Source organism: Sphaerodactylus townsendi, linkage group LG09 (genome assembly GCF_021028975.2).
Source record: "Sphaerodactylus townsendi isolate TG3544 linkage group LG09, MPM_Stown_v2.3, whole genome shotgun sequence".
Taxonomy (NCBI): domain Eukaryota; kingdom Metazoa; phylum Chordata; class Lepidosauria; order Squamata; family Sphaerodactylidae; genus Sphaerodactylus; species Sphaerodactylus townsendi.
In genome coordinates, this window is record NC_059433.1 from 94,315,174 (window position 1) to 94,459,352 (window position 144,179).

At 42.1% G+C, this 144,179-nt stretch overlaps 1 protein-coding gene and 1 long non-coding RNA gene across 7 annotated transcripts; both read left to right on the forward strand.

Moving 5' to 3' along the window:
* The first annotated feature begins 26,140 nt into the window (after positions 1 to 26,140).
* Positions 26,141 to 107,904, forward strand: TPD52 (tumor protein D52). 6 transcript variants are annotated; one of them, XM_048507401.1, is made up of 9 exons: positions 26,141 to 26,220; positions 26,299 to 26,370; positions 49,659 to 49,774; positions 49,968 to 50,116; positions 51,503 to 51,604; positions 53,070 to 53,096; positions 57,169 to 57,210; positions 57,673 to 57,721; positions 58,879 to 60,143. In XM_048507401.1, the coding sequence occupies exons 2-9, from the start codon at positions 26,349 to 26,351 to the stop codon at positions 58,993 to 58,995; spliced, it is 624 nt and encodes a 207-aa protein (XP_048363358.1). In that variant the 5' UTR covers positions 26,141 to 26,220; positions 26,299 to 26,348; the 3' UTR covers positions 58,996 to 60,143. The 6 variants fall into 6 exon arrangements, with proteins under 6 accessions (XP_048363358.1, XP_048363357.1, XP_048363353.1 ...); XM_048507400.1 differs by having other exon boundaries at positions 26,170 to 26,370; XM_048507396.1 differs by lacking the exons at positions 26,141 to 26,220; positions 26,299 to 26,370 and adding an exon at positions 44,689 to 45,221.
* Positions 106,947 to 107,560, forward strand: LOC125438819. Its single transcript, XR_007245415.1, has 2 exons — positions 106,947 to 107,262; positions 107,320 to 107,560. It is a non-coding gene; the product is annotated as an uncharacterized LOC125438819 (long non-coding RNA).
* Positions 107,905 to 144,179: the final 36,275 nt, after the last annotated feature.

A 144,179-nucleotide genomic window follows, 5' to 3' on the forward strand; every position in this document is an offset into this window, starting at 1 on the left:
CAGTGTGTGGTCATGGTGTGGGTGTGGCAGGGGCGTGGGGTGCACGCGTACCCTGGGTACTGTTCCCCCTCGCTCTGCCCCTGCTCACAAGATGCCTGTTGTGGGAAGAGGAAGAGATTGTAATTATAAAATACTTTGAGGCTCCTTAAGGTACAGAAAACTGAGGTATTAAAACCTACTCTTCTTCCATCCTGTCTCTCCCAAGTTTTCATCTTATTATTTGGGGGAATACTATCCATACTTTTGTCATCCACATACTGTTGTCATCCAGAGTAAAAATACACAGTGTCAACACAGTCCTGTTATCCTCTGCATCTCTGGTGGTGGTGGTGCAGACACTAAGAATTTGCAAAGGAGATAGTAGAAGGGGAGAGTAAGACCATTTTAAATAATAAAAACAGAAATAGAAGATTTCTCAGGCATATAAAGAGGTACATTGAGAGCCAGTGTAGTGTAGTGGTGAAGATGTTGAACTAGGATCTGAGAAAACCAGGTTCAGATCCCCACTCACACCATGGAAGCTTGCTGGGTGACCTCCAAGGAACACTAGGGTGACACAGAGGCAGGCAGTGGTAAACCACCACTGAACGTCTCTTGCCTTGAAAACCCTATGGGATCACCATGAATCAGCTGTGACTTGACGGCAGCTTTTCTTTGCTAGCAAGATACAAAGCCTTGTAAGAGAAAAAAGGCAAACAAAAAGAAAAATAATCCATTTTAACTTTAAAATTAACTTTAAAATTTCCACACAGCAGAAATAAAACATCCTGCAGCCATTTTAAAAAGATAAGTTTTGGCTTTTCAGGCTCACTCACGGCCCGCCAAAAACAGCCAGCCAAAACCATTGCCAGTCAAAACAGATATTTTCCTGCTGCATGGAGCTCTTGTCAGTCTCACAGTTGTGCCCACCATTTTGTGTGCAGCTGCCAGGGACGTAGGTATAGATTTTTATGGGGGAGGTTGGGGGGGGCACACCCCAACCCGCCTCTGGGGTGTGTGGCCACGCCTCCCCAAGCCCTGTCCCAGCCTCAGTACTTATAAAAGCAGCTCTCTGAGGCCAGGGATGGCAGACTCCCCTGCCCTGCACTCCCCCAACCACCCCCCACCAGCCGGGCTCCCAGCTGGCAGCTAGCAGCCCCTTCTGCCCTCCCCTCTGGGCAGAGGTGTAGCTAGGGAAAATGGAACCCAGTGCAAAATCTAAGTTTTGCGCACCCCCCCCCCCCACACACACACATGGGCGGCCACTGTGATGCTGGAATCCACCCCCAAACAGCATCACTTTCAATGGTGTTTCAACTAAAGAGCCCAAATTCTCCTTTTAAATCCAACTTAAAGGGAGAATCTGGGATCCCTAGTTAAAAGAACATTGAAAGTGATGCTGTTTTGGGGTGGACTCTCCCCCACCCTGGAACAGCATCACTTTCAACGTTTAAACAGGGGACCTCAGATTCTCCCTTTAAATCTATGCCAAAGGGAGTGCATTTAAAAGGAGAATCTGGGGAAACTTGGGGGTTGCCTGCTGTCAGGGGTGCAGTTGTTAAGCTAGCAGCACCAAACTTTCAGAGTATCTTTAGGAGACTCTCCTAATGATACCACCCAGATTTGGTGAAGTTTGGTTCAGGGGGTCCAAAGTTATGGTCCCTCAAAGGTGTAGTCCCCATCTTTTATAGCTCCCATTGGAAACAATGGGGGATGGGGCACCCCTTTTGAGAGTCCATAACATTGGACCCCCTGGATCAAACTTTGCAAAGCCTGTGTGGCATCAGTAAGAGACTCTCCTGATGGTACCACCCAGGTTTGGTGAAGTTTGGTTCAGGGGGTCCAAAGTTATGGACTCTCCAAGATGTCAGCCTCATCTTCTATTAGCTCCCATTGGAAACAATGGGGGATGGGGCACCCCCTTTGGGAGTCCATAACTTTGGTTTCCCTGGATCAAACTTCACAAAACTTGGGTGATATCAGTAAGAGACTCTCCTGATGGTACCACCCAGGTTTGGTGAAGTTTGGTTCATGAGGACCAAAGTTATGAATCCTCAAAAGTGTAGCCTCCATCTCCTATTAACTTCCATTGGAAACAATGGGGGGATGGGGCACCCCCTTTGGGAGTCCATAACTTTGGACCCCCTGAACCAAACCTCACCAAACCTGGGTAGTATCATCAGGAGAGTCTTCCAAAACATCCATAAAATTTTAGTGCCGCTAGCCTAAAAATTGCGCCCCCCATAGGCTAAAAACAAAAAAACTTTAAAATATTTTTAAAAACCACAAACGGGGGTGGAGCTTCGAAAATGTAATGGGGGGGGTTAAACCCGGGAACCCCCCCTTACCTACGTCCTTGGCGGCTGCAGAGGTTGTCCATGCCTCCGCCATTTGGTGAAGGTTTTCCACAGAGGTTTTCTCTGCTTGCAACTCATCCGCGCACAATTTCTGAGAAAAAAGTAGATGAATAAAGTTTGTTTTGCCTAGAAATCCTCTGTGTGTTGTTTTTCCTTTTTTTGTTTTGAGTGGGATGTTTGTGACAGAGATATACATATATTTGAGCTTCTCTAATCGTGTTGCCATAGCTTCACAGACATCTCTCTAAAACAAAAAAGAAAAAAATGACACGTGGATGAGGTTGCTAGGCAAAACAAACTTTATTCATCTACTTTTAAAATGGAAACTGAGTGTGGATGAGCTGCAAGCAGAGGAAACGTCCATGGGGAACCTTCAGAGAATCTCTGCTGCAGCACGCAAAATGGTGGGTGCGAGCAGCGAAAACAGAAGTAAGAGGTGGGAGAATTATAGTGTTTCCTGCTGACTTTTGTTCACTCAGCAGGCAGGAAATGTCTTCATCCCAGATTGGGGGGAAAAGATCAATAGTTTAGCAATTTTTGAAAACCATAGGTTGAGAGAAATAAATCGTTTTGCAGACTTTTGGGGAGAGAGTTGTGCAAACGTCTCCCCCAAAACACTTTTTAAAACATCTCCAGGACGTTTTATTACTGCTGTTTGGAAATCACCATCCTGGGCCACCATAACCCTGTTGGGTATATTGATTAATATAGCAGAGTTTTGCTCAGTCATGGAAGCAGGATGATGAAATCCCAAGATTCATCAGGTTTCTAGAAGGAAGATAGTAATGTTATCATGGGAGTGTTCCTGTCTTTGTCTGTACCTGGGAGATGCCCTCTGACCCCCTCCTCCTTCTGACTCATTAGCCATAGCTCAGTGATGGCAAACCTTTTCGAGACTGAGTGCCCCAATTGCAACCCACTACCCACTTGTCTATCGCAAACTGCCAACACGGCTATTTAACCTGAATACTGAGGTTTTTGTTTAGAAAAAAATGGTTGACTCCGAGGTGTGCGTTACTTGGGAGTAAGCTTCATGGTAGTCAGTGGCTCTGCTTTGAAGCAACCGTGCAACTCTTCCAACAGGTGAATCACGACCCTAGGAGGGTTTACGCAGAAGCAAGCGCCATTGCCAGCAACCTAGCCAGGTAAAGGATTGCGCTTTAGTTCTTTGCATGAAAATTAGTGGGGTTTAACAGCGCTTATCAGGGTTACCTGCACTGCTTCCCCAAAACTAGATCTTAGGTTTAATGCTAATAATCGAGCCCAGCAGCCCAGGCCAGCCTAGATGTGTGTCTGGGGGGGGGGGCGACTCTGTTTGCGCGTGCCTACAGAGAGGGCTCTGAGTGCCACCTCTGGCACCCGTGCCATAGGTTCGCCACCACTGCCATAGCTCTTTGTTTCTCTTTTTCCAGATGGAGTCAGACACCTCTACAGGTCTTTCCTGTAGAAGCAAATATTCCATACCTGCAATCAGCGCTCACATGGTAACCCAACAGATAGCCACTTGTATAGGGAAGTATATCTTTTATGGATTTCTGTCTTTCTTTAGACGGCAACAAGAATGTGAACAGAATCTACATAAATAAATGTAAGTTTTACCTTCTGCAATTTACCTCTTGGGAAGACTGATCTTATTGCTTATGCACTTAGCATCACGCTTCCATGACTGGGCAAAACTTTTCTATATTAACCAAGATATCCAACACATTTGACATTTGTTGTGATGTTCTCAGAACAAATATCTGCTGTGAATTTAATTGAAAGCACTTCACACTCTCTAGTGAAGCAAGATACAAGATTAACCAGTAAGGGGCAGCAAATAGCTTAGTCACCAGCCCAGAATTCAACTGAGGAAATTTACATTCTCTTTTTGATGGCTTCAAATGGCAACAAGAACCATTTGGAATATATCACAAAAATCTTATCTCCAACATATGTGTTATGTTTTAAGACTGAGACATCAGCAAAAGTTTAAAATATGCCTAATAGACTATAGCCATACCCATATCTTCCCTGTTTTTGGCCACAAACCTTCTATAAAGAAACTGGTAAAGAACTATAATTAAAGGGAAAAAATTATAATGCCTTTTCCCTGCCACATAAAAAATGCAGTCTTTCCACATGTGCTTAAGAATAAGAAATGGTGCTATTCCCACACAAGTCTTAGCCTTAGCAAGATTTTGCTTAGCAAGATTCTGAAATCACAACTTTAAAAATGCAATTTTAATATTGTATAGTTTTATGTACTTCCATATCAGTACTAAAGTTGAGGCATATGGGTGCCCGGAGACAACTCCTTTCCTGTTGCCCCTCTGGCTTTCAAAAGCTCTGGCTTGCCTGAATGCCCCGCCTCTTAGCCCCACCCCTGCTCTGCATGGAGGTCAGGGGCATGACCACATTCCAAGCCCTTTAGCAGACCCAATTCTGCCTTGGACTATCTTTTCCAGTTATGGCCATCATTTCAACAACATACCTATGAGCCTTTGCTAAATATGCACATTGATGTGCCCCACCCCCTGCCCTTCTTGCCCCCATCTCTTTGGCTTCCCACAGCTCGGCTTCTGCCCTCCCAGAGTCTGGGGAGAGCAGAAGTCACTGCTAGTGTCAGCCTCCAGAGACATGTTTTTAAAAGCACGGAGGGTGGGGCGGGGCAGGGCGGGGCTTGGGGGCATAGCCTTGCCCCTGAGCCCTGCCCCCAGCCTCTGTGCTTTCAAAAGCATGTCTCTGGAGGCTGACTTCTGCTCTCCCAAGACTCTGGGGAGGGCAGAAGCCATGCAGGGGGGCGCCCGGAGAAGTCTTGTCTCTGGGCACCATTTTCCCCCCAAACGCCTCTGACTCTGTGTAGCAATCCTGAACCACTCTGGGGATATCTCATCCAAATACTAACCAAGGCTAATCCCATTTAGCTTCCAAGATCTGATGAAATCAGGCTAGTCCGGACTATCTAGGTCAGGCCTTTTCCTAACTTTGCAATGAAAAGTCACTGACCAAAGATCCCAGCTGTGAGTTAATTCCCACCATTCATTTCACACATCAAATTCTGGAACGTTGAAGGGCACTGCCACAAAATGTCCCTGATAAATAAGCAGCAAAATAAAAGGAACGCTTATACTTGTCAGAAAAAGTCTTGCCATATGGAAAAGAGGAATGGTCCTTACACAACTAATTAGTTTGGGGCCCTTCTGCTAAAATCATACAATGCTGACATACAATATGAATAATTGTAGTTTCATGTCAAACAAGCAAAGAATTTAGCAATAACTTCCTGTCACTCAAAGCCAAAGGTCCATTTTCATTGGCAGTGAAACAGATGCCACGTAGAAAGGTTTGCCAGTAGGTAAGGCAAATACACAATTTCTGCATGCCTTTGAACACAAGTGCTTTATCTTCAACCTAGTCCTAGTTCAATCTAAGGACATAGCATAGCATTTACAAGCTGAACTGGTTTGGCAGGTCTTTCCCTGCAAAAAACCCTGGGAACTGCAGTCCCACCAAAGGGGGAAAATTATTATTTAAAAATTTGTATCCTACCTTTCTGCCCTTACAAGGGCTACCAAGGCAGCTGATAATTTATAAGATACATCATCATTAGGTGACCAAAATAGTATTCTTGGCAACCTAAATGGCACACACATTCTGCTGGAACCTGGCTTACAAATTCCCTAGATATGGCCATATTCAAACTTGCCTGATGGCAACACTATTTGGGGGCCTGAGAAGCTTTGCCAGCATAAGAATGGCAGGAAGAAAGTCAACATTTATTTTTAATTGCCTGGTCTTTCCTCCCAGCAATTCTCTGAAGAGCCAAGTTTATGTGGGCAGGAGACAGCTGGATGGAAACTGGTAGCCTGGCCATTTAAGTTTACTTTAGCGGCTGTACCTTAAACAGTAAAATATAAAAATGATGAAACCTATACTTTGGAAGCAGGGTGGAGCCATTTATCTTTGTGTTAGCCCAGGGGTAGGGAACCTGCGGCTCTCCAGATGCTCAGGAACTACAATTCCCATCAGCCTCTACCAGCATGGCCAATTGGCCATGCTGACAGAGGCTGATGGGAATTGTAGTTCCTGAACATCTGGAGAGCCGCAGGTTCCCTACCCCTGTGTTAGCCATTGCCAATTGTCTTCTCACTCTCTACTTCCTTTTTGGCAGCTATTGTCTCTAAGCAAGCACTTCACAGCACCTTAGAGAATTAAGACGTGGATTCCAGCTGTGGCATAAGGCAGCTCTTCAGTGTCGCTCCATTACCTCTCACTGCTGTACAACCAAGTGATTTTTCCTCAGTACTTTTGCTGTTGCAAGGTACAAGCCTAGCCATACTTGCTTATTTATGATTGTTGTTCATTGCCAAGAAAGCTATTGCGGTCTGAGTCAGTTAACCTCTCACTGACTGACCTCATTTTTGTATGCCTCGTTTCAAAGTTGTCTCTGCTTTGCTTCTTTCTTGACTGTTTCCTCTCCTCCTCAGTGTCAGAATGGCATGCCAAGTAAAAATATTTTTAGACAATACAACATACCCAAAGATATTGCTAAAGCTAATAATGATTATAGTGAAAAATGTTGGAAAGGTCAAAATACTGCTGCAACTTTTCATCATATGCAGTGGATATGTAAAAAAGCAAGGACATATCGAATTATGATTCACGATGAGATGCAAAAGATCACAAAAATTTAGTTTGTATTAGATCTTAGAAGTATGTTGTTAAATATTTTGCCAATTAATGTACCAAAAGTGTATAATGAATTACTGTATATACTCGTGTATAAGTCGACCCGCATATAAGTCGAGGCACCTAATTTTACCACAAAAAACTGGGAAAACTAATTGACTCGCGTATAAGTCGAGGGTGAGAAATGCAGCAGCTACTGGTAAATTTCAAAAATAAAAATAGATACCAATAAAATTACATTAATTGAGGCATCAGTAGGTTAAATATTTTTGAATATTTATTTCAAAGAAAAACAGTAAACTAGCTCTGTAAGTGGAAAAGAGGGCCAACAGAAACAATATGGTCTCTAACAATAACTTTAAAAGTACAAAACCTTGAAGGCCTCAATCAAAGCAAACCAAGCTAAAAAACACAAGAGTTAAAATTCTTCAAAACTGGATTTTTGGTCAGGGAGGAATAAGTTTATGTTAGCAGTACCAACATTTCAGGAGTATCTTTAGGAGACTCCTCCTGATGATATTACACTCCAGGTTTCCAGAAGTTTGGTTCAGGGGATCCAAAGTTATGGACCCTCAAAAGGGTATTCCCATCTACTATTAGTTTCCATTGGAAACAATGGGGGATGGGAGCACCCATTTTGGGGATCCATAACTTTGGATCCCCTGAACCAAACATCACCAAACCTGGCTAGTATCAGGGAATAGATTATCCTGATGATACCATCTAGGTTTAGTTTGTTAAGTTTGGTCCAAAGTTATGGCCCCTCAAAATGTAGCCCCATCTACTATTAGCTCCCATTGGAAACAATGGGGGAGGGGGCACCCCCTTTGGAGGTCCATAACTTTGGACCCCCTGAACCAAACTTTACCAAACTTGGGTGGTATCATCAGGAGAGTCTCTTGAACAATCCCCGAAATTTTGGTGCTGCTAGTCTAAAAAACTGCGCCCCCTAGAGGCCAGCAAAGTAAAAACCCTAAAATATTTTTTAAAAAATACACTTCACTCGCGTATAAGTCGAGAGGGGCTTTTTCAGCACAAAAATGTGCTGAAAAATTCGACTTATATGCGAGTATATACGGTATTTAAGTATTTGGTGACTGAGGCTAGAGTTGCATTTGCAGCAAGATAAAAAGCAGAGCAACCTCCAAATCTTACAGAAGGGATGAACAAGCTAACAGAATATGCAACGATGGTGAAGTTAATATCTTTGGTACATAAGAGATTGCCTACAGAATTTAGAAAGAAATGGAGTGTCTTTTTGAATTATATAGACCAAGGTCTGGAACAATAAGTGACAGTGGTAATATGCATAAGAAAAAAAGTTATATTTAGATTCTTCTAGGTTTGAGAACTTTAAACAGAACATTTGATGATGTAAGTTTTATATGTTGACAGATGTAAGTAAGCTCCATACACCGCTCTTTTCTGTAATAACATTCTCTCTTTACAGGATTATACAGTTCTATCAGATTCACTGAGTTCTCAGCTTTAAAAATATGTATAAAAAGTACCTAGCCCCTTTCATTGTAGAGATATGCCTTTCTCATATATCCACAACAGGCACTATAGCTTTACTTTTTCCTCCAATGGTAGCTGAAAATTCTGAGGACCTAACAGACAGATTTTTATAACTATATATTAATTGCTGATTTAAACACACACACACACACACACACACACACACACACACACACACACACACACACACACACACACACACACACACACACACACACACGGAAACACCCAGTGACCGGGGGAGGGGGGTCTGCAAGGGACTGGGGCAGGACAAATATGGGGAGCCTGCTGTATGGAAGCCACATTACCTCTGTACTGCCACACTACACACTAGGGGACTTAAAAGGGGGGCTGCGAGATGTGGAGGGCCCTGCACAATGCACAGGTGTGATGAATAGGAGCATGGATGGGAGGGAACAGCAGAGCAAACAGCACATGAATGGGATATGTCAGTGATGGCGAACCTATGGCACGGGTGCCAGAGGTGGCACTCAGAGCCCTTTCTGTGGGCACGTGAACACAGAGTCCGTCATGTGGGAGGGGGGCGTGGAAAATCACCCCCCCACACACACACATTTAGGCTGGTCTGGGCATGATCCTTTACCTGGGAGTAAGCTCGGTTGCTGGCAATGGGGCTTGCTTCTGTGTAAACCCTCCTAGGATCGTGATTCACCCATTTGAAGCATTGCACGGTTGCTTCACTAAGCTTACTCCCGAGTACCGCGCGCCTCGGAGCCAACCGTTTTTTTTCTAAACTGAAACCTCAGCATTCAGATTAAATTGCCAGGTTGGCACTTTGCGATAAATAAGTGGGTTTTGGGTTGCAATTTGGGCACTCGGTCTCGAAAAGGTTCGCCATCACTGGGATATGTAGATCCTGTTCCTGCAAGGCTTGCTGCCACTGTCAGTTTTGTGTGCAGGTACTTTTAGCTGGAAGCAGCCCTAATAAGTCTGGGGCTGATATGAGACTGGAACCTATGACTTGCAATCACAGCATATTCACTTGTGCTAAACCAATTCCTTCTACCCACTAATGAATAATCTATGACAAGCCTAAATAGACACATTAGCTTTAAAAAAAATCTCCAAAGCAATTTTTGCATTTGAAGTATAGTACATCTGTGCTCTTTGTAATCTAATAGCATAGCAGCCTATGCAAAAACTGATCTTATCAAAAATTCAAATATCTAGAAATAATCAGCAAGTAATTAGATAGAATTCTGCAGACAAGCAAACATCAGTTTGTACCAAATAAGGTGTAGTTCAGTGATGGCGAACCTATGGCACGGGTGCCAGAGGTGGCACTCAGAGCCCTTTCTGTGGGCACGTGCACACAGAGTTCGTCATGTGGGAGGGGGGGCGTGGAAAATCACCCCCCCCACACACACACATTTAGGCTGGTCTGGGCATGATCCTTTACCTGGGAGTAAGCTCGGTTGCTGGCAATGGGGCTTGCTTCTGTGTAAACCCTCCTAGGATCGTGATTCACCCATTTGAAGCATTGCACAGTTGCTTCACTAAGCTTACTCCCGAGTACCGCGCGCCTCGGAGCCAACCGTTTTTTTTCTAAACTGAAACCTCAGCATTCAGATTAAATTGCCAGGTTGGCACTTTGCGATAAATAAGTGGGTTTTGGGTTGCAATTTGGGCACTCGGTCTCGAAAAGGTTCGCCATCACTGGTGTAGTTCGACACACTTTGGTGCCACATTCATCTATGACCCTGTCACCTTTCAGGAAAGTGAGAGATACTACTATTAACAGTGATACCCCTCATCTGTAAAATAATTTCTAAAAACATCAGAACAGGGCAATGCCTCTGCCCCCTAAATAGATGCATTTTGGATGGTTCTGTGATCCATCTTGTGATTAACAGGCAGGAAGGGAGAGGGCAGCTGACCTGTTTCCATGGCCTAAAGCTGTGCTTGGCTAAACAAAGGAGCCAGGCTAAATGCTCGTTTGTGTCACCTCAAAGATGATATCTGCTCTGTGAGCAGACCTTTCTCTCACCAAATCTGCATCCCTATGGTGGCAAATCCTTCTCTTTTGGTCCAAAGCAATCAATCATTATCTTTGATCGCTCTGCGATCTTCCCTCTGTCTTGACATCTCATGTCACTGCAGTTATCATCTTAGGGTATAAGAATTGGTCCCATGTCCCTGTGTGTGCGTGTGTGCGTGTGTGTGTGTGTGTGTGTATGTTCTGGATCTTCTCACTCACTCTACTTGAGTGGGTTAGCTTTTGTTTCTCCAAAACGCTGGTCATTTTCCCTCCACAGCACTGTTCCCATTGATCCCTCCTTTCAATACCGGTAATTTTCACTCATTCCCACACTCTGTCCCATCTCTCTCTTTTCTCTAGACAGCTCTTGTGTGCTGTGAGTGTGTATTTCACTAGATTTAATATACGATTTCCCTATTCTTTCCCTTTTAATTTTTATCGCTTTATTTTGTATTTTATTATTTTTCAATAAAACTTGATTCAACCAACAACTGCCTGCTTATTTGAGAGATTCCACTTGGGACTATTCTGGAGTACTTTAGTTATTGATCTCAGTTACCCCCTCTTGCTCTGTCTGTCTCTAGCTTATCTCCCCGATTTAAGTGAAGACTGCCTATTCAGAGTAACGTTGCCTTTGGGAAAGAATAGAGAATTACATATTTCCACTTTTACATCGTTACTATGCCTTGGATTATTTATAGGTTTTTAAGTTACTTACCTGGATGAAGACATTATTATTGCCCTGAGTGAGAATGCAACTTATTATTCCTCCACACATAGCATATCCTTATCCCACACCATGACATTTCTGCTACAAACCTGTTTGGTATGGATTTAGAACATTGATTCATTAGATTTGTTTAGGTAGACTAGGAATTTCATGCATGCTCATTTACTCTGGTACCGTCTCACAAGGGAGTATGTAGACTGACACAATAATTTAAAATCAACAGTATGACAGCAACCAAGAAATCAAACATATCAAAATCACTCATAAATAGGAAATAAGCAATAAGTAATTCATTTACAGCACAGTTCTATACAGCATTACTCCAATCCAAGGTCACTGAAATTGCATTGGAGTACCTTTGTATAGAATTACTGTGTTACAGATGTATATCTGCTTGCTGTGAAACAATGATTTCCTGATTGAGCTGGGTTTTTTTTAATACTGAGTGATTACCTCTGTTGATCCAAGGTTCTAATAATATGAATAAAGCAAAGCTTAAAATAATGCAATTCTGTACATTTATCACATATTTTATCATCATGGCACTTTTGGATTATCTAATAATGCAATACTGACATGTTTTAGACTCAAGGCTAACATGCTGTTAACAGATAGTACATCTTACAGTTCAAGATTTAAACTTTGCACGTATAATTCAGCCTTTATGTCCATTCTTAAAGCACAGAATTAAAGAAATATAATCACTTCTCTACTGAAATTGTAGAAACTATCTGTCTGCCTGTGTCCATTATTTTGAGATCAATTTATAGTCTATGCATGAATGGTGCAAACAGCAATTGAATTAAGTGCTGTTATAAGGGACTGAAAGTCTAAAGTGGTGTGCAAAACAGTAAAGTATTTCTAACACAAGTTGGAAGAACTGCACTCTGCAGGCAGGCAGGCCCAGTCAGGTCTCCTTTGGAGAAGAGTCTCAGGTCTAATTAGTGAGGCTTGGGAGCATCAACAGGCACTGGCAGACAAGGGCTGGAGCTGACACACATTAGTGCCAGTTGGTCCAGCAAGGAAGGCTTTCAAAGCCCCAGCCTACATTGGCTGGGAAGTAATTAGGCTCAGCTACCCTGCTGGCAGGTGTGGAGCTCCTGTAGCTGCACTTTGCTATAGCCAAGATCCTGTGAGGACTATTCTCAGCACTCTGTTTTAGATCGATAGGGAGGTTATGTGCAGCCATTCAGGCACTTTGCCTCCTTTGTACCACCTCAGCCCAGGTATTCTATTGCTGTTGTTATTGCAGAGTAGAAGAGGGCCCCAAGGGGCTGCAGGCCCAGGTTCGAGGTTTTCCTAGTTGGAGGCCCAACTGACTTGGCTGGTGGCAAGGCTTCTCTTGCAGGGTCTGGCCATGTGGTTTCTGGTGCCATGAGTACATTCCTAGCAAGTGCTATTATATTCCTGTCAGGCACCTGTGGTATGCTGAGCCCTCCCTGGTCCTTAGGCTCCTTCCTGAGAACTCAGAGTCAGATTTGCTGGGCTGGATGGAGGGAGTCATGACAGTTGGCAACACTCTTAAAAAAGAAGTTATGAGCTTACTTTTTGATAGCATTAACTATTATCAAAATAAAACAAGCTTAAGCCTTACTCAGTGTTAACCTATTATCTTGTTGACTCATGGCCAAGTCATATGTTAAGATTCCCATGTATTGACCTCAATAAATGCACTAGGTTGCATTAAAAAAATTGTCAGAGAAATTCCATGCATGAAATGGAACTTTTCAATTTTCCTCCCCTTCCCACCCCGCAGTCCACTGTGCCCCCACTCCCTGGAAACACTGATACTAGGATTCAGGGCACCTTCAGGAATAGCAATAGGTACAATGTTGGGATCTGAAGTGGGAGGAAGGAATCAACACTCCCACTTTTCACACACACACAGCTGACCAAGGTTCCTTTGGGTGGAAACTGATCATTGACTATCTATAGCCATGCATCATGTAAGGAGAATAACGTTTTAGAAGATCCTTACTGTATGTGTAGTTCTAGTTTCTGCAGTATCTAATGGCACCTGTACATTCAAGCTGCATGCAATTGCAAGTGAAGCCATATGAAAAAATGTGGATGTTTCTTTTTCTTCCACTTATATGAAAATTGTGATATACTAGAAATTACCAGCTACCAAGCATAGGCCTTCTAGGTGTTAATTGGCATCAAAAGTCAAGATTTATAGATAAATATGAGTATTTAAGTCTTTGTGAGTATTTACAATCCCTTCTTTCTAAATCCATTAATTTTGCTGCTGTAATGAAAGGGATATTTTATTACTGTCCACAATTAAATTCTAGAGGCTAATTGCTGAATTGCTTAAGAAGGTAAAAGCTTTTAATCCGTCCAAAGAACATGCAGCTTTCCCCCTAGTGCTTTCCTATTTGAGGATATGAGGAGACAGAGAGTATGAGGGAAAAAACCTTCTTTGAACATCAAGCCAAAGCTCTCTTTAATCTTCCCTTTTAAAACCCCTGCTCAGTTTTGCCTATGTAATCTGAATTATTATGGACTCATTTTCTACACAATTCGCCTCTATTAAATGACCAGGATAGGCAGCTAGCAACTCCATGGATAAAACTGCAAACTCAGTCATTGATGTGTGTCTAACATTACCTGTGAATTATCTGACAAGTTCTTTTGGTTATAGAAAGCTAAAGCACTAAACTGACATTCCAGTTTAACTGAGCAAAAGCGAGAAGTCAGACAGCAACATCACTGAGTTGATTGTACCTTGTAATTAGGGCATTTGTGCTGAAAATAAAAAGTATGGTTGAACCCTGGACACTGGGGCTTCAGGAGTCAGAGGGCTAGGTTGCCTTCCATAAGAATAACTACTAAATTCCTAGCTGAAAGGAATTTTAAAAGGAGAATATGCATTCTATCCAAACAGTGATGCACTTAGCTAATAATTAATGCATAGTCATGGCTTAACATATTTAGCTTAGTGGTTAATCAAATCTTGTTTCTGGAATCTGTCATTAAATTTGTCATGCAAGTCCAATGTGGTGAGGTTAGTACGCTTGTTCTGCGTACTAACTCTTTTATAGCTTCTGAGAGATTCATCCTATTGATATAAAGTATTATAAACCTAGCTTGTAAAAGAATCTACTGAAAATGTAGAGATAGCAATCAATTGCTTTCTATAAAATGGTGATCAAGGGCTACAAAATGAGAGGATCTCTGCTATATTGTGAGTACAAATTTTACTTTATTATTACTGTCTTCACTGATACCATGAATATACTTCTTTGTAATACCGAAGGAAAATTTCTCCTGGGGATTCTAAAAATATCACTAAATTTAATTTGTCAAATATTATATTACATAGATCAACACACTTGCTCCCTCTTTGTAAGTACATATGAATTAAGTCATTTTCTATCCCATATAAATTTCAGTGAAAATATGAATTACAGACATCCATATTGTTAAAATCAAATTTAAAAGTCCATCCAATGATATCACCACTACTTACTTGCTTGTCTTTGTGTATATTTTGGATTTTGATTTTAAAGTCCAACTAAAAAACTGAATTTAAAAAACACTACATGTTCTGCAGCATGAGATGACTCAATATGCAATAAGAAGCAATCTTTTTTCCCATATGCCTTCTACTATGGGGGTGGGGGAACCCCTCTCTCCAATCCTTCATGACCCTTGGAGTATCTATTCACATTGCTGTGCTATTTCTCTCCTTTTTTTACAATTGATTTTTATTAAAATAATTTCAAAATGCAGATACAAATAATACAGTGTGTACAATCGTTGCCATTAATCTTTTTTCTAATACAGAAGTACACTCCCCCCCATATACAAATTACATTTCTTGTTAACTTGTTCTGTCAAAATCCATAAATGAGAAGCTATTAAATCTTATCTATTTTAGTATTCTGTCACATCATTGTTTACATTAATATATTTTATCCAAAGTTCCCAGTTTTGCTTATATGTTTCATAAGGCAAAAGTCTTATTTGATGAGCCATTCGTCTAACAGGTATAATTGTTGTACTTTATTTTTCCAGTCTTCTATCGATAGTAATTTGTCTGTTTTCCATACTTGTGCTAAAACTATTCTTGCTGCCATTAACATATGACACTATTTCTGTGCTATTCCTCTGTGATTTCTAGTTTTCTTTTTAACATTCTAGTATTTCACTTATATGCAGATGTTATATTTCATAAAGAATAGCTGGGTGGGCCATATGGGCAACATTATGGATCAACTGCTCTCACGGAAGAATAAACATTCTCTTATGTTTCATGGTTTACAGACAAAATCCCTCTCTATCCAGGAGCTTTCTTAAGAATGTTGTGTTAAATTCTGTCTTGTGACATAACAGGTACAGTGAATTATAAAATCCCTTTACCCATGACAAATAAATGCATTAAGTACAGTAGGAACAGGACTAGGACTCCATATTTGTTCCCTTAGAAGGTGCCCTTAATTGCAGTATGATGATGCTGTTGCTATGGTAGCAGTTCTCATGAAGAACCAATCAGATTAAGAATACAAGAGTAAAAACATTATCCATACTATAATTGTTTTTACACAACCTTTTACAGAATGCAAGTTGTGAGTACAGTTAGTGGATCAAATATGTAATTCAACAGTGCCACCACTGAAATCTGACATCGTTCCATTCCAGATTTGCATGGTTAACCCATCTCAACTAAAGAAAATAGATACAGGCAGTGATCTAGGGAAAAGACCATCATTCTTCACTTTCATTTATTATTTATCTTATTGTTAGCTTCCAATCTCTGGGGTACATCTAGTATAAATTTTACCGTATATTAGAGGAAATGGCAAGGAATATGAAAGTTACTCATAAACTGTGGCTGTTGCTAGAATAATATCTGTAAATCCAGTAAAACACCAACGTGACTACACTTTTCAGAAATGCAGTTTGTTCATGTAGATCTCCCCAAACCAGCGAGAATCAGTAGCCTTTATTCCTCTGAATTCTGAAAAATTAATGTTAAGCCAGCATCCAAAATTATAGCCCATGCATCTGTAATTTCATCTAAAATGACAGACACAGCTAAAAGCACTTGGTTATTTCTGTGCTGCAGATCAGAGCCACTGAGTGACATATTGATTTGTGGTGTTGCATTTCAAAAGCTTGAAGACACAAAATAGAATGGGGCTGAAGTGAGAGATTTTTTTTAAAAAAAGTTTATGTTTTCAAGCTTCCAGCAGCAGATATTCACTACAAGGTACATCAAGGACGCACTACAGGTAAATCCTACTATCTTCCATAGGGTTTACTTAGAGGCAAATGTGCACAGGAGTACAGCCTTAACGGTACAATCCTAAAAAGAGTGTTCTGAGCTTGTTGACCTCAATGGATGGATGGATGGAGAAAGATGAAACTCTTCTTATAGTTGAACTGAAAGTTTGATTCATGAACAGGGTATGGCTATACAGGATTATTCAGAAGGTATGCAGAGGTCATATGTGTAAGTAAAGTATCAAATTGCAGACAACTCATAATGATACTAGAAAGCCACAGCCCTTAGTTTGCTAAGGGTGTCAACAATAAGACATTTGGGAGGTCTTTAATTCATAGGATCACCATGAGTTGGAATCAGTTTGACAGCACTCAACACACACACACACAAGGCAAGGGGCTTTCAAGGCAAATGGAAAACAGAGGTGGATTGCTATTGCTGCAAAGTCTTGGTAGTCTCCCTTTCAAGTGCCAAGCCTGTTTAACTTCCAAGATCCGATAAGATTAAGCAGCACCATGCTGCCTTTCCTCCCAAACGTAGATCATAGATTTAAAAAAAGGAGTAAGAATTAAAACTTCTAGATCACAATCAAAAGATGTGCAAGTCATGAAGCCTAATCCTATGCATGTTCTCAAAAATATAGTGGGATATCCGTTCATCTTCATGGTCTTATGGGCAGTCCCACAGGGGATGGCACATGCACAAGGCCTGCCACTGAGAAGAGTAGCAAGCTTTTCAGGCATTCCTGTAGCAACAGAGTGCTTGCTCCCTCCCCCTTGGAGCTGGAGGTGGGATGTTTTCCTGTAAGCACACATTATTTCTCTCCCACCCCACTATGAGTTCTGATGTTAAGCCTTGTGGTGGCTCAGGTGGAACTGTGGGGAGAAGGCGGTGGCTGTTGGTCCGGTGGCCATTTGAGAAGGAACATGCATGAGACCAACAGCAACATTAACTTCCTCTAGTGTTGAAGCTGTCACCCAAGGCTTGCCTGCATCTGAGCAGTCCCAGTGTGTGCCTATGCAAAAGACCTTGACAAACATCAATCACAGATAAGTGCAATACTGTCTTCATCAAGTGTCTTTCTGTGCAGGCACGCATTCCTACCCCAATGTACACTCTTCCTTTATCACTCTCCTCTTACCTGTAGGCAGTGGCAGACCGCCAATGGGGCTGGGGGGGGGCACAATGCCCTGGGTACGTGCTGCAGCGTGGGCTTGGGCGTTTGGGGGCGGGCAGCACCATGGCAGAGGTGCTGGGCGTGCACGTGCCCCAGGCGCAATTCCCCCTCGCTCCACCCCTGCCTGTAGGAGTTCATGTACCTCTCTAAGCATAAGCATTTTTATTGTCATTGTGCACACACAACGAAATTTACAACTTCTAGGGAAGTTGTCCAGCAGTTGGAGAATGAGGGGATTGCTCCCTGCCCCTCCAGTCTCATGACCATTTTGGATCAGTCTTGTCAGCCTTGTCTCATGCCACTTCCAAGAGACCCTTTATACTGTGAAGTGGCTTTGTGGGCAGAAATATTTCCACTCATTAAGGACTACATCCAACATCTTTTCAGTCAAGCTATATGGCACTGAACATGAACAATTATTTTCTATAATCAGGAAAATGTTCTATTTCTCCTTAGACTGTTTACCAGAAACACTAAAATAAAGTAACCCCCCTCTTTTTTCACAAAGCAAAATTTCAGTGCAATCAGGGGGGGGGGGGGCTGAAACTGCTGAGAAGACAGTGTGACCTCACCGCTGGTGTACATGCACTTATGCTGGTGTAGGGGGCCTTTACGCCAGTGCAGAGGCATTTTGGCTGGTGTTGGGGAGTCATGTGACAGCACCGTAGCACCAGGGCTCCCCTCGTGCAGAAGCAAGTGCTAAAGGGGGCATGCCTGGGGCGCAGTGAGCTTGAGTCATGTTTCTAAGCCATTTTAACTTGGAATCATCCCCATTTACCAGAGCAAATTTATGCCTGCGAAAAGGTAGGAGCAGCCCATTGTACTCCAAAGGGGGATTTCACAGAGGTCTGGAGAGTGTCGCTTTTGGCTTGCTGGCTGCAGTGCAGCAAGCCTCTTTGGAGGCAGCATGGCTGTACCTTCCCTGGGTATGCTGCAGCTAACCCCCTCCCAGGACAGTACTGTTAGTCATCAATAGGGAGACAATACACTCCAGAGGAAGACTGCCTTGAGAATACTTAGGTGAAAAAGATACATATCAATATTGTAAGTAGTTAACCTAAGTTTTGGCAAATAGCTTAAGTTTTGAGAAAGCTGAAAAGCTCATTATATGACTATATTAATATAGATGTGAATGAGAGAAGAAATTGATGCTAGTTCAGCCCTCCCCCTTGTACCCGATCTCTACACACATAGCTCAAAAACTAACATGAATTGCTAATATATGTATCAGAAAGCAAATGGGATAAACTGTGGAATTCATGCAATACAGGGCTGTGGGTTTGTATTTACAATGACAAAAATGGATAGAAATTCTCACTCATAGAAAGAATGGACAAGGTGTAAAATAAGTCAACACTCATCCAATTTGCAAAAATTACTTAGGAGGTGAATGAAAGTATACCCCCTAATACTCCTGTCCATGCTTGAACTCAGTGCTAAAGCCACCGATGATAGATGTCAGAGTAATGTTAATGGAAATGGTGAGACTTCATAAATCAACTGGTGCCCTCATCTGATGATCTGAACTCAAGATGGCAACTAAGCTTTGTGTTGACATATTGTGGAGATATGCCTGATAGGCACAGATCAAAGCTCTGCCATGATTAAATAAACCAGCTCCACTTAGATTCTTCTGTTTCAAAGTTTTATTCATTCAAAACTGCAGTTTCGGGAGATCTCCTGGGTGCTTCACGGAGGAGTCTCAGAGCTCTATTGTTTGCAAACATTACTTATACCGTTCCTGAACATACACACCCTGTTACTTTACTCCTGACATTCCCCCCTCCCTTGCTTACTTTTACCTTCTCCCATATTTGGGCATGCTTTTTATGTCATAGCTCCCCTTGCCCTGTACCAGGATTTTGGTTGCTATATCAACCAAGCCTATTTTTCTCCCCATTATCTCTCTTGGCTTCAATTTTGCATTCTTTCACCTTAGCAGTGAATTTACAGCTTCTTACAAGAGCTAGTATCTTGCTTAAATCTTACATTTCTCTAATACCCATAACAATACACATAATAAAATGGCTTGCCCTTATGTTCCTATCATACCTGTAAAACAGGAAGATTTGTGATAAATCAGTGTCAAGTTGTGACAGTCCCTCTGCTGGAGATGTCATGAACAGTTTGGTCCTTCTTCCATATGTGGTGGACTTGCAAAAAAAAAGAGGAAGTATTGGATAGAAGTACATATGAAAATGCAAAAAAATAATTAAACTAAAATTTCCCCTTGCTGCCAAAACAATGTTACTGGGCATCTGGCCAGAAAATCTTCCTAAGAAGCTTAATGAACTATGTTGGCACTTAGTAACTGCTGTAAGAGTAATAACTGCATCTCGTTGTAAAAGCGATTAAGAACTTTGGAAAGATAAAATTAGAGAATTTGCTATAATGGCTAAACTAACAAACCTTGTGAACAGACGGTCAAAACATGGATTTGATGAGAAATGGGAATTGTATTTCTTATTTGAGGCTGAATTAATTAATTAAAAATAATAACAGGAAGAACATCAATTTGTTAATTATCACGATGATTAATTCCATCCAGAGGAGAGCCTTGGCTACTGCAGGATGTAATGTGCTGCCATCAGCTCTGCTGGAGGGAAGATTTAAGAATATGGAACGTTCTAAAAGAGTTTGTTCATGTGATATGACTACGGTTGAAACACTTGACCATTCTTTGTTTCTATGCCCCAAATACAATAAGATACGCATGAAATACATGAATTCCATTTTCTTGCAATGTTCTCAGTGGCATGAGTGCTATAAGATACCCAATCTCCTGAACAGCTCTGATGTGCTCTTTTGTGAAACTGTTGCAAATTTTATACTGGAAATTAGTAATTTTAACTGTATTTCTTAACCTTGTTTTGTTTTAAAATTTTGTCCTGTTTTATATGCCAATAAAGGCTTGTGTTGTTGTGTTGTAATTATCACGATACAAGAAATTGTCTAGTAATGATGCTGTAGAGATAGTGGTTAGAAGGTAGTGAATTTCAAGACTGTGTAATGTACTCTCTGATAATATTAGTTTTATAATCTTAAGACCCAATGTGTTAGAGCTAGTATTCATACAGTTTTGGGGCATCTGTTGTATCTTTTTCTGTTTTGTCTTTGTGCGAGTTTTCTTTTTTCTGCTTCGTATTTATTTATTTTTATTTGTTGACTATAATGTGAAAATTAATAAAAATATTATTTTTAAAAAGTTCTGACAGTCCCATATAGTGTAATTTTGGTGTCAGCATAGAATTACTGCACCAAGGGTGTGCCATGGGTGAAGTAGGATTTAATCAACATCCTAAGCCTTTCCAGCCCTGACTAGTCATGCTACTGACCAGTCATAATACTCTGATGCAGTGGTGTAGCACCAAGGGGACAGGGGGACGTGATGCACCAAGTGCGCGCTGGTGCGGGGGTGTGGCGGGAGCCTGGTTGGGACGTGGCGAGGGTGTAGGGCGCACATGTGCCCCGGGCACAGTTCCCCTTAACTCTGGCCCTGCTCTGGTGTAGGTTTAAAAGTCCTTCACATGGACAGGAAAATATAAGCTCCCTCAGCCTCCCCTACATTCCCAGCAATACCATGTTTAGTATACCAACTAACTGTGCAGCTGTAATTTTCCTAAGCATTAAACAACCAATCAGGTCCCACACTTCTATAACTGGAGATGCAAAGACTATGTACCTCACACAGATAAGCAAGGGAGGAGCTTCGTTTACCCTTTCCCAGGGAACATATTCCATGCATGGCTCACCAACTTTGACTCCCTCGAGTGTAATTGTATACAGGGCAATCTGGCAGGAGGAAGGGTCTTGCAGACCTGCTGGCAACATATCACCACACAAACAGAGCAATGCCAGGTCTGTGTAACCTCTTCTTTTACAAGTGAAGGACACGGAAACCATGACCATATAACCCTGCCCTTTGCTTCTGCAAGCCAAATATTTACCGGTACTCTGCCTATTTCCTTGCAACAGATACTGTTCCAGAAGATTATAGGAACAATGGTTACACTATATCCCGCAACAGGTGCATCCCACCACGTGGAAACCCCAATATAGAGAGGGAAACTGATGAAACTGCGAGAGCACGTGTGTAGACCTTTAAATCTCAATTTTCTGTGAGAGAATTACTCTTTTCTGTCCTTGTGTCTCCTTGGCCTCTTTGCAGGCAGTCCTCCAAGATATGCTGATGGGATGTGAAGAGGAAAAGAGATCTTGGGATTGTAAGGGATAGCTTAGTGAAACTGTCAACTCAGTGAGAAAAAAGCAAATGCTAAACTGGGGATTACTAGGAAAAGGGCTCAAACAAAAATGGGCAGCATTGTAATGTCCCTGTATAAATCTGTGGTGCAGCCTCATTTGGAATACTGTTTGCTGTTCTGGTTACCATATATTTAGAAGGGTATTATAGAGGTGGGAAAAGTACAGAAGAGGGAAACCAAAATGATTAGCAGGTTGGAACACTTTTACTATGAGGAAAACTTGAAGTGTCTGGGATTTTTTCACTTTAGAAAAGAGATGACTAAGGGGAATGATAGAGGTTTATAAAATTGTACATGGGATACAGAACTTTTCCTATTTCTCCCAAAATACTAAAAATTTGAGGTCATCCAGTGAAGCTGATGGACTGAAGTAGATTCAGGGTGGACAAAAGGAAGTACTTTACTAAAACACTAATTAAATTGTAGAATTCACTGCCGGGGATGTAGTGATGGCTACAAACATAGATGGCTTTAGGAGGTAATTAGTCAGAGACATAGCAGAAGGGTCTATAATGGAATAAGAAGTATTATGATTTGAAAACAAACACACAGCCTTGTTTATGAGATAAGAGGCAATTTAGAGAATTCACAAGTTATTTTAGAGGGAGAAGTCAGTTTTTATGGTGACAGATGGGCTGGGAAAGTTGGCTGAGACAAGGGGTCAAACTTGCCTTTTGGTCAGAGCTGTTGGTGGGTCAATGAATGGTTTTTAAATTTCCATCACAGCATTGGGGCAAGTCACCTGAAGGATCATCTATTTATTCCCATCCAAACCTGCCTGCTGGGAAGGGCTACCTCTCCCTCTAGTAAGGCCCCAGGAGATACTCATCTCAGTGATGGAGCTCAGACTTTGGAGTGTTCTTCCACAGAAGCCTGATGTGCTCCTTCCTTTCTCTCCTTCAGTTGTCAGGTGAAGACATTTTTATTTCGAGCAGCTCTAAACATCTAGATTTTAATAAGCAGCAATTTAGGTTTTATGGGTATTTTTTATTGTAGGCCTGACTTTTTATGATATGTGATTTTATTGTATTTTATTGTTATTGGTTTTATTAGTGTATTTATTTATTATTATTATTTAAGCCACTTTGAATATGGTTGAAAGTTGGGGTATAAATACTTTTAATAAATAAATAAATCTCAAGCACCATAAAAATTTTTCATTTCAACTGAGTGTATCATTGGTCCTTGAGGTCCTGCTATCAGTCACAGACCAGGAAAGGGATTTGGGCGTCTTAGTTGATAGTTCCATGGGAATGTCAACTCAATGCATGGCAGCTGTGGAAAAGACAAACTCTATGCTGGGGATAATTAGGAAAGGAATTGATAATAAAACTGCAAAGATTGTCATTCCCTTATATAAAGCAGTGGTGCGACTGCACTTGGAGTACTGTGATCAGTTCTGGTTGTTACATCTCAAAAAGGATATCGAAGGGATAGAAAAAGTGCAGCGTGCAGAGAAGGGCAACAAGGATGATTGAGGGATTAAGCACCTTCATTATGAGGAGAGGCTGCAGCATTTGGGACTCTTTATAGTTTGGAGAGGAGACGTCTGAGGGGGGATATGATTGAAGTCTATAAAATTATGCATGGGGTAGAAAATGTTAACAAAGATAAATTTTTCTCTCTTTCTCACAATACTAAAACCAGGGGGCATACATTGAAAGTGCTGGGGGGAAGAATTAGGACTAATAAAAGGAAGCATTTCTTCACACAACGCGTGACTGGTGTTTGGAATATGCTGCCACAGGAAGTGGTGATGGCCACTAACCTGGATAGCTTTAAAAGGGGCTTGGACAGATTTATGGAGGAGAAGGCGATCTATGGCTACCAATCTTGATCCTCCTTGATCTGAGATTGCAAATGTCTTAGCAGACCAGGTGCTCGGGAGCAGCAGGAGCAGCGGGAGCAGCAGCAGCAGGCCATTGCTTTCACATCCTGCATGTGAGCTCCCAAAGGCACCTGGTGGGCCACTGCGAGTAGCAGAGTGCTGGACTAGATGGACTCTGGTCTGATCCAGCAGGCTTTTTCTTATGTTCTTATGTTTTAAAGGTGTAGCCAAATCCACATAATTTTACTTGGGCTTACAAGGATCCTCCTGTGCTGAAGGCAAAGAGATACAATGATCAGCATGGCTCAATGATGGATGAGAAATAGGAAGACAAAGTCTGAAGCCTTTGAAAAGTTGGAAAGCAGTCTTTGTTAAGTTTCTAGTTCCCTTGAGCCCATTTCTCAAGAGAGGAATTTTGAGATAAAGTAAGGATCAATTGAGGGTAGCCAGTTCTTTTTTAGGCTTCTTTTTCAAACCCTGAAAAAACTCTAGCAGTCCCATTTATCTGCTTGACTTACATAGATTTTTATGCAGTTATTAATGCTTTTAAAGATCTGACTGCTTTTAATGATCACTTATATGTCTGGCCACTTATTCGTGCAGGACAGCAAGGGAGGGACCAACAAGAGGGAAAACTGGGGCTAGGGAAGTTTGTATTCACTCGTACACATGTGCTCTTCAACTTTGATTGACCCAGGGGAGCTTGGCGGCAAATATATCCTCTGCAGGGGACAGACTACAGAACTGAGCCCCCAAACCTCAGATAGGGGATTGAAGAGGAAGGGATTTCCTTAGAGGAAAAGGAACACTCCACACAGAAAAATAGTCCTTGTATGTGCTAGAAACAGTTGAAGGGAGAGTGTGTTGACAGGATGATATTCTGTGACAAGTTCTAACAGTTACTAGTCACAGTGACTAAAGGGAACCTCCACATTCAGAGACAACCTGTAATACCACTGCTAGGAGGCAACATCAGACCTTGACTTTTTTGCCCTCTGTTTGATCTCCAGGGCAACTGGTTCAACTCTATGAATCTCACTTGCCTTCAGTATGGTAGATGCCATTACACAATGGCATGGATTTATGTGGAGAGGTGCCATGGCTCAGAGGTAGACCACCAACTGCTTTGCAAGCAGAAGGTTCCAGGTTCTGGGGTCAATCACCAATATCTCCAGCGGAAATCTGCCTGAGATCCCAGAGAATTGCTGCCAGTCTGAGTAGATAGCACAACCCTTGATAGCTCAATGGCCTGATTCAGCACAACAGCTTAATGTGTGGATTCATATGTATTGTTATAGTACAGATGTATCTTTCTCTGACTGGAGTTTTATGAAAAAGATAGGTTCTCTCATCTCCTACCTGACCTAAGCCCAGGACACACACTGGGAGAGGGATGAAGGAGCTATTCAGTGTCTGTGAAGGGTAAGGCACATACCAGATTCACTGCTGGTGACTAATAGGTCAGGCAGGCTGCATTCCAGGGCTAGGATGTTAGATTGACCAAATGTAAGTTTGAGGATGGCTATGGATGCATTTAGGTGATCAGTCTGTGCTTTTTGGGGGAGGGGGTATGTATGGTGTTGCCTATCACATAATACAGATATCTATTCCAAATATGTTTTTCCAGGTATATTATGCTCAATACTATTATGTTTGTGGGTGCCAACTGACAGTGCCACACTTCTTGAAGTTCATTATAAAAGTGTATCTGAGACTATGACCACTAAAATGGGACTTGTGGACCATGTGACTATTCAATGGACAATAAAATATATTATAGGGATCAAAATAATAACATAAATGTTTCTTGTATGGTGGTAGAAAATGTCTGGTTGTAGCTCAGCAGGCTCCATAGTGTTTTCATGGCAAGAAACAAGCCTGTGCGGTTTGCCATTGCCTGCCTCGAATACATGGGCCCCAAATTTCCTTGATGATGTCCCATCCAAGTACTAACCAAAGCTAACCCTGCTTAGATTACAAGATCAGGCTAGCCATGGCAATATCCAATACAACTATAGTTATTAAAAGCCAGTGCAAAAACACATTATAAGCAGTTACTTACTGCTTATAGGCTGAACAAAAAAATTTTTGGGTTGGAGTGTCTGCAGGATTGCTACGGAATTCCTTTCATTTCCTAAACATCGGGAAGGAGAGCAAGTCACACTACTGATTAAAAAGACACCTTGCATATCTTTACGTGCCCTTGATATTATTGATTCTTCTGAGTACTGGAACACGACTGTGCTCAAACTCCCAACCCCGTGGGGTTCAGGCGCATCAGCTCCCGGGGAGGGAGGGAGCCTTGGTTTGCACCTCACACCTGCCGCTCACCTTCCCGCTATCGGGTCAGGCGGGGCGAGCCGGTGGTCAGGTGGCTGGCTGGGCCGCCGAGGTGACGTGGACTGCAACGGGAACCCGCCCTATATCAGGAGCGGGCGAGGAGGGCGCGCTTGAGCGGAGTCAGGCGCTGTAAGTGAGGGGTGGAGTGGAGGTGGCCATCAGGTTGCGCGACAAAACAGTCTTTCACAGTCTTCTTTCCTTGCCCAGCTTCACGGCAGGACTTGAGCAGCCGGGTGTCCAAGAAGGCGGCCGCTGAGATGGACCGGGGCGGCGACCAAGGTAAGGAGAGGAAGGCGCTTCTCTTGTGGCTCCGCTGCTCCAACAAGAGGTGGTTTCTAGTCCTTCCGCGGCGCTGGGGGTCCTTTCTGGCCACGCCCTGGTTTGCCTTGCTTGCAGCCAGTTGCACGACTGCAGCAGCAGCAGCAGCAGCAGCAGCCGCGCTTGCGAACCGTTAGTTTTGCTCGGCTACGTGCTTCACTTCGTCTTGCAACCGTGAAAGGGAAGGTGTGGTGCGATGCCTGCGGCCGGACGGAAAAGCCTCCGAAAGTGGCCCTGAGGGGGAGGGGAGGGGCGTGGCGGTTTTGGCGCCTGACCGGCCGTCCTCTCGGGAGGTCCGCGTCGTCGTCCTGTCGTTATAACGCATAGCAACCCCCCCCCCCCCCGGCCCCGTAGTTGCAAGGGAAGGAGGACGGAGGGGGTAGGATGTAGGTAAGCTGCTGCGGCGTCAAACGAGGCCCTCAGCCAAAACTTCCCGGAGGCTCCGGGGAAACCCGACAAAGGCGGAGTCGAGGGGTTGCTTTGCTTGCCCGGACGCCGCGAGGTTCCTTCAGTAGCAGCTGCGCCTTCCCGCTGCTTGTTGCATTCGGGAGGCGGGAACTGGTTGCCTCGTCGAGGCTCTAATGGGCGAACTCGGCTGTCGAAGCGGCGCTGCCTTTGCTGCTGTATTTTCAAGACCCGCCCCGGCTGGCCTCGGGTGTTGGTGGCGGCGCCTGCCGGTCACGATGTGCCGAGGGCGGGGGGAGGGCAAGGCGCTCCTCTCCATAGCTGCTTAAAAAAGAAAAAGAAAGGAAAAAGATCAGCTCATGCTCGGCCAGGCGAGTTGCATCAAAATATGGCAATCCCGCGAAATAATGCTAATGATGGCCCGGCATCTCAAAACGAACAAGCAGGCCTCTTTCCTGTCTTCTTCCCTGTCCTTATTAAACGGGGTGGGGTGGGGGGGATCAATTCACTGCCTGAAACATCAATGAAGCGGCCAGGGGGATTTCCACACATAGCGTGTCCCATAAGCTAGGTATGCCTACTGAGTGCCATGTCCAATTTAATATGCATCCTTTAAATGTACAATCACAGTGCTCTTGTCCCACCAAGCTTCACAAGGTTGTGAGGACAAAAGGGGCAAGGGAAGAGAGGTGTGTGTCATGGGGTGCTTTCAGGTGGAAAGATGGTTTATTGTTGGCATCAATATAAAGCAAGATAAAATTTTGCCTTCAGTCAAATATACAACAATACTTCCTATTACTGCATTTCCTGGATGCCCTCTTCCAGGTATCCGACTGAGATGCTTCGTGTTTGCTATAGTGATGGTAGGTCATGGCATGTGACTAACAAGTGAACAGTGACAAGTTTGGAAATCCCTTTTTGGTGCCAGAGGCTTGTACAAACTACTGAACTAAAGCAAACTCTACTGGACTAAAGACGCTTAGTAGAAGAACTCTTTAAGTGTGGTCACCAGCTTCCATAGCAACCTCTGGTGATCAGACACTGGGATTCTCGGTCTCATCAAAAACAAAAAGACCAAAATTGTAACTTCATTCTACATGCCTTGTTTTTGAATGCTGTGTTTGGGTCCTACTGTCCTAGTGCCTGCCTAGTTCTGTTAGGTAGGCATTTTAGAAAACAAAGATGTCCAGCATGTGACTAATAAAGTCTGCATTACTGCTTCTGCAAGAATCTTTGATTCAAGAATTGATTTTAAATGGCTGAGTGTTCAGGAGTGCTGTTAATGAAACTGGTGGCAGAACTCCCACTTCTGACGGGGAAGGATTTCCATCTTTGGCTTGCCAGTGAGGTTTGCTGAGCATTTGGTTTTGGCACTTTACACAGACTTTAAAGAGGGTGCAGTTAGCAGAGACCTAGACACCAAGGATCACATTAACTGAACCACTCAGGCTTTAAATGGAATATTTCTGTTTTTTCCCAAACCCATGAGGAAGCATGAAGTTTCTGTTATGATGTTAACAATAGAGGTTTTGGGGTATTATTGGCTAAAAGCAAAATATCATCTATATATGGTAGCTTTTCTTGTAGAAAGAGATGTGCTAGTGTGGTATAATAGTCAGAATATTGGACTAGGGTTTGGAACACCTGGATTTGAATCCTGGTAAAGGCCCCTTCCGCACATGCAGAATAATGCACTTTCAGTCCACTTTCACAATTGTTTGCGAGTGGATTTTGCTATTCTGCGCAGCTTCAACGTGCATTGAAATTGCATTATTCTGCATGTGCGGAAGGGGCCACAGTTTTAAAGCGGCTTGACTAACTTTGGGCCAGTCACCCTTTCTATTATTTTAACCTTCCTCACAGAATTATTGAGGAGACAGTGAAGGATGAGAGGGAACCATGTGTGTACCCTGAGCTCCTCAGAAAGACAGGATAAAGAAGGTGATAATTTTTTTCCTTTATTTTGTAAATAATGGCAGACTTATGCGATGACAAGAATGGTGTTTCTAAATCCAGAGCTGAATAAGTATTAGGGGTTAAATTGTAGAAGTCATGCGGTACATCAATTCAGAGTTTAGGAGCTGCTTAGGATGCTTTTATGGTTTTTGTGGTAATTGAGACAAATTTATCAAAAACTGAACTTGTTTTAAAAATTCATGTCCATTTACCTGCGTTGGGTTGGCCTTCCTTTGTAGACTAAAGGTTAGGCTGTATTTGCTCATACAATATACTCTTTGTAAAGGTAATCTCTGTGTAATTTTTTTTGGTTGCTTTGATTTCAGTTACCCTGTCCTCTGATGGAAATTTATTTTCTTTCTGAAAATTGTGAATTGTAGAAGCAGTGTCTCTTCTCCCCCCTTAAATTTTAGTTCATGGGGCGCCAGCTTAGGTTTTGTAATTATGCTAAAAATGTCAACGATAAATCCACTGGGGTTGGAAATACTTTCTAAACTTAATTACACTTGAATTGCAGAGCTTTGCGTAGTAATTATTCTGGTAACAAAAGGTAAAAAAATTCTCTTTAGAAGAAATTGCTTCAGTGACTTTTCACAATGTGAAAATTATACATTTTAATGGTTATATCGAACATATACCTTTTTGTCAGCTATGCTTCTAGAATGATCAAAAGTCAGATTTTCTAAAGAGACGTTTGAGACAGAATATAATGTAAAACATCGAAAGGAAGCCTAAAACAGCAGCTAAAACTAACCACTCTGTCAAAATACCTGGTATACATAATGAAGTTTTCATCGGATGGCTAACAAAGCAGGTGCCAAGCAGTTTATCCAGAGCTGAGGTACCATTAGCATAAAGGCACTGACTCCTGCCATTACCCACCTTACGCTGACAGCTAAGAGCACAAAGGGATTTTGATGACTTTCAGTTGGCGTGGGAATAGGTAGATTTTTCAGGGTGCTAGTTCATTGAGCCATGGCTCAGTGGAAGAGTATCTGCTTGGCATGCAGAAGGTTCTAGGTTCAGTCCCCAGCATCTCCAGCAAAAGGATCAGGTAAGCAGGTGATGTGTGAAACCCTGGAGAGCTGCTGCCAGTCCGAGTAGAGGGTACTGACTTTGAACCAGTGATCTGATTGAGTATCTGATCTGTGGAATTGAGACCTCTGCGAAGTGAAAATAGCCACTCATAAATGAAACGTGTACATATATTTATCACCTTTGAACATTGAAGGCAACTAGTTTGAGGGGAAAAACTCTGCTCAGGTGGGTGTAATGACCACTCTTGTTCGCCACAAAGGACCTAGGATCTGTTACTTGGTATGAGGAGACCAATAATCACACGAGGTGGAAATCAAGCAGTTATTTATAATGCTCAAAAAGCTAAGAGCTGGAGAATCTTTTCTAATGCCAGCCCACAATCACATCTACTGGGTTTTTTATATACAATTTCTAACTTTTACTTTCCACCCTCCCTAGAGTCAGCTCTGCTCTCTCCTCTGCCCACATTCCACATTTGGGACCTCCCCTTTCTAGCCAAAATCCTAGGCAGTTCCCTAAATATCCAGTCTTTGGGAGAATTTTATCTCCACCTTTTTCTTTTCTTCTAACATGCTGATTAAATCTTTCACCTAGTTAAAGCCACATAAAGTTATTTTCTGTTTTGCTAATTGGCAACTTTAATTCTTCCAAGACACTCCCTTCTTTCCTTGCTCGGCTTACGTTGTACAAGCCTGTTCTAATTGGTATTCAGTGAGCTGTTTTTTAATTCCTTTAATGATTAAAGGGAAAAAACCCTCTTTATTTTCAGGTCTTTTTGTTCCCATTATCTTTACATTGTTACAGTGGCAAATACTTTTGATTAATTCTTTGTCAAGAATTTATGTGGCAACACGTATTCCACTTATTTTGTCTCTGGTTATTGAGAAATGTAAAACAAGCTGAAGAAGATTACTTTTCAAAATGAGTGGTGCCTGGAAGCTCCCGCTCGAGAGATCATCTTAAGCTACTTGTGTAACCTTCAGGTTTATGCAGCCTTAAGATGTATATTTCAGTGATATTTTTGATATTGCATTGTTATTTAGCTGTTGACGACTTTTTGAAGTGTTGATGAGACTGTGATATTTGTTATACGCTTTTGGATTTTCCTACACATATTTGTATGTGATTACTTTGTTTACACTGTGCAGAAGTCTTAACTCTTCCTTTCTTGCTTTCATATTGGCAGCTCTCTTCCATTTTCTGATTGAGTTTAAGGCAACTTTTTGTGTGTGTATTCATTTCCAGATTCAATTCAGTCTGGATATGTTCTCTCTATCTTACTCCGATCAGAAGTTTTGCTGCCACATTCTGCCCCATTTTAAGTTTCTCAGCTATTAAAAAGAAAACAGACTCCATGAAGAATAACCACAGACACCTCCCTTGGATGTAATCAAACCATAAGTAACTGGGCAGATTTCTCTTCTTTAAAAGTTATAAGTCTTGTGCCAGTTAAAATGTGGCAAAGGCATGACGTGCTACTGAAGAGACCTGGGCTTGGAGTCACGAAGCTAATAGTACTTCCCCCCAGATTTAAGCCTACAAACTCACCCAGAACAGACGGATCAAGGACCAGGTGGATTAACAGCATATCTAATTTCTGGATTCAATACATATTGCTGTGCTTCCAACCAGTTCTGGCCAGTTCTGCCACCAAGCATTGTTTAATCTGCTATCTACACAAAATGCAGTCTATCTCCACCACCACTGAGGCACCTTGACCTGTCAAGGAACCTATTTCTCTGTGCTATTCCATAGAATCACCTGGTAGTAGGTATTTTGGCAGGTCGGGTAACTGGAGAAATTAGTAGCTGAAGAGATCATGGGAAAAAGGGATTAGGATAATCCAAATGTTTTACTTTCAGGCAATACTAGAATTAATATTGCAGTTGTTAAATTTGTAATTTAGGAACCAGGGCTCCTGGTAAAAATGTTTATGTAGCTAAGCAGCACAACATGATTGTATTTCCTCCTCCCCCGCCCCCCCTCCAGGACTTCAGATATGGGTGGGAAATAAGTACACAGATAAATAAATAAAACATGTGGTGGTGGTGGTAATTACTACGGTACATGGAACAGTGTTCTCATAGCCAAAAGTGCTTGTATATCTTTACACTGTACTGAAGATTTGAGCATACTTTAGTTGATTGAAATCAAATGCTCATTAAAAATACGTTGGAGACTTGCATTATTCAGAGAATAACTTCAAAAAAAGTAGCTTTGGTTAGTCTTAAAAGGTGCCATTTGGTTTGTTTTGCTACTCAGAATCATGTCATATAAAATACACAGGTATTAATGTTGTAAACAAGCTTGTCTGCAGTAGCTGCCTCTTCCAAAGGTATTTTCTGGTATGGAGCCTTGCACTGTGATGAATTCCTGGCTTTGTTGTAGGGGCTGTCTGGAGTAATAAAGAAACACTTGTGCCTTTCAGCTTAGGAAAACAATGCTGATAGGATTTATTTGTCCCTTTAGTTTGTGAGTTAACGGTGGCTTCAAGGCACTTTTATAGCTCTAGGACACAAGCTGCTGCCTGGTTGAACTGGCTAGCCCAGGGGTAGGGAACCTGCGGCTCTCCAGATGTTCAGGAACTACAATTCCCATCAGCCTCTGTCAGCATGGCCAATTGGCCATGCTGGTAGGGGCTGATGGGAATTGTAGTTCCTGAACATCTGGAGAGCCGCAGGTTCCCTACCCCTGGTCTAGCCGCTATCATCTTGTAAATCAGGGGTAGGGAACCTGCGGCTCTCCAGATGTTCAGGAACTACAATTCCCATCAGCCCCTACCAGCATGGCCAATTGGCCATGCTGACAGAGGCTGATGGGAATTGCAGTTCCTGAACATCTGGAGAGCCGCAGGTTCCCTACCCCTGTTGTAAATGGAATGGTAGGGCCTCCTGATGCCAAGTAATCTGGGCAAGAGAGCTTGGGCATATTTTATAAAATATTGGTGAAGCTAAACTTTCATACAGTTAAATGTTGATAGTGATCTGTTGCTGCAACTTTTGTTAAGAAATCTCTTGCTAGACACTTTTCCTGTTGGAGTGTGGCAACTTGAATAACCACATTTGTGCATATTTCAGGAAGCAGAAAAGGCTCTGATTCAATTTGTAATGTCTTATGTAAAGCCAAGGCTGAAATGTTTGCTTGTGTATTCTTTCATACCCAAGTAGATGTCTTTTCCCTTGAGCAAACATCAAACATAAGGATCTCTTCAAAAATAGCTTTTGGATTCCAGATGTACAGTGTCTTTAAAACCGCTTGCTTATGAGTTCAGCAAACTTGATTAATCCTAGCCATTCATGCCAAAAGATGGTGATCATGGATTTATCAAAAGAGTCTTAATGTAGCTTGTTGACCCTAGCTTCTCTTATGCAAAATCCATCAGTTTGAGGAGAAGTAGCATAAGATATATAACGGAGTGAAAGTAGGTTTGAAACTTCAAGCTGTCTGAGTTGCAGAGCTGTTCCTAGGAAAAGGCATAACATGATATTGCCTGTTTTCTTGAATCTGTTTTTTCCCAATAGACTTTTGCTTGTAAATAAAACAAATATTGCAACAGTATCATGAGCACCTCCAGTGTTCTGTCATTCAGAGCACAATGAATCTTTGGGTATTACTCCCCTGTATTGCTTAAGGGTGTGTGTGTTTGTAATAAAGTTCTTCTTGCACTGAGAGGGAGAGCATTTTGGAATGGAATGTGTGATTCCCAACAATTGCATAAGGCATCCAATTATTTGTTCAGCTTCCTGTCTTCTAGGTGGGATTTGCCCAGTTTCAGTTTTGAGGAAGTGTCGCTTCTGAATGGGCTCCTTGTCCTCTTCTTAAAGTCACCTGAAGCTTTGAGAGAGAGATTTCAGTACTTTTTCAGTCTGTTCTTTTTCCTTCTTCACATCTCTTCTTGGCTTCTCTTGGAATTGGCTATGTTCTGAAGGTAATAATTTTCCCTGGATGCAGTGACCTTTGCATCCCTCTCTATGGTGGTGGCTTCTATGGCCGGATGCTCTATGGCTTCACTCATGGAAAGGACCTCCTTAACTCCTAGGTAATAGCCTACCCATTGCGCTATCTTAGCCAAATCCTGGTTGAAAATAAAGGCAAACAGATGACCATCCCCAGAAATCTACGACAGGACAACAGAAAAACCTTCACTTCCTATTCCCTTTATTTCCTTCATTACCATCACACCTTATCCTGGGTCAGACCAGATCAAAGGAACATCCAGTGGTCAAGCACCAGATGCTCCTTTTGAATGGGCCCCTATGCCAACAGGATGTACCAACCTCAGTCCTTCAAGTCTAGCATATCTAATCAGCTGGCCATGCAAGAAAAACCATTATGTCAGGGACATAATGGTGTTGGGGGGGTGGGGGTGGGGCTGGTTATTGGAATGGCTTTGCTCCTGGCTAGTTCACTGGATTCTGCAGCCACCCAATCAGGCTATGCCACAGAGGTTTGCAGGTCCCTCCTCCCCCCAGAACATATCCTTCAGTCTCTAAGATGTATCTGCATGCAGAAACACCTCAGGACTGGTGGCCACTATCAAATGCCTACTAAAGGTACAGGCAATCACTCAGAAATTTACTGCCTATTGTTCACCATGCCTGGGAGAAAGGGGGATGGAGATCCATTCTCAGCCTGAAGTATGTGAACAGATTCATGATCCACAAGCACTTCCAAGTGGAGATCCTGCAATTGATCACAAAAGCTTTATATTTCAAGGCTTTCATGACTTCCATTGACCTCATGGGAACCCATATTTCCATGGCATCACTGGCTTCTCTGATTTGCCTATAAGACCTGGCATTTCTAGTTTAGAGCTCTCCCCTTTGGTCTGGCATCAGCCCCTCTGGTCTTCTCCAAGGTTCTCATAGTGCTGGTGGCATCATCAAGGCCTCCAAATGGATGACTTCCTGATCTGCTGCCTTAAGCAGAAGCTAATAACCAGGAACACTCTCAGGACCATTTAATGTCTGAGGATACACTGCTTCATATTAAAAATGGAAAAGAGCAGTCTTACCCTGTTGTAACGGCTGCAGCACCTCGGTGTGATCATAGACATATGCAAGAATGTGCTGTACCTCCCAAAAGCCAAGGCTTCCAGGCTATCAAAGTTGGCCAAGGTTATGGTCAAAGCCAAGGCTACACACCTGATATCTCTGGCCATCCTTTAAGGCAGTGGTGGCAAACCTTTGGCACTCCAGATGTTATGGACTACAATTCCCATCAACCCCTGCCAGCATGGCCAATTGGGGCTGATGGGAATTGTAGTCCATAACATCTGGAGTGCCAAAGGTTCGCCACCATGGCTTTAAGGCATATGATCTCCTATATAAGGACTGCTCTATGGGCCTGCCTATGCATCAGACCACATCAGTTATTCCTCCAGCATTATCAACTAGAGATCTGAACAAGAATAGCAAAACTCTGAGCTTAATACTGTCTGTGAGGTAGCGCTTGGTTTGGTGGGCCAATTAACAACTGTGGAAGGGCCAGTCTTACAGAAAATATTGTTCAACTCTTCAGACGCAAGTCTGTCCGGTTGGGGAGTGTTGCTGCTTGGCCATGTGGCCCAAGGTACATGGATATCAAAGGAAAAGACAATGAGAATAAATGCCTTGGAACTCAGGGACTTCAGGAAAGCACCCCCCTACTTCTAGAAGTTGTGAGGAACTGGCATGTACTCATTAGGACAGACAGTATGTCAGCCAAGGCCCGTATCAACAAGCAGGTGTTCCACTCTGCATGCAGAGGCCCAAATCCACTCTTTTCTCGATGGAGAAATACTTGTGATCATCTCAGCTGAACATATTCAGGGATCCCTGAACATCCAGGCAGATAGACCATTGATAAAAACAAGTGGTCCATCAAACAGGATATCTTCTTACAAACTTGGCATCCAGGTTTGGAACTCTGAACGTGGATCTGTTTGCCTTGGGATCCAGTCAGCAAACACCAAGATTCTTCTCCAGATGCTACTGCCTTCTGTAAGAAAAAAACTTCAAGCTGTTCTCTTCTGGGGCAATGTAGACATTTATTCTTTATCACAGCTGCCTCAACAGATTATACAGGATTTCACAGCCACTAAATTCAGGGAGGCATATGAATAATACAAATCCTTGCAAATCTAACATTATGTATTCTCTCTAAAGGGTTTGCCACTTTCTTTTCTTTGTTCTGTAAAAACAAATTTTTGTTGCATGATGATCAAAAGATTTCTTGTGTCATGCTCTCAGTATTACTAGAGTTTTGCTTGTATTTGTTGACAGGTTGTTAGAAAAACCTGCCCAGCTTCTGTTTTTAGAGAAGAGGCTGTGATGGTGATTGGAACAGCAGTTTTCCTTCTGGTTCCAGCAGGTTTTCCCTTGTGAAGCATCCAAGTGGTGGCACCTCATATTCAGCATGCTCGTCCCCAAGTCTGTTTTGCTCCAGTCTTTTTGGAAAGAATGTCGTCCAATCTTGCTTCTGTTGGAATAAGGAAGTATAGATTTTTTTTCCACTGCAGAAGCTGTGCTGACACTGGCACCATTTCCCCGCAATCAACCCCTCACGGGTGCCATTTTCCTTCTGTGCCACTGCAGGGCTGATGTGAACAGGATCTTGGCAACTGTAAAGCCTACCACTTGCCCCTTGAACCATGCCCATCATGAATGGTGAAAGCTGGTGATGATGGGATACAGGCACCCCTGTGGACATTATCAGTTTGTCTCTAGGCTCGGGGGAGGGGGGGATCCAAGGGGTTTGAAAGAGGAAGTGCGGAAACCACTCCTAAAGAAATCATCTTTAGACCCTTCAGATTAGAGTCCACCTGCTCTGAACCATTACACACTGGAGAGAAAAAGGCAGGAGTTATCCCATCATAATATTAGCATTAACAGTGTTTTAGGATGGAAAACTGTAGCATGTGTATGACTTGTGCTTCATAGGCTGAATGAAGGCGAAACAACAGAAGTGTGAAAGTCTAAACATTTTAGATGACCACCTCCCATCCCCAAATGAGTATATCTCATTTGGATCAGAAATGTGTTGCTGGAGACATGGATGGAAAGAATCCAGAATAAGATTGATAATACAACTGTATATCCCACCCTGTGTATACTCGTGGAACGGCTGTCTATACTTTAAAACGATACACCATCTAATTACTCCTATGCTTGCAAAGGGTTAGGCAGCGAAGAATGTGATAAGGGTGCACAAAAAAAATATTATCCAAATACATTTCCAGAGTACGAACACCACTGTCCCAGTCCACTCCCCCTCCGCCTCCTCTTGGATTTTGTAAGCAAACTGGAACAGAGACGTCAGAACTGTAAGATGCAGTTTATATAAGAAGGCTGTCTTGTGGCTGGCTGCCAGTTGCATGCCGATCTTTTCGTTGGCACAAAAGATCCACTTATCTGTGAACTGTAGGCTAAAACAAATGTTCATACTGCTGCCGTCTCCTGCTTTTAGCAGCAGTCACGTTTAGGGTTCTAGGAATCAGCTCTAACATTCAAGTGCCATTTACCATGATGGGGGAAAAAGGAGGACATCATCATCATCATCCTGTTCATTCTCCAGAGCAGAGAACGTGTTCAGCCTGAAAGCTCTTGTTACAAAGAATGTGGCATTTACCTTGTTGCGTTGGGGTCAAGCTGGCGGGTGGGGGTGGGATATGTCAACATACAAATTCTGGGGGAAAAGTATAATCTGAACAAGCCCCTAATGAATTTTTTTTGGTGACTGTATAGGCAGCTCTGTAAAGGCTCGTTTTTCCCTTTGGAGGTGGACGACTTAAGTGATCGTGCTTAACATGGAGTGATAAGCCCAGCTATTTTCTAAGAGGGAGGAATGTGTTAGAGAATCTTTATCCCTCCAGCTGTCCTGTTAGTAGGCCAAACAGCAGCAATGGAACATCTCTCCCGCTTTCAGTAGGGATCCCTGTGGTCTGGAAATGCTGCACCTTCCAGCTGTTGTTCCAGATAAGTAAAAAGCAGTAAATGTCTGCAGGTGATTTCTTCCCAGGTCAGCCGTGATAAGACTTGGAAATGATCCATGTTTCCATAGCGAATACTGGAAATGGGCACAGAAAAGATACTTGTGGTAGTGATCAGCAAAGAAATGAATAAATTTCTTGATCTATCTGGTGGTGGTAATGATTCAGCTGCTCTATTTTTGTACTTTTTATCATGACTTGTCTCAAATGCACCACCTAGTGGCAAGTAATCAATGACAAAATGTGGCTGAATTATTTTATTTAGAAAAATTTAATGGTGCCTTTCCATTCAGTGTGGAGTCCCCAAGGCAGCAAACAATTAAAACATGCTTTAAAAATACATACATATGTGTTTTGGTATAGCACAACAAAAACAATGATACCTATAAATGGGAAGGCTGATCAGTGAGGAATGCCTGATGAAATAGTTGATTGAGGACAACAGAGGGGGCAGACAAATCTTCTTCAGGAAAGAACTCTGTAATTTTGGTGCCATAGATGGCAGGGGAACCAAATGAGCTGAGTATACTGCAGTGCTGTTTCAAATGTGAGTGCAGGGCTGCCTGTGATTTTTTGGGGGAGGAGTAGAGCATCCACACAATGTCATTCTCATAATGACGCTTTCCTTGGGTTTGTCTCATAGGAGGAAGTGTGGATGACTGTGGATGGAGTATCTAAGTCAGGGGTCTGCAACCTGAGCTCTCCAGATGTTCGTGGACTACAACTTCCATCATCCCTTGGCCATGCTGGCAGGGGCTGATGGGAATTGTAGTCCACGAACATCTGGAGAGCCACAGGTTGCAGACCCCTGATCTAAGTGAATGCTTTGCAGCCAATCCATGGAGCTAAGTTGCGGCTTCAAAATGGAGCTAAGCTCTGCCTTTCCAGCCCTTCAAAGTGTTCTTCACAGTTAACGCCATAGTGCAGCTTTACAGCATGATTCTCATGGGAAGGGGAGGGGGTTGCCAGGCTGTGTATGGGATACCCAGGTGCAGTTTCCATTGTGCTGGCCACCCCACCCCCTCTATGGCTGCTTCCACATAATGAGGAGGGGGAGTGCATTTACCCACCCCTTTCTGGAAAGCTGTGCAAGTTATTCAGAAAGCTGTTTACCACTGGTGTACCTTCCTAGGGACGGGGTACACTATGTCCCCGGGCGCCCCCCATTTGGTCACGTGGGGGGGTGCCACCATTTCAGGGTCGTTTGTGTGTTTTTAACATTTTTAGGGTTTTTTACATTTTGGCCTGCAGGGGGCGCTTTTTAAGGCTAGCGGCACCAAAATTTCAGGGGACCATCCAGAGACTGTCCTGATGACACCACCCAAGTTTGGTGATGTTTGGTTCAGGGGGAGCAAAGTTATGGACCCCCAAATGAGGTTCCCCCATCCCCATTGTTTTCAATGGGAGCTAATAAATGGCTAATAAATGGCTACTAAATGCTAATAAATGGCTACCCATTTGAGGGACCATAACTTTGGTCCCCCTGAACCTAACTTCACCAAACCTGGGTGGAATCATAAGAATGGTTAACAGATGATACCCTGAAATTTTGGTGGCACTAGCTTTAAAAATACACCCCTTCCAGGCACCCCAAGAAAGTTGCCCAAGATTCTTTGTTTTGCAGTGACTTTGCTCCATTGTAGCCAATGGAGAATTTCTGAGGCAGTCTGCACATTTTTGAAGATAGAGGCACCAGACTTTCAAGGTGGCTCCAGGTGGCTCCAGGAATAGTATCCAGGTTTGGAGACCTTTGCTTCTGGGGGTTCAATTTTATGGGCCCCCAAAAGGGCTTATTTTGTTTCCCTGCTTCTGCACATGAAAGCCTGCGGGCTGAGTTCTCTCAGAACTCTCTCAACTCCCCCCACCCCCACTCCAGAAGCAAAGCTCACCAAGCTTGGATGCTATTACCCAAGACCTCTTGGAGCCACCTTGAAAGTCTGGTGCCTCTATCTTCAAACTTGTGCAGCCTGCCTCAGAAATTCCCCATTGGCTACAATGGAGCAAAATCACTGCAAAACAAAGAATCTTGGGCAAATTTCTTGGGGTGCCTGGAAGGGGTGTATTTTTAAAGCTAGTGACACCAAAATTTCAGGGTATCATCTGGTAACTATTCTTATGATGCCACCCAAGTTTGATGGAGTTAGGTTCAGGAGGACCAGAGTTATGGTCCCTCAAATGGGCAGCCCCCATCTCCTGTTAGCTCCCATTGAAAACAATGGGGATGGGGCATTCCATTTGGGCATCCATAACTTTGCTCCCCCTGAACCAAACATCACCAAACTTGGGTGGTATCATCAGGGCAGTCTCTTGATGATGCCCGGAAATCATGGTGCTGCTAGCTTTAAAAATGCCCTCCCTGCAGGCCCGAAAAACACCAAAAATACCCCCCCCCCAAAAGCCCAAATACCTTGCATTCGCATTTGTTCATATTTGGGCAGGACATAATCGGACACTTTTTGTCCAAATGTGCCCAAATTTGCCCAGATTCTGGCTGAATCTGGTATTTGTTTCATCTGAGTCTCCAACCCTCAAAAGTGATGCTGTTTCAGGGCGGGGGAGAATCCACCCCCAAACAGCATCACTTTCAATTTTGTTTTCACCAGGGACCCCAGATTCTCCCTTTAAGGTGGATTTAAAAGAAGAATCTGAGCTCCCTAGTTTAATCACCATTGAAAGTGATGCTGTTTGGGGGTGGATTCCACTGGAGGTGTTTTGTGAGAGATGATGCTGACATTTGTTTGGTAAATGTTTTGCTGGGGGTGATTTGTGAGAGATTTACATGCTTAATACCCACTTGCACTGGCTTGGAGTTGTTTCTCAGGCTAACAACCTACCTCATAGGGTTGTTGTGATTAGGAAATTAGGAAAAGAGTTGGGGAGAGAGCCATGTATGTTTTGCTGGGAGTGGGAGGTGTTTTGTGAGCTGGTGCAAAAAATCATCGTTCATGGTGGGAGAGGGTGGCCGCCCATTCGAGCACGCCAAACTCAGGTTTTGTCCCCGGGCTCCAGTTTGCCTAGGAACGCCCCTGCTGTTTACACTTGTATACATTGTTAGTAGAGTCATTACTACAGAACGCATGCAAAACTATGGATATACCAGAGGTTGAGAGTATGGAATTAAAACTGTATTCCCTTTTGGCTGTCTCAGTGCATTTCCAATATCACTGTAAAAGATTGGCTTTAAGTGTCTTTACTTCGGCTGTGGTGGAAAATGCCATCAAGTCACATTGACTTATGGCAACCCCATAGAGTTTTCAAGGCAGGAGATATTCACAGATGATTTGCCTCCATGTGGGATGAGAAAGTTCTGAGAGAACTATGACTAGCCTAAAGTCACCCAGCAGGCTTCATGTGGAAGAGTGGGAATCAAACCTGCTTCTCCAGCTTGGCTGCTCTTAACAACTACACACTGGCTTTCCATATACTTTCCGCACTGGCTTTCCGTATACTTTGGCTAATAAGCATAAAAGAAGAAGGCCTAATGTACCATGTCCTGACCTGGATAGCCCAGGCTAGCCCAATTTCATCAGATTATGGAAAGTAAGCAGGGTCAGTATTTGGATGGGAGACCACCAAAGAATACCACCATTGTGATGCAGGGGCAGACAATATCAGACCATCTTCAATGATGCGTAAAATAATGGTTTTGACAAAGGCAGTGCAGAAAAATCAATGATAATTCTCATATTTGTTCAGGACTGGTATTGTAATGTGGAAGCATACAATTTTCTCAACTTCTGTACCTCTACTAACCCAACTAACATCTTTATGTGAAACAGGGTATAATAGACCAACCCTCCTCAAATCCATCCAATTCCTCTTTAAACCAGTCTATTCCTGTGGCCATCACAACAACCTCTGGTGAATTCTGCCTTTAAATAACTGGATCAAGAAACATTTCCTTTTGTCCATCCTGAATCTACCACACATCAGTTTCACTGAATACTCTTGAGTTCTAGTATTTTGGGAGAGGAAGAAAAAGTTATTTGTCTACTCTCTCCACCTGTGCGTAATTTTATAAACATCTGTCCAGTTTGGTCCTACTCATATCTTTTCTAAACTTAAAAGTCACAGACTGTTCAGTCTTCCTTCATAGTGAAGGTGCTCCAACCCCCTAATCATCTTGGTTGCCCTCTTTTTGTAGTTTTTCCAGCTCTGGAGTTTGATGGTCAGAGTTTGTTTGTATCACCCTTCAGTTAGCTAACACATTTGTTCTGAGGGTCTTTGGCCAGGTCCCTAGTCTCCTGCAGTGGTTTCTAGAATTTTTGTTATAAGTAATCAGAGTGGATTGAATCCAATCAGATTGAATTAATCCATAGAAGGGATCTTTGCTGCCTTCTGGGATTCACCGCAGGCCTCCCCGCCAGCAACTTTTGTGCATCAGAATTCCTGCATCCCTACTGAAGTTGCTACAAGAAAGGGGACTGCAGAAATTACCCCCAAACCAATGCTACTGCAATTAGTATGTTTGATTTCTTCCAATTTCCCCCTTCTTGCTACATCTCCCTGATTCAAATTTGCTAAGATGGGGAGGCAGCACTGGGAACAGCAAAAATCCCATTTGCACACTCTGATTCTTGTTGATTTGAATCCATCCTCATGCAGGAGTGATTAATAGCTGCCTATTAAAAAATGTTTGTTGCCAGTATGCTGTACTCATATTTGTAAGGAAAGTAACCTTCATTCTTTTCATTCATAACTGATAAATTTTTGTCTCTGCCGCACTTCAGCAGTTATACTGGTATCAAGCAAGTTATATATTCCTAATATATGAAATAGTGTTTGCAAATATTTCAGTTCAGTTGCTCAATAATTTTTAAAAACATAAATTTAAAGCACGTCTTTAGAAACTGGTTCTTGCAGCTTTCTTAGTTCACCTGCTGGGCTATCAGAAATAAAACAGATGAAAATTACAATCCAATTACTGGCTTTCATTGTGGAGGAAGCTTGATAATGCTTGACTGAGCCTGAACAAGCCACTTTACATTGAAAAGCATTCACATTAACCTGTCTGTAATTGGCTCAAAATGCCTTGACCATTGGCCATCTGCTTTCTTGTCTGTTTAGCTTATTATAAAAGGTGGCAAAGCTTTTCTCTTCTTCCGCCTGTTAAACAGGAATTATGAAAAATATTGCTGAAGGTTTCCTATTTTACACAGTTGCACTTTGGCTAGTCTGTTTGCGTGGAGTTTTTTTTTTTTTTTGGCATTTTGACATTGTAATTATGTGTGTTTGATTCTCACAGGTTTTATTTTATTTATTTATTTATTTATTAGATTTTTTATACCGCCCTATCTCCAAGGGGCTCCGGGCGGTGCACAACAATAAACATAATATAACATAAAATGGTTAAATCTTTAAAAGCAGTGATAAGACAGTAAAAGCTAAATCTTATAAATACAATACAATAAAATACAATAAAAATACAATAATAAATATAAATGGCGTCCAGCAGAGGGAGGAATGGCAGGTCCCAGACTTGGGAGGTTTTAAGGTTTTAAAAAAGGATGCTTTTTCTTTGTGGCCCTGATGAAGGTGAAAAGGTGGTATATGAACTTTGTGAATACGTAAAAATCATTACAGACTTTATAGAAGGGAGGTTACTGCTGCATGCTTTGGAGTGAAACCAGGATTTATGAGAAACATTGGAGTATTTGCAGTAGCCTTATTAGGAGTTGGCATGCCGTGCTGTTCCAATTGATTCTTTGTGCAAGCATCTGTCAGGCAATTACAGAGCTACAGGTTTCTGACCATAAACTCTTGCAGTTTAAGACTGACTTTATCGGTTGCTTGAACCCCATGATCATATCACAGTGCTTCCAAATGGACATGGGTGTGGTCCTATTCTTTTGTCACATTTGGCTTCTGAAATTCATTCTTAGGGAACAACTGGCTCTCCTCAAAGATAGAACAGACTTGGAAACAATCTTCGCTAGATACATTCCTTGATGGGGACTGATAAACTAGCAATCCTAGATGAGACTAGAAATTCAAAGAATGCAGAGTGGACTTTCCTCCAACCTTACGATTTGGCAGCGAGAGAATTTTAAATCCGAGAAGACAGCAGCAACACACATTGACTATTTTACTGTAGCAGTGGGATTTTCTTGTGTGAGCAAGATAAAACAAAAGCTAATGATGGCTGCATCACAGCCTACGATGATGTAGATGCAGCACTAATGAAGGATTAGCATCTTTGGGTTAAACACTTCCACTATTTGTCTACATGCGCCTTTAAAGCCATTTTTTAAAAAATCCCATCACGGAATGGGGTGTACTTTGCAAGTAACAAAACATATCCTTCAGCTCTGAGAATTTCAGCCATATGTGCGCATGTTAGTCTTGGGTTGGAGTGTTGCATACAGCAGTTGCTTCAGAGCTGCTTGGGCAGCTGGCTCACTTGTTGCTCACCAGCACGGGCCAGTTCACTCGCTACAGCAGCTTCTTGAGAGCAGCTCAGGCAGCCAGCTTGCTTGCCAGTATCATACCTCACCCAGGCAACTGGTTCTCTCACCTTAGAGGCTATGAGGGCCACCTTAATGGAGTGAGTTCTCCCCCATGCTTGAGGCCAAGGCAACCCTGGTAGGGGAAGTTGGTCCACAAGGCCATCAGCCCGCAAGGACTTTTCCTGGGGTCTTAATGCCAATCCACCCACAGCAGCCTATGGAAAATATCCTAAGGAATGGAGATTTAGCAGACGTGCATAGATTACTACAGTTTTTGAGATGTAGCACAGAGATGAGTCAAGCAGAAAAGCTACACTCTGTGAAGGAAAAAAACCCCTATTCCATTAATCGGCATAAAGTCCTACGCAGATGGCTTATAGGATAGATGATGGTTAGTAATCCTTTTGTGTCCTAGAAGATTAAGGATATTCTGGTGCAGCTGTGGTCTGCTGACATGGTATAGAAATGACTGAAAAGCCTTGGTGTAATCCTGCATACAGCAAAGATCTTCCAGAACCACTGCATACTGCGTGTACTGCAAATGCCCTGTCAGGCAGAGAGTATTTTAGTACATAGACAAGTTGCAGAGTTACAGGTTTCTGACCATGTGTTTGTATAAACTCGTGCAGTTTAAGACTGACTTTATCGGTTGCTTATTAAATGGGTCTCTTGAACCCCATGATCATACCTACTTCTGAAATTCTTCAGTGAAAACGGAGCACAATGTGAGAGCCTAGCGTCTCTGCATCAGAAATTTTCTTCTTGGCAAGTAGATGCCCCGTGCAACTTAAAATGAGGACGATGGATTCTTTGTTGGATGAAGAAAGGAAATGCGATTATGCATTTTGAGGTATCTGCGATGGACTGGCTGGATCTGGACCTGTATGAGGATTACAAATCTCCCTTTGATTTTAATTCTGGAGTTAATAGGAGCTACCTCTACTTGTCCCCCAGCTTGACTTTGTCTCCACCCGAATCTCCTGTGCTGAAGAATTCTGGTAACTTTCTTAATATTTAAGTATTAAATGTTTAAATACCTACCAGTACAATTCTACGCAGAGTTGCTCCAGTCTACATCCATTGATTTCAGTAGGGTAAAACTGGAGGAAGTCTGCCTAGAACTGCACTGTGCAGCATTCTTGAGAACAGTGTTACAAGAAAAGAACAAGGGTCCAGTAGCACCTTAAAGACTAATAAAATTTCTGGCATGGTTTGAGCTTCCATGACCCACAGCTCACTTCAATTGAGCTGTGACTCACAAAAGCTCATATCTTGCCAGAAATGTTGTTAGTCATTAAGGTGCTACTGGAATCTTGCTCTTTTCTTCTGCTGCCTCAGACAGACAGACACGGCAGCCCACTGTGATCTGTTATCGTGAGAGTAAATCATAGCTTATGCTCTGGAAGTTACAGCTAAAAGTATATAGAGAAATGTGTTCTGCGGTGTTGGGCTGCAACTTGAGGCATTTGAAAAGATTTGTCAGAGAGCAGAATGAATCTCTACTGCCAGGCTTAATGGAGAAAGGAAACTGTGCTTCTGTTGAGATCAAAGAAATAGAAATGTCAATTTAGAATATACTGACAACCACTCTACAGCCTCTAGTTCTGCTTTAAACGTGTTCTTGAAGAAACCTATAGAAAGATGGGGGAATAATGGATTGCAGTGTTGTGATTTTTATGGGGAACTAAGCTAGCAAGAGACTAATGGGAATAATGGTACCTTTAAAACAATGTGTACAGTAGTGAAACAAGGAAACTTGGAAGGTTTCTGTGTTTCTTTCCAACCCATATGATGCTAATGAGACTGTAATAATCTCCTAAAGTACTTGGGTTGAAAGCAAACTGTCCTCTTCCTGGAAACCTGAAAAAGATATTGTCTTGTAGTATAATGAAGTGCAGAATAGAATAGAACACTTCTCACTGGCCCTCTTAAAGTACCTAGATGCTTAGTTTCTTTGGATAGAGCTAACAGAATAGTTATGCAATCAGCAGTGGTCGCCGGGGGGGGGGGGGGGCAGGGGGAGGAGAAGAGAGCTGTTCAGGAATTTAAGATTATTACATTGCTTTGTTTCAGAACTAAGTCAAGAGCCAAGCTTGCTATACTTCGGGTTTTGATATCTAATATGATGCTTGATTATAAATGTGCTGTGGTACAAGAAAGCATGCAGTCTCAATTCTACAAGCATCAGTTAAAGGTGCCTAAAGATCCTACAACTAATTGGGAGGTCTCTGAATCTAATTTCGTGTCTGTCTTGAACTCACAAAGTGACCTTAGACATGACATTTTCAACTTCTACTCCCTCAAGTGGGGAGGGACTGTGCTTAGTGGTGCAGCATCTGCTTGGCATGAAAAAGGTCCCAGATTTAGTTTCCAGCTTCACCAACTAAATGGACCAGGTGGTAAGTGATGTAAAAGACCTCTGCCTGAGGCTGTGGAAAGTCACTCCCTGTCTGAACAGACAGTACTGATCTTGATGAACCAATTGTCTGATTCAATATCGTTTCAGGTGTTCATCTGCAGTGTAGAGCTGATAATACTGATGGTGAAAAAGATGACAAAGCGGATGAGTGTGTAGATCAATTCTAAACAGAATTATACGCTTTGAAATCCATTGAAGTCAGTGGGGTTAAAAGGGTGTAGCTGTTTAGAATTGCATACTTAAGTGCTGAGTAACCTTTGAAGTTTGACATAAAACCTTAAAATATGATGATTAGAGTACTTGGAATCTAAAATCCATTCTACAATAGACTTTCCTAAGCAACCTGCCAATAGAATTAGCTTGCCTGGTTATAAATACTTGGACTTAAATTCTGCCTCAAATTTACAGCTGCAAAAGGTATAAAGAAAATGAACTTGCATTCTTGAAAACTTCCGCAGCTTCAGGGTACATTTGTGATGATAGTGGTGAAGTTCTGACAGACCAGAAATTCCAGTTCTGTAATGATGGCAAGCTGTGATTCTATTTCATACTTGAACACCATAATGCTATACTATCTTTCTAGGTGGTGTAGACTTGCCAGAACGATAACAATTCTCTGCATGATGCTGTTCTATAAGCATAAACGTTAGAGATTGAGCTTCAGTATTTATTAGAGATTGAGCTTCAGTATTTATGGGAAGTGTCTTAAGTTTTCCTGCACCTTAAGCTCTAATAAGTAAACTGAGTTTGTTACTGGGTATTTTCAGAAATCGACTAATGAAAATGGAAGGTTCTCTTAGGCCCCTTCCACACATGCAGAGTAATGCACTTTCAATCCATTTTCACAATTGTTTGCAAGTGGATTTTTCTATTCTGCACAGTAAAATCCAGCTGTAAAGTGCATTGAAAGTGGATTATTCTGCATGTGCGGAAGGGGCCTCTGTGCAGTACCACAGTGATGTGTGTCTGCACATAAGACCACTTCATGAACAGTAGTTACAGTTAAGTGCAATGTTGTTTTTCTTTTCATGAAATCTGCAGCCATTAGGTTTGATAGCTATTTTCTTTGGGCTGGAGCTTAATCTGTAGCAGTCAACTTTATTCCTGTTTAAAAAAGCAGACTGTTATTCAGACCCTTCCCCAAGGAAAACTGGAGAGACTTGGCTACTACTTCTTGCATCTGAGCCATCTGAGCAACAGTCAGGCCAGAGTAGAAGGATGTCTAGTTCCTCCCTGCTGTCATTACACAGATCAATCAGCCAATCCCCTTCATTCTTTGTCTCTCCCAAAATCACCTCTTTTTCTCTAGCATGGGAGTATCTCCTGTGAGCTACTTATTTTGGTTACAGGTAGATAAAAAGCACTTCACTAAGACAAAAGGAAATCTTACTTGAGAAGCATAGAGATATGGCATAAATGTAAGACTAAGTTGAAAATGTACCAAATGATATGTATGCTTCCTGGCCCTGACCTAGTTTGCACAGGCTGGCCTAGTCTTGTTAGATCTTGGAAGCTAAGAATGGTTGGTCTTGTTTAGCACTTGGCTGAGAGACCATCAAGGAAGTCCAGGGTTGCGATACAGAGGCCAGCAATGGCAAACTACCTCACCTCCGTCCATCTCTTGCCTTGAAAATTCTATGGGGTCACTATAATTCAGCTGCAGCTTGACAACATTTCCACTACCATGCCACACTTACTGATGATAGGTATAGCCATAATTCATTTAAGCCATGGGTAGATGTTGGGTTAATAAGAATATGGGTCTTCAATCTTAGCCCTTTCAAAAACAGCAGGTAAGATACGTAACACTAGTCACAGTTCTCCAATATCTTCACATTAATTGTCATGACCCTATATAGTAGTCTTGAAAATAACTTTATGTAAAACAGATCAGGGTTTTTGCTGTTGCTTGTGCCGAATTAGCAGGTTTGCTGCCAAATGTGGCCTGCCTTCTCTAGCATGATATTAATTCAAACTTAGGCCCCTTCTGCACATGCAGAATAATGGACTTTCAATCCACTTCCGATGTACTGTGAAGCTGGATTTTACTGTGTGGAATAGGACTTTCAAACAATTGTGAAAGTGGATTGAATGTGCATTATTCTGCATGTGCGGAAGGGGCCTTAGTCATTGGGGTAATATTGGGGTAACTCATAATACACTTGAGCCAGATTATAATGTGTGAAAGAAAGTTTGCCTCCTAGACCAGGGCTTGACAAATCTTCGGTGACAGGTAGCCCTGGGGAGGAAGTTTTCATAATTCTGGCACCAAGAAGGCCTCTTTTCTTTTTGTAAAAGTTCTTCAGAGAAACAGTAACCATAATTTGGACACAAGAAACAAAGGTGGCTTATATTGAAACAGCTAGTTCCAGCTGCTTTTGAGAGATGGAAGACAGTTGGTCTGTACCTTTTGTGGAAGGCCACAACTCCCCAGCCAACACGGTGGGGAGTGATACAAAAGTACTTAAAAACTTACTAAAATCTGTGGAAATCCAAGAGATTCTTGATGATTTGAAGGTAATTTATTGTAATTCATTTGTAATGAGCACAGATACTAGCAGAATGGTATATGAGTATTAGAAAACAGAGGATCTGAAATTTGAAATAATCTCCAGTGGTGGTGAACCTATGGCACTCCAGACGTTCATGGACTACAATTCCCATCAGCCCCTGCCAATTGGCCATGCTGGCAGGGGCTGATGGGAATTGTAGTCCATAAACATCTGGAGTGCCATAGATTCGCCACCACAGATCTAGCTGAATAGAAAACAGTGCAGTATTTAGAGACATTTGGTTGCCGTTGGCCACTTAGTGGCTGCCTTGCACTGATGGGGGACTCAAATACAGTTACATCTCTCGTCTTTCCCCTTCTCCAGGTCGTTGCAATGTATCAGTTCTTCTTCCAAACATCCATCCTATTTCAGTAACCAGTATTGTACTAGTTTAGAGTTATAGCATGACTGTGGATTATTTGAAATGCAAAACTGAGATGTCGATTTTTATTTGCTTTTTAAAGGTCTGCTGAAACATGAAACCATTCCTGAAATTGGAGAGGATGCAGCTGCTTCAGTAACTGTTACAGAAACTCTGTCTGAAGAAGAACAGGAGGAACTCAGAAAGGAGCTTGCTAAGGTGAACACTGAATGACCCTCTGACTTCCTCTGCGTGGGGTCCTCAAAATGAATCTGGTACTTAGGCCACAGGCTTTAACATGGATTTGAAACTGCTGCTAAACATGGTGGCAAGTCTTCCCTTCCACCCACCCCTGTTTATTAAAATGGGTGTAGGAGAATGGCTGTTAAACTTAACATTCTCTATCCTGTAGGTAGAAGAAGAAATCCAGACTCTTTCCCAAGTGCTAGCTGCTAAAGAGAAATACCTAGCAGAAATAAAGAGAAAATTGGGAATCAGTACATTGCAGGAGCTGAAACAGAACCTTTCCAAAGGGTGGCAGGATGTAACGGCAACACATGCGTATGTTTCTGAATTTCCCTATTTCAGTTTTGACACAGATGAGTTTACTTTTTCGCAGCTGGCAGAGTCAGAGGGCCAAACTAACTGTTACTTTTTTAACAGGTCAGGTTCCTCCAGTTTGGCTTGGGACCACGATATGTGGTGGGGGGAGGACTTCCACCTTCCCTTCATGCTGTTTGTCCAAGATATGCATTTGTGGCTTTAAAATGGGGCAAATAACCCCCCCTTCCCCCTCAAGCAAGGTCCAAAGCCAAATCGGGCCTCTGCAGGGCTTTGAAAAGCAGTCCCCTGTAGCTGCTGGGTGGCTGCAAGGAAAGCAAAGCTGAGTCCTGAGAACGAAGAACTGGCTTGTTAGATAATTAATTGTGCAGTTTGCCCCTCCTACATGTAGCCCAGGAACGATTAGACATGCCAAGGACAGCAATGCCTGAAGTGCTACAGTTAGAATTACATGGCTAAGTTTTTCCTGTTAATTATGTGAATTGACCTTTAATGCCTAACTTAGCAAGATCATTGGCATTCTGTCAACCAAAACAGGCGTGTTGTTTCCTTGTTGCGTTGCAGTTGGTGTTCCTTTAATTGTTTAATTTGATGGGTCATGTTCCAGGGAGGCTTCAGCTATCCAAAACACTTGTGGCTTCTGTAAGTAATTAAAAAGGTAGATTCAAAATGGCATCTTGATGTTAACAGACTTGGGCTAAAGTATTAAAATACATCGCATTTTTATACATCAGTTTCATGAGCTTTTCCAGATGTCGGATGCTAAAATGTGGCACTGATTGATTTGTTCTGGATACAAGTTCTTGTTTTTTGGTAGATTGCTATGAATGTTGTAAACACATTTGTTTAGGGTAAATGTATATTTGCATCCAGTTATGATTCAGATCGCTACATGATGAAAATCTTGATGACTGTGGGCACTATACCCATTTTGAAAATATCAGCTCAGACTTCCTTATCTTAAGAAGGAAGGGATGCAGGATATAAGTTCTGAGCTTCCTGATGAACTTCTCATATGGCATACAACATCAGTACATATATGTTGTAGTGTGGGGGTGTCTAACTCTGATGCTTCAGATGTTCATGTACTACAGTTCCCATCAGCCTCTGCTTGCATGGTGCTTCAGATGTTCATGGACTACAATTCCCATCAGCCACTGCTAGCATGGTCAATTAAGGACTGATGGGAATTGTAGTCCATGAACATTTGAAGTGCCAGAGTTGGACACCCCTGTTGTAGAGTCTGCCTTGCAATGTTTGTTCTTGTTTTGTTTATTTTAAAGAAAGAGGCCTCATAACACTAGTAGTGAAGGATTAGCTGCAGGTTGTGCCTAATCTTAAAACACTTGGAACTGTAGTAATTTGAGTCTGTGTGTCTGAATGTAGGTATAAGAAGACTTCAGAAACATTGTCTCAGGCTGGGCAGAAAGCTTCTGCTGCTTTCTCAACTGTTGGCTCTGCCATAACCAAGAAGCTGGAAGACGTGAAGTATGTCTTCAATTTTATTTTGAATTTTATTTAAAAGATATTGATATTGACGCTTCAGGGCAGAGCTATGTTCAAGGATGAAATGCAGGGCAGTTTGAAACGTTTATGGAATTTATTGCGGAGTTTATTTTGGGAGGTGGGAGTGAAAGTTAACACATGAAGCTGCCTTATACTGAGCTTGGCCACTGTTCTGCCAAGGTCAGTATGATGTACTCCAAATGGCAGTGGTTCTCTGGGATCTTGGGTCAAGATCTTTCACATCATCCGCTACCCAGTTCTTTTAGGGGTCGACTCTGGGACTTTCTGCGAGCAAAGCAGATGTTCCAGTTCAGAGCCACGCCCCACCCAGTGTGCAGTCTGCCTATTGGTAGATTGGTCTCTTTGCCAGGTTAACCCTTTCCTGGGGGATAGCTTGAACAGTAATATCACTGAAACTGGGGAATGCTTTAAGTCAGAAATAGCATAACCCTCACTTGTAGTTCAAAGGCAATTTACTGTTTTTGGCCCATTTAATAGTACATTCAGATCAGCTACAGACATGCTCTAGTTGATGTTGTCACGTGTTCACTGTGGGAATAATACAGTGGGAGGCTGGGAGGAAATCGCCACCTGCACATGCATGAGCTCCTTTCTTAGCCAGCTAATTGAAACTGCATTGTGAGTTGCATGTATCCTGGTTCTCAGAAATAGAGCTTTCTGAGCATCTGCAGCTGCTTTCTTTTCAGATTGATCTCTGTGTGGCTTATAAAACCCCTGACCAGCACTTTGCTTTTACCATTCTGCTGTTTGGACACATATAGTTTTAGTGGGACTATTAAGAAAAATGATTTGATATTCTGAAGGTCGGTTTTTAATAACTTGGCTCATGGAGTAATTCACAAGGTGTAGTTTTTAACTCTTTTCCCCCCAAGTATACTTAGATAGTGTTTGTATTGTCATAATCTTATTTGGATATTGAAAACAGTGCAAATGAAAAGTTATGCAGAGTTACTCTTGTATAAGCCCACTGAAATCAGTAGACTTAGTTTGGTGTAGCTCTGTATAGGATTGCACGGTGACTCTTTTTAAAAATGTCTGAAGAAAAAAATCATCTCGTAATCCAATTCTTGTCATTCATAATCCTATAGATTTGTATAAGTGACCGCTGTATGCTAGTATGTTCTGTATACTGCACACTTCCATTACAGAGTATGGATTTATGTAGACAGATGTCTGATGGGAATTGGGGATTACTGATGTTCTGCATCTAACAAAAAATTGTTTACTTTTAATGAGCAATGTTCCCTTGGAATCTCAGAATATTGGTGATTTAAGTAGAAATAGCAACTCATCCTATATTGGTGCCATGTTTTCTCAGTTCTAGAGTGGATAGTTACATATAATTTCATTACTGCAACTATGAAAAAGTTCAGTTTTATATCTACTAGAGCTTTTTTCTTATTATTTCTTGCTTGGTATCCTGCAGAGTACAGGCATTTACACATTCTTTTAGGTAAGATGATGAAGTTGCTGTATAGCAGCTGAATAGCATGCATGTAGCTGTTGTCAAAGTGATGTATTCTAATGACAGGTACTTGGAAATTGAGCTTCAGGCAGTCCTAACTAGTCTAGATTAAATTAAGTTGTTGAGGAAATGTGAATGTTTATGGTGGGAAATGAAGGCTATTTCTAGTATAGAAGGAGAAGGATAAGAGTTTGGATTTATACCCCACCTTTTCTCCTGTAAGGAGACTCAAAGGGGCTTACAAACTCCTTTCCCTTCCTCTCTCTGCAGCAGACACATTGTGAGGTAGGTGGTGCTGAGGGAGTTCCAAAGAACTGTGGCTAACCCAAGGTCACCCAGCTGGAAAATGTAGGAAACAAAACTGATCCACCAGATAAGGCTCTGCCACTCATGTGGAAGAGTGTGGAATCAAGCCTGGTTCTCCAGATTAGAGTCCAACTGCTCTTAACCACTATGCCATGCTGACAACTCTTGCTTGCTTATTTCTGCCTCGTGCATATTACTAGTGAACTGTTAAAAGTAGCAGATTCCCCTGTCGGTATCTATCACAGTAGCAGTCCAGCACATTTATCAAAAAAAGTTGATGTCTGCATTTGAAACAGGCTGATGGATCTGTTGTCTTGGTATGTATGAAATGAAATATATGTCAAGATAATGTAAGAGACTTTGTTACATAAGAGCAGCAATGCTGGATCACACGAATAGCTTATCTCGCCCAGCATCCTGTTTCACTGAGTGGCCAGCTAGTCTTTTCCCTGACCCTGGAAAACCTATAAGAAAGTCTAATCCGCTTTAAAAGCCCACTAAAGTAAAGGCCTTCACTGCATTCCGTGATGGTGAATCCCACAAAGGAACCGTTCTTTCAGTAGAGAAATAATTGGCTACATTTTAAAGAAACCAACATAGCCACAAACATTATGTGGAAATCAGTTTAAGTAATCAATATTAAAATAAATTACGAGGGGGCTTTTTATTAATAGTTGAAACAATTGGTCCTTTTGCTTTCTACAATGCTGCTTTACTCTGAATGGAATTTCAGAAATAAAATTATGAACTGATCCTGGAGTTCTTTAGTGTTTAAATCTATTTGTTTAAATATTCCATTCTGCTATAAGAGTGTATGTGTTTATTGGAGAGATGCAACTTCTCTTTCAGTGTAGGATTTTGAGATAAATTCAATCTAAGGATGTGTACATCAAGGGAGAACATGCATCACAGCAGACTGTGATTGCTAACCATCACCTTTAAGGCTGCTGTTTAATGAAAGAGAATTATATACAGGAAATTTCATGGAGTGCTCTAAATTCCTTGTATTTGAGAAACAGTGAACATTCATATGTTGATGTGGTGTGTGTTTGTGCTGGCTATTTATTGATTTATTTGTGTGTGTGTGTGTGTGTGTACGTGAGAGAGAGAGCTTTCCTTTCCTCTGCTTTCACCATTAAAGTGTTTAAATTGGAATTAGTGAAAACTCTAGCTCAAATTTAAGAATGTCTGACTATAAACATTGCATAAAACCTAATAGCCAGTATATAAAATGGAATTTGATAGCAGTAAGCCACCATCACATACAAAGAGCCCTGCCATCCTTGAATCAGCTCTTTTTCTATTCTGAACTTGTGTATAAAATCTGATTTAATTAAAATATTTCAAGATGTCTAGAATCCTTTTTGACTCAACACATTGAAGTAAATATAGTAGTATCTGCTGCAACTGTCCTCAGATTTTGCATCTCTTACAAGTGAAGGTTAGAATATTATCGGTCACAGTGAAAGAAGGTTGTATGAAATTACCTTGGGCTCAGCCAGACCATTAGTCTGTCAAGACAGGAATGATCAACAGGCAAATTTAGGAAGCCTTACATGTTAGAGTTGTTAGAGTAAATATGATGTGCTCACCTAAGTTTGGAATGGTGTGGGTCTGGCTATACACTCTGCGTTTGTGAAGTTATGGCAGCTGCCGGTCTTTGTGTTGAATCAGGGGTTCCTAAACTTTTTTAGGCTACCACTTCTCTTGGCTCTCAGGCCACATCCCTAGTTCTCCCCCTCCCTCCCTCCCTCCCTCCCACATAAATACGCACATATGAATACGAACCTCTTCCTTGGTATTAGGTCTACTGCATATTCAGAACAACACTGTAAACACACACAAGTATTTCACAAATAAAACATGACCTAGTAAAAGTAGACCAATTTATAAAGCTGTTTTAGCAATATGAAAGGGTATGTTTGCATCTCACCCATTATGACTTCACAGTTTTAATGAAATGGATGTGCTTGGTGCAGGGATATCAGGTTCTCAATATGAGGCTGCAAGGTACAAAGAAGTCTTATATTGTCACATTCAGTAATATTCAGCCTGTTTCTCTGCTTGGAAAGAAGCTGGGTGATTGCACTGAAGCCCTGCTCTACTAAATATGATGTTGGGAAGGCAATGAAGTTCATCCTGACTTTGTCCCAGAGTGCAGGGTCTTTTTGAGAGAACCATGTAAACAGGGCACAGAAATTGAGTAATAAAGATGCTGGCTTTTAGCCTCCGCTCCCCCTCCTGCCCCTGCTATACAGCGAGGAGAGTGCTGCTATTTTTGCTTTAAAAAATCTTGCCTTGCCAAGCAGCAGGGCCAGGGGCCAGGCAACTTTGGTCACACTCTCCCCTCCCCGCCCAAAGCAGGCCAAAAGGACAGGTGGGACTCCACTGTCAGAGAACGCAAACTTGAGTAGGCCCGGTCTCCTTCCCCCATCGGGGTGGCAGGTGGGCAAACATGCCACAACAGCTTTTCCGGAGCCTGCCTGTCCCTTCCTCCTCTTGCTCCAGGCGGAGATGGCTCTTTGCAGGGCATGTGGTCTTGGGGCGAAAAGCTGTGGTTTTCCTCATTGTGGCACCAGCTGCCCAGCCACCCGGTGCGGAGGCAAGCTTTGCCCAAAGACGCCACTCTTGCCCACCATCTGGATGGTCTCATTGCTGCTGGGCTGTCTACTTGTCATGTTCAGCCACAAGCCTTGGTAAGGAAAAGGATCGCCACATGCTTGGCCACTCACAGCATTCGAAACGTCCTGTCTGGTTTTCGGTAAATGCACTTTTATCCTGCCCTTCCTCCGTAGAAGGGTGCAGGGCACCTGACCTTTTCTTCTGGTTTTTTTCCCCTCACAACAGTCTCCTGAGTTAAGTTAGGTTTAGAGAAAGAGTGTTTGCAGCCCAGAACACACAAACACACTTCTGCTGCACAATAGTGTGGTGTCAGCCATTGTCAGCAGTGGGGCGATTTAGATGGCGGAAGGGATTTCCAGTTTTCCCTCCCTTTTGCTTGCCCCACATCCCTTTGGAGGCAGTGTGGCACTACCTTCATCATGCCACCTCTGGCACCCACAGTGCTCCCCCCCCCAACTGGATTGCACTGTTAGGAAGCAAAAACAGTCCAAGATGGGGCAGCTGATTTGGCTGGTAACATTGTGCTCTGGTGAGTTCAGAGACTGGCATCTCTAGAAACCCAGCAGGGCTTCTGTTTCTTCATACATAGCATGAAGATACCTTGATTACTGCTTTGGGATGGCGAACTATGCTTTCTTTCTATCATGGACCCCTTTTAACTTTGATCCTCACTTTTAAGATATCGAGGGTGCAGTGTACCTAACAAAAGTAGGTGTGGTGATTACTCTCTTTATGCTCAAGTCCTACGAGCACTCTTATCATAATTGAGAAGGCAACAAATGCTAGACAAAAAGCACATTAAAGTTAAAAGTCCTTTTTCATGAGCTCTATCAAAAATTTGGGTGCATTTAAAAAAATTGATCCTAATCTAAATATAAACATTTCTTATGACATTTTCTTGAGTAAATCTGATCAGTTACTGTGGGAGAACTCCCAAGGATTCCTCATAAACTAGTATATTTTAAATACTGCTGTTCTTGGTCCATGCATGGGGACAAAACTGGTGCATGCCTATCTTCAATGCATTGGAAATGTGTGCTGATTTTACTGTGTTGCTGCATGGAATTGGCAGAGACAAATGTCACTCTTCACAATCTGATTAATTTTCCTTTCTCTTACTGCTGCCGTTCAGTATTCGTTGTCTACAGCATTCAATTAGCATGCCTGCTATGAGGTATGTATATATGGTTGTATCAAAACCAAAAATTGGTACTGTGTACCAATCTGAAGAGGAATGGATAATCTTGAATAGTTGGAATCCACCAGGTTCAAAACTGTAATTGGTTATTTTGAAAGGGAGAAGTGGCTGCTAGGTTTATTTTGATGAAAACTAGTCAATTTCAGTATTCTGTTACCGTCAGAATTGGGCTATTGTAAGTGTGTAAAGGGGATATATTTCTAACACTGCAACCCTATATTTACTTGGCTGCTGAGCAAACATACATAGAATCAGCCTTGCCGTAACTTAAATTCAGTTCTCCTGTCCAAACTGTGCATTTCAGAATATTTTACTGAAGTTACAGCACTACATACTGTTGCTAAATGTGTGTGTGGGTGTGTGTTAATTGGTGTGATAGTATGTGTGCACTTGTGGTTTGAGCTCTGAAAAAGCTAATGATTACCTTTTTTCTACTAGGAATTCTCCAACTTTCAAGTCATTTGAAGAGAGAGTTGAAAATTTAAAGGTAACTACTAATTCTGTTTCTAAAGCCAGGAATGTAGTCAATCTTGGTGGTTAATTTCTGTGAAGAAGATATTAAATTCTGGTGCTGATTGGCAATATTTCTGGTATGTTCATACAAATGAACTTAGGTTTAACTGTGTTTCAGGAAACAAAAAAAATTAGTTTCTTTAAAAGCCATCTGAGGAAAAAAAACCCTACAGAACAGTTGCCAGTGTGAAAGATATATTGGCACAGAGTAATGAAGTGGATTCTAGTCTACAAAACTTTATGCCGTATTAAATCTGCTAGTTCCTGAGGTGCCATAAAACTCCCATTTTGAGTTTTCTACAAACTAGTGTGGCTACTGCTCTGTACCTGAAGATGTGAAACAGGGACACTATTTCACTACTGAAATCCCTAGATTGAGACCTCTTGTTACAGCTTGAATGTAAACTTCTGTAGGGCAGGGAATAGGAGATCTAACCTTATGTGTGGCACAAGGTGTTGCAGAGGGCATAAGGATTTGGATACTTCCACAGATGATACTACAGATCAACTTATCCCCCTGCCCCCAAGCCTTGCAAACTAATGAATGTGAAACTGGATTTCTCTGGAAACAAAAATTGGCTTCTGCTGTATGCACACCAAAATTCTCCTGTATTTAGATCTCTGGAATGCATATCTGAGGTATACCTCTCTCATGTATCTGGAAACACATCAGCTATTGTACATCTGCAATATTACAATTGCTCTGAACTTTTTCTTAAGAAACTAGAAGAATGTCAGGGGAAGAGGGAAAGGGAAAAAAAACATTACACTAAGTATTACAAAAGTATTCATGGGAAAAAAGTCCTGCTGACTAAGCTGCCTGCGGAATTAGATTTCTTGATTGGGGGCAATAGAGTTGTACAGTCCTTGGTAGTCTTCTCGTTGATAAAACAGTGCAGATATGTATCATAATATGCTAGTTTGTGCCTTGGATGGTGCAGACCCAGACCTCTTCCCTGTTTGACTTTGCTGGACCTGGCCTGGGGCGGGGGGGGTGTGTGTGTATCTTAACTATGGGCATCTCTTGAGAACCCTTTTGATAACATACTTAAATTTATATCTTAAATATTCCAAATTTAGCTCTGTTCGCAGTTCTAAAGAAGCTAATCTGAAGTTTCTGAATCTCTTTAGTATAAGGTTGGGGTAAACAAGCCCGCTGGAGGTGACTTTGGAGAGGTCTTGAACTCTGCTGCCAATGCCAGTGCCACAGAAGCTACTACAAAACAGACGGAAGAGGATACTCAGTGATTGTCTTGTCTACTTCCTGCTACCCACTGCCAGATGCTGCAAGCAGATGCTAAAGCACAACACCTCTGCTGTTGACTCTTCCAAGATGTGCTTCTCTTTAGCACTTAGCTTTGTAGCTATTTAATATGTAGTTCATGTAGGCTCAGAGTATTTTTTGAGAGACACTATCTGCCTCTGTTACCTTCAGGAAGGGATTTTTTTTCCACATTTTGAGTATTTGAAAGATATATTCCTAGTCTTAAGTCATCACGATGACAGTTAAGAAGTTAAGAGTTTCAGCATGATATGTATTGGATGCTGTGATGAATAGTGGTTGGTTCTTGTCCCATTAAAGTCTGCTCCATTTACTTCACTGCCAACACTGAAAAGGCCTCATCAATCATCAGTGTGAAAAGCTTTTGAAATAGTCTTGTTGCAAGAACTTCCCGTGACAGAAGAAGACTGTCGGCTTCAGTTCATCAGTGTAAACTTTGACCAAATAACATGCATGTAGTTATAATTGCTGGCACTTAATTAAATGGTTCCAACTTAATATACAACATTATTTTAATGAAGTTACTGTGAACAAATTTATCTTAAGCGTTTTTCCTAATTGTTCCCCATACAACATTTTGCTCTTTGATATCGCAGGCGCAATTAACTCCGTTCCGTATTTAACTGTTGACTGTTACAGAAGTTAAGTGGAGTTACCAGATAGGATGCCTGATAATATGAATTGTGTAGGCTGAAAGTAACACAGCAAACGGCTGACTAAGTAACACAGCTGACTAAAAAGCATCATGCTGGTAACAAGTACAGTGATAAGATTTTTAATTATCCCTCATTGACTTGAAAGTATTACAGCTGGGCCGTTCTTTTTTCTGGCACTTAATCTAAACATTAATCTAAACATTAATCTACCCCCATTGCCAATTAAATGGTGGAGGTGTTATTATGGTACCAGCAGTTCTTCTACATATATATGGGTTGGTGAACTTGACACCTTGGGCAAATGCACACTGGGATGGAGGTGATGCATACCTGGTTTCTGAATTTGTACCAGTGGGAGAGGGTCCTGCAGAGAAGTTGAATTTTAAAATTGGCAGACAGTACGAATGAAAGCTGAAAACATAATAATAGATATTCTAATGATGGGAAAGCAACTAGAATATATATATATATATATATATATATATATATATATATATATATATATATATATATATATATATATATATATATATATATATATATATATATATATATATATATTAAAAGACAGACTAACCAAATCTACTGCAGATCTTGTAAAGTGCACTCCACTATATATGCCCAAATTAGATAATGTTCTGGCACACTGTATGACTTACATTAATCACAGCATGTTTTTGTTTACCACATTTAATTGCCATGCTTGGAATGAACCTGAACCCATTATTTTAAAAAAAGCATTGTAATTTAGTACAAACATGTTTTATGTACCTGCACCCAAACAACCACAAACTAGGCCTGTAATACAATTACATTTGACAACTTTGTTTAGCAACTCGCATCAAATGGAAAGAAAATGGTTAAAAATAAAAGCAATGTATTCTCAAATATAAAAGACTGAGTAGATTTTGTATGTGTTTGTGTGAGTGTGTGGAAAGATCTTTTCAAATAATGCTTATTTCTTGAATCCTACATAGAATTCAGTGGAAATTAGTTCTAGATAAAAGTATCCTGGAACTACAGACAGGCAGCGCAATCCAGAGCTCTGGGGCAGCCAGGAACAGCGCTGCTGCACCTCCAGAGGTCTTTTCGGCTGCATGAGTAGGGGGCAAAAAATCTCCCCGTGGCTGAAAAGCCCTCTTACCCTCTAAACGTCGCTACAGAGCACTGCACACCAAGACAACTAGACATAAGAACAGTTTTTTCCCAAATGCCATCACTCTGTTAAACAAATAATTCCCTCGATAATGTTAAACTATTTATTATATACTTATTATATAATTACTGCACTACTTTTTTCATCATTCCTATTACCCATCTCCTCCCACTTATGACTGTATGACTATAGCCTGTGCTGACATTTTATTTTTTATTTTTATGATTTTACATTTTATGTTTTCATTACTACTGCTTGTTTCCTGATTGCTTACTAGACCTATATGACAATCATTAAGTGCTGTACCTTATGATTCTTGACAAATGTATTTTTCTTTTATGTACACTGAGAGCATATGCACCGGAGACAAATTCCTTGTGTGTCCAATCACACTTGGCCAATAAAGATTCTATTCTATTCTATTCTATTCTATTCTATTTTATTCTCTTTTGGGCTCAGTGGGTCCCAGTTGTCAGTGTCCTGGCAGGCAAAACCAGGGTAGATGATGTTGGCCCCACCCCTGGCCATGCCTTTGAAGCACCTCTGTTATGCCTCTATCCAAACACTTTTTGACACAAATATATTTTATTACAAGACATAAAATGAGACAAGGGACAAAATGCCGCACAAGATATAACGAACTGTCTCCATGCTAAACTGGGTATGGGGTTTCTAGTTTTTCCCCAGTGTTAATTAGAAGAATCTTCTGTACAAACAGCAAGTTGCATGACTTTGTTGTTCCCATGGGGCTGTGTCTTTTGCATATGCCAGGCTGAAATATTTGCTTAGGTTGAAACAGTAAACTTACCAAAGCATTGTTGGCCATTACTGCACATAAACCCAAGTACACATAGTAACGAGGGAAAGGTGGCATGGTATAACCTGATCTGATCAAATGTTGCAGCTAAGCAAGGTCAGCACTTGGAAGGGAGACCTGCAAGGAAGAACCGGCTGATGAAGGCAATAGCAAACCACCTCTGCTTCTCATTTGCCTAGAAAGTCTCTTGCTGGAATTGTCATTGGTCAGCTGTGACTTGACAGCATTGTACACACATGCTTAAACACACATGCTTTCATAGTAATTAAGAGTAGAAGATGGAACATATCTGCTTTACAGGATTGGAACATATCTGGTTGACAGGATCAGGGTGTGACATAAGGATATTATACATGAATATTTTGTTACATTTTTAAAAATTTTCCTCTGTTTATATCTTGCCTTTCCCCCTAGTAGAGATCCAGGTCAACTTACACTGTTCTCTGCTCCTCCATTTTATCCTCACAACAGCCCTGTGAGGTATATTAGACTGGCAATGCATGACTTGCCCAAAGTTGCCCAGCATGCTGGGCATGAGATATGTAAAACACCTTCAGCTTTCCATCAAGCAAGAGTTTTGGCAATGCTATTTAGCATTTGCCTTGTGAATGTGTGAAGGGTTTTATCTAAATGATCTAGAAAGGACAGAGCGTTTGCTGGATTTTTGCTCAAATAATAGATCAACATAACAGATGGTAAAAAACGAGGTTGCCGTTGCAATGAACCTAATTTTTCTTCCAAACATGAGTGTTCTGCTAACCTTAAGCAAAAGGGGCCCACAATGCGCTGCCTGTAGGCAAAATAGCACCTGCCAAGTGTTTTTAGAAAGTGGGTGGGCTTAGGTATGCCTTAGGGTTACGTTGAGTTCTAGAACGCAGTACGAGAATAGCGCTGTGGTCAGTTTCAGGTTTTGGGGTTTTGCCTTAACCCTTGCCCTTACTTGAACCCTAACTTTTAATTTTTTTATTAATTTATTCGGCCATAAATAGTTCCCAATTTGTAACAAAAACCCGAATCCTGAAACTGACCATAGTCCTATTCGTGGAGTGCTCCCTTGAACTCAACGTAGGGCAAGGGCGAGCCCCTGCCCTTGCCTTAACCCTAACTTTTCATTTTTATTTAATTTATTCAGTCATAAATTGTTCCCAAATTGTAACAAAAACCCGAAACTTGAAACTGTACATAGACCTAGGCTTGGACTGCACCCTAGAACTCAACGTAACACTAAGACAAGCCTGAGCCCTTGGCCTTGGCCTTGGCCTTGGCTTAACTCTAACCCTAACTTCTTATATTAATTTAATTTATTCAGTCATAAATTGTTCACAAAATTGTAACAAAAACCTGAAACCTAAAACTGACCATAGCCCTATTCTCGGACAGTGCCCTAGAACTCAATGTAACACAAAGGCAAGTTTGAGCTCCTGCCCTTGCCTTAACCCTAACCTTAACTTATTTTTTTAATTTAATTTATTTAGTCATAAATTGCTCCCAAAATTGTAACAAAAAATCAATTGAAAATATATAATAAGTTAGGATTAGGGTTAAGGCAAGGGCAGGGCTAGAACTGCGCCGTAGAATTCAAGGTAACACAGAGGCAAGCATCAGCCCCTGCTCTTGCCTTAACCCTAACCGTAGCTCACTTTTATTTAATTTATTGAATCACAAATTGTTCCCAAAATTGTAATAATAACCTGAAACCAAAAACTGACCATAGCCCTATTCTCAGACTGCGCCCTAGAACTCAACGTAGCACTAAGGCAAGGCCGAACACCTGCCCTTGCCTTAACTCTAACGCTAGCTTATTATTTTTATTTAATTTATTCAGTCAGAAATTGTTCACAAAATTGTAATAAGAACCCAAAATTTAAAACTGACCGTGGCCCAATTCTTGGACTGTGCCCTAGAACTCAATGTAACACTTGAGCCCCTGCCCTTGCCTTAATCCTAACCCTAACTTATTTGTTATTTAATTTATTTTATATTACAATTTGGGAACAATTAATGACTGAATAAATTAAATAAAAATAATTTGCTTGGGCTAAGGTTAAGGCAAGAGCACTGGCTGATGGTTGCCTCTGTGTTACAAGTTCTAGGGCGCAGTCCAACAATAGGGCTATTGTCATTTTTAGGTTTTGGGATTTTGTTATAATTTCGGAACTATTTATGACTGAATGAATTAAATACAAATAATAAGTCAGGGTTAGGGTTAGGGCAAAGGCAGCAAAATAACTACTCAACATGATGGGTTGGGGGCGGGGAGAGAGAAGGTTCCCACATCCTGTGAATGAATAGGTGGAAATCAGTGAACCTTACGTGTGGGTACCCGCCCCTCATTTTACAAACAACAAACTGATTTTAATAATAAAATTATCTTTCCAACCTAAGATCCAACATTTCAAAAATACTTAATGGCACACTCTAAATGTAAGCAGAGCCCTTAGGATTTATATCGTGTGTTCAGCAGGCTTCATAATACTTTTTTTTACAGGCTTTGTTCCACCACAGAACTCAGAGGCCACACCCATAGATTTATTTTTGATACTGATTTTGGACCAGCAAGGCTGCAAAGCATAAAAACCCTTCTTCCTTTTATAAGCTAGCCTCACCTAAACCACAAGGGGAAGCAGTTGAGCAACCTATTTTAAATAAGGTAATTAAGGTACCTTTCAGATTTCCAACAGCAGGGGGCGACTGTTTTCTGAGAACTTTTCAGAAGAGAGCTCATTCCTAGACTAATTTCCATTTAGTTATGTCCCTCAATTGGTTCCCATTTACAACTGTCTGAACAAGGATGAACTTTCAAAAATAACTTTGTCCCAGTTTTGCAATATTGCTAAATAAAAATGTTAACAGTACAAATTTGCTAAAGGTTTTGGTAGTCATTCTAGCTTTATTTATTTAGTCATTCTAGCTTTATTCAGTCATTCTAGCTTTATTTATTTAGTCATAAATTGCTCCCAAAATTGTAACAAAAAATCAATTGAAAATATATAATAAATTAGGATTAGGGTTAAGGCAAGGGCAGGGCTCAAACTGTGCCGTAGAATTCAAGGTAACACAGAGGCCCTGCTCTTGCCTTAACCCTAACCCGTAGCTCATTATTTTTATTTAACTTATTGAATCACAAATTGTTCCCAAAATTGTAATAATAACCTGAAACCAAAAACTGAACATAGCCCTATTCTCAGACTGCGCCCTAGAACTCAACGTAGCACTAAGGCAAGGCTGAGCACCTGCCCTTGCCTTAACCCTAACCCTAGCTTATTATTTTTATTTAATTTATTCAGTCAGAAATTGTTCACAAAATTGTAATAAGAACCCAAAATTTAAAACTGACCATGGCCCAATTCTTGGACTGTGCCCTAGAACTCAATGTAACACTTGAGCCCCTGCCCTTGCCTTAATCCTAACCCTAATTTATTTTTTTATTTAATTTATTTTATGTTACAATTTGGGAACAATTTATGACTGAATAAATTAAATAAAAATAATTTGCTTGGGTTAGGGTTAAGGCAAGAGCACTGACTGATAGTTGCCTCTGTGTTACAAGTTCTAGGGCGCAGTCCAACAATAGGGCTATTGTCATTTTTAGGTTTTGGGATTTTGTTATAATTTCGGAACTATTTATGACTGAATAAATTAAATACAAATAATAAGTTAGGGTTAGGGTTAGGGCAAAGGTATAGAAAAGACAGAGGATAACTTTATAATAAAAGGCAAGGGTAGTTTCCTGTGTAAGCACCAGAGCATTACTGACCCATACCTCAGCCTATATACATTCTTAAATCACAGCCCCCTGCACTTCATCATGTTCTTAATTTTGCATTGCCCAACTGCTGTTATGCCTAACTGGTACTCCTCTCTTCTCAAGGAGAAACACAAGGCTGAACTTCCAAGAACCTTTGCCCAAGGTCACAGATGCAGAAATCAAAAGCTAGAATGACTACCAAAACCTTTAGCAAATTTGTACTGTTAACATTTTTATTTAGCAATATTGCAAAACTGGGACAAAGTTATTTTTGAAAGTTCATCCTTGTTCAGACAGTTGTAAATGGAACCAGAGCACCCCCGGAGTGGGGAAGCCTGCCTGCCCACTCCCCCCCACTCCTGGCCTGCCTGCTTAGTGCTTACCAGTTGCCTCCTCCTTCGTCCCTCACTGCAGGCTGCAAGCTTCAGGCTCCTGCTGTTGGTTTGGGTGGGTACAAGAGGCTCCCTTGGCTGCAGCCTTTCCCGACTGCTCTTCCCCAGGTCCGACACCGTCCCTCCCCCACGGCCTGGCGGGCCAGACAATGGGATGTTAAGTGTGTGTTAACGAGGGCGAGATAGAATTATACGGACCCACGGGCCATGAGTTTGACACATGTGGTTTAGAGCCAGAGGTTGCAATCTGGCATATGCAGTAGTGTTTAGGACTATTGGCCATGATGACTAAATTAAACTTTCATGTTCACCTTTTCAGTCCTGGTGCTGGAGGAACATAGGAGCTTTGTTCTACATGCCTTGCTTATCACTCTTTTAAGGTGTCTCCTTGGCCACTGTTGCACAACAGAAATCACTGACTTGACTAGCATGGCTGCATTTATGTTCTCACACACCATATTTGTTAATTGGAACAATCAATATACTTCTGGTGAAACAAAATCCACTATGATACAAACTGTTAGGGCACTTATACCAGTTGTAGAATTACAAATCAGCCGGCAAATTTTAAAAATCCAAACAATTATTTAAGGAAAAACATATTTTAAGGAAAATATATATTTAAGGAAAAACATATTTTATTGTATTCTATCTAACGAGGCAGCATTTTTTTTTTGCCTGCGGTCCTCGCTCAAGGTACAAGCACCCCTCCCCACTTCGATGCTTTAATAAGGCTCAGGTGAAGATTCGTATTATTTTGCCTCCCCCCTTCACCCCTCCCTTGACAGTGACGTCCGCGGGGAAAGTGGCGCTCGACAAAGCCCAAGCAGCGGAACCAAAAATACGGCGCATCGTGCAGAGTCGGGCTCTTCTACAGTGTGACTCCAATGCCTTTCTCTGTGCATCATAGAGATACCGGCCCCCTAACTATTTCCGACATAGGAGGAGTTTGGGTATTGAAGTTGGCCGGGAGTAGTTTTTTGCTATGGCAGCGGCCACGGTTACTATAGCGGCAGCACGACATTTGCACCGGGGCGCCTTTGTGGCGAAGGCACGACTTTTCTGCCATGCTCCAGGAGCAAGACTCATCTCCGGGCATCAGGCTGTTGCAGGAGGCGGCGGAAGCGAGGTGCGGTTAGATTAAGGCGTGCATCCTTTCTCACCCTTCCCCCGTTTTCTTTGACTTGGGTCTGTTTCGGGGAGGCGGGCTGCAAACACGGCGTCGTCGCTACCGGACGCTGTGGAGGTTCCCCGCCTGTTAAAACTCCTCTCTTTCTCCCTGCCCTCGTCTGTTTTTATTATTTACTGTGTTCAGTCCTGCACATGCGAGAGTGGGCTTCTATTATTAGTATGGTGACTAATAATACTTTACATCAGGGGTGTCAAACTCAATTATACAGGGGGCCAAAACTCAAAGCACACTTGGGGGGGGGGGGACAGGATAAACATTTATTGCCCTGCTCTGTTGGGCAGAGGGGACAGCGGTGGTGGCCTGTCTGGTGCTGCCGCTCTCATGCCGCGCAACCTAGCAACACCAGGCTTGCAAACCCTCTCTGCCCCATGGAGAAGGCAGCTGCCTGCTCCATTGGGCAGAGAGGGGAATTGCCTGCCTGCTGCTCTTGTGTCGTGCTAGCTGGGAACACCGGGCATGCAAACCCCCTCTGTCCCACAGAGAAGGCAGCTGAGCCGCCTGTTCCATTGGGCAGAGAGGGGACAGCAGCGGTGGCTTGCCTGCTGCTGCTCTTGCGCTGTGCGAGCCAGGCTTGCAAACCCTCTCTTCCCCATGGAGAAGGCAGCTGCCTGCTCCATTGGGCAGAGAGGGGGTGGCGGCGGCGGCCTTTCCAGTGCTGCCGGCTTTTGTGCTGCGTGAGCTGGTTGCACTGGGCATTCAAACCCTCTCTGCCCCACAGAGAAGGCAACCGCCTGCTCCGTTGGGCAGAGAGGGGACAGCAGCAGCAGCCTGACTGGTGCTGCCAGCAGCACTGGGCATGCAAACCCCCTCTGCCCTACGTAGAGCAGCAGCTTCTGTTCATCCCATATGGCAGCCTACCCTGCAGATATGCACAGAAGTCAAAGCAGGACTCCCCTGGCGCAAAGCTGAATCTGGACCTCCCATCCGCCCCTTCCACTCGGCCGCCTTACCCAAAGCAGGTCGGCTCTTGCAAAAAACTCATGCAAAGCACCAGGCAAAAAAAACACACACCAATTTCTGCCTGCAAAGAGATGCCACCGGACTTGGAGGCGGGGAGCTTGCAAGTTTGGGTGGAGGGAAAGAGGAAGGCTCGCCCTTCTTTTGGCTTGGAGTGCTGTAACTCATGGCCCACTTTTTTGCATGGATTACAGGGCTGGGGGCGTGTGTTTGCAGTGGGTCAGCTCTCTTGCAAGGAGAGAAGACTTTTTTTCCTTCTCCTTTAGGGTCTGCAGCTTTGGGGAGGGGTGAGAATTACTTACAAAGGAAAGTTTGCATGCAAATATGGTTCCCTGGGCAGAAATCGCTCAGCCAGGCTGGCCTTTTGCAAATGCGGGGTTAAAAACAAAAAGCTGCTGAATGAAAGGGAAACTGGAGGCAGCTGATGCTCAAGTTGCAGCCCCAGAGGCTCAGTTGGAGCTTCTCTTCGAATGCCAAGGAACCCCTGCTCATAAATACACTGAGTGTCCCGTGTGATTCTCTCTGCAGTCCCTAGAGCAGGTTTGCTGCCAGAGAAGCCCCAAAGGGCAGCTGCTGGGACCCGGGGGAGGGGTAGCCGGGCCCAAAATGGAGCCAGAGAAGGCCTGGAGTGGGGAAGCCTGCCTGCCCACTCCCCCCCCCCCACGCCTGGCCTGCCTGCTTAGTGCTTACCAGTTGCCTCCTCCTTCATCCCTCACTGCAGGCTGCAAGCTTCAGGCTCCTGCTGTTGGTTTGGGTGGGTACAAGAGGCTCCCTTGGCTGCAGCCTTTCCCTACTGCTCTTCCCCAGGTCCGACACCGCCCCTCCACGGCCTGCGTGGAATTTTGGAACAATCGGGATGTTAAGTGTGTGCACACTGGCCGAGGCCCCGATCTCATTCTACCATGGAATTCTGGACCAAGTCCATTTTGGGTCTCTGGAGTTTGGACTTTACATGTGCTTTACATGCTGAACTTATGCACTAAGTGTTTTTTATAATAATATTTTAATTAGTTTTCTCATTATAATTGACGGACAAAATTAGTTTTCTCATTATTAGTTTTCTCATTATAATTGACAGACAAAAAAGGAAATATAGAGCAGAAAAAAGAAAAGAAAAAAATAACGTAGCTGTCCAAGAACTGTGTGGGTTACCACATTGGATCTCAAGATTACAAAACTGATATCTTTAGAGAGCATTAAGTGTTTTTCAAGCTAATGTCACCTATTGATATGCTGATTGATCTGGGGGTGTTAAAATTACTGCTCGATTTAATGCTTAAAAAAAACCCAATTCATATTTGGTTATATTTTAGCATCCATTATTTCCCTGGACAAGAGCTGTGTAATCCAAAATAGATTGCAGTTGAATCTGTCAGTTACCTGTGGCAATGTTATGTTTCTCCCCTCTTGCACTTTCTATACATGATGACTCTGTCATAGGTGACAAGCTGATTAACCCAAGTTCGCTAAATGAGCTAAGTGGATATTTGAACCTGAGTGCCCCAAAGTATTCAGCCTTATCAGTTCTTCATGGTGGAGCTCCAAGTTGTATACCTAGGGTGGCTTGTGGGTCAGTTCTTTCTGTTCATTGAAGAAAGGAGTGCCAAGGACATCAACAGTGCAATCCAATGCAGAGTTATTTCACTATCAGATGTTGACATCAGTGGGTTTATACTGGAGTAACTGCATGGGATTATACATTGGCCAGTTAAATGCCTTTGGGAATGAGAGAGAAGGTTACATGTACATTGGACTGAGGTCTCCCAAATGTAAAGAATATTTGTGTGTATTGTTTATCTTAGGGTGTGGAAGAATCGATCCTCCCTGGTAGTCCGATATATACAACTTGTAGATCCCATCATGAAAGTTGGAGTAATGAATTCCAAGGAAACATTGCCTTCTTAGAATGCTTCTGGCACACACTATCACCAGTGTAGAAACTGTCACAGTGGCTGAGGCTGTAATGAGTGAATGCTGCTGTGGCTGTCACTGGGAACCACCTGTGAGGGACATTACTTTAAACAGCTCATGGAGATTAAAAGTCTCCTTGGCCAATTTGAAGCAGTGTGTTAACCATTAAAACACGGTGGTGCTTGATGACTGAATGTGCCTGGCCTGCCTGCTTAGGTACAGCCCTTTACTTCCAAAGAAGGCATTTAGGTTTGTTTTATTTGTCTGTTCCAGGTTTAAAGTGAGACCCAGTGCTTCCCAGCCAATAAATAATCAATGTATTAGTTAAAACTTTTACTTGTAAGGAAAAAAGCTTAAGGTTCATCACTTCTTACTTAAGAGCTTGGCGAAAGAAAAAGGTGTGTGTGTGGTGGTATAGGGAGTAAAGGGACAGATTTCACTAAATTCTGGAGCTGAGAGATTCAGGACTTATAGGGGATGGACAGCTTGCATAGAAACTATTACATAGTTTCTGTAACACATGATTTCACTAAGCCTTCTGATTTGTGTTCTCTAAAGGCATGATATAAGAGACCCCTGAACATCCCAAAGAACTGTTCAGTTGCAACCATGGGAGGTAGAAATCCTATGGTAGTATTACTATGTCATTAACCTTTGACTCTACTCAATCAATCAAGGATGGGAATTGTTTTGATGGTAGAGAATGAATCAAACCATGAACTGTTTGTTTCTGCATCTATAGCAGCAATAGCTGTTGCTCAGGTAATGTGGTTAAGGATAATGTAATCCTGGGCACTAGTAATCCTGAAGCAATTCTTTCAGCTTTTGGATAGCATATAACACATTGCCTAAGAAACAGGCAGTTCTCTGTAGAAAAAAAGTGGGTTTTGCTGTAACAAAGGATGGAAATTGAATTAGATCAACCAGTTCGGGCTGTAGCAGCCTATTGCTGCCATGAGGCAGAGCATTTCAAAGGGTGATAGCAATGGATGCAATTTATGTCATGGTGGAACAAAGAATAATGAGAAACATGAAAAGGAAGCAGTGAGTAGACAAGCAAGAGAGTTGACCATATTGTCCATCATGGGACTTTTTGGTGCAAGTGGTCTGTTCCACATAGCACAAAGAAGACATCTGTGGGACATCTTAAAAAGAAGTGACTGCCTCTTTTCACTCCAGACATCCAAAATAAGATGTCTGGAAAATCTTTAAAAGAGGCAGCTTCTGGTGTGCTTTCCAGACTGCAAAGGTGTCAGAGGGGAAAAGAAGCTGATCACATTTGATCGTTTTGCTCTCTGGTCAGTTTCACTTCCTTCAGCTTGGGCCTACATTTTGTGTGCGGCCGAAGAGATTCTGCCTGCTGCCATTTGCTGAAGGTTGCCCCATGATGTTTGCACGCTCCAATCTTGGGCACCTTTTCAGCCCAAAAAGTACATATATTCTGGCAATATATTGTTTTTATTTTTTGGAAGAGCTATCTTTGAAGATATACAGACACCCATAAAAGAATCTTAGCCACTTGGAGGACTCCTATTGATTTGGAGTCCTCCGTGTGGCTCAGATTCTCTTAGATGTGTCTGCGTATCTTCAAAGATAGCTCCTCGAAAATAAAAAAATAAATAAATTGGAAAACCATAGATTGCCAGAATCGGCTGGACCAACTGAGTATAACTATATACTTTTTGGACTGAAAAGACGCCCAAGATCGGAAACTGCAGAGCAAACGTCCTGGGGCAACTTTCAGCAAATGGTGGTAGGGAGAATCCTGTCAGCTGCACACAAAATGTTGGCTACAAGCTGAGGGTGAAACTGACCAGAGAGCAAAATGGTCAAGCAGGAAAAATAAGACTCCTCCTGAGGTCTGCCTTCTGGACAGCCAGGCAGGAGATGTCTTGCAGGTGGCGTAGGGGGAAAAGGTGCTCTTTGAAGCATTCTCCAAAAAAGACATCTTGATTTAAAATAAAGCATCCTGAGAACATCCTGGGAAGAAAGCTGCTCAGAGTGGCTTCCCAGGATGCCTTTTTTAAGTATCCCCAAAACGTCTCATTTAGGTTGTGCAGAAAGGACTAGTGAGTTCATATATTTAAGCCGAAGCCATCACAGAGATCAGAAAAGACAATAACAATCCACATGTATTAGGTAAGCTGAAGGATTGTGTGAGCTACTAATGGCTATCACAACCTTTAGAAATAATTAGCGTAAAATGGTTTTACGGTGCCTTAAGAGTGTTATGATTTATTAGTTTGGCTTCAAGAAGTTATAACCTAAAATTCTTTGTTACCTTTGTAGCTCCTGTTCTGTGTTTCCAATTAACACTTCTATGACGTTGAACTATTATTTCTGAAATAATACTAACAGGAGTGGCTCTCATGTGTTCCACTGGATTGTAGTGTAATCATGCCTGGGGCTTCAGCAATTGTTTGGTACGTGAGATGTAGTGCTTCAACAAATGCTCAGGTTGTATTTGCCCTCCAGCATTCAGGTTCTATTTGTGTTTTCATTATCTTCAGTTCTCACCTTCTTAACACTGTTTACTCTAAATCCATGTGTACACACAGAGAGACAAATGCTCACACCTATTACCTTAGACCACCACTTATCTGATGTCACTAGAAAGGGTTTTTCCAGGTAAGCCAATAAGGATCCAACACGGCAAACTAATTTCAGTTGGTGCTGCTATGTGCTAACATGATTATTTATTGGAATTCTTTTAGTCAATTTACCCACTTATTCATTCCTTTGTTTGGGTGAGACTATGTTTGCTAGTATAAAGCAAGTTGGTGTTAATATTTGTTTTCTCTGGGTTTATTGCTTGCCGTGGCCTCTTCGTGTATTTTCATTCTATAAATATTGCACTATTATATAAATTTGCTGGTGTCAGAATTCTGTCTGTTTGCTTCTTTCGTGTACACAGAAAGCCCTTTGCTTTATGTTCTTCTGAAAACAAATATTGAACAACTCTACTATAGTTTCTTTTGGTTTTGAAGCCTGTTCTAGGATTTGTTCAGCATCTTTGGTATCCTAACATTAGAGACTTGACCCTTCCCTTCTCTTCCTAACTGGCTTTTCTTATGTGTTCTACTGACTTTTCTGACACCAAGAATGACACACTCATATCCATGTAACTGCACACTCCTTTCCCTAGTATCTCTAGATCAGGGGTAGGGAACCTGCGGCTCTCCAGATGTTCAGGAACTACAATTCCCATCAGCCCCTACCAGCATGGCCAATTGGCCATGCTGGTAGTTCCTGAACATCTGGAGAGCCGCAGGTTCCCTACCCCTGCTCTAGATATTTGCAAGAGGTTGCATGTTGTACTCCAGTAGTGCATTATTAACAAACTTTCTTTTTCAGTCACCATTCATTCAGATTCCATCAACATATATTTAAAATTAGGATGCCAGTATTTTCCATTTTTCCAGCATTTTCCATTTTGCACTTTAGCTAAATTAAACTTCATTTGCTGCAGTGTTGGTCACTCAACCAATTTGTAGAGATTCTGTTGGAGCTTTTCACAATCCACTTTGATTTTCACCACCCTGAATAATTTGACTTCACCTGGCCACTATACTTCTTAGCCCCCAGGTCCAGTTTAATTATGAATTAGTTGAATATCACTGGTCCCAGTACTATGTATTCATACTGTTCATGTTTAACTGATTTTAATCCATAATTGTTAAGCTGATTCAGGAGTTGTGTTGATAAGGCACTCTGTCTAGTTTAGCTAGATCAAACTTTTCAAGGGAAGATGACCAATATTTGATACCAAGGACATTCCTGGTCACTTTTACCATCTTGGTATCTAGGGCAAGATAACTTTTAAATTTAAACTGAACACTTCAAATGAAGTACGCCCTGTCAAAAACACTTCTGTCCTGCTGTTCTGACCCTGGTCACCAAAGTCTGAAACTCTGTTCTTATTACACTGCCTTCAGTGCACATTAAAAATGTGAGCGTGGCTGGCTATAAGAGGTTGAAGGGTGGCAACATTATTAAAGCAGACTTTTCCTCTTCCAACCCTTCAGATAACCTGGATGCTGCTTATTTAGCTGCTGTTCTGCCATCTCTTGGAAGTAGCTGTTGAACAATAGCTGCAGTTTTCCCAATCCAAGGCAAAAATGGCAAGTGCAACAGTGATTGTTTCTCTTGCAGGCAGAAGGCTAAGAGATTGCCAGGAGGCATTTTTGTCCACCCACCCCCCAATCATCTAGATGATCCAGATTATGCCTGTTTTATTCCTGTTGTTGGCTGGCCTCAGGTACCTGAACTAATAATCACAGGAGTAAGAAACAACAGCAGACTGAGAGACTCAGATGACAGTCCCACATCTCTCCTCCCACTGTTGTTAATTGGAGGAACCTTGCTTGCTGCTGACTCCAAGGATCTCTGAATTAGTGTCCAGACAGCCAGAATCAGCGACAAGCGTTCAAGACGGTATGAAACGCTGGGCGCGATTTCGCTACCGACTGGAAGACGCTGGGACCGTCCACATCGACGGTCCTGAAGAGGCGGGACGCCGGGCGCCGCGATACCGTCGCATTTCGTATACCTTGTTCACGCCGAAAATGTACTGCCCTGGCCCCGCGCCGCCGTTCGTAATCCCCAGGCCTCGGCGACGCGCCGGAGGACCAGGGACAAGGTAAGTGCGGGAGGCGGTGTGAAGCCGCTGCCGTTCGCTCGGCAGCGGCTTCACGACGGCGTATTCCCGAAAAGAACGCTTCCCAGCGTTCTGGGAATACACCGGCTGCGGGCCAGCCGGGCGGCGCAAGGGCAGCTGCGCCCCCCGTGCGAATGGCGGCCTGGAGACCGCGTTTTTACCGTCTCCAGGGCGTCATTTTCTGCCCGTGCGGAAACGGCCAAAGCTTTAAAAAATTAGAAGTAAATACATTTCTTTGGACACTTTCACGCATTCAGAATAATTAACTTTCAATTCACTTTCAATGCACTTTGCAGCTGGATTTTACTGTGTGAAATAGCAAAATACACTTGCAAACAATTGTGAAAGTGGATTGAAAATGCATTATTCTGTTTGTGTGGAAGTGCCATTAGTGTTGTTTTATTTAAATGTGAAGAAATGTTTGGTCTTCTGCAACTTCAAGTGACATGTTCAACACTTCCCCCTCCCCCTTCTCTCCCCCCACCCCCAATCCCTAATTTTGGTTTCTGTTTAGGAACCTTCTAAGAAAGAGGAATCCTTTGCATCCATGTTGAGGCGCTCTCCTCTGATTCAGATGGGACCTGCCAAAGACAAAATTGTTATTGGAGAAATTTTCCACGTCTTAGAAGATGACCTGTATATAGATTTTGGTGGTAAATTTCACTGTGTGTGTAGCCGACCAGAAGTAGATGGCAAGTAAGTAACACCTTCATAGTAGAAATCCAAGATGTGCTGAATATTCATGCGTTTTCAGAAGTCATTTGGTAACCCTTAATTTTGAATAATTGATGTCTGATCACCAAATAGGTGTTTCATTTGTGGGTGGAACTTTAACTGGTAGTTCAAAATTTCTCTGCCTTTAGAAAGAAAGTGAGCTTAAAACGTTTTAAGTTCCATGTGAGAGGCATTAAAAAAGCACAACATGGGCCTGTTAACCCTTCAGTGAGGTGCGTTGGATGTTTAATATCTCCTCTCCCCTCCAGAAGAAAAGAGGAAATCAAAATGAGGAACCAATGCTTGAGAATGTTTCCTGTGCTTAGTTGGCTCATTTCTGCCCCTGTGCTAAGGTGTCTTCTCACTGCCACCTGAAGGGGTCCCACATTTTCCAGAAAAAGTTGACAGAAGGTATTGAGCTCTGAGATAGAAGCCTCAGAAGCATGACAACAGAGTAGGTGAGATACCCAGAAGAACAGTTCTTGGAAGAAATTATGGAGATGAAATTTGGGTGGTGGTGGAGAAGATTCACAGAACTGTGTAAATGAATTTTACTGTTCTTGGGAAGCTGGTGTGTGAGATAGGCTGAGAAGACAAAGCTTGAGGTTGGTGAGTAGAAATGAAATGGAGTGACTTTAAAAAAAATCTTGACAAATGTGGTTTTGGGATTCCAGTTTCAGATGAGCTGGTAATGCAACCGTGACTCATCTACTGGGTAGAGTGTCTGAACAGAGCCGTTTCAGCAGCAGTGTCTGCTATTCAGAATATGCCAGAGAACATCAGGAAACAGTTTGGAGGGAGGTGACAGTGGGATTACACATCACTTTCTCACTCCCTCCTGGCAAGTAGGTACGAAAGACTCTGTGTGTTTCTGGTGCTTCATTCAGTCGGCCAAATAATTGGTTTTAGGATAAGGGAGGAACTTTTCCATTGCTTCAAAAGCAGGAAAGGAGATAGTAATCTGTGGTCTAAAGTCATTGTTAATGCAGATTTGGGGTAAGACTGTGTCTGCCAGAATAGGCTGGGCTTTGTCTGCAGCCTTGCCTATGGATGAGAAAAAGCAGGAAACTGAGAACATTGTCTGGCTCCTGATCCGTCCATTCACTGAAGCCGTTGCTGCTGCCAACAGTGTAGAGGAGGAAGAATCTGAAGTAGAAGTAGATTGCTGGGTGGGTTCATAAGAGGAGCTGAGTAAATGTGAGAAGGAAAGCCTGAAAGCCTTCACCACTTGCCTATGAAATTTTTATGTTTTTAAAAAAATCTAGTTCCTACATGATAACTGATGACTTCGATGCTCCTTTGGACTTGAAGTTAATTATTGAAAAAGAGAGGTTCCCATTTTAAACATAGATGTCTGTGAACCAAGATTGTTAATTACAACAAAAAGGTTGCGTTACGACTTGCTCGTCACCGCAGGATGGAATTCTCCAGTGTTGTAAAATATGTTAAGTGAACGTTCCAACAAACACTTCGAAATACTTCTCCTGTTTTTAAAATGTTATAATCACAGCCTTCAGACTGCTAGCAGTGTTTTTTATGTTCTTTCCAAATCATCCTAGGATTGGACTGTGTCTTTCTGCTTCATTCCTACATTTTATTTTCCCGCTGTCAAAATCCTTTCAGAACTGGAACACTCATGTCCAAACATTCTCATGTCCTGGCCTTCCTAAAAGGCGTAGTGCAGATTATGCCTCCCACAGTTCACAGGTTCCCATCCTCGAGCCTACGCGTGGTCCTGTCAGCTCTAACAAAAGCTCCATCTGAGCCCTTAAGACAAGTCCCTCTGAAGTGGCTACGGATGATGGTACTCTTTCTGGCAGTGGTCACTTCAGCCAGGAGGGTATCAGAGCTGGGAGCCCTTTTGGCCAGACAGGGGCTGTGTGTTTTTCACAAAGATAAAGTAGTCCTAAGACTAGACCAGACCTTCATGCTGAAGGTCAACTCCAGATTCCACAGGGAATGAGAAACGCTCCTTCCCTCCCTCTATCCCAAACCAGAACACCCTAAGGAAAAATCCCAGCACACCCTAGATCTACACAGGGCCCTAAGGATATACATTAAACACACATCTTCAATAAGGAAATCAGACTCCCTGTTCATCTCCATCACAGCACCTAATAGAGGCAAAAAGATGTCCAAGACAGCCGTTAGCTACACAATATAATAATGCATAATTTAAGCATGCCAATCCAGCAATCTACAGGTACTAAGTGGCATTCAGTAAGAAGCATGGCCACCAATGCTGTCCTAGACAGGCAAGCGTCAGTAGAAGAAATTTGCCATGCCGCCACATGGTCTTCGATCTCCACATTTGTAAGACATTACAAAATGAATACCCTCCTCCTCAGCAGGTGCAGCATTCAGAAGAAGGGTGTTACAGAATGTTGTACTTGCATAAGAACTCCCAACCCATGCAGAAAGACACCACTTTTGGATGTCCCACATTTGGAGATGCCCTCACCCTCTGATCAAGAACAAACCTCGATTACTTACTGTGAAGGTTCCCTCTGCTCTGAGGAAGGCAGGACATCTTGCTCACCTGGGCTTTTGCATACAGTGAAGGCAAATAAATAAACAGGAACAAGTACTAAAGGATAAATGCTGCATCAGAGAAAACAGCAGGAGAGAAGTGAAAGTGGATGCTACATGTTAATGAAATCACAGACAAGTTCTCCCCTGATACAATATCCAAACAGTCCTCTCCTATGAACTGAGAGATCTATGTAGTTTCAAATAGTTATATAGTTGAGTTTTAAGTTACAAGAGTTAAGTTATGTTCCAGTTAACCTCTATAGGTTGGAAAGTTTCTACTGGCTTAGCAACAGCCTAATATGAGATAAAAAGCAGAAGCTTAGTCCTGCCTCCCTGAGCAACCAGTGGAAATAGCCCACATTTAAAGATGTCCTCCCCTCCTCAGAGTAGAAGGAACCTTTACAATAAGTAAGCAAGGTTTGTTTTGTCAATTTATATTTGGACCCCTCCTTATACTAGTGTCTCTAAGTGGCTTACAAAAGTTAAAAAGCAATTTAAAAATGAGATTTGGAGCCTTCTTAAACAAGTGTTTTTACTTCACGACGCTCTCTTACATTGAAAACATCCCTCATGCTTAGGTTTTTTTAAAAAAAATTCTGTAATGGCTATGGGTAATTATCAGAGGCGAAGCTACCAGTGGGCCGGGGGATGCATGTTGCACTGGGCGCATGCCTGGGGGGAGCCCACAGAAAATCACCCCCGTCCCCCCCGCGGCACCCCACTCCCCCACATTTACCTTTTTAAAACAGTGTAGGCTGGAGAAGCGGCCTATTCCCTTCAGGCTGAAAATGGCCTGGCAGGAACTACATTTCCCAGGAGACCTTGTAAGTCCCAATGTCTCATGGGAAGTGTAGTTCCCACCAGGCCACTTTTCCAGGCTGAAGTAAGGTAAGTGTTTGGGGGGGAGGGGGAGCGGAAAACACAGAGTGTGCACTGGGCACACTCTGGCCCACTCTTCCCGTGAGGCCTCTGATAATTACCTATACTTTCTGGCAATCTTACTACGTGTGAGCTCTTCCAAAAGTGAGTGCCTATCGTCCCTTCTGACACTGAACATTGCAATAATCATTTCCTGCTCTGTGTGCACTATTCTCTGAACTGGAAGCCACTGTCTTTCTCTAGCAAAAAGTAGGGGGTGCCATGGGCTGTGATTCTACCTGAGGAAAGTTTTGGAACATAAAAAAGAAATGTTGTTAGTTCCTACTCCTAGCCCGGTTCAGTAAAACCTTCTGTTCTTGTTTGTGGCTAGTTGAGTTGTAGAGTACTGGCCTTTCCAATGTGGCAAGTCACCTATTCAACAAGGGCTTTTCCAGATTTGTATACTAGATTCTTTCCTTTCAAATGAATGTTTACAAAGGATCACAAACTTTTAAGCATTTTTACCTGTTTTTCAAAAGAGTGATTTTCATACATTTTCCTATTTCAGTGATTTTTAGAATGATTTCCTTTGTTCATCTTAGTTATTTACAGTTGGAAGGTATCATGTCTTAATTGGTTTTTCTTGCCACAAACTACTGAAATCCCAGAAAAAAATATTTGTCTAAGCTGCTGTTCTTGTCTTATTACTATGTGCTAAAACCATAGAAATGCAAAAAGGGGAAATTGCTATTTATTTTTAAAGAAGGTTAAATTGAAGGAGGTAGGATTTTTGAAGTTTCTTTTATACAGCTCAGTTCACCAAAGCTCTTACCCCAAACAATACGTGTGGTGCCAGAGTGTCTAGTGTCAAACAGTAGAAAGCTTTCTCTCTGGTTCTTTTTTAATAGCATACGTACATATAGTAGCTGTGTGATTTGAAGGCTGAATCTATGTCTTTTCCAGCAAATAACCCCTAGCTTTATTTATAGCAGTGTGTACTTTGTAAATTATAACTCTTTATCGGGTATGGACATCATATTATTTGTTTAGTTTCCTTACAGTGTACTTTTGTTTACCACCCACTTTGTGTTCGGCAGGAGTTATTTTCGGCCACAAATTGAGGTGCTGCTTTTTGTGGTTCAGTGCTCCACAAAGACTGTATGTCCCAAACTGGTGGGACAAATTTGTAAACGGTTTTGGAATACCTCTTTACATGTTGCAGGCATGCAAGGAACTGTGGGGGTGGGGAAGAAAGAATTAGAAAATTGTACCCATATCTCTATAGTATGGCCTTGTGGAGTTCTGGAAATGAACAGCCACTTGTTCTACCTAGTCCTGAACCTTGGCAGTCTAGCATCACAATGCAGTTGTCAGCTTGAGTCTAGGTGAGCAGAAAACTGTTCATTTAGTCCTGAAGCTATGTTGTTGAATACATGATGCAGGTGAAATGTCTTTTTATATTGGTGTTATATAGCAGACTTGGAGTAGGGGCTTAATTAGAGGAAAAATTCTTCTTGGGGATACAACAGCTTCTTCTACCCAACTGCAGTTCATCTTTATGACATGATTTCCATATACCATATGGATATCTTGCTGGTAAATTATGTGAATGTTGCCTAGACTAACTTTCTTTGCTGGAAACTTTTATTGCCCACTTCCTCATCCTCTTTGGAGTATAATAAACCAACTATAGTTACTGTATAATCTTTTGTTGATTTTGGTAGATCTTACATTTGTCTGCTGTGTAACTGAAAGTGTAATTATTATGGAAGAAAACTGTGGAACCTTGCAGATAGTTCTTGTTTCCTGTAACTGTCAAATTCTTCAAAATTTTATATGTGTTATATGACTTCTCTCACTCAGATAGAAACACACTATCTGGACGCTTCTGTAAAATTATTATTGCAACAGTAGAACAGTAGAACATGTCTGCAATTCAATAAAATTAAGAATGCCTAAGTATCATTTTCCTTCAAAAGGAAGCGCATGTAAGGTGATGCCCCCTCTAAATTTGCATTCAAATTACAATAAATACAATTCCTTTTAAATTACTGTTATGTTTAATTACTACATTTTTTATTATTGTAATTTAAATGCAAATTTATGATGGCTGTCTCTTTCTTGAGGGCATATGTAGAAAAAACCTAGTATTTCAGATAGATAGGGTACTTGCTTGCTTATTTTAATATTATGGCCCATGATTTCTTTTATAAAGGTTTTTTTATTCATCGGTGAGATTAAGGACACAAGCGTGACAGCTGGCTGTAGGGTAATGATAAGAGCAAATATTTTGCTGAGAAATTAATCCCCTGCAGGCATCTCAAGTTTAAAGAATCTCTGATAGCAGGAGTGATGGGCCTGAAGCCCTGAAAAGTGGTTGTAATTCTGAATAGGCAGAAGCAGATAGTGTGAAAACAAGAGCTGCCTTCTGAATCAAGGTTCATTTAGTCTGGCTCTTGCAGTGCAATCCTTCACATAGTTATTTGCATCTAAACCAATTGAAATCAATAGGTGTAGACTGGAGTAACCATGCATAGGACTGTGCTGTTAGTCTCTAGCAGTGACTAGAGACAGTTCACAGGAAGCTGACAATCACAGTGGAGCAGCCGTAGCCATCCGCTTTTGTTTGGGCACATCTTGTAATCTGAGAAATGCCTCTTTGGAACGTATCCTGGCTAATCGCCACTGATAGGTCTAGTGCCTTCATGATCTCACCTAATCCCTTTTGAGCACTATGCTAGTGCCTGTTCTCTCACCGCCCACCCCCTTCCCCACTTTTAGATGTTTTGATTCCCCAATAGCAAACAATGCCGTAGCGGATTGAGGTTCCAAGGCTAGAAGGAACAAAAACAAATTCAGGGCAAAAAAAAAAAAAAGGAATGATTCCCAGCTCATATCCTAGTGATAGAAGCCATTCCAAGTCCCTCCAGCTGGGACTTCAGTAGAAAAGCATCGCTGCTGCAAGACAAGCAGTTAAGGTGGGAGAGGGTCAACCAGTGACTTTCAGCTTCCTGTTTGACCTTGTCATGTGCGCAGGGATATTCTGTTGGCTGCAGGAGAAAGAGCACAGAGCCATTCTTCCTCCTTCACTTCCTAGGCTCTTTAGCCCCCATTGAGCCAGGAACAGTGGCCGAGGACAAAAGCTGTATACACTGTACAAACAGAGCACCAAAGCAGCAGTACACTGACTCATTCTTCGCTCTGTGTGAGAACTGAGGGGGACTCTATTCACTTCCTTTGTGCTGGTGTCTGTCAACAGCGCTGTTTGAGGCAAGGCCTATTGTGCTGGCCAGTGTTTCTTATTGACCCAAGTCTGTGCTTGCTATGTTCCCAGGGTCGAAGTTGCGAGTGAGAGAATGTTTGAAAAGGGGTAATCATAGGGTAAATGCATTTTGCTGAATTGTCATCTGACCTATTAAATCTAAACTGTGGTCTATGTTAATGCAAACAGGTAATTATGTAGTCACAGCTGCAGCTTTTGACATCTGGTTCCCGCCCCAAGGGGGAAAAATATATGTGGTTTTCTCTACTGTGTCCAGGCCCTTAAAAGTTTGACTTTAATGATATTAAGTGGAAGCAGTGGATGGATTAGTGAGACTGACAGGTCAACAAGGTAGATACTTTATCCATGTAAGGCAAAATAGCTGTGGCCACACATTAACTTCTTGTTGGTCCTTATATTTCAGTGCTTTCCCATGGCTTTAGGTGAGGGTGTGTTTCTTTCCAGATTGGAAATGCACGCCTGTTGACACCCATTTATTTTGATGGGCTTCAACTGGAGTTCCTCTGCGTAGGGCTGTGTTGTATTTAATTGTTGAGAGTCAACATTGTGGGTGTACATCATTTAATCCTATCTTCCAACTGCTTTGCTTAGCATAGTCCCCTTATCACGGTTTCTGTTGTAGTGGACCTACCGCTGGGGTGCAAATGTATGAGGTACAATCCCTTTACAATGAGCTTCTCAGACCTCTACATTAAAGTATGATTAAAAGTAGACATAAATCCTGACATAGCATTGTGCATGGGGTGGCGATAACATTGCTGGCTATAAATTATTTTTATAGCAACTGCTCCCTTTTCAGTGTAATGTAAGATTGACACCATAATATATTGACTTCAAATCTCTTTTCCAGCGCATTGTTAAGAAACTTAAAAGCAGATGTTGTTTGAAAAGGCAAACGTTTCTTGAGGTTTATTACCACTGTAGGTTAAGCGAGAAAGGGAGCTTGCATTTGGGAAAATGAAGCCGAGGCCTTGCAAGGTATTTAATAAGTCAAAAATAGCCAGAGTCATTAAAGTAAGAAATTCAATTTGAGACAGAATTTGTGTCTCTTCCTAATTTTTTCCTCAGTAAAATGAATCTGTGGCACTGCTGAATTGGCCCTTTATAGTGGTGAGCAGAGACATCCATACAGTCTTGCAGAGTTCAGTTATTCAGTATGAATCTGTAAACCTCCTGAAGTGTGAAGGGAGTTGGAGATTAGAAAATCAAGTAATCCTTATTTATTTTTCTAGGTAGTTGTTTTGTTAGTTTATGTGTTACTTTCCATTTTTTTTCATGCAGGGGTTATTCCAGAGGTGGGAGCCAACCAGTTCTCATTACTAATTGCTAATTTTTTCTGAGTGCCAAGAAGGGGTTACTAAAGCAACCTCCCTGCCCAATAGGGACTGGAGGTGCGTGTGTGCAGCGGCACCACTATTTGAATCCCACCACCATCAGAACCTGTTATTAAAATTTTTGGATCCCACCACTGGGTTATTCCCAACCCCAACCCCCGGTAGGCTAAGATGAGAGAGAGTGAATGACTCACCATTGCCTGCATGGCCGAATGAGGATTTGAACTTGGGTCTCTCAGGTTTGTCCCTTATGTAATCACACTGGCTTTCTACACACTGCTGCCAGGAAATGTTATAAATTTAACCTGGGACCCTTGCTATATAAAACACGTGCTGTACCATTGAACTATGTACCTTTACAAGAAAAAGACACAGTAGGGTTAGAAAAAGGTGCACAGTAAACAGTATACATTTAACCTTGGTGGTCAGTTTGGTGGGGTTTGGGGATAATGGTGAGTGTGCAGGAGATCTGTCTCCAACTACATCAGCTACTATTGAGGTAGGAAGAAGCAATCTTGTAGTACGTTGAAAGACAAACAATAGATTTGTTGAAGTATATACACTTTCAGGGATGAAAACCCATTTTGGAAGATTTGATGGGGAGCCAATAGCAAAGTACAGAAATGAGCCTCTAGAGCAGGGATGGCGGACTCATTTGTTACAAGGATTGGATATGACACAAATGAGATTTGGTTGGGTCAGGGGTGGTTGTGGTGGTTGCCTCAGCTGGTGAGCCCCCAGCATGTTCACTAGCCCAGATCAACATGCGGGGGTGGGGAGGTGATTGCCTCTGCTGGTGGGCCTACATCAGGCTTGCTAGGCCAGATTGGCTCTGGAGGGGTGAGATGGCTTCCTCATCTGACAAGCCTTCAAGATGTTACATTTTCATTTTTAAAAAAATTCTTCATCCTAAAAAGACGTGAGACCTCTAGCCCTGATTATAATCTGTGATTCTAAACAAACAGCAGATTCACAAAAGCCTTGGCATGTGACAGCATGAAACTGTGAACTGTTTTTGCTTTGGACAACTAGAGCAACTCTAGTTTAAAAGCTTGCTTTTTTATTCCTTGGGACCCAATAAAAGATGTGTGTGTGTGCTTTTAAGTAATTTAATTAAGGTGGAGCAGCAGTGGCATAGTGGTTAAGAACAGGTGCATTCTAATCTGGAGGAACTTGGTTTGATTCCCCAGTCTGCTGCTTGAGCTGTGGAGGCTTATCTGGGGAATTCAGATTAGCCTGTGCACTCCCACACACGCCAGCTGGGTGACCTTGGGCTAGTCACAGCTTTTCGGAGCTCTCTCAGCCCCACCCACCTCACAGGGTGTTTGTTGTGAGGGAGGGAGGAAAAGGAGATTGTAAGCCCCTTTGAGTCTCCTACAGGAGAGAAAGGGGGGGGGGATATAAATCCAAACTCTTCTTCTTCTTCTTAATTAGCCATTGGCTGTCAATAGAAAATGTGACTAAGAAATTAGCCTAAGAAACTAGCTATTTTTCCAAAATCTGGACTGCCTTAGCACTCTATGCTTTTGTGTTGCAGGAAAGCAAAATTCCTGAAACAAAACAAAAGAATAATTTCCTGATATCTGTTCACATAGGGATGTCCACATAATTTACAAGCACTCTTCCCTTTTGCCCCCCAAAACAAAACATGGGCCTTTAGCAGCGACCTCTGATGGCAGACAGGATTGTTGTAAGCCTTGGACCAAAGCAGAGAGAGGAGGAGACTCCGTCTAGGACCCAACAGAGTGGCATCGGTAGAAATAGTGCCTAACAGTGCAGCTGCTTTCATCTGATGTGTCTCTAGCTTCTGCTTCCCTTTCTTTGCAAAAAGAGGCAGCAGGTCATGTGAATCCTCTGCTGGGCTGGAGTCTGGCTGGTGCAAAAATGTGGGTATTGAGAGCTGCACTCACCAGGTGGGCATAGATACAGAGGGACATGTATGGGAGGAGAATTTTTTTTTAAAAAAAAGGTTTTACAGAAAGATGAAGAAAATGTTTATGAAGCTGTTCTCCAATTTGATAAGGGAAGGGGCTCTGGTCTTGAATAGTTCAACTTAACTAAACTCATTCTTATCCACCCTGCTCCATAACCTTTTCTTCTTTACTGTTTTCCTCTCTCTGTTTTTGTGTCAACAAGAGAGAATCTAAGTGAGATTTATTTTGCTTGGTAAACAAATGATCTGTTTGCGCCATGAAAAAGGTAGTCCCAGTTTAACGCCATTTTAAAACCATTAATGCAAGCCATGCTGCATTGTGGCCATGCAGAAGATTGTATGTGTCTGAGCATTTGCAGAATACCTTTAACTTACTAATGAAAGCCATTGTCACGCTCTAGTTCTCACTCCCACAGAATGTAAGTTTGGGGCTAAGGTAAGTTTTAACTTCAGAACTGTCTACCTGTACCAAAAAAAAGGAGAAAGGTACTACTCTGCTAAAGGCCAAAAAGCTATGACAACATGATATCTAGGCCTTGGTGTACCTTTTTTCCTGCACCTTTAATTGTAGAAAATAATTTTTTTAGAAAGATCTAAATCAATTTGAGCCAAGGATAATTGGCTTGATTTAAATCCCAAGTCTTCAAAAAGGTGAAGAGAACATTATGGGTCTTTTGCTCAATACACGGATGTACCAGCCTGATGTCATGTACTTTGACTCTTGAAAACTGGTACCCAAAACCTTGTTGATCTCTAAGGTGTTACTGGACAGATCTCATTTTTGGACATATTGGCTATTCAAATGTGAAAATCATTTTTAAACTCTTTGTTAGAAAATACATTTCTTGAGAGAACGACTTGTGTATTTATAGTTCATTTAGGATTGAAGACATTTTAGTAGTTCTTCCTAGTTGCTTTGATTCTGTCGCAGTGGGATTATTATTTTTTTGGTGAAAACTAAAACAAAAAATTAGGAAATGTTTGCTTGTAGATAATGCATTTTTAATAACACTTGACAGTAGTTCCTTTATATTTAATTCACCTCTGTTTTCTTCCAAATAAAAACTGAATGTTTATAAAATACCTCAAAATTACGTGCCGTTATTCTCCAGTAGTGTGTAATGTGATGTCTATTCTGAGATATACATATATCACAACTTGCTGCCATTTGCTGAACTATGCAGCTGTTGCTTGATGTCTTACACTGTGAAACTACCTTTCTGACAGGTTCTCAGGCTCCGCTGTAAGGTCAGAGCGGGATTAGAACAGGAACTCATTTTGCCCATACCGACAGCTGCCCAGTTTGGTCAGTGTGGTCCGACATCAGCTGTGCAAGTTCAAAAGAATGCCTAAATACGCTTTTACTGTGCACAAATTAACGTACAGCTGAAAATCAGACAATAAGGCTTTGTAAAAGTATAATGATAAAAGCGTAAAGGTAATATCTTTAAGGGTATGCAATCAAAATTCACAAGTTGACTTTTGAATAGCAACGTTACATTAACCTTTTCTCATATATGTGGACAGCTAGTAAACCAGAAGGTTTGTTGTTTCTTTCCTGAGAGAACTTCCAATGCCTAATGTCAAGACTTTTCTGCACAGAAGCTTCTACTGCAATAAACGTGTTGAACTTGGGAGATGCGAAAGGCTATGTTCTCTATCAGTAAGTACTCTGCTAAAATAAGTAGTGGTGAGTATCTGGGATTCCTGGTCATGGTCATCTAATAATAAGCAGAAAAGTCTGCATGAACCGCTTCCCTCTCATTTTATGAGTTGCTGACATAAGCATTCTTTCATCTGTATAAGCAAGCAAGCAGCAGCCTTGGTACCACAGCTAGTTCTATGTTTGATCTTTGTAAAGGATGGCTGTGTCTAAAAAAATGTGAATGCAATTAGGATTACAATATGGTATCCAAAATATATGTGTTTAATCTGTCCATGAACAAAGCTTTCTAACTGAAGTGCTTTAACACCGCCGATTGTGTCTGAAACCTGGTTTTTCAATGAGTTTTCCAGATGTGCAGAAGGATAAATCTCATGTTTTGATAATGCAGAGCTGCTTCTATGGCTCCTGTGTGGCAAACCGCAATTTGTCAGGCCCATGAGGTTTATGGGACAAACTTGTTGAGCTTGGAAATTGTTTCCTCCTTTGTTTTGTGAAACATGAGTAAAGTTTGGGGTGTTGCTGTTTTGTTTAGTACTTGGTGAATGAAATATTTATTACGATATGTTTTGATCTAGTCTTCGGCTGCTGGTATGAAGGAGACCTTGTCCATAGAAAACTTCCTGTCAGATTCTCAAGTAACCTAAGGCTTAAAATGAAAAAGAAGAGAGATTAGTGAGAAGTCTAAAAATATTGTATGTAACATAAAACCATTGCTGTCAAGAGTAAACGACTAAAGCCCAATAGCGTATCTCGGGTGAGAAGGGGGGTTTCGAGCCCCAGGCCCCACTTCTGGGGGGCACATTTTGCAGCTGCCCCTGCCCCCTCCCCCAACTGTCCCCGGTTGGAAACTCCACATTCAGCAGTCCAGTTGAAGGCCAGCAAGTGGGGCTCACCTGTTCAGTCTCCACATGGAGATTATGACCTGTCCCGCCCCCATCTCCATGTTCCACACCCAATCTCCATGTGGAATTGGAAACAAAAAAGGGGTTAGTTGAGCTTGGCTAAGGCCCGGCTTGCAGCTTAGAGCTAGATCCAAGTACGGCCTTAGTCAAGCTCAGACTGATTCCGCATGGGCCAAAAACAGCAGTGTGAAAACGGTGTGAAAATGGTGTAAAAGGGATTTAAATGGTGTAAAAGGATTTATACTGTTTTCACACCGTTTTCATTCCGTTATTTTTGGCCCATGCGGAATCCGTTTCAGACTGAAGCCGACTGCTCTTGATCCCTCTAGGTTTATATTGTTGACTCCGCCCCCATGCTCCCACTGACCGAAGATGGCACTTGGTGGCAGACCCAACAGTATAAAGCTAGAGGCTCCAGAGCATCCGGTTTCAGTCAGATCATAGCTGGGGCCTGACTTGGATCCAGTTCTAAATCTGCAACTTAGAGCCAGGCTGGAATGGTCCCCTGGCCTTCACATGGAGATTGCCAACAGGATCCATTTTCAACTGCAGCACCCAGCCTGGGCACCTTTTTAGTTAGGTATACCCCTGCTAAAGCCTACCACTAAGCTATTTCAAACTTGATTACTTCAGTTATTTTCTTTAAAAGTCTGTAGAGAACACCACACTTTTCTCGTTAAAACATCAAGTGCAAAGAGCAACAGGGCTATGTAATAATACCATTCTAGTCTTTTACATGTGATAATATTGTTAAGATGAGACTTCACTGGCCTGGTGCAATGCACTGTTGATCCTCTTGTTGATTTCTAGGATAAATGAGTGTTGCAAAGTAAATGCTGAAGCATGAGAGGATCTTAGCAAGGTTTCATAAAGCTGCCTTTCTAGAACTCTAAACAAATACTATGTAAACAATGTGACGGATGTTTCTTTTGCAAAAGCTGAGAAGTTTCGAAAAACAAATGAGCTTTCTCTTCTTCCTAGTTTCTACCTCAATTTTATGTTTCCTCACCCTTATACATAGTTGAGTAAAAATGGAACATGAGTTGATGACTCACTTCTAATAAGTAGGTGCACTGGACTCAGAAAGTGAGTCCTGTGTGCCCATTGGCGGGAAGTGAGTTCTCGATTCACAATCCAACCTGTCCCTGGCCCGCATTCCCCGTTCGACCCAGGAGCAAGCTGGCGTGGTGGACCACGTGCTGCAAGATGCCCTCCCTGCCAGCCTGGCAAAAGCCCTCTCGAACCCCTAGTGCTGTATTGGGGCTAAACTGCGCCCGGAGGCATGACCTCCTCCCTGCAACCCCTGCCCCACTTATGGGAGCCAGGGAGCCAGCAGGCAGGAGAGAGCGGGGGCTCGGGGGGACGGATTGGTGCAACAGCGGCAGACCAGCTCCTGGACTGCACACCACTGAGCCCTGCTGCCGGCCTCCCGGCAGGAGCCTCAGGGCTTGGGGGGGGGGGGCAAAAGCTGGCCTGCAGGGAGACCAGGGGGTGACTGGAGGCCTAGGTGGGCACCGTGGATGTCCACTGCCAAACCCCACCCCTCCGTGACAAAATGCATATGCGTATCCTATGTCCCCATTAGCGGTATACCACTGCAACCCCCCCCCCCCCTTCCAGCAGAATTCCCAGCAAGATTCCCAGAATCTTGCTTTTGACAGCAGGAGCCACCACACGGTTCTTCACTGTTTGACTGGTGGTAAGCTGGGTATATTCAAGAACATATTTTAAAACAATGTGTTTATTTTAAAGGGCATCCTGTTAGGCAGAGCTTTGGCCTGACATGTTAAAGAATAACTATTACAGTTATGCATAATCTCACTTCCCTACATTTTGTAGTTGACTCCACCTTCCAAGGAAGTCATTTTGTTGTTGACTACGCCTCCTCATTTTGTGGTTGTACCCACCAACCTCTCATAATTCTCAGGTTCAAAAAGGCTGGGGAAACCTGTGGTAGATGCACTGCTTTTTAAATGGCTTTTCTATCTCATTTTTGCATACATGGAAAAATTCAGCTGTTATTGGAGTAAAGCTCTATTAACCAGCTCATTTGATTAACTAGCAATCCTCATTACCCATAGGTGTAGTAAATTACATTGCTTGTCTAGGAGAGAACTATTTTAATTAAAAGAAAACTGCCATGTTAGCCCCTTTCAGATAACACCAACAGACAGTTTTGTCCACAAGAGGCACAAATGTTGGGAGTGACTTGATGGCATTAAACGCACACATGTTATACAATGTGTTTGCATGCTTTTTTTTAAAAGACATGGCTCATGATTCTCTGAGTGTGTCCTTTCAGCTGGGAAAATTGTTTGCTTAATTATTGATTTTTTAAAGTGTGGTCAATTCTAAAAGACGAAGAGCTCGGATTTATATCCCTCCTTTCTTTGCTGAAGGAGACTCAAAGGGGCTTACAATCTCCTTTCCCTTTTCCTCCTCACAACAAACACCCTGAGAGGGGCTGAGAGAGCTGAAGAACTATGACTTGCCTAAGGTCACCTACCTGGCATGTATTGGAGTGCACAAGCTAATCTGGTTTACGAGATAAGCCTCCACAGCTCAAGAGGGAGAGTGGGGAATCAAACCTGGTTCTCCAGATTAGAGTTCCTTAGTTTTGGTTACTTTAGATAGCAATTAAAAAGCCTGTCTTTAATATAAGTACAAAATTGTAGATGACAAAGGCATTCTAGAAAAAGCATTCCTTCTTTTTATCAAGGTGATGCTTCCTTTTAAAAATGGTTCTGTTTTGTACACATATTGACATAGAATTAATCAATCATATGAGTTTAATTGACTTTAATTGGGTGGCAGCCGTAGTGTTTTTGTATTATAGCGCCAATTATTAACACTATTTAGGTGTTTGGAGGTGTTGAAAAGGGATCAGACGACCCCAGTATATCAGTGGACAAAATCACTTTATATGCACGTCTTTTCCTCTTTTGTCTGAGTGTGAGAAAACCTTCTGAATAATTCTTTACCCCAAGGGTATTCTAGATTGCAGTTCTGCCAGTGCCTTCTCAAAATCTTTTGTTGAACAGTAAAGCCTCTCTGTTCTTTTCACTGAGAAGTGTGCTAGAATTTCACCTGCCGTTTAATTGTAGATAGATGCTTTATTTAGAAAAGTTTGTTTGAAAAGGTAGTTGAAAGTGAAAAGAATGATCACTTAAGGTGTTTGGGGTGTGTGTGTACACACATACACACAACCTGATATTGTGGGAAAGATGCGAAGACCTTCTGAAAACACCTCCTGAGATGTCAAATGAAGGGAAGATACTGAAGTTCAATCCATATTTCCCACAAAACTAGATACAGAATTTTGCTGTTGTCATATAATGTGCCTTCTTGTTCTTAATTATGAAATGTATGACTATATTTCTTTTCCTGTTTGTTTTAACTTGGCTTTTTTGGTTATTGCTCTGATATTTGAATAGTTTTGTATCTTGGCCTTTTAGAGCAGCAGTTTGAAATGTGCAGTACTCCAAAGGTTCACCTTTCTTCCATTTGTATGGTAAATCGCGTTATTAAACATTAACTACAATAATTTTTCTGAATCACTTTTCATTCAGCAGGATGTAGTAGTTGCTTTGCTGCAAACTAAGGGACTTGGATCTAGTGCAGTGTTCTTGTGGGCAGAACTGTTTGGGGCTATGGAACTTGACTCTCTTGCCTCACTTCTCTCTCCCTTTGCAATCCTACCTGCTGCTTCAGGAGCAGCATTTCAGGCTGTGTTTCAGGAGTGGCATCTCAGGGGAAGTAAGAAAGCCATACTGTTTGTCGGAAATCCTTCTGCCCATCAAAATACTATGCTGGTTCCAAGTCAGGATTTTAAAATTTGATATGTTTGGTCCAGGTTGTCAATGACAGCTGAGTAAATCTGTGTTTGGGCTGTATCACTTCAAACTTCACACAGGATAGCGCCCTACCCCCCACCCCCATGATTCAGTGACCTCCATATCCCCACCCATCTCTCGTCATATACAGAACTCTGTGTGCATTAAGTGCTGTGAAGGTGCTTCTGACTTCATGGCAATTCTATGATTCAGTGTCTTCCAAAACGTCCCAGTGTTAACAACCTTACTCAGGTCTTTCAAACTAAGGTTTCCTTTATAGAGTCAATCCGTCACATTCTGGGTTTTCCTCTTTTCCTGCTGCCTTCAACTAGACATACAATAAATTTTTTGTTCAATCACAGAAATGTCCCACAGTCTGATAGTGGAACAACCCAAAAACATTCTTCATCTTGGTAAAATACAGGCCTTATTGAGAGTGTAGTAATGTATACATTTTTTAGATTGCAAGAGGTAAGTATATTTCACATATTTATACTTGAGCCTTTGCTATCATATGATCCCAAGCCTTGTCTTCCATGTTTTTGGTCAGTAAAAGAAATTGTATCTATCACATCAGAACTTTAGAATAGTACTTATTTGTCCATTCTATGAAACAGGTAGAAACAACTTCACTTTACTAGAACTTTGTACTGCCCTGCTAGTCAAAAGGTTGAATTTTCTTTGATAGAAGGAATTAATATAGCACATTTTGCCCGAAGTTTGTTTGCTCTCCTAGCTGGTAATGGCAGAATTATTTAAAATGAATGTAATTTATTGTTTTATTGAAATTTTGCTTTTAGTAAATAACAACAAAGTAAATAACAACAAAGCCCAACAAACAATAGGGCAACACTACAAAGTGAAAAACAAGGGAGGGTAGGTGGGAGAAGCTGTCATCGCTCAAGTGGAAGAGAGACCCGGGAAGGCCTGCCCTGCCCTTATAAGGCCGCGGCCCCGCCTCTTCCACCTACATCATGTGCTCGGGCCGGCAGCAGAATGGCCCCTCCTGTTAGGCTGGATGCCGGCGCTGAGCCCGCCCCTCTCCCTGTCCTCTCCCAGGCAGCAACGGTGGCTAAGGTAATTCTCAGCCTCACTTTTTGGACTGGAAGATATTGAAAATGTATGATCCATAGCACTTTATAACAAAACAATTGTTATATTCTAGTAGAATGAGATGATGATGATGATGTTTGTTTTCAAAACATTTATTCTAGGGTTGATCAAATAATTAAAAAGAAATATGCAATAAAGTTCAGAAACACAAATAAAATTCAGAGTAACATAATTGTACATCAACTCCCTACTCAGTTAATTTCCCCACCAGAAAGACTGTCATCTTTATTTTTAAAAAGTATTTCCCTCTTACAGTTCTAAAGCTAAGAGGTCACTTCCTGCATTAGCAAAATTTCTGTTTGGAACCGACAATATATGAAGCAGTTTTAGAATTCTAAAATGCTAAGAAATGGGGACATGTGGTGAAAAAAGGCAAGGAAAAAGGTGTTATCTCCTTAATATCTCCCCATTCCAGCCATCCAAGTCAAGATCCATCCCTGTTAAAGCCTGGCTATCTGGGACCTCAGAGTTATAAGAACAAATCTCAATTAGGCTGCTAGAAGCCTATAGGTGGTGCTATAATAAGTATAATATGCAATAATGTGCATACATTATCAAGTGTGTTTTGGGTAATTCATACCCAACGCTAAACATATTATCTTTTCTTTTACAAGTATCATAATTCTGTTGATTATACTAAATTATAAAATATTTATTAATATGATTTTAACATGATACTGGTGAATCACATAAACTGTTTATAGGTGAAATTCACTGGCCGCTGTTCTTTCATGCCTCTCCCTATTGTTTGGAACACACCACATGATCACAGTTTGTGTTCACGTAAGCTTTATAATACAATTACAATTTCAGTACCAGCATATGTGAAGAATTTACAGGGGTGAGAGGAAAGGACAGATAGATGAGATCATTTGATAACCCTGGAATTATCTCCTTTACTACTGACCTCTAATAAAAGATGACAGAAAAGTCCTTGTGGTTACTTAAATGAAATTACTCATATATGCTTCAGCATGGGAAAGAATGATGACTTCAGACGGTCCTACTCCAGAAGACCTGTTGTACAGGTCTTATGTATATATTTATATAAATACCTATGGGTATACACTTCATGAATATTCTCATAAAGTTCAATGGGACTTACTTCCTATTAAGTGTGCTTAGCTCCCAACCATGAGTAGCAGCGGACCACCACAACCAAGCCCCGTAACAAACGTCTGCATCAGTTCTGGCCTTCATCAATTCCAAACCCCAAAAAGCGTAAACCAAATTTATAAATCAAAAATTATAACTAAAAAAAGGGATGGAAGAAGAAACTGCAGAATGGACATCTGTTGAGAGATTTGGTTCTGGTTCATATGATGTTAAGATTGTCAATTATTGTTGCTACAGTAAGTAATGTTTCCCCTTTTAGTAGGCAGTTGGTCAGTAATAATACTTCAGTGTTCAGACAAATTGCATTTAGAATTTGCTGCATTCAAGTTCAATATACTAGTGGCCATGTATTCTTAGTATACATTTTTATAAGCAAATTTGATAGCTTAAATTCATACTGTGTTCTGTTACTATGCTGGACGAAATGTGGATAATGCAAAGTTGCCGTGCACTGGTGGAGGCCTTTGTATTTATGACTGATTTTCTGTCTTTGTTCATTATGCCTATACACATGCCTATACACATAAATTGTTAAAATAGTTGTACTATTGGTAGCGTAGATGTTTAGGATGCTTTTCTGCAGCTTTTGTATACGAATCCTGCTGAACATGTCAATGTGACCCTTTCCAATTAAATGTGCTTTAAGAAGAAAAATAGTTGGTTTTTATACCCCCCTCCCTTTTTCTTATATTTAAAGAGGCTCAAAGTGACTTGCTTTCGTCTCCTCACAACAGACAAATTGTGAGGTAGGTGGAGCTGAGAGAATTCTGAGAGAACCGTGACTAGCTCAAGGCCAGCCAGCAGGCTGCATGTGGAGGAGTGGGAAATCAAACCCAGTTCTTTAGATTAAAGTCTTAACTGCTACACCATGCTGGCATCAGTGGAAATCCTCACTGTTGCCTCTAGCCCTATATTAATTTACTCAGTGATTAAACCTGGTGCCCTATTCCCATTAATGGAATTTTAGTTTAGTTTTGTTATTTATTGCAAAAGCAAGGCCAGATTATTACCTGTAATGGAAGATTTTGGGAAGAATACTGATGCTCTACGCATTTAGAGAAATGTGAAACAGTTGGGGCTGTGTTTTAAAACTTTCAAATACATTCAAGGATATAGGGAAGAAATTAACCTTTCCTCACCCAGTATTACATGAGCTGTTGTGTATGATTTTTTTCTGTGGTTTTTTTGGAAAAAAAACCATGCTGGGCTTGTATAGTTCTGAATATACAGATGTTCCTCTCGGCATTCATTCAGAACTAGCCAATATAGGGTGGGTTTTTGTTTTTTGCAGACATAGAATGTGAGCCTCTTTGTTCAAGACAAAGCGTTGCCTGTGGTGGGAACTGCTGTAGTGATGGGAATGTATCATAATATATTGTAGTTCCCTCCTCCTTCAATAGAGATAGTACGTTTAAAGTAGCTTTGTGGGCAGTGAATTGTTTTGGCAGAACCCGGCTAATAACATGCTCCTTTGGCAGACTGTCTTATGAGCTATGCCTTGCATAGTTTAAGAAGTCATGTGGCTTGTTCCAGTGCCAGGTATCCATGCTGTTTCTGTAAATTAAGTTTAACTAAAACAAAGAGGTTCTGACGATAAAGGTAGAATTGAATTCTTCTCTTTTGAAAAAAAGGCCACCCTAGAGGCATCTATTTATTTAAATGTACAGACATTCCTTTCGCAAACACCTAATGGAAGTATCCACAAAATTAGGAAACTACTACAAAATACCCAGTGCTAGTTAAAGTCCCCTTTAAAAGACTGGAAACTTAAAAAAAAATTGAAAGCACCAACCTGCAAGATTTCCTGGAAACCATGGCCCCTTTCGCACATGCAAAATAATGCGTTTTCAAACCACTTTCACAACTGTATTGTCGAAGGCTTTCACGGCCGGAATCACTTGGGTGCTGTGTGGTTTCCGGGCTGTATGGCCGTGTTTTAGCAGCATTCTCTCCTGACGTTTCGCCTGCATCTGTGGCTGGCATCTTCCTCTGAAGATGCCAGCCACAGACGCAGGCGAAACGTCAGGAGAGAATGCTGCTAGAACACGGCCATACAGCCCGGAAACCACACAGCACCCACTTTCACAACTGTTTGCAAGTGGATTTTGCTATTCCGCACAGCTTCAAAGAGCACTGAAAGCAGTTTGAAAGTGCATTATTCTGCATGTGCGGAATGAGCCCATGTAAAATAGAAGAACCTTCCAGAGTAGTGTAGTGGGTAGAGTGTCAGACCCAGGTTTGGATCCCTTCTTTGCTTGCTAGGTGGAAATTTGCTAGGTGACCTCAAGCCAGTCATATGCCCCACCTACCTCACATGATGGATGGAAGGATAAAATGATGAAGGGAAGAACGTTGTAAGTAGAGAAATAATTCAGGCCTATAGTTTTAGCAAAAAATACCCTTCTGAATAGGGCACTCTTGCATTTCGGGTCCCATCTATTTTGTCTATTAGATGTAAAATTTGATTTGATCTGTAATTGATTTGATCTGTAAGTCAACTGGAAACTAGTTCTAATGTTGGGGCACTGCTGTGGGATGCTTCCATTAGTCTAACTTACTTCAGCCATTGTTGTACGCTAACCTGAGAACTTGGCTGTGGACTTGTGTGGCTCCCAGTAACTAGTTGGTTTAACATGGTAGGGATAGGGTTGGTGTTGAAGTTTAGCAGCAGAGGTAGAATTTGGCTGCTGGGAAGGATAGCTGAATAAGATTTTCTTAACTCTTATTACCTTGGGTAGGAGCTATGTGTTTCAAACATCAGATTGCAGTCTGGTTGTCCAGTTTTTTGGAACTGAATCTCTTTGAAAGGGAAGTGAATGAGAAGAATCCACTACTTAGGAGAAGTTGGACTTAACTCACAAAAAAACTTTTTGCGAGGAAGAAACAGTGGTTTAATTGAACTCAAACTATCTTAATGCAGTTTTCTGTTTACTGTCACATCTGTGGATATAGATCATGTTGGGAAGCCGTGTTAGACTGCATGTTGCAGTAGAAAAGAGCAAGAGTCCAGTAGCACTTTAAAGCCTAACACAATTTCTGGGAGGGTATGAACTTTTATGAATATTCTGAAGAAGCAAGCTGTGTCTCACAAAATTTTGTTAGTCCTCAAAGTACTACTGCACTCTTACTGTTTTCTACTGTCATACCTGTGAGTTGACTATAAGTGTTTATTGCTTTGCTGTACATGGAAGAAGGTTTGAGTTAAAGAAATGTTATTTCAAATTAATGCATGTTGTGATCTGTTCCTGAAAACCCTCACAGACAGAGGTTATATTTGCACCATTGTTGAGTCACATTATTTATGGGCATTCCAGTCATCAGTATTTTCATTTCTTTGAAATTGTCAGCCCAGTACACAGGGGAGGGAATTGTGCTGTGGGAGCGGCAAAGGGCTGCACCAATGCATTTGCCCCCTCCACCAGTATAGGGGGACCCAGGTTGGTGGGAAGAGCAAAACCACTGGTGTCCCAGAAGTCTGGGCTGCCGTGGAGCTACACTGGGAACAAAAGTGCGGCGTGAGCTTGCTTGTTTTATGAGGCAATTTGGGTGGTTGGAGGAATTTAATCTTTCCCTCCTTCCCGCACCACCCGAAGGCTCTGTGGAGGTGCCACAATGCTGCCTTTGTGGCACTGTCCCCAGTCGCCTCCATGCACCTCCACTATCTGGATTGCAGTGTATGTTGTGTTCAAATTCAACAGGGAGACATTTTGGAACAGATCTGTTCATTTTCACTTTTTCAATGGTGCTGAATTATGTTGCAGGGCAAAGATTTCCTCTGACAGTCAAGGAACTTGTCACTATCATTTTTCTTTCTTCCGTTTAAATAGTAGATTCTCTTTCAATATGGGACTTTTATTAGCAGAAAGCCTTTTGAATAGGATAATTTAAGTTCTAGCTATATTAAAAATAAATTTCTGTTTGAAATTTTGAAAATTCTTAGAAGTGCGCCCTGATCTCTTGTTTTATTCCTCATTCATAGCAGTAAGTGAATGTTTTTTTACAATATTCTTATGAAATAGATAATGTGAAGTGAATAGTAATAGAGGAACTTGGATATGGTGAGGATTTCTGGTTTCACAGAACTTGCCCAGAGTAAACATCTGCTCCTGAGTGCAGGCTGCCATAGGCAGAAATTTGGTTGGTTCAATTTGCCACTTTTCAGCAGTCTCCCAACTTTGCCCTCTAGGATCTGGGGTGCCTTTTATCATGAACTGCCTTTTATAGTATCCAAAAGCTGTGTGTGGTGAGCCCCTGCCCTGGGATTGCCTCGTTGGCTGCTGCCACTGCAGTGTCTGCCAGTCCCCCAAAGGGTCCACAGACCTCAAAAGCGAAGGAGGAGGTCTCACAGGCTGCCTCTCCCAGCATATGAATTCCTCAGCTCTAGGAACTGTAGGCACTGTCTGCCTCCTTGCCCTTTATCCCTCTCCTTTGTTAACGTCCCAGCCCCATCCCTGTGCCTGACCTGCCCCAATCTGGGCCTCGAGCCCACCCTTTCCTGGCTCCATTGATCCCTTTCCTGTCTGTCCCATTCTGTCTCCATCTCCCTTTTTATCCTCCTTAAGTCCCTCCCCTGATTCCTGAATGCCAATGCCTGGCTGACACCGGGCATGCTGCCACTGTTCAACCCTGCCTAGGGCCTGTGGCCATCCCAGGACAAAGTGTGCCAATTCTGTTTTTCTGTTTTGTAGACATTCCCAAGAAACTTGGGATGTTTTCAGTGCTGGGAAAATTAGGGAATAGTTATTTTGATTTTGTCATAGATTTCAGTATGGACTGCCCCATCCAAGGGGCTGTACGGCCAATTGCAGTACCATGGTTGTGCTGGGCTGCTACCCCCAAAGAGGCTTCCTGGCGGCTCAGGGAGGCTGGTAAAGTGAAACAGCCTCCCTGCTGCCAAGAAACCACCATTGGCCTTAACAGACTTACACCACCCCTTTTGGTGGCATAAGTCAGAGGCACTGTCTGCCAGTGGTGATGAATGCTCAAGGGAATCTGACTAATAACAGTTCCTCTCCCAACCACAACTCTAGCCCACCCCTTCTACATCAGCAGCTATGCCAGGGCCGCTAGGACTCTGGCGCTGTGTTCGCCCCCCCCCCCCATTCTAGCGCTGGGGTGGGCTGCAGCTGCATGTAACCTTTTCCAGATGAAGTTGCTATATAGACTTGTAATACATAAATAATATTTCTACAGTAAAGTACTTTAGATAACACTGTTCATTGCAACACCATTTGCAGCTATAGCAACTTCTTTCCATTTCCCAAGAAGATTTTCAGTTCTTTTTTTAGAAATTAGTTTACGCAAATAAAATAACTTCAGTAGCAGATCTCTCAAAGTGTTTGTTTTTCAGACAATCTGGGTGAAAAAAAAAAGATCAGATAGCACCTGTCCTTTTGAGATGATGATTCTTCTCAAATTAGGTAAATTCTGAACTAGTGCCTTGAAAGGTGACTGGCATAGACTGTTATATCATGACATAACCATATGTGATACAAGTTCCTTGATGACAGAAGTTACCTTTTCTGAATTTCAGTTGTCAGATTCTTCTGCATTGTGCCACAATGAAAAGGTTACAGTAGTCATCTTTGAATTGAAAAGAAATGTGTATGTGTCTCAAAGGGAAGGGGCTATGTCAGAAAGAAGGAAAAAAGTAAGGATTATGTCTTTTAAAAGATGGCATTATTAGATTATAGCTCAAAAACAGGGTTATCATTTTTAAAAATAGTTTATTTCCTTGAATGCTTAACTTTTTAAAAGAAATGAATGTGATTTTGGAACTATGGCTCGGTGCCTTTTTTGGTATTAAGATTTGTAGCTACTCAGAAAGGAAGAACAGTTAAGTATAATTGAGAATATGCCATTTGTGATACTGCTGTTGTCCAATGAAAAATATGTAGTTAAGGAAGCAAATTGCTTTTAAATATATTATTCAACTAAATGTTGAACAATCAATTCAAAATTTAATTGGTGTGAATGAAACTGAGATGTTAGGGGCGTAGTTAGTTTTTGAAGATATTTTCGTTCTGTTGTGTTTTTAAGAGCAGATTAAAAGATGGCCTTTCATTTTCGCAATTAGTTGTAACTTTTGTTAAACATTATACTTTATTATCTCATCTGTATTGTAGCTTCAGTATGCACGTGTGTTGCCCACAGTGACTGGGAAAAGCTCTGCATCGTCTCAGACAGAGAGGTCTTTCCCAGTATCAGATACTTGAGATCCTTTGATGATATAAGGAAACAGCTTCAAATCATTTTGGACTGTTAATAGGAATACAATATCTATCTGTGGAGATGTTGGTGTGCTGGCAAGCAAAAAGGTTGTCCTTGACTGGATCACACTAGGAGCAAGCCAAGCCCTAGTGGCACCAGGTGGTGGAGATGGGCATAAGGCATGTCCATCACTTTGTCTTCCATTGCCAGTCTCAGCAGAATTGCCAGGAGGGGCTTACCTTAGTTACTTGGATGAAGAACCAAACCTGCATGCTGAGCAGAATGGTATGGCATGCACTATTTGGTCATTCTTGATAGAGGCAACCTGTTTATCAGCTCTAGGCAACACATGTGCTCTACCACTGAGCCACAGCCTGCTGAAGATGTGCTAAGAGAAAACTTTGAGACATTATTAGCTCCCAGCAATAACAAGCATTTTTTTAAAATGCCAACTGCTAATGGGATCTCTGGCACATTCATGGTATGTTTCAGTCCCAAACACAGAGCTACTTCACATATTAATTAGGGGGAAACCACGAGTTTCCTCTCTTCAGGGAGCCCTAGCCCTTGGGAACCTTTTTGTTATGTAATCCATACACAGATTTATGAAGGTGCCCTTCACCTCAATGTATTTTGCATTTGTGGTACCAGAGTTTCATCAGAGTGAATTCTTTCTCTAAATATAAGGATAAGAGGGCACTGTGGCACATGCTAAAGAATCTTAGGAAAAATGTCAAAAAAAAATTATCCAAAGCAACAAGCTGTTAAATCATGCACTGTTGCAGAAATGCAAAACCGGATTTAATTGTTGTCTTCCTATATTGTTCAGACAAGCAGACTCCTTTTGGTACATAGTAGAGAAGTCATTAGGGCAAAAGCTAAGACTTGTTTTGCCCCATTCATCAGAAAGATTACTTAGAAGAGGACATATGCTGAACGAAGAAAAAAGCTCAACTAGTGAAAGAGAGCTGTACTTCAAAATCTGGGATATGCTCAATGTAACCTGTCAATCAGATTTTAAAAGCTGAAACATCACACTTCTCATATCTGTGCAGACATTTCCTAAGTTTCCTTTTAACCTGCAATTTTAACAGTAAGAAATTCCTTCCAGGTGTAGTTTGTGTAGAAAGCTCATGTGGTGTAGTAGTTAGAAGTCAAAGTAGGATCTAAGAGACCCAGGTTCAGATCTCCACTCTGCTATGCAAAGTTTCCTGATCTCATCCTAACCTACGGCTTAGGGTTGTTTTGAAGGTAAGGGAAGGTGAAGAAAACCATGTAAGTTGCTTTATGTCCCTACTGGGGATGAATGTGGGGATATAAATGAATGAACTGAATGAATAAACTTTATTTAGAATTTGGATTTCAACTTGGTCAATGTTAGAAAATTAGAAAATGCTCAACCATAATTTTAAGAATGTAAAGGAATGACAATATGAGCTGTTCTGAAAATTACATATCTATTAGAGCGCTCTTGAAGATATGCATATAAAGGTCAGTCGCTTACCTACTCACCAGTGCCAGTTGTTTGATGTCTTGATTCTTTCGCTTGCAATTGATGAATACTTTGGGATCTTGCCATTGGCCCCAAGGTTCCTTTTTATCAAGAGGGACTTTTACTGAAGCCAGCCCAATGGTCTACACATGTGGAAACTAGAGCTTGCTGCTTTTTTTTTTAAACTCCTGAACCTAGATACTTGTCAATGAGAAAAAATGTAGAATGTGGAAAGTGCTTCTGTAACCCTGGTTAATTATTAGAATTATTAACGCCAGCCTTTACCTGTACATCATTAAGAATATGGAAATTCTACAGACTGTGGTTCAATAAGGGATACAGGACTATGAAAAAACTCACGTAAATTAAACATTGAAGATTTAGGGAAGGTTGTAATTCCTTGCACAGAATGGGTTTAAAACAAAACAGCAGAATGTGGCAGTTACTTGCTGTCTCATGCGCTCGCCCTTCTCTCCCACTGCTGAATAAGTACAGTCATTGTACCATCTGCAAATGCCTGAGGAGGAGCAGGTGCAAGCATTGGCCACTACCCATGGGAGGGTCACAACTGGTGGCGGCTGCAGCTGTGCCGTTAATTGTTGTGTGGCAATACAGGCATTCGGGAAAAGGAGCAGGCATGGAGGAGGAGGAGGAGGAGGAGGAGGAGGAGGAGGAGGAGGAGGAGGAGTTGGTGACACAAAGCCAGTGGGGAAGGAAAGGTGGAGGGTCATTCCCCTCGGTAGTTGCCATTAACCCTTGTATGCCACGGCAGATGTCCTGGAAGAGGGGGAGGACAAGGAGGGAGCTGGTGATGGAGGACCAAAGGGGAAGGAAAGGCAGGAGAGGTTGGTCTCCTCAGTGGACACTTTTAATCCACCAACAGTTTTTTAGAGCCTGTTGTATTTGTGCATACAACGGGCTTTACTGCTAGCGATTAATAATTGATCAGTGTATGTTGTTATATCATTTGGCTAAGAAACATATGGTCGTAACAAAAGGGTTCCTTTATGTGGCCTTTGTAGATGTATAAACAGCCTTTGATTCAGTTCCGTGGAAGCTCTTATGGGAAAAACTAGGGAGGACCCTAGTTGATTAGAGACTTTTGTGGTTAATGCAAAGACTTTGTTTACCCTTGGCTGCCTAGGTTCACTGTAGTTCTGAAGGGCATCTGTGCAATTCCTTTCCTTTAAAGAAGCGAGTAAGACAGAGATGTTTGCTGGCTCCCATTCTTTTTAACCTCTATATTAATGACATGGCCTTCAGATTATATAACCAAAAGTAAAATGCAGAACTGCCCCTTAGCATAAGAATGTGGTTTCCAGGTTCTACGTATGTATCAAATACACTACTGCAACTTCTGTCTGTCTTCTCAGAGGAAAAATTCGGAGAGTTTTGCATTGCAGTAGTTAACTAGAGAAACCCAGTAAATGCTGTGAAATTGTTCCCCTCTCCTTTCCTGGTAGGCAGCCACTGACTGTTTGCTCAGAATAGCGCCAGGTCAAAGGTTACTTGTACACAGAGTTTTTCGCCCTGGCATGTGTACTACTGGAACACCTCACTGCCCTATGGCATCATGGTAGTCCCAGGTTTTATCCATCTTTTCCAATCCTGCTTTGCTGCAATGTCTTGGGAAAGAATGCAGGATGAATGCTGTGTGGATGGGGAAAATGTAGATTCTCCTAGTCCTGCTCATATCAACACCAATTTTCTCTGCTCCAGTACCTGTAAACAGCCATTCTTGCCCCCATAGTAACATTTTTAAAACAAATCAGTATTTGACATATATTGATATGTCAGTTTTTGATTTTTAAATACCAAACAGTCCCTTGGTGTTGTGCATACCTGTGTGCAACCAGACATCAGCCCTGAAGGAAATGTGTTGCTTACCTCAGGGCAGACAATACATACATAATAGGCCTAAGGTACCACTGGACTTGAATCTAGCTGTTCTGTCCTCTCTCCAAGGAGCTCATGGCAGTATATATGATTCTTTCCTCCTCCATTCGATCCTCACAATAATCCTCTGAAGCAAAATAAGCTAAGTTCAGAATGACATAATTATGGTTTATTTTTAACTATGGTTAGTTTGTGAAATCATGAGTCATCTGTCAGATAATCAATCAAACCCTGGTTGTTGTGGGTTTTCTGGGCTGTGTGGCCATGGTCTATGTGACCATGGCCATACAGCCCAGAAAACCCACAACAACCAGTTGAATCCGGCCACACAGCCCGGAAAACCCAGAACAACCAGTTGAATCTGGCCCTGAAAGCCTTCGACAATACAATCAGACCCTGGGTTGCCTTTAAAAAGGTTATTTATTAAAAGTATTTATGCCCCACTTTTCTATTGTCCATATTCAAGGTGATTACAGAATACAATAAAATCTAACAGTAACCAATAATAATAAGATATAATAAATAAAATACAATAAAATCACACAATAGTGGTAAAAAATAAAAAACAATAAAATTCACCTAAAAACCTAAATCTCTGCTTGCAAAGATCTCAATTGTTAGCGCTAGATGTCAAAGGCTGTCTGAAATAAAAACACTGTCACCTGACGACAGAAGGATAGCAAGGAAGGAACAAGCTGGCCTTTTGTAGGGTTCCAGAGTCTAGGTGCCACTACTGAGATGACTCTCTCCTGAGTCCCTATCAAATGTACTGATGGGATGGAGAGAGAGCCCTTCCTGGATGAGCTTAATAAATGGGCAGATTTATAAGAGAGTAGATGGTCCTTCAAGTAATCTGCCCCATCTTCATCTTCGCTGTTTTCCTCACATCTCCTGCAGAGACCCAACTGGTATTGTGATGAGGGTGGTGCCAGCAGTCAAGCCACAGTGTTTGTGTGCATATATTTACTTAATTCATAGTTTTAAGATATACTGTGGTTAATAAAGCAGTTTCAAACAGTAGTTTAAGGTCTTTGTTCAATGTACACTAGTAACCTTCACTTGGATGAGTGACCTTCATAAGAGAAGGAAAATCTGAACCTGTATCTTACCATTTTGGGTTTAATTTACACCACACTCGTTTTCATTGTTGGTAGCTTATTATTTAATTTGCTGCTATTGTGAGAAGCCGTGTTGCTTTTTATTCCTTTTTTTCTAGTTACAAAGAACAGTTTTAAACTGGTGATGATAGTGTGTATCAAGCATATAAGTAACCTTAATACAATCTTGTGAGTACAGCCTTCAATGCTGTTCTCTAAAAGAAAGCCCTTAAAATTAAAATCTTTACATTTGAGACTTTTTAGAACAGGATTGCATGTATGAAAATAGCAAATGGATGTGTTACATCTATGAATCCTCTTTAAAAGCTGTTCTTCTAAGACATAATGCTGTGTAGGTCAGTTTTAAAGGATCAATTATGTGTAGTACCTGTAAATAGAATGAAGGGTTTTTATGCATGAATCGCTTTCCTGTAACAACCTATTGTACTCTTGTGTTCCTTAAAACATGTTTTATGGGAAACTGCTGCAAGTAGTATTCATGTTTCCACTTTCTAAGCTCTTTCCATTGATCTTTTATCCGGGTGTTTTCTAGCTTCAGGGAATATTGTTCACAAAAGCAAGTAGTTAAGTCTGTGCACAAATGGACACTGATGTGAACCACTTCAAGGTTCCATGGAACGTCTTTGTAAGCAGGTGTGGCCATGACCATAGAAATTGTCTTCTTAATAATTGGATTATGTATGATTAAAGTACCTGGAGGTTGTGTTGAAATTACTAAAGCAGATTTGTGTATGCCGTAATATAAATGCATGGCTTTTTTTATTACTAATGTGATACAAGCATTAAAAGTATGATAGAAACTGCCTTTTAAAGACAGGAACAATTTTTGAGAGTCCATTTATGGAGTCAAAGCTGGCAGAGGTGTCTACATTAATTGGTTTTATATGGTGATGGTCTACCTTGTTGCTTCTCTGATATATATAGAAAAAGGCATGCAGTTTTGCATATCAGGATGCAGTAACTGAAATGAACCTTATAAGCCATAATTCATGCTACAGCAGCCAGGAAGTGAAATGATTCCCCTACACTGCATTGTAGCCATATTGCATAAGGCAACAGGAAATGGGGAAATGGTGGCTGAGATCCAAAACATTACTTAGATTTACCGCAGTCCAGTGGTTCTGTTTTTACTTTGCATGGAAGGCACCCAGGACATTACACAAACTGCTTTTGAAACTCCTTTTAGTTTCAAAAGCATTCTGCCAGGCAATATATGGATCGGAGGTGTGTGTGTGAGGAAACAAACAAGACAAAAAAACAGTCTCTTCGAACTCAGGGAATTAATTTTATGATTCTTTGAATTCTTTCCATTATCTCTATAGGCCCAGCCAAACCAAATAAAAGAATATAAACACTTTTGGATTCTTCTTCAATAGGAAAGAATTAGGAAGCATTGGTTGTTGTTTTTTTACTTGTAGCCAGCCATCTTTCCACCACATAGACCCACAGTGCCAAGCTTTTGAACTTGAACATGAGCCATCTTACAAGTTCATAAAACACAGAGCTTTTGGGAAGGCAATCCTCAAGTAACTAAAAATACTCTTGAGAAAAATACCTGGAACTGCAATCCTGTCAATATTTACTTAGTCCATTTCTGCACGGCCCAATGATACCAGGTTACAATCGGTATCTTACAATCCGGGTCTATTTTATTCCGGTTGCTCCCTTTGCATGGTTGCCAGTTTCTGTACAAGAATCGAGTGAAGATCGGGAGGAAATTCTCCAGTTTGTTTTGCACAAGCCTGGGTCTTTTGTATTTACACCACAGTAGTATCTGTGTATGCGCAAACATCCCTGGTGTTCTGCATTCTGATTGGCTGTTGTTTTGGGGCAGCAGCGGGGGAAAACAAAGCCCCCCCTTTTCCCAGTTCTGGTTAGGGCCCAGTGCAGGCCTCAACATGGTAAGCGGCAGCAAAAAACAATGGGGCACAGCATCACATTACATTCCCACTCACATTCTCATATTTTTGTGGAAAACGAGAGACTCCCTCCCACCGTGATATGCCCGCTAACATTTGGCCCAAAGTACACATCTCCCTAGCTATGTGCTCCGAGCAATCAGTACATGTACAGAAAAGAAAATGGAGACATTTTGGGACTTTACTCCTGATTAGCCCAGGGGAAATGGCACTCAGTCTATACCATGAGCAGAAAATGTGCTTGGGGGAACATTTCAGGAAGGGCAGGCTGTAATGGTCAGAGGCTTAGCAGAGTTGAAAACTGACATGGTGTCAGCTGTGGAAATCAGAGGGGCAGGTGGCGAGGCGGGGAGATCAGGCGGCTGGGCAGGAAAAATAAACTGGTTCTGCTCCTGTGGTGTTTGCACAGCAGTGGATTCAACCCATGATTTTTGAAAAGAATCACCAAATTGGCGATTTTTGAAAATCCTGGGATGAGGGAAATATTGTGGGGCAAATCCGCTTTAGGACCAGGAACCGTGCAAATGTCTCGGCCTAACCAGGATATTTCCCTTGCTCAACCTGGGATATTTGCACCGTGCAGAAACAGCCTTAGTCATATTGAATGAAATTGGTTTATTTACAAGTTTATCAGCTGGTGGTTACATCCCTAAATTTGTGTGTTTGTTTGTTAGTTTTGATATACCGCCCCATCACATGCTGGTTGTTCTGTGTGACAGTCTGGTGTGTTTGTTACCATACCAAGCTAAACATGGGCTGAATTTTAGATGTCATAAATCTCAGTTTTTTTCACAAATTTGTTTAAATGTCAAGCTCACATGCTCCTTTGTTTGTTGTGTAGCACGTTAAAACCGAAGAAGCAAATCTTTTTAATTCCAGTAAGAGATGCTGTCCCAATTCAAGTGCTTCAATAAATTGTGCTTCACTTCCTTCAATCCTAAATTGAACTCAAAGGGCTTAGAAGGGTGTGATTCTGTTTAGGATTGACCTGTTGGAATCTTAACAAGGATTGAATACGGTGAAAGTTGCTTTCTATCTTGAAGTGTTTTATTGAAGATCACGAAGGATGTGGTATAAGCTGTTGCCAGGTTTCAAATATTAGATATGAGATGAGGGTGTGCATAATGCTAAATAACCTTTTCTTCTTTTTTCCTAGGAAATACCGGAAGGGAACCAAAGTTCGCCTGAGACTTGTTGACCTTGAACTCTCATCTAGATTCTTGGGAGCAAAAACAGATACAACTTTACTGGAAGCTGAAGCAGTGCTGTTGGGACTGGTGGGAGACAAAGAAAGTAGATAAAAATAGTAAATGCATAAATAAAACTGCGTATGTTCACTTGTGGCTTTGTTTCAGTAAGTCTAGATGTCTAGTTTATTTGTTGTGTACAACATGGTCCATTGGAATTTAAGGTTGAAATGTTTCTTATAACACAAGCTAAAAGTAAATAAACTTTGGTTATGTATAATGATCTTTTTGAAGACCTGTGTTGATTGTTTCTGAAAAAAGACATGAATTTGTGATTTTGTTTATGCATAGTTCTTGGCAGCTTTCAAAGTAAAACCTGGCAATCAAGTGATTACAGAGCAAGTAGAAACTACAAAGATCTTCATTATATTCCTCTTTTAAAATAAATGGAAGTTGTGCAAGAATGCTACCAAGTCTACGATACACGAAAGAGTAGTTCATTCTGAATTGTGCCTTGTATCATTGTGTGTACTATATCAATTTTTGGAACCTTTATATGCTTTTAGAAACACAGTAGAACCTTAAATAGGTTTTTTCCTAGCTTTTAAAAATTCTGCATAGATACTACAATACTTTCCCTTAAACTGTTTAGTGTTTCTGTTAGAAAACTGGGTTTAAATAAGCTGATGTTTCGTGGAAGACCAGATAGTGAGTAATCCACTGCTATTTTAAACTCTCGTTTAAAAAAAGAAAAAAGAAAGTACAGCCCTGAAATATTTCTCACGGCATATTTTGTATAATGAGATGCTTTAGAAAAAATAACATGCTTGGAATGGGGGCATGTTTTAGCATATTCTGCAGGCAGATCAATGAGAGGTTGTTTGTCAGATTGGAAATGCTCCAAGCCAAAGACAAAAAAAGGAAAGGAAATAGAATCATGGAGCTTGTCTGTCTGCCTTAACTTGAGCTCTCATTTCAGCATTATTTATTATCAAAGTTTGGACATGAATTTTGCGGCATGTTTGTCTCCCAGGGTTTTTTTTTTAAAGTCTGCAGCCACTGATCCAGGCATTAAATCTTCAGAAACTGCCAAGTATAACTTTTAACCTTATTTTAATCTGTATTTTTATGCTCCCTTCTCTTTTTTGGATATTCTGTACAAAATATGGCACAAGCACATGCAGAGCGTTTGAATATAGTAAGGAATAAAAGTTGGCCTTTTTTCTTGACTGCTTTTGTGAAATACAAAATATTGGCTTGGATCCACTGGAAATTTTTGCTGGGTAGATGGAATCCCAGCCGTGGAATACAGCTTTCTTCTCCCCTCTAGGAGGGCATTTTGGGCTGTGGTGGGAGGAAGACAATAAGAAAGTCATGCTTTTGGGACTGAATTCCTTCTACCCGTGGAAAAGCTCTGGTGAATCAAACCTATTGGTCTTGCAGACTGCGAGTTGGCTAGAATTGTCAACCAAATTAAAGTGAATTACTTCAGGTTTAGCTATAATTATCATTAATAAATCTAGAACCTGTTTGGATATTCTTAAGTAAAGGCAGGGTACCCATTAAATCCAATTAAAACTTTGCTGTGATGTTTCCTCAGTTTGTGGCAACTCTTTATAAGAGTGTGGTTGAATATATGTAAAATAAAATACAAAATACTAGTTAAACCAGTCTAATTGTGATGGGTGTGATGTGTGTTGAGGGAGGCTCTTCATATTGTAGGGACCGGTGGGGAGGACTACAGCATGGATCTGTGGCATTTGCTAGTTAGAGTGATGGTTAGGTTCTAGGAAGTAACACTGCAGGGTTGCTTCCTAGAACAGAGCTTTGCTGTTCTCTAAAGAAGTGGGTATAAGCTGTTTGCTTGCATATATAATGGAGTGCTCTTGGGAGCACTACGCCCTTTGAATTTTGTTTCAAGTTAAACAAAATGTCTATTTGTCCTACAGCTTAATTAGGATCACTTGATGCTTTGAGTCTCCATCTATATAGGCCCATTTTAGTTTTCCCTCTTCAGATTTTTGAATCTAACTGTGTAAAAACATTTAGAAGGGAGCATTTGTAGAGTTAAGTTGGGTGTTTAATAGCAAAGAACTCCCTCCCACTTGTCTTATTTTCCTCTATAAGTGCCCCCCGACCCTACAATAAATACTGTAAGAGGAAATATAGGATTGTGAATTCTGTGTTTTTCTTGCAATAATTATGGGGGCCTCTAAACTATTCAAACAAGTATATTAATGATTTCATTACACCAGCATGAAAGAATTTATTTCTCTTATTCCTGTTCTCTTTAACAATATAGTCTTAGGTATTCTTGAGTGGTTATGTTTCCTGCATGATTGTCTGTTTCAGTCAGAATTAAGCATTCTTTTCTTTATGAGGATGTCAGACGTGTACTGAATATTTTCAAAACATGGTATAAAATTTAAGAAACCAACTTCCTAAATAATCCATACAGACTATGAGCAAACTTTGAGGCAAATATTACTTTTTATAATTGGTTGATTTTTATGTTGTAAATCTATTTAAATATGTTTAGGTTTTCTTTTTTTAAATTTAATGAGAAGCTTATCTCTTCTACAAAAGGATGCAGGGCTAGCGTATTGCTTCCGGTAAAAGTATTTCCCATTAGAGTACAATGATAAACTATTAACCTAGCCAGCATTTGGTACAGTTCCAAACAAAACTGGCCTACTAAGCACAGTTATGGTTCATTCTGCATTTATAACTGATAGTCCTTTTATGAATGCAATATTAAACCTCTTGTTTGCTTAAAATGAGGAAATGTACATAGTGCTTGTATCTCAACATTATAGGTTCGCCATCCAATTCATGATAGATTTAGCAGACGATTCCTAAACACCAGAGCTTCCCTGTTTCAAGGATTAACATGAGAACATACAGCTTTCCCCTTTGTTATTTTCATCTGCTACTTATGCTTTACAAGCTTTTCAACACTCAGTTTCATCTAGCTAATGATATGTCCCACTCAAGGTGTTTTCCATGTCAACCAGAACAATGAGTGTGATACTATAGCTGGCTCACACTTTGAACTTCTACAATCTCCCAACTCCTTTGGATGCACTATATTGATGTGGAGGGGATTACCCATGTGTAAGAGATAATTGCTACTAACATCCCAGATATGCTAACTAAGCCCTTAAGACAGCTGGCCTTCCAACAGAAATATAGTGAATTGGTTTGTAACAGCAATTTTGCCTGTAGGGTGGCCTAGACCGTACCTGGTGCAAAACATGTGGACATCACCATACCATGTAGATAGTAAGGGGAGGAGTTGCTACCTGGTCCTTTAAAAAGAAGAGAGAGAGAGATGCTGGTAATTGAACCAAGGACCTTCTGCGCACCATGGCCACTCTACCACTGAGCTATGGATTCTCTCCCCATGATGTTTTCAGACTTTTCTTTCCAGACACTAATGACACTATAGCACTATACCTACTAATGAGTTTTTTAAGCCAGCAGAAGCAGCCTGCTGGTGGCAATGTAAGGGTACCTGGTGGGAAGGGTACCTGGTGGGAAGGAATTGCGGGGGGCGGGGGATAACTGTGGGTGTGGACAGTAAGTTTACTTCATGGTAAGTTTACTTCAGGAAATATCATTTCAAAGCAGTTTCAAGTCATGACAGGCAACGTTTCTGAACACCATGATGACTGAGCTGTTGGTTATGGAGCCACCTACATAGGAGGTGACCGTAGCCTTAATTCTAAGTGTTGCTCAGAGCCTAGTACAAGATATAGGGATTCTTGAACCAGCTGCAAACAATATGCATGGAACTATCCAGTTTAATTTAAGTGTAAGTGGAAAGTTGTCCAGAATTTCTAAAGATTATTGCTTGGGTAGGAAGAGAGGAATTTTCTCAGAATTAAGGGAATTAACTGGAACTTGAAAAGCAGAGTCAAGTGGTTAAGGGCTCTCCACAATGCAGGGATGTCCTTTAAAATCACTGTAACAGGTGTTCAGACCTAATGAATGCTACAGATTAAGGAAGGTATCATCAGAGGTAATTAACAAGTCAAATTAAGGAAACTAAAAGGCAAAGAACCCCTCTTTTAAAAACTGGAAATCTTAACTAAGAAGAATCATATCATAACAACCTTTACTGACACTGAAAATTAAAACTAACAGAATATTGCATTTAACCTCACGTATCCTCATAGCAATTGAGAGAAACTTAGCTACTTCTGCTGTTTGCAGGTGCTGATCACCTAGGAGGTACTGTATTTTTTTTTGGCAGAGCACAGTGTTCCCCCTTTGTGGGGTGTGCGTGAGTACCTGCCCCAAAGGGTAGCTATAGGGAGGATGTTAAGGTGAGCTGATATAAAGGCTCAGTGGAGCTGAGGAGATGGGAGATGGGAAAATAAGAAGGGACTGTTCTGTAAGCAGGAATTATTCCGAGCTTCAGCGACGAGCAAACTTTGCTTGCATGGGAATACAGAGTTTGCCTTTCAATGTCCAGAACTCTTTGCTTCAGCCATTGAAACATTTTTCAAATATTTTATGAGCAGCTAATCAGTTAGAGAGGCACTAGGCGACAAAGGAGTGAAGGTGATAGGGTGATTGCAAAGAAGCTAAATTAATTAGTGTTAATCCTCACAATGTAAAACCATGGGCTATGTAAAAAGAGGCGGAAGGATCCATACTGGCCACCTAGTCCAGCCCTCTGTTCAATGCATGATCAACCTAACGCATCCCTGACAAGTGTTTATCCAAGCACTGCTTGAAGATTGCCTATGAGGGGAAGCTCACTCCTTCCCTAGCTTTTTTCTGAGAAGACATTTTGAGAATAGAAAAAATTATGTGACATAGAATAATCCTAAATAAACAAATACATAAATTGATAGAAAGATAAATTGGTAAGATAAAGGAAATGAATCCTTGCTTTCATTAATGCAGTGACAGTTAACAGATTTGACTTTCCTACCTTCCTTTCCTCCAGCAGTCTGTTGTGTCTCCTAAAATTGTGCCCCAACAGTTGGATCCTGGAAACAACGTGACAAGTGAAGTAGCCTCTCTCTGTTCTCAGTCACGTAGCTACCACAAGTTGGGGGCGCCCTGCTCCAAGCGCGGCCATTGGCGTCACGTGGGGGGCTAGAGAATAGCTCCCACGCCCCTCCCCCTTCTCTTTGCAGCCCGCTGAACTAAGTGGGGGCGGAGCCCACGGTGGTTGGGGGCTGGGTGCCATTTTGCCCCAGGTGCCATTTGCCCTCCCCCCACGCCACTGCCGGTTCTATTGTGAAAGTGTCTTTTGCTTGGTTTGAATCTAGTCCTTTTTTATCATGCAGAAGAACAAACCCTGTGGAGGAAAAAACAACATGGCTTTTGTCCTGTGAAGTTCTTCCTCACCAGTCTTATGAAATTGTTTGAGGTCATCTGGAAGGTTGATTTCTATGGGTTGTAAATTGGTTATTAATGTTAATAAATAGTGTGAACTGTGCAGTGCTGATGATGCATAATTGTTCAGGGTGTTGGGAATCCATGCAGACTCTGAGAAGATCCAAATGGATCTCTTTGAGGGAGCTGGCAGAAGAATGGCAAAAAACATTCAGTGTAAATAACAGTAAAGTCCTGGACAATGGAGCATAGTATTGTAACTTCACATATACACTGAGGAGGTCACAATTGGCAGTGACTAGTCAAGAAAGGATATTGAGGTAGGGGTGGAGAAATAGCTCAACTAAAACATTGACCAAATGTGCAACAGCAGTAAAAAGAAAAACACAATTCCATGCTTAGGGATTGTTAGGAAAGGGACTGAGACATCCTGAGATGTCTTGCCCTTGTATAAGCTCAAGTATGGAACACTGTACAGTTCTAGTTGCTCCATCTTTAAAAAAAAGATACCATTGAATTGGAAAGTGTGCTGAAAAGGGGAAATCAAAATAATCAAAGTGTTGGAGCACCTGCCCTGTAAGGAAAGGCTAGCATGTTTGGGACTTTTAAATTGTCTGCTTCTTCAAGTCCCGAAATAACTAATAAGCAAAAATACAGACAGAATCATTAAATGATGACTAAAATCCCCCTTATCAAAACCGCAGTAACAGTTTCAGATCTCCAATTTAAACACAGATGCGTTACTATCTGGCCAGCTAAAGTCTAAATCCTTACTTAGCATGATACCAAAAATAAGGATGCTCTGTTTCAGACCAAATACAGGCTAGCCTCATCTTAGTTGAAAGGCTGAAAATCTGTGCTTATTAAAAGTGTATATCAAGCAAATCACTCTCTAGAAAACAGTCATGTTATACTCTAGTGGACAACTTTCCACAAGACCAAATAGTCCAAAGGCCCTTCTAAATGTTGAGGATATGAGGTCATTAGCCAGCCACTTATAGGTCTTCACAGATGTCAGGAGGGGAAAAAAATGTGGTGAGTTCCAGGAGTGAGCATGAAAGCATCAGGAATTAATAGATTAGTGGCAAAGAGGGAACCATAATGAAGAATGCTTCAGATTTTTTTTGACAATCCATTCCCACGTTGTTTGACTATCCATTCCCAGAAAGAAGAGGATTTGCTCCCTGTGTAATCACAGGGAGAGATTGCTGAAAGGCCTGTGTCTATGGCCAAGCTGAGGGCAACTGGTATAATGCATCTGTCCAAGACAAGCAAAACCTGTAGGGAGTGGCATGAAGCTCTCTATTTTCTTCTGTTACTTTCACAACCCTTTGGATTTTGTCCCCAAGAACCAGTTCTATTTCTCCATTCTAGATGGGTTTGTCCTGAACAAGTCCTTGAGAAGGTATTGGGATGGATGAGGGCTAATTAACTGAAGCTCCGCCCAATCAAGGCTGAGGTGCTGTTGACAATGGAAAATCTGTTGAGTGGCTGTTGAGCAATGGAGAATTTGAGGACTGCAAGTCAATCTATCCTGGAGGAGGCCGCTCTTCCCTTGAAAGAGCAGGTTCACAGCTGGGGAAGCTGGTGGTTCTTGACTTATGCCTGGAGGCTCAGGTTTCTGTAGCACATACTACCTTTTATCAACATTATCTGATATGCCAACTGGTATACCAGAAAGCATGATCTGGCCACAGTGACACATGGTCAAATTACATCAAAATGACTGTAATGGGGGGGGGGGGGGCTGCCTTGGAAAATGGGTTGGAAACTTCATCCCATCCAAAATATGGCAGCTAGGCTATCGTCAGGGGCAGGATACAGGACCTGAATGATCTGCAGTTGCTCCCCATCTGTTTCTGAGCACAGTTCAGTGTGCTGGTTCTTAAATGGCAAAGGACCAGGGCACTTGAAGGACTGTCTTCTCCTACCATTCAGGCCATCAGATAAGGCGTTCCTCAGAAGCCCTGCCCTCTGTGCCTTCAGAGGTGAGGCAGGCAGTGACAAGAGGCGAAGCTTTTTCAGTGGTGGCACCTCGCCTGTGGAACGGAATCCCCTTCTCCTTGAAGGCTGCCTGACGCCCATGCTGTCTACTGAGGCTTTAAATCAAGGGTTTTAAAACGTTGTTTTATAGTCTGTTTTTACCCTGAGAAATATTTAAGACTCACTTTAAGATGCTTTATGTTTTATGTGTTTTTTACTGTTGGGTTTTAATTAAAAACTCATAATGCTTTATGAACATTTGCCAAGTTCTCTGGAGAGGTAGCACACACACACACACACACACACACACAATTCCAAGTAAGAAAAAAATGAGTGAGTGCTGCATGGAGGATAACTGATCTGGTGAATCGGTATGAGAGTCTTGATTTTAAAAAGGAAATATTGTGGTTTGGTATAATTCTGAAACTATGTCAGCAAAGTAGAATGCAGAGGATGCAGTCATGCTTGTCAAATACTCTTCTGGCAAACTTTCTGTGCATGTAGCAATGTCATGGCAAGAGGGAACTGTGGACAAAACTTCCTCTTGTGCAGGGAAGGACTTCATTTGCTGAATCTCTGCTTGTAGCAGCTGTTAAGAGTACCTAAGTCCTCTTATCAGAAAACCAACCGGCAGCCTTTGTTCCTATCTTCTTACACAGCACTGAATGCATACAAGCTTCCAAATGAAATGACCGGCTTCTGATTTGAAAGATGTAGCAAAGTTTGGGGAGCGAATCCCTGCAAGAATTTCTGCTTGTTGAAAGTTTGATAGCCCTGATCCAAGTGGCATTGCTAGTTTGATCATAAAATGTATGCATTGCTTTTCCTGCGTTCAAAGTGATTGACTCTTGATTTCACAGTTCAGCAATATTTAATTTTAATACATTTGGCTGTGATTCAAAAGTAATGCAACACACCCAAATTTGTTTTTTTGTTTTTATAGAGATGTATGTATTAGGGTCATTCCCAACCCCACCCCTATTCAGGGATGAGAAGAGGAGAGGCCTCCTTGGGCGGGGTGTAGCCACACAAACTTGGGGATGAGAGCAGTGACGAACGATCAAGATGCAGGTCCCCCAGTTTTACCAAACAAAGTGAGCTGGGTAAAGCAAGAGCAAAGCTGTGAAAGAGCAACGGCTGCCTGGGACCTTTCTTTCCTGCGCCCTTTGCCCTTTGGGCTGCAGCTTCCCTGCACACGCTGGATCACAGGGGAGCTGAAGTTTCATTTACCGACTGAGCGACTTTGAAAAAAAGGCCCTGTTCCCAATTAGTGTTGCAAGTTGTCCAGATCAATGGTGGGTTAAACTGAGCTGCCCACTCAAGGGGGGGGGGGGGGGGCGAGTTGTAGCACAAAATAAAAGGAGAGAGGAATGGGAGGGGGGGGAGAGAAGGAGAGAAATGCCCGCATTTCTTTCAAGGGACTGAATTCTTTCAAGCAAACCGGATTCTTGTGTGAAAAACAACTGCCACAATACTTAAGTTGAAACCTTCTCACCCCTGACGGCATGGGAAAGTGCACTCCTCAGCTGTTAGTGAAGAGAGAAGCTGCTATAGTCATGAGAAATGTTGATTAAAAAAAATGCGGCTTCAAGCTTGCCTCCCTCCTTTGCACATGTCATCTTGCCTATCAAACAGCTTAATTGGAAAATTAGATGTGCTTTTCCTTTGCAGCCCTGAAAGTTCAAGTGCCAATAATTTCTCAGGGGCTTTTATTTGGGTTGTTTTATTTGTTAAAAACATATTCGTTGCTGGATTCACAAAAGATTTCTGCAACAGGAAAATCAGAAGGGCAGAGCTTTCTTGATTCACCCTTGTAAAAAATAAAATGGTCAGTCGTCAACCATTATGTGATTCCTACTTTGCCCCCTTAAAATCAAAATATCTTAATATGTAGAAAGTCTAAACGAGGATTTTCAGAGAGACAGAGAAAACAAAAATGGATGAGAAATTATATTCCATGGAGTTGTTAATGTTTTGGAATAAGAAATTGTACTTTAAAATCTTCTGAATCAGAAGGAGCCATGAAGCTGCTCTAAAGGAGCTAGAAAAGTGAAGAGATGTGTCACTTGCAACCACGATCAAGTTAATTCATGCCATAATATTCCCTATTACTACGTATGGGTGTGAACGCTGGACAATGAAAAACGCTGGCAGGAAGAAAGTAGATTCCTTTGAAATGTGATGCGGGAAGAACATGTTACAGATACTGTGGACTGCCAATAAAACAAATCTTTTTTTTTCTTTTGTGCTGGCGCTCTAGTGTTACTACAGAGTTTTACATTTTGAAGCAACGATTCCAAAATGTCTCAGCCTCTACTTCTACTATTGAGAACTATCAACCTAAAATGGAAGCCAGGACAATTCCTGGAGCAGGTGCCATTACCTGAAGAAACAGAACATAAGAACATAAGAACATAAGAACAAGCCAGCTGGATCAGACCAAAGTCCATCTAGTCCAGCTCTCTGCTACTCGCAGTGGCCCACCAGGTGCCTTTGGGAGCTCACATGTAGGATGTGAACGCAATGGCCTTCTGCGGCTGTTGCTCCCGATCACCTGGTCTGTTAAGGCATTTGCAATCTCAGATCAAGGAGGATCAAGATTGGTAGCCATAAATCGACTTATATATTTATTTATATATTTATTTATATTTCAAGCTTATAGGCCGCCTCTTCCCCGAGGGGCTCGAGGCGACTCCCAACATGGCTGTTCTCTGACAGCAACTCCAACAACATAACAACACATTTAAAATCCAGCAGCAATCATACACAATTTAAACAGTAAAATAGGCGCCCAATCCCAAGGCTAAGAGAGAGGGAAAAAAATAAATAATAGAGGAGAGGAAGGAAGGGAGGGAACAGGCGGGCCCAGATGGAATCAGCAGTGGGCCCGACCGAGATGACAGGAGATGGAAAATGGCAGCCTCAGTTTTGATTCCGATGTTTCAGTGGGGGGCAGTAAAACCGCGGCCAGCCTCTCCGAAGGCCCGGTGGAATAGCTCTGTTTTGCAGGCCCTGCGGAACTCATCAAGGTCCCGTGAGAGGGGCCCGGACTGATGGAGGTAGAGCATTCCACTGCAGGCAGGGGCCAGGAGCTCGTGAAAGGCCCTGGCCCGGGTCGCAGGCTCCACTCCGCATCGTCAGCGGGGCTAGGGGTCACCAGCAGTTCTTGCCACCGCTGGAACGTAGTGGCCTATGTGGGACATAAGGGGTGATGCGGTCCCGTAGGTATGAGGGCCCCATGCCGCGTAAGGCCTTAAAGACTTCTCCTCCATAAATCTGTCCAAGCCCCTTTTAAAGCTATCCAGGTTAGTGGCCATAACCAACTCCTGTGGCAGCATATTCCAATCACCAATCACACGTTGCGTGAAGAAGTGTTTCCTTTTATTAGTCCTAATTCTTCCCCCCAGCATTTTCAATGAATGCCCCCTGGTTCTAGTATTGTGAGAAAGAGAGAAAAATTTCTCTCTGTCAACATTTTCTACTGCTTTATATAAGGGCATGACAATCTTTGCAGTTTTATTCTCAATTCCTTTCCTAATTATCCCCAGCATAGAGTTTGCCTTTTTTACAGCTGCCATGCACTGAGTTGACATTCCCATGGAACTATCAACTAAGACACCTAAATCCCTTTCCTGGTCTGTGAATGATAGCACTGACCCCTGTAGCGTGTATGTGAAGTTTGGATTTTTTGCCCCTATGTGCATCACTTTACATTTTGCTACATTGAACTGCATTTGCCATTTCTGAGCCCACTCACCTAATTTATCAAGGTCCGCTTGGAGCTCTTCGCAATCCTTTGTGGTTCTCACCATCCTACCTAATTTGGTATCATCTGCAAACTTGGCCACCACGCTACCCACCCCTACTTCCAGGTCATTTATGAGTAGGTTAAAGAGCACTGGTCCCAAAACGGATCCTTGGGGGACACCACTCCCGACATCTCTCCATTGTGAGAACTTCCCATTTACACCCACTCTTTGTTTCCTGTTTCTCAACCAGTTTTTAATCCATAGGAGGGACTTCCCCTCTTATTCCTTCATTGCTGAGTTTTCTCAACAGTCTCTGGTGAGGAACTTCCTTTGTCAAAAGCCTTTTGGAAATCCAAGTAGACAATGTCCACCGGTTCACTCCTCAGTCCACATGCCTGTTTACACCCTCAAAAGAACTCTGAAGTAAGTTTGTAAGACATGAATTTGCCCTCTGCAAAAGCCATGCTGACTCTCTTTCTCCAGCAGGTCTTGCTTTTCTACATGTTTTATAATTTTATCTTTAATGATATAGGATTCTACTAATTTACCAGGAAACGGAATGTCAAACTGACTGGCCTGTAATTTCCCGGGTCCCCCCTAGATTCCTTCTCTTTAAAGAATTGGTGTGACATTGGCCATCTTCCAGTCTTCAGGGATGGAGCCTGATTTCAGGGATAAGTTGCATATTAAAGTGAGAAGATCAGCAATTTCATGCTTGAGCTCTTTAAGAACTCTTGGGTGAATGCAATCTGGGCCAGGGGATTTGGTAACATTTAGTTTATCAATGGCTGCCAGAACTTCTTCCTTGCCTACCACTATCTTCGCTAGTTCCTCGGATTCGCCTCCTAAGAAGCTTGGTTCAGGTGCAGGAATGTTCCTCACCTCCTCTTGGGTGAAGACAGATGCAAAGAATTCATTCAGCTTCTCTGCAATCTCCCTGCCATCTCCCTACATGTTTAGAAACATGTAGCCCCCCCCCCACAAAGAGCCACATTTTCCAGCCAAATTTGATCTGTACCAATGCACTAGTCTCTCTGACCCATATCGCAGGCAAGAGACCACTGTGGGATTAGAATGAACTTCCAAATACATGGCTCTCCAAACTACACAGAGTCCATCAGCCATGCTCATTGACATAATGGGGCTTGATAAATTTCCTGTTTGTGCTGTCTTTCTGGAACTGCAATTACAGAGTGCTATCAAGCACTTTGAAGCACATCTTTAGTGGCTTTTGTCTTGCATTTGGTTTGATAGGTCATTAATTGTGTGTATGATTACCCCAAGAGAAAGATATGTCTTTACCTGGGACACTTCTCATATTCACACTTGGGCTAGGTATAAGGGGCCATGTGAACATACTAAAAAGAGCAGCCTGATGTGCAAGCCCTAAATTGGTTGTATTGTCGAAGGCTTTCATGGCCGGATTTAACTGGTTGTGGTGGGTTTTCCGGGCTGTGTGGCCATGGTCTGGTGGATCTTGTTTCTAATGTTTCGCAGGTGATCAAGATCTACCAGATCACGGCCAACAGCCCGGAAAACCAACCACAACCAGTCCTAAATATGTGTTTGCATTTCCTCTGAGCTGGTTCTGATGAACACACTGGCTGTGCTTGGGGTGGGATGTTGGGTCATGTTTGTAAGTGCTTGCAATCCACTGGCTTGTTACATGTCTGAGCCAACCAGAAGACATCTCATTTCCTTAGCATTTACTTTGTGAAGGCTCAAACTGCAATCTATATCTCACATAAATGTCGAGATTGCGTGTCCAAAATATACACATTTGCATGCAGGGGCGTATCTGTCATGGAAACATAGGGAGTCAAATGTCCCCGGGTGACCCTCATTTGGTCACATGGGTGGGCGCAAAAAATTCAGGTTTGTTTGTGTGTGTGTGTGTTATATTTTTAGCATTTTTTTCAGTTTTTGGCCTGCAGGGGGTGCAGTTTTTAGGCTAGCAGCACCAAAATTTCAGGGATTTTTCAGGAGACATTCTCCTTAATGGCAGTCACGGGTTTCCTATTGTTTTCTGAATATATTGTTGCATTCTACACCAGTTGGAACTTCTGGAGTAGGCTCAAGGGCAGCCTTGTGTATAGCGAGTTGTAGTAATCTAGTCTAGAGCTGACCATTGCATGGATCACAATAAGGCTATTGAAGTCAATGAACAGCCTCTAATGACTGCTCTCATCTAGGTTGGGACAACTAAAATTATGTGACTAAATTTATTTATTTATTTATTTATTTATTCATTTATTAATTATTAGTTTTATATACCGCCCTCCCCCTGTTTTTGTAATAACAAACCAGAGACCATCCAAATCAAACCCAAGTCCAAATGTATTCCTCCAGTTCAGAATGGAAATATTAATGTGTCTGAGAAATTGGTCCTTGGTGACTTGGAATACTTGGAAAAGTGTTATCTTAGATGCAGAGCCTTTAATTGTTCACCCAGGGAGATGAAAATAGTACAGTCACTTTCTAGTGACAATATCACCATTAAAGGCTGATAAAGGAGGCACTATTGTTGTTTTAGATACTGTAGATTATACAATAGAGGTCCATAGACAATTAAATAACACTACATTGAGATCAAAAAGGACCCTACCGAATGTATTGGCAGGATCCCCAAAATAATGGTAAATGAGGCTGTTATACTTGGCCATATTCCTGATAATGTGGGACAGTTTTTGATTTGCCCTTTTCCTAGAAATCCTGTATTTTGTGTGTTGCCAAAAATCCATAAGGGCATTTCTCCTCCCCCTGACTGCCCTATAATATCAGGATCTGCTTCACTATTGGAGCTTCTGTCTCAGTTCATTGATTCATTTCTTCGACCTTTTGTGCAAAAGATGGATTCTTTTTTGCAAAATACGAGACAATTTATCACCAAGGAAGAAGGTTTTCTTTTCACTTTAGTCATAAAATGTTTAGTCATTTTAAATTAATACGATTGAGCAGATAATATTGACCAGACAGATAATATTTACCAGATAATTTCATAATGAGATGGAGGAGAACCAAATAAAAGTTTTCCTGAATGGCCAACCATTTGAGGCTCCATGTGTTGTTCTATGTGTTACATAATCCATACGCTAATGAGGCTCAAATCTTTCTATTAAGCTCCATGTTCACAGAAAACCATGTTGGATACTGGTCTATGTGAACAGGTCCATTTGAGGATGGGTGGAAGGCAAAACAGCACATTATGGGTTAGAACCTTAGTACACTCAAATTCCTCTCTTCTGCCTCAGTCTGTCTCTTTCTGAACTTCTTGTTTCAGAAGGAGGGATTTCCATCTGTGCATCATGCATTTCTTATTTGCTCTTTCCCATTGCAGCTCCAAGTGCCCCCCTTTTGAAAGTCTGTTCCTGGGAGACAGGAGGAGACTCCCAGGAATAGCTTGAAGGGAAACTAGATGTCTGCAAAGATCTACAAAAATCCCTGCCCCTATTTTGCCTACATAAATTCTCTATGGGATCCAAATGTGGGGTATTTTGGAATCAGCCTGCATGAAAACATTGTTCTCACAGTAACATTCAAACCCATCTTCTGGGACAACCTCTGGATTCCTCTGCAGACTTTCTAACCACAGTGCCATTTTATGTGAAAAGAGGCACTAGGCATTGCCAGGCATTTTCAGAACCTGGGTAATGTGAAGATATTATCAGTTGTCAGTTTGCAATGTTATTATAAATGATGGTGGCAGAGATGTTGCAACTACATTAGTTTTTCTTTCCGTAGTTGGTGACACTACTTCTATGAGAGTAGAGAGTCACAACTACATTAGCCCTCATACCATGACTTCTAGTACAGCAGCACTACTGGATTGCCCTGCCCAAATTTAGCATTTTATAACCAAATTATCCTGAAAGGGCAACTGTGTCACACTGATTAGGCAAATGAAGGGTCAAGAAAATAACTGTCTCTCCTAGAGTACTGCCATCACTCATCCTTCCTTCCGGGGGCACAAATTGAAGGTTGATTCAAACATTTATTAGCTGCAGTGATACATACAGTCCTCTTAAAGACCAGTACTACACAAGCATTCATATGGAGTGAATCCTACTCCACCCCTCTAGATAATCATGTTTCATAACAAAATTTTATGACCTCGATGTGAAGACTTTGAAAACTAGTTGCACTATTTCTAATTTTAAATTATGTTCCCTAATCATCAATCATGTTTTACATATCAGTTCATCTAATATTGCACAGACAACTGGTAGATGAATCTATTTACATTTTACGATGACTCCATGCTTATGGCTGTGGACAAAGGTTATATATAAAGCATCCAATTTGCTGTTGCATAAGCCAACCAAAATCTGATCTGTAATAGTTGCATTGCATCTGCAGTTTACAAGAATCTAAAATGCTTTGGCAGAATCAAATATGTACATACTGATATTTTCATGATACCAATCACTTAAAGATAAAAGTAGACCCATGCAAACTCAGGTTGTGAGCAGAGTTTTAACTGCAGTGCTGCAGCTTACTACTCTTGTCTGTCCAGAAGGGTAAATGAATTAATTTACCATGGACATCTGACAATGCTTTTCAAGTACTATCCTGAACAACTGTTTGAATCATCACGAAGGGCTAAAAACCAAGTACGTTATTCCTGGTAGATAGTAGCACAAGCACAGGAATAAAATAAAACAAAGGCTGTGCAGGCTTCAGGAAAGGGACACTTAAATCTGTCAATGAATGCTTCTTGGCAATAAAAATCTAGGAGAACACAGATAAACTTCTCAAAGGAAGAGATGAAAGTTTACTCCTGTAAGCTATCCAATTCTACAAGGACTAGACCATAGTGACTTCTTTGTTCAGTGACTTCTTTGTTCTTGGGCAAGAATGAGAGAGAGGGAAAGCTGCCACACCACAACTTATGTCCTGCTTAACTACCTGCTACACCTTGTTTTCAGAATTGTCTGCTCCCAATTAAGCTAAGCAACAAGACTAATTGACCTTCTGTCATGAACCAAGCTATGTTGAAGGAAGCACCATATGGGATCTTCCTGGTTTGTCCTTCCAGTTCAATTAGAAAACCAGGAAAAAAAAACACAATCTTTGAAGGGAAGGAGAACAGAGCAGATACTCCTTCAGTTCCCTAATCTCTTGCTGAAGGCCTGTCTATACCACTGTTGTCAGCACAAACTAGCAATTACAGGGAATATCCTGTGGCAATTGGATCCTGGTTTTAACACAGAGGGCAGATCTCACTATTTGCATGCAATAAATTATTCAGTGCTGTCAGCTGCTGAGATGGGAATTGGTACATCTGGAGTTAAGTGCTCACCACATGGTTAATTTGAGGTGCACCCAAACCCTTGCCCCATTCAAATTAATTCTATATTAGGTACAAACAATTCCCTTCTGTGCCACAGATTTATTCAATTTGTGTCAGGCATTACTGCTTTGAGGATCTGTTCATGTCTTTCTTCAAGTTCATCATCTATGAAAAGAAAGATCAGATTGCAATGATACCATATTTATTAGCATACTATATGTTTATTAATATGAAAAATAAGGGGCATCTTTATGTGCATGCCCTTTCTTTATTAAACCATTTATACCCCATTTTTTCCTTGTGACTCAAGGTGACTTACAAATTAAATGCATAGAGAATGATAAAAGAATAACCAAATAGCCGCTCTTCTGCCAAAAGATACCTGGAGTCTATATCCCTTCAAAAGGCCTGGCGAACAGAAGGGCTTTGCAGCTCTCCCCTCAGCCCTTCAGGGAGTCTGTTTCACAGAAGGGAGCTACAATATAAAAGGCACAGGCCCTAGCTAATGCCAGGTGGACTACCCTAAGCTGTGGGACAACCAGCAGGTGGCAAAATAAAGATCACAGCTGGTGCGTGAGGATTTCTAACACTTGCTTCACAGCACAAACAACATGATGCAAGCAATAAATCATATAATAAGAGATGAACAGTCACTATTGTAGACATTAAAGATTAACGTCACTTGTCACAGGAAGCCCTGAATGTAAGCAGAAAGGATTCCCACTGAAACCAATGGAAACAATTATTGCATTGATTTGCTAACATAACTAGCTGCAACTCCTATCTTTAATAACTTGAATTTTACAATGCACACTCTTTTTCTTTAGGGAGCACACTCTGCTGCTGCCTGCTTGGCACCCATTAGTCAGCATTCACTGACTTAATTTCAGCACCAAGGCACTTACTTATTTAATCTCAGAATTGGAAGGAGCCACTAGACTGTGGGTGCAGAGAATTGATAGGTAACTGCAGGGAATTCTGTACACTGATGTATGCACAGGTATATACACTTACTTGGTATTTGGAAACCCCTAAATCAAAAATGGGTACAGGTACAAGCCATTGTAGGTATGAAGGTAGAGGGCAAAAGAGGATGCAACATCTCCCCACATGTACACACGCATCCAGCTATGTCTACATTATTCACTCCACCGTCCACTATGAGCAGGCTAAGCCATCACAAGTCATTTTAGAGTAATATGGTCAATATCGCAGGGACAAACCAAAGAGACATCAGAACGGAGTGAATTGCTGGGAGTATATAATGCTGTGAGCATTGTTAAAGTTAAGATAAAAACCTCCTAATGCCAATATGAAGGACTGCTGGAAACCCACGGAGTCTATTCTGAGTTTTCTAAAAGGAAGAACAGTACATAAATAATACATAATTATAAAAATAATGTTGAATTGTGGCCTTAAGCATAAATTCAGGGTAAGTAATTTGGTACTAAAATGTTTGTGCAGTGAATTCTAGCAGCAATCTTCATATTAAAAAGTGTTTTCATAAATGAAACTGAAAGTATTTCTGAAGCCTCTCTTGTTCTATTTGTGTGAATATTGGAAGTCTGATAATGCATGGCAGCTGTGAAAAAGGCAAACTCTATGCTGGGGATAATTAGGAAAGGAATTGATAATAAAACTACAAAGATCGTCATGCCCTTATATAAAGCAATGGTGCGACTGCACTTGGAGTACTGTGTTCAATTCTGGTCGCCACATCTCAGAAAGGATATCGAAAAGATAGAAAAAGTGCAGAGAAGGGCAACAAGGATGATTGAAGGATTGGAGCACCTTCCCTATGAGGAGAGGCTGCAGCATTTGGGACTCTTTAGTTTGGAGAGGAGGCGGCTGAGGGGGGATATGATTGAAGTCTATAAAATTAAGCATGGGGGAGAAAATGTTGACAAAGAAATTTTTTTTTTCTCTTTCTCACCATACTAGAACCAGGGAGCATTCATTGAAAATGCTGGAGGGAAGAATTAGGACTAATAAAAGGAAACACTTCTTCACGCAACGTGTGATTGGTGTTTGGAATATGCTGCCACAGGAGGTGGTGATGGCCACTAACCTGGATAGCTTTAAAAGGGGCTTGGACAGATTTATGGAGGAGAAGCTTCGGGTTATGGCTACCTAATCTTGATCCCTCTTTGATCAAGGAGATTGCAAAATGCCTTAACAGTCCGGAAGGTGCCTACGGGGAGCAACAGCCGCAGAAGGCCATTGCTTTCACCTCCTGCATGTGAGCTCCCAAAGGCACCTGGTGGGCCACTGCGAGTAGCAGAGTGCTGGACTAGATGGACTCTGGTCTGATCCAGCAGGCTAGTTCTTATGTTCTTAATGATAGAAAATAGAATTCGGCCTGTTTTAAATCAGATATGCATTCAGTGTATGTTTTACATTCATATTTGAAGAGATTGTTCTGTTCTGATAGATTCTGAGTCTGTTCTGATAGATTTACCAGATATGCATGCTACAGGAGCTGCACTGCCCCATTCAGTTTACAATGAGTCCCTTACCTGCTTCTAGGCCTCCCTGATGTCCATGCAAACAGAGGCGTATCTAGGCAAACTGGAGCCCAGGAACAAAACCTGAGTTTGGCACCCACCCACCCCGGTATGGAAAGCCACACTTCCCCCGCCACGACCAAACAATGATTTTTTTTGCACCAGCTCACAAAACACCTTCCACCCCCAGCAAAACATACATGGCTCTCTCCCCACCAACTCTTTTTCCTAATTTTGTCCTCACACCAACCCTATGAGGTAGGTTGTTAGCCTGAGAAACAGCTCCAAGCCAGTGCAAGTGAGTATTAAGCATGTAAATCTCTCACAAATCACCCCAGCAAAACATTTACCAAACAAATGTCAGCATCATCTCTCAAAAAACACCTCCAGTGGTAACCACCCCAAACAGCATAACTTTCAATGATGTTTAAACTAGGGACTCCCCAGATTCTTCTTTTAAATCCACCTTTAAGGGAGAATCTGGGGTCCCTAGTTAAAACAACATTGAAAGTGATGCTGTTTGGGGGTGGATTCTCCCCCACCCTGGAACAGCTTCACTTTCAATGTTTAAACTGGGGACCTCAGATTCTCCCTTTAAATCCATGCCGAAGGGGGTGGATTTAAAAGGAGAATCTGGGGAAATTTTGGGGGTGCCTGCTGTCAGGGGTGCAATTGTTAAGCTAGCAGCACCAAAATTTCAGGGCATTGTTAGGAGACTCTCCTGATGATACTACCCAGGTTTGGTAAATTTTGGTTCAGGGAGTCCAAAGTTATGGATCCTCAAAGGTGTAGCCGGCATCTCCTATTAGTTCCCATTGGAAACAATGGGGGATAGGGGCACCCCCTTTTGCACAAAAGGTCGAAGAAATGAATCAATGAACTGAGACAGAAGCTCCAATAGTGAAGCAGATCCTGATATTATAGGGCAGTCAGGGGGAGGAGAAATGCCCTTATGGATTTTTGGCAACACACAAAATACAGGATTTCTAGGAAAAGGGCAAATCAAAAACTGTCCCACATTATCAGGAATATGGCCAAGTATAACAGCCTCATTTACCATTATTTTGGGGATCCTGCCAATACATTCGGTAGGGTCCTTTTTGATCTCAATGTAGTGTTATTTAATTGTCTATGGACCTCTATTGTATAATCTACAGTATCTAAAACAACAATAGTGCCTCCTTTATCAGCCTTTAATGGTGATATTGTCACTAGAAAGTGACTGTACTATTTTCATCTCCCTGGGTGAACAATTAAAGGCTCTGCATCTAAGATAACACTTTTCCAAGTATTCTAAGTCACCAAGGACCAATTTCTCAGACACATTAATATTTCCATTCTGAACTGGAGGAATACATTTGGACTTGGGTTTGATTTGGATGGTCTCTGGTTTGTTATTACAAAAACAGGGGGAGGGCGATATATAAAACTAATAATTAATAAATGAATAAATAAATAAATAAATTTAGTCACATAACTTTAGTTGTCCCAACCTAGATGAGAGCAGTCATTAGAGGCTGTTCATTGACTTCAATAGCCTTATTGTGATCCATGCAATGGTCAGCTCTAGACTAGATTACTACAACTCGCTATACACAAGGCTGCCCTTGAGCCTACTCCAGAAGTTCCAACTGGTGTAGAATGCAACAATATATTCAGAAAACAATAGGAAACCCGTGACTGCCATTAAGGAGAATGTGATTGAATCCATTTCACTAAGGGATTTTTAGCACAGTTCTCATACTTACTTTATTGAGGAAACCAGTTCTCAATTATCTGAGACAATAAATTGTCAATACCCTGTGAACAGAAGATGGGAAATCTACATCCCTGCCAGTTGTTTACCTATGGCTCTTTCCTCTCCTTCCCTAGAATCTTATGAACAACAGAAATGTGGGAGTAAAGCATGCGTGTCACTTTGATTTACAATTTTGTGTAATCTTCAACCACAACTCTTTTTCAATCCCTTGGTACAGCCTGTCCTTGGAGCACACTGGAGTATGTTATCACCAAGGACCTAGATGGGGAGATAAGCATTTAATAGCTTCAGATAAGGATTGCTGTACACAATGGCGGTTTCCCATCTATTCTCTCCCCGCCCCCTTGTTGAAGGATGTCTCTCTTCCCATATTTGCATAATGAATCTTAGTCTTTCATAGAATGGTTGTTTATTTTTTCACTAGACACACCCATGTCTTTTTCTTTCCTAAACTGACAAAGTGTATGTATATTTTCTGAGGGGGCGGGTTGTTTTTACAAGAGAGTTGAAGTAAACCAAAATCACACAGCAAGGCAATGGATTGCCCTGTTCCTATCTCACAGAAGCTATTCAAAGTGTTAAGTGCACCCATTCTCTTCTCTATTCAGTAAGCTTGGCTGGCCTTTGCTAAAACAATCTTTTTTTTTCTGCTTTGGCTGCAATCATCTTCCCTGTCTTGGCTAGAACCCAGTTTGATTTTTCTTTCTGATTTTCCGTTACGTTTTTTTTTCATGAGAAGCTACCCCAAACTTTCAAATTAGGAGAAAACAGCACCACTGGATACTACTTCTTTAAACATGTTTTTGTTTAATTCTTCCACTTCAGGGTGTATATTTTGGAAAGGAAACTGGGAAAGCCTGATGGGATATAAAATTCTGGCTTTCCTGCCCTTGTGACTGTAGCTGCCAGTTACTTTTCACATCTCTTCAGTCCTCACTTCCAACCCCCCCCCCTTCCTTCTTGGCATCCACTCTGCAAAACCTGACCTCTTGTGGCCTAGGTATCAGTGAAAGCAAAGCCAGGGTGTTGTGTGGTTTCTGAGCTGTATGGCTGTGTTCTAGTGGCATTTTCTCCTGACAGTTCGCCTGCATCTGTGGCTGGCATCTTCAGAGGATCCTTAACTCAACACTCCGGTGATTCCAGCTGTGAAAGCCTTCACAATACAAAGTCTAAGCCTTCAGCTGGAAAAACGCAGCAAGTATCTAAAGCAGAGGAAACAATAAACTGGTAGCCTGAAAGGGAGTGTGGACCAGTCAGTCAAAATCCATTTCTTTGCATTAATCAAAAGTCATTACAAGTTCCTTCAGAAGAAAAGTAACAATCACTTACAGTAGCTAACTTCAATAAAACACTAACAACCTTACAAGGAGTAAAGTATGCAGCTGGCGATGACAAAGAACTATTTCTGGGGACACTTTGTCCCTGAAGGATTTTGAAATTTGATTTTACTATCTCTGCTTCAGGTATGCACAATTTGTTTCTCTAACCAGCAGCTACAAGTTGAGGGTGTGGTTGCCATCAAGTCACAGCTGATTCAGGGCAAATCCCATAGGTTTTCAAGGCAAGAAATGTTCAGAGTTCACCACTGCCTGTCTCTGGATAGTGCCCCTGGAATTCCTTGGTGGTCTCCCATCCAAGTACTAACCAGGGCCAACTCTTCTTAGCTTCCTAGATGTGATGGAATTGAGCTAGCCTAGGCCATCCAGGTCAGGACAGTTGTGACAGTATAAGAATAAGTAATGAACTGCTGACCCTCATCTCATATCAAGTCTTATAGTGTTTAACTTCCAAGAAGCACACCCAAGATCTCTTGAAATCCTTTAGAGGAGAGTGGGCTGCAGTTTTCTGACTGTACTCCTAGCCATGGGCAACATGGAGGGGGGGGGGGCAGGCAGGCTCAAATCCCAAGTGCAATTTCCGTGCGTCATGTGAGAGGTGCATTTGGCCTCCAGTTCCCTCCCTCCCCAGGAGCGAGGAGCTGGAGCATTGCACTCCCTTCCACCCCCTCCTCCCCTTGCGCCCCTAACCTTTGCCTCTCAGTCTCACCTACTCATGGCCAGCTCTCCCCTGGATTGGTGACCTGAGATGAGGGCAGAAGGCATGGCAGTGAGCCAGAGTGCTGCCACAGAGCTCAGCAGCCAGCTGGGGGATGGAGGCACGCACTTGCCTGTTTCACTCACCCGCTCCCTCTGCACTGCCTGCCTGCATCTGGTGCTGCTGTTGGCCCACCTGTCCCAATAAGGTGTTCTCAGGAGGGCAACCTACGGTTGTGCTGCATTTGTGTTTGCTTACCTGTCTCCCATCCATTTCTTATGGGGGGGGGGGGAGCAGAGGTGGGATACAGCAGGTTCTCACCAGTTCCCGAGAGTGGGTTACTAATTATTTGTGTGTGCCGGGAGGGGATTACTAATTGGGTCCGCTTTTCCGTTAGAAATTCCATTAGGTCCAAAAATCATAAAGTCCTGTTGTTTCCTATGTGGCTGGTTAGCGAAGGTAGAAAATGGGACAATTCTCCCTGTTGGGCTGTTTTAAAAACATATTTTAGAAATACGGTAAAGTTCCTTGTTTAAGGAAAGTATCCTTCTTTTGATTTCTAGAAACAAAATTAAGTATTTGAAAGTATTAAGTATTTGACAGGCAGTCAATTAGAGGAGAAGTAGTTTTTTCTGTTGGCAGTAGACGATAGGACTTGCTATAATGAGTTTAAATTATGGACAGAAAGATACCAGCTGGAAATTAGGAACTTTTTTTTACAGTAAGAGTTTTTTACAGTAACAGAGAAATTATTAATGCCCCGTCCCCGTCATGCCTGGCCACGCCCCCGTTGTGCCCTGCCCAGACTCATTGGCACTACGCCACTGTTTGAATCCCACCACCATGGGAACCTGTTACTAAAATTTTTGGATCCCACCACTGGGGGGGAGGGAATACTTTCTGCAGCATTGCCAAACAGCATGCCTGGGAGAAGCACCCCAAGAAAGGCAATTGGAGCATAGCTTTTATGTTGGGTGGGTGCTTAAGCATGAGAGCAAGTGAGGAGGGAGCAAGCTTTCTCACTCACTTTCCCCAGTGGCCCTGACCCAACTTACCAGGGAGATGGTCCTCTGGGGCTGCCTCCCTTGGCTGGGGCTGGCTCCAAGTCATGGAGATAGGCCAGTACACTGTGGTGTTGCAATTCAAGGAAAAGAGAAGAAGGGCACCATGAGGCAAGTGAGAGAGAGTCCCCCCAACCACCCTTCCCCAGTAGGTTCGCTTCTCATCACCTTTGTGCAGAGCCAGAAGGTCCCTGTAGCCAGATTTAGAGCCAGACTTGAACATGGTGCCTTTGGAGGCTGGATGGGGCTCAAGCAGCAGGTTCCAGAGGCACTTTTGGGAAGGAGAGGCCATAGAAGAAGGGGGAGGAGAAGTGGGGGGCTGTAGGTGAGATGTGGGGAGAGAAAGAGGAATCACACGTAGGAGGGAGGAGAAATGTGGGTGGGAGGGAAGATGAAATAGATGCAAAAAGAGGGAAATAAGTGGGGGTCTGAGGGTGAGATTTTGGTGGGAGGGTAGATTGGGCAAGTGTGGAGTGCCAAAGAAAGGGCTGAGAGAGATGGGAAAGGGGGGTGTCTGCCTCTTGCTGGAAGCAAATCCCTTAAGAGTTCTTCTTTGTCTTTAGCACAAGGCAAGGTACCTATGCACATAATCTACTCTACATCATCACTGCCCCAATCTACAAATGGGACAGTACATTAGATGACTACTCGATATGACCTCATACAGCTAATTCTTGTTTTCTTATACAGTCAACATCCGTCATTACTAGTTTGCTAACTCTTCTGTAAAATTGCTGATTCCCTTCCACAATTCCCATGTCCATCAACTATTATATCACCAAAACACTTCTAAGTTCAGCAGAAGATATATCTTTTCTTTTATTTAAAAAATGTACCTTTTGGAATCCACAAAGTTAAATGTAGCACAACGGGCTGAATATACAACTAATGTCTACGAGACTGCCAAACTGTTGTATGTGAGTATGTGTGTTTGTCTGCATATGAAATATCTGGAGGTCTCCTTTCTTTCTCTCCTTCCTTCTCTCTCTTGTTCTTTCTTTTCATCTCTCTCTTTCCTCCATTTCATCTTTCTTTTAATTTAATTTTATATATCATTTTTAATATCCTGCCCTTCCCTTTCAGCGCTTAAAGCAGCTTGCAACAATATTAAAACAATTCAAAACATTAAAACACGAAACATCTCATCAGTAAATACACTGTATCAAGAGGCAACACTTCAAGATAGTCCTAATTTAAAACTTTCACAAAGGTTGCTAACATAGCCACACTGACAATTTAGTAATCAAGAGGTGATAGACAGGGGAGGCTCCAGAACCGAAGCTGCCTCAACCATATGCCTGGTGGAACAACTCCATCTTAGATTCTGCAGGACCGTGGTTTCCTCAGCACAGGCTGTATGAGCGTCTGCCATAAGGACCCCCACTGCTGCATTCTGGATGAGCTGGAGATTCCATAGAAGACCCAGGGGTAGCCCTGCATAAAGCAAACTGCAGTAGTCTAACCTAGAGGTGACCGTTGCATAGATCACTGTGGCTAGATCAGATTGGGAAAGATAGGGCGCCAACTGCTTCACATGACATAGGTGGAAAAACGCCACCTGAGCAGTATGTGCTACCTGGGCCTTCACTGATAAGACGGCATCCAGGAGCATTCCAAAGTTCTTGATGGTCAATGCAGCCGTTAGCTGTACTATACCATCTCGGGTTGACCCATCTCAGGTCAGCAGCCAGGGGCGAATCTAGGCAAACTGGAGCCCGGGGACAAAATCTGAGTTTGGTGCCCTCCCACCCCCACCCCAGGTATGGACGACCACCCTCCCCCACAACGAACAAACAATGATTTTTTGCACCAGCTCACAAAACACCTCCCACCACCAGCAAAACATACATGGCTTTCTCCCCACCAACTATCTTTCCTAATTGTGTCCTCACACCAACCCTGTGAGGTAGGCTGCTAGCCTGAGAAACAGCTCCAAGCCAGTGCAAGGGGAATTAACTTTTAAGCATGTAAATCTCTCACAAGTCACCCCCCATCTAAAGGTTTACCAAGCAAACATCAGCATCATCTCTCACAAATCACCTCCTACCCCCAGCAAAACAGGCATGGCTCTCTCCCCACCACTTTCCTAATTGTGTCCTCACACCAACCCTGTGAGGTAGGCTGCTAGCCTGAGAAACAGCTCCAGCCAGTGCAAGGGGAATCTAACTTTTAAGCATGTAAATCTCTCACAAGTCACTCCCCATCCAGTTGGGTTACCAAGCAAACATCAAAGTAATCATCTCACAAATTACTCTCCTACTCCCCTAAAAGGAAACAGGCATGGCTCTCTCCCCACCACTTTCCTAATTCTGTGTCCTCACACCAAACCCTCCCTGTGAGGTAGGCTACAGGATTGAGAAACAGGCTCCAAGCCAGTGCAAGTGGGAATTAACTTTTAAGCATGTAAATCTCTCACAAGTCACACCCCATCTGAAGGTTTACCAAGCAAACATCAGCATCATCTCACAAGCAAATCACCTCCTACCTCCCAGCAAGCCAGGCAGCTTTGGCTCCCTCCCTCTACCTCACTTCTCTAATTGTGTCCTCACATCAACCCTGTGAGGTAGGCTGCTAGACTGAGAAACAGGCTCCAAGCCAGTGCAAGTGGGAATTAACTTTTAAGCATGTAAATCTCTCACAAGTCACACCCCATCTGAAGGTTTACCAAGCAAATGTCAGCATCATCTTCAGTTCTGCTGCTGCTTCTGGGCTCCCTGCTCAGCTTGCCTTTTAAGAACATAAGAACATAAGAACAAGCCAGCTGGATCAGACCAAAGTCCATCTAGTCCAGCTCTCTGCTACTCGCAGTGGCCCACCAGGTGCCTTTGGGAGATCACATGTAGGATGGGAACGCAATGGCCTTCTGTGGCTGTTGCTCCCGATCACCTGGTCTGTTAAGGCATTTGCAATCTCAGATCAAGGAGGATCAAGATTGGTAGCCATAAATCGACGTCTCCTCCATAAATCTGTCCAAGCCCCTTTTAAAGCTATCCAGGTTAGTGGCCATCACCACCTTCTGTGGCAGCATATTCCAAACACCAATCACACGTTGCGTGAAGAAGTGTTTCCTTTTATTAGTCCTAATTCTTCCCCCCAGCATTTTCAATGTATGCCCCCTGGTTCTAGTTTTGTGAGAAAGAGAGAAAAATTTCTCTCTGTCAACATTTTCTACCCCATGCATAATTTTGTAGACTTCAATCATATCCCCCCTCAGCCGCCTCCTCTCCAAACTAAAGAGTCCCAAATGCTGCAGCCTCTCCTCATAGGGAAGGTGCTCCAGTCCCTCAATCATCCTTGTTGCCCTTCTCTGCACTTTTTCTATCTCCTCAATATCCTGTGCCTGCCGGCGCCCGGCTGCCGGGGAGAAGGCTTCTGAGTAATACCACACTTAATTTAAGGCGAATAAGGCATGCTGGGTTAGAGGGAGGGGAGGCGGAGCTCCCCAGTCCTGCTCCTGGGAGCCCAGTGGGATTCTCCCCCACCTCGTGGACACTCCAGGCCACCGTACAGAGTGGGCGGGGCTACGACAGGCACTGGGAGCAGTCCGCTGCTTCAGTGCCTGCTTTCTAGGGCTTGCTCAATCCCTCCCTGTGTAGGAGGATGTTTTGGCGCCCCCCACGTGACCTCAATCGATGCGCCCGGGGACAAGGGGTACCCCATGTCCCTAGGCAGGAACGCCAGTATCAGCAGCTGGCACTTTCTAGTCAAACCTCTTGGATCCAGTTACATAACATCTGTCTTTGCTGGGTTCAGGTTCAAATTATTTCTCTTTCAACCATTTGTATATAGCTCACAGACAACCGGTCAGAAGTTCTGGGGTGGCATCTAGATAGCCGTTCATCAACAGGTATAACTGGATATCATCAGCATACTGATGACACCTCAGTCCAAACCTCTGGATTAACCTGGTGAGATGTAGCATAAAGATCTAAATAAAATCAGCAAGGAAAAAGCCCGAGAGACACCATTTATCTTTTCATTTATGTCTCTTTTTTATCTATCTCATTATCTCATTATCAACATCCCAGAACTTCCTCACCAGAGACTGTTGAGAAAACTCAGCAATGAAGGAATAAGAGGGGAAGTCCTCCTATGGATTAAAAACTGGTTGAGAAACAGGAAACAAAGAGTGGGTGTAAATGGGAAGTTCTCACAATGGAGAGATGTCGGGAGTGGTGTCCCCCAAGGATCCGTTTTGGGACCAGTGCTCTTTAACCTATTCATAAATGACCTGGAAGTAGGGGTGGGTAGCGTGGTGGCCAAGTTTGCAGATGATACCAAATTAGGTAGGGTGGTGAGAACCACAAAGGATTGCAAAGAGCTCCAAGCGGACCTTGATAAATTAGGTGAGTGGGCTCAGAAATGGCAAATGCAATTCAATGTAGCAAAATGTAAAGTGATGCACATAGGGGCAAAAAATCCAAACTTCACATACACGCTACAGGGGTCAGTGCTATCAGTCACAGACCAGGAAAGGGATTTAGGCGTCTTAGTTGATAGTTCCATGGGAATGTCAACTCAATGTATGGCAGCTGTGAAAAAGGCAAACTCTATGCTGGGGATAATCAGGAAAGGAATTGATAATAAAACTGCAAAGATTGTCATGCCCTTATATAAAGCAGTGGTGCGACCGCACTTGGAGTACTGTGTCCAGTTCTGGTCGCCGCATCTCAAAAAGGATATTGAGGAGATAGAAAAAGTGCAGAGAAGGGCAACAAGGATGATTGAGGGACTGGAGCACCTTCCCTATGAGGAGAGGCTGCAGCGTTTGGGACTCTTTAGTTTGGAGAGGAGGCGGCTGAGGGGGGATATGTTTGAAGTCTACAAAATTATGCATGGGGTAGAAAATGTGGACAGAGAGAAATTTTCCTCTCTTTCTCACAATACTAGAACCAGGGGGCATTCATTGAAAATGCTGGGGGGAAGAATTAGGACTAATATGTAGTCGACCCACGTGGTCAGCGTAAGAACGAGACGAGACGCGGAGATAACATCTGGTGGAGATCGCCAGCAGCGGGAGCCCGGAGGTCCGTTGGCTCCTAGCGAAGTCTCCCCGCAAGGCCGGTTCCTGGGTAACTCTGCATGTCAGCTCCCAACGGGGCGTGTAGGAGGGAGGACCGGGGGGAGTTCCGGGAGAGCTGAGGGCGGAGGTCGGGAGATCATCAAGATGCATGATCTCACCGGGCTACGTGCGGAGAGGAGCGTAAGCGTCTGAGCCGAATCCTCACCTGGGGGCAAGACCATTGTCCCTGCGCTCGCACTTGGGAGCCAGACAGTTCACAATCTCGTGACTCATAGGGGAATGAGGAGTGGGGAAAAGGAAGCGACCAGGAAGGTCGTGAGGTCCCATGGCGCCCCAACGTTTTACCACGGTGCTGCTGGGTCCGCAGTGCATTACTACACTAATAAAAGTGGCACACTTCTTCTACCTAACGTGTGATTGGTGTTTGGAATATGCTGCCACAGAAGGTGCATACTAATTAACCTGGATAGCTTTAAAAGGGGCTTGGACAGATTTATGGAGGAGAAGTCGATTTATGGCTACCAATCTTGATCCTCTTTGATCTGAGATTGCAAATGCCTTAACAGACCAGGTGATCGGGAGCAACAGCCGCAGAAGGCCATTGCGTTCACATCCTACATGTGAGCTCCCAAAGGCACCTGGTGGGCCACTGCGAGTAGCAGAGAGCTGGACTAGATGGACTTTGGTCTGATCCAGCTGGCTTGTTCTTATGTTCTTATGTTCTTATCTCTCTCCATCTTTTTTTTCTTTCTCCCTTTCCACTTTGCCCTTCCCTTTCTGGAGCTGCAAATCCTGCCTCTCTCAGAACATCATAATATCTCAGGAGTGCAAAGCAAAGTTTCTTCCTTCATGCACTATCTTAGCTTTCACTGGCTTTCCTGCCCAATAATGCGGAAGAATTATGAGAACTGGTTACTTTTCTTTGGGGCGGCAGGGGGGGGGGGACAGGGAGAAGAATTATGAGAGACAGTTGATCAATAATTGAACAGCTTCCTTGGAGTAGATAGGTCTACTATAGAGATGGTCTTGATTTTTATACCTATGCTGCATATGAATGGAGACACAAGTATGGAGATATTTCAGGGAACCTGGGGTATTGCTTTGATACAATTATCTAAATATGGGTGTCTGATGTTTGCGGGGCACACAGTTTTAGGTCTTTCCCTAGGTGCTAATTTCTGTAGCTAAGCCCCTGCCCCTAGCATGATGTGTGGCATCACAAGGGGTTCTAGGCATTCACCTCTCAATGCACATGAAGCCTCACTGCCACCTTTGAAAATATTGCTGTTTTGGGGTTGCTTGAGTTGTCAGGCCAGATTGGTTCAAGTTGAGGGACAGATAGGCCTCCCCCCACACTTCCTGACAAAGACCTTCCCCTCTCCCTCAGGAACACATACTTGATACTATCACCCAGCATCTCTTTTCCTGACTCTCAGGACTTCTAGGATCCAGGCCCCTCAGTTCCCACCTTATAGCAGTCCTGAGTTTAGAAGCAAAGTTACACCTTTTCCTCTGCTATGTCTCTTCCTCCCCTAGTCTGCTCTTTCTTGATATCGGAACAGTGACAAACAGTGGCTATTATTTCTTGAAAAGCAGTTTTTAGTCCTGTTAACACTACTTTCCTGGGACTGCTAAAGCTTTACAAAGGATCATTATTTAGCTGGCTGCTTAAAGTAAATGACATACAAGATCTCCCTCGGTTTGTCAGCTCTCTGGGCCTGTGGCAATGCTTCTTGCTCCAAACTAAACCAAACTGTGGAGGGGGGTGGGGCAAAGAGAAGAAAGAATCCTCTTTGATAAATAACCTTTCCATATTAAATGCACATCAATCTGACATAAACAATTAGCTGTCAGGTGCTTGGCTTTGCAAGCAGAGGCCAATTTTCAGATTAGTGCTAATTGTAGGGAGGGCTGACACATCAGCTCCGAGAGCCAGTAGAGAACAGAGCTGGTAGGAGCCGAGTACAATAGAGAGAGCAAGGGAAGGCTGAGGCTGCCTGTCTCCAGATTGCTGGCAGCTTGACTGTAGACTAAAGTAATGGAGCTGGCAGGGTGGAATCAATTACTGGCCAATGAAGATTTTCCCACAGGTCGGGGCTTGGGAAAAAAAGGACGTTCCTGCTGCCTAGACAGCTGGCATGGACTGTCCAGTGGGAAAGGAGCCTGCCGATCGAGAGTGAAGGATGAAGTTCAGTTCTCTGTGATAAAACTGGCAGGGGCGACCATAAATTATGAAAAAGGGTAATTCTCGGCGGAGGACGAGCTTGCATAATTCTGTTTTTTCTCTCCCCACCCCCACTCCAGACTGTTCACAGAGTTATACGCTGACTTGAGCAGGAAAATAAGACATGTCAGCAGAGAAGCCCTACATTTATCTCTCACAGTTCTCCTTAATAGGATACATCCCTGCATTGATTTGCAGAACCTTGAAGTCAACACTTGCAGCTACAAGACGGTAATGGAGTTTGGTTCCTTTTAGGGTGCTCTTGAGTAATAAAACTGCTTGTTGCTCTTCCACATAGCCATGTAGAGCCCTTTTAGACGTTTCATGACATTTGGGCTGTAGCTCTGCTTACATGAACCAACGGCCAATAAAATCCAGTAGACCATATAGATGCACAACTACATTCCAAAGTGCAGCCTTTGATTGCTCTAGATATTTACTTTTGTTTATTGTAACCTTTCTTTTGGCTCTTGAGGAAAAAAAAGAACTCTTTTTGAGTTTTATTTGATCTAGTGATAATTTTTTCTTAATCTGTACTGTCCTGAAATTTATTTATTTTTTAAAGATGTTTTTAATGCTGCCTCTCCAGAGAATCTTCTTGGGACATCAAGTACAGTAAAACATGACAAAATCATCAAACAACCTGAAAACAATAAACATTAATAACCATAAAAAATGAATAGCATCAAAAACAGTTTTACATTGCTACTGAGATATGCAAAACTTTCATCTGAACTTTAATTTTTATTAATAATTTTATAAGTGTTCCAGTTAAAAAACAATTATTCCACTTGTCCTTCCTAAGTTGTTTATTACTGGAACATTGAGTGGAAAAGAATAAGAATTAGCATGGTGTAGAGGTTAAAATTCTAGATGTGGGAGACTCAGGTTTGAATTCCACACTCGTGCCATGGAGTTTCACTGGGTAACCTTTGACTAGGCACCAGTCTCAGTCTAATCTACCTCATAGGGTTGTTGTAAACATAAGGTGGAGGAGAAGGAAATAGAGGAGAGCAGAATGTTGTAAAGTTCCTTTGGGTCCCCATGGGGGTGAAAGTATGAGAAGGGCCATATGTTGAAAAACCAGCCATAGAGTGTCTAGCCAGGTTTGTTTGTTTTTTACTCAATCTCACCTAATTCCCTCTTCTTATGACAGCCCCCGTTGCTGGTATCTTTTGCCTATGGCAGTCCCATGATCTCCATCATAGCCTTTATGCTTCCTCTCTTTCTCATCAGCAGAAAAATCATTTGATTTCAACCCATGATACCCTGCTAAGATTAGCTGGAATTGGGAATGAGAACTACTGGCACAATCAGTGTCTTCATAACAGTATATGATTGACAAATAAACTAAAAAGCATTATCAGGTAATAAAATGGCACTAGCTCAGAGGAAAAAAGAATTGCCTTCTGATTCTTGGCAACGGTTCTAATATGCTGTGACATTAACCTGAATAATTCATTGCTAGTACTTTAATATACATTACAGGACAACATGACCCTATTAGCATTTGGCATGCTTGTTGAAAGAGAAACTAAGTTCAGTTCAGAGAACAGTATTTATTTTAAAGGTACCCTGCCTTTCTATGTAGTTATGACCATAAATCAAAATAATAATGTACTGAAAACAGCAACAAAATACACAGTGGTGGGATCCAAACATTTTAGTAACAGGTTTCCATGGTGGTGGGATTCAAACTGTGGCGTAGCGCCAATGGGGCTGGGCGGGGCACAACGGGGGCATGGCCGGGCATTCCGGGGGCAGTCCACCTCCTGCTAGACTGCTTCAAGTTCTGTGCGCTACTGCTGAGAGGAGGGGCGTAACTAAGGCAAAAATCACGTGGCAAAATCACCAATTAGTAACCCCCTCTCGGCACACACAAATAATTAGTAACCTACTCTCGGGAACCTGTGAGAACCTGCTGGATCCCACCTCTGAAAATACACAAAAATACACAGAGGACACAATCAATGAAAATACTAGAGTAAAGCAAAAATTGGACACGCACCATTGGGGTCACATGGCGGTTAGGGTATATTTCATGCCTAACAAACACATGATATGTTGATGTCTTTCTATTGCAAGTGCTGGAGGGGGGCGGGGCGGGGAAGCATTATTGTGTTGAATTTAAGAACTGTCTAAATTCTTTAATTGTTTTCTAATGTTAGCATTTGTATAGTCTTCAGAGATCCTTGGAACCCCCCAATGGTTTAAGTTTGTCTCCCCCTCCCTTGTTTTTATGCACTTAGGAACATGACGAACAGTGCTGAGAAGTCTGAAGTCCAAACAATTGTTCACCAAGAGAAGCTGGTCTGGCAAGCCCTCTGCAAAACTTGCAGCCACAGGAGGCCGCAGATTCCATTGAAATTGTTTCCTATGGTTGGACTTTTTTTACTGCCTGGATACCCACCTGCTCCCACCCTGGGATGAAGATTCTCAGAGTTTGTTTTTAACTTAGTCTGACAGTGCCAAACAATGCTTTATGTATGTGTCACTGAAAAGAAGGGTTGGGTGTGTCTATCCTACTAATATGGAATTGTGATGGCAACAACCACAGCTATTGGCTCAATCAGTGTCTTCAGAGAGCTGTTTAACTGGCAAATAAAGGCTGGTCAGTGGGAAACAGAAGTGTCACTGTGCAAGTTTATTGACACCAAACTCTTCCTTCACCTGAGATACAAATTTAATCCTCAGAGTCGAACTTCTCTGTGATTTACCCCAGCTGTAGTTTTAAGAAATATAGCCAGACCAATTTAGTTGCATGATAATATGTGCTGAATAGACACATAAATGAAGACGAGAAGTAGTTTTTCTATGTGTCTTGATCATGGCTTGTGATATTTCCATTGACTTTGGTGGCTAAGTCATCTTGTAGAAGGCATCTGATGCAATAGCCTGTTTGACACTAAGCAGATCAGTGAGAAACTGATCAGTGAGAAACAGGCATGCCACTGTATTATTCCTGCAGAAAGGAACAGGGTTAAAAGTGGAACAATAAATATGATGAGCATATGACTACTGTATTGTATAGATGTGGTGAGTAAGTTCAGGTAGGACTGTGTGGTAGAATATACACTCAAATTTAATCCTATACATTGTCATGAAATAATTATTGAGTAGTGTACCCACCTAGGAAAATGTTTTGCCCTATCTAAGAATTGAACAACAACAACAAAAATCCTGGCTTTTAAATTACAAAATAACACTGTTATTTTCCACTGAGAAAAGTGGTGCATAAATGAAATGAAATAAAATAACAAAATGAATAAAACAAATAACAAAACAGTCACCAAAAATAGCCCAGACATAGAAAAACAAAGCATTGAAGCCATGAAAGCAAGAATATCCAAGAAATCTCTTCAGATAGGAATGATTTCAGAGCCACTGGGTGCCTGGGCCTGCTTAAGTGAGAATTGGCAGAAAGTCACAGCAAATAAAAATTAGCAAGTTCCACAGTTTCCCCATTCTTAGTGATAAGTCAATAGAGATAAGTGCATTCACTTAGTGACAAGTGAATTGAGAATGGGGGAAAGAGGAAATGCTGAGTTGGGTTCTAATGGAAAAAGAAACTGCTGTTTCATGGCAATTAATATCCCTTCATGTACTTTGCAGTATGATGTAACACAGATTTGAAAAGTCTCAAAAAAGCACATCCTGCAAGAACCTTTCAGGCAATCTTCTTTAAAAAGCAGCAATACAGATGTGACTTCTGGGAGTCCAGTAAATCTGACAGAGGGGGGTAGGGCAGGAGGCTATGACAACAATACAGTGGCTTAAAAGACATGTTTTCTCAAGGACATGAATTATTCCAGGATAATGCTTAGGAAACAATAGAAAATTTGCAGGCAGGAGAGAAACAATTCTGAGAATGAGAAATTGTGTGGCTTAAATGGGAACTTCCTGATCAGCTGGTAAACCGTACTTTTCTGAAAAGGAGCCACCCTACACATTGAGTTAGGATATTTTTTTCCTAACGATTTCTATTGTTGAAACAACTATCCTTGCTCCCTGTGGCAACAATGGTAAAACTAACATATGTAGGTCAAAAAGTTATTCTTAACGTTTGCTGTTCCCAGCTGAAGAGTTGCCTTCCCTTGCCCGAACGTGTGCGATCCGTAGAATGGCTCCTGAACAAACCCCACAGAAATCAGTGGGTTGTGCTTTCTTGAAACTTCTGTTTAGTGTAGTGGAATGTTGTCAATGATTTGGGAATAAACTGACTATAGCTATGTGGTTTATCTCCCTCTCCCTCCCTCAAAAAAACCCACATTTTTCAAAATGAGCCAATTTAACTTTCCTAAATGTTTCCTGTTCTAATAATATTTTCCCCTCTGAAATAAATAACATTGGACTGAGCTAACTCCCAAATGTGCACAGCTAGTATCACATCCTTAACGGCACTACGTATTTATAGGGTACTCCGGGAATTCAAAACACTTAAGCTTCACGTACACTGGCGTGGATTAAACAGAGCATTTCTGCCGAAAGAAGGACTGCCAGCCAGCCGAGTAATGGAACGGTCTTGGCTGCCTCTTCCTGCTGCAACCCCAGTTCCTCACTTAAGTGCCTTTGGGGCTGTAGCAGTAGTAGGAGGTCCAACTCTATGAATGGAAAACCTAATGTTTATGGAAATGTTTTGGTAGGTCCAAATCAATATTGTATTTGTTTTATTTGTTTACTTCATTTATACCCCACCTTTATCTCTAAAGGAGACCCAAAATGGCTTGCAACACTCTCCCCTTCTCCATTTAATCCCCACAACATCCCTGAGAGGGAAGTTAGGCTGAGGCTTTGCGACAGGGCCAAGGTCCTCAAGCATTTTCCAGATCCCAACATTCTAACCCACGGATGGCCAACCTATGACCATGCTGGCAGGGGCTGATGGGAATTGTTGTCCATGAACATCTGGAGCACCATAGGTTGGCCACCCCTACTCAAACCACTTCATCACAGTAGATCTTTCTTGCTGTGATCTTGCCATGAGTTTTAAAAAGGAGGCCGTTAGTAGAATCTTCCTTTGACTGGAAATGCGAAGGCTGTAACTGAGCATGCCTAAAACCATCTCCTACAATACAGATGAACTGCGGAAACAGTGGTATGCGATGGTAACAAACATGTCATTTTGAAGTTAGTTTTGCACTGTTGGTCAAAGTGCTGTGTAAATCCATATTCAATGTTTATTTTTGCTCCTTCAGATTTCTTTCTAAGTTTGTGACTTTTTCTCCCCCACGTTTTACTTGACCTTTGTAATTTATATATGTAGAATTCTTTTTCATCTTTTTAACTCTTTAGCAGCTTTGCCACTAATAAGGTGTCTATACCCAGATAGTGATTCAGCTATAGTAATTTCAGAATCTGCTGACAGGTTCTCTTCTCCTCTGGCAAAGGGTCTGTGTCAGAATGCACAATGTGCACTTTCCCCCCATAAAAAGTAAACAACTTGTGTTGATGTCTAGGGGAAAAGCTAAGGGGTCGTCAATCAAGGATACAATTGAGGGGAGGAGATCCAGATGTCAGTGTCTTGGGAAGGGGTATGACCTCAACTTTATCTGGTCTTCCCATTGGTAAAAGAACTATTG

Coding starts and splice junctions, on each gene's coding strand:
- TPD52 (XM_048507402.1), top strand. CDS start 45,041: ATGAAGAAAGGAAATGCGATTATGCATTTTGAGGTATCTGCGATGGAC. Junction 51,605..57,672: donor AAGAAGCTGGAAGACGTGAA/GTATGTCTTCAA, acceptor TTTTTCTACTAG/GAATTCTCCAACTTTCAAGT. Junction 75,212..107,590: donor CGACCAGAAGTAGATGGCAA/GTAAGTAACACC, acceptor CTTTTTTCCTAG/GAAATACCGGAAGGGAACCA.